Raw genomic sequence first — 144179 nt, 5'->3', positions numbered from 1 at the left:
AGTTTACATTACTTTTCATTTTAGTGTCACCAGAAATGATAAATGAATCAAAACAAAGTAAAGAACTGTCAGCATTAATGCGCATGTAATAAAGGTATTTGAAAACGCTTTCAGATCACTTAAAAGCATGGGTTTAGTACGGTCTTTATTCCAATGTGATTTGATGACAAGGACTAGATTAACCATTATTTTTGGCCTTAAAACTGCACTTTGTCTATTTTAGATTTAATGTCGCTTAAAAGGAGATCTAGACGACTCGACTCCCAGACTCAGATGTTCAGTGTCCTCTTATCTAAACATGAACGTTGATAAAAAAATGACACCAAAGGTTTATTTGAGCACCAAAACATCTCTGGACTCTCTGGATACATATAACTCTGAGACTTATGTTCTGAATGAAGCAGTCGCTCTGCACATTTATAACAAACGTGTGCATGACATAGAGAGCGTAGAAGGATCCAGTTGGATGAAGACGACGAGCACATCCCCAAAGCTCCACCCTTCAACCCAGTCACCCATCAAAATAAATGTATGCAATATACGCAGGTGATCCCAGTGAGGTCAAAAACTATGGAAACACATCTAAACCTCTAACATTCAAGATCAAAATACGTTTATTAACTCTTTCCCCGCCAACGACGAGTCATTTAAAAAAATGGTTCCCGGCCAAAGACCAGTTTCTATGGCAATCAGTGTTTGTACTGTTGTACAGCAGGTGGCGCTGTTACACATCTTTAGAAAAGTAGGGAATCTCTGAATCTAGAATGTTTTTATTTGATCTGTTTTTAATCGTTGTTCTGATCGTAATCTGGGTGGACAACAAACAGATCTCGTCCCACATGTACTGCCATAGCAGGGAAATAAGAAGAAGTCAGAAGAGAACTGTTTGGGTTCTGACATTCTCACAAATATCTGCCATTGTGTTCAACAAAATAAAGACATTAATACAGGTTTGGAATAACCTGAAGGTGAGAAAATGACGACAGAATTTCTTTCAAAGCAAAATATGTACAAGATTTTTCAGCTTTTTATCAAATGAATCGATTCATCAAAAAAAGAATTGTTTGTCCGACTAATCGCTGATGGAAACACTGCTCAGTTGCAGCCCTTATGTTAAGTATTTAAAGTAAGCCACAAGAGCTGGTATCATGTGTTGTGTGCAGGAGTTCACCGTCTAAAAAGATGCAAATAAAAAAACGCGTCATCGTTTGGTTACAAACAGCAGCTGAACGCCATGACTTCAGAGGCCGCGTCTCCGCACGAAGGTAGCCCAGAGAAACAGATGTGTATTGTAACGGAAGTCTATTTGATTTATAAACAGAGAGCGTCTTTGCTCTAAGTAACTAATCACATATTTATAAAGTACAATACTCATTTCTCATTAGAAATGCAATCAAAAGTTGTTAAAAGTGAAAATTAAACTACACAGAAAACTCTAGAAAACTATGGTCCAATGGGCATTTCGGCCGCCATTGTTTTTTTATGCTTGGGCCTTCTCAAACAATCACGTTCCTTGCATGTCTACAGAGGCAAATAACATGGCTAATCAACTAACCCACAGTTTGAACTAGCTGAACAAGTTTACATTCCTGCATTATAACTTTGACTGAAAAATAAATGTGTAGAAAGTAAACATGCCTCCAAAAACATTGTTCAGCTGCAGTTCCATGACTGCTTTTTCACAGAAATTGTTTTAATTGTTGAGCTGCAGCTTGAGGCTCACTTAAGTGACTGTATTTTTCATTTAAAATGATTTTTTACAGAAATGTATTTATGTTCTGAACTTCTGATTATTGTTGAGCTACAGGTTAAGGCTCACTTAATTGACTGCATTTTTTTTGACAATTTTTTATTTTAATGATTTAATCTGACATGTTTACTGTTCAAGAATGTTCTATATGTTTGTTTTAAAAATAAAACATTGTGTTCAGTGAAAAAACTTTGTTTTAATTTAAAAATAACAAATTGTAGATATGTAATAGTGATACCGTGACACTGTGGTAGTTTTGCTCAAGGTTATCACACCGTCAGAATCTCATACCGGCCCATGCCTATTCCAAAAAGCTAAATGTGTCTTAATTTATTCATTAGGTTACACATTAGCACCCTTCACAGTTTTCGCAGGTCATCAGTATTATCTGGAGACCTCCTGTGATTTATAATCTCCTCACGTCAGTATTTCATGTGACGCATTCACACAGGATGATTTTACTCAACTTTACTGACTTATTTCACGGATGTGATGTCAAGGCATTGCGTATAGTTTGTATTGGCTATAGTTGTATGGTGTTTAATGATATATGACCGTACCTGTCAGCATTTGAGACCAGTGATCCCGAAGCGGACAAAAGATCACCGCGATCGCAGGTCTCAAATGTTACGAGAGTTTCCATGATAAATAAACAAACGGAAGACTCCCAGTAATTTATGGATATCACCCAGAACCCCAAATAATACCAAAACACAACAGCCTCCATTATTCACAAACGGTGGATAAAACCTTGAAAATTGATATATTAGCCCATCAAATCACAGAGATGCCGATTCGCACGAGCTTAAGATCACAGATAACCTCTGCAAATATTACAAATGACTAGAGGTCCTCAGGTGACACTAACCTCGAGTGAATAGTGCTCAGGGCACATCATAGTGACGCAAAGTACAGAAATGTTTATCTCGCATAAGATTGCTGCACCATTCCTATTAGTTCCAATATTCACGACACAGCTCTGCTTTTTCATTTTAAACCCTCCTCAAATTATGTGTCGACCTGTGACTGCCTTGTTCACGAAATAACCCTCAAACGCTTCGTTTTAAAAGAATGTCTTTAAAAATAAACTTTAACCCTGCATTGCTAACGTCAGAATCTGAAGGAAGGATATGCAGCGACTGTATTCTTCCACAACCAGGGGTGGCACAATACTTATCTATCTTTAACATGTTTGTTTATTGCTTGCTCGCTCTATCTGGTTCCGCATCACTTGTGTTACTTCAGTTCTGTTCTGTCATGAGTGAACCAGTGGGCGGGGCTAGAGAAGTAGTCGTTGATATTTTTCTATGGAGGTGGTGTTCAAACTATCTATGTCATAGATAAGTGCATTGCAGAACCTGGCGCTCGCTGGGCCTGGTGTCAATAACAGATGTTATTCATGCCTCCTTTAAGATTCAATATCCACTTTAATAAAGCGTTTTATGTCAAGAAATACCAAAGAGCCTGAACGGAGCGCATCAATAAAGGATCACAGTACTTTACATGTTCGAGGCTTCTGCTTTTCTTAACATGATATGCTGTATTATATGGTGTATAAAGAACATTCAGTTCTTTCAGTTGGGAAAACTGATCTCTATGTCCTGTGATACTGGCTTTATGAAGAAGGGCATGATGGCAGAGGAAAATGAAGGAAAAACTGAGGCGAGTTAAGTTAGTGGTCTATATTGTTGAAGTGTTTAGTTAATGCCTTATAATTGATTTATTGGAATGTATTGAATATATTTATTTATTCCTATTTTTTGCGTTCTGACCTGAGAGTTTTCTTTCGGTTTTAAAGCCGTCTGCTTGATTATTTCCACTGATGTGTTTTATGTGCTTCAATTTGCTGTATTTGAATTTTTTTTTATTTACCATCTATTTTATATTCTATAGGTTTTAAATATTGCTGAAATTGAATTTTGTTTCTGAAGAAAATATCCACATTATACTATTTTTGCAGTCTGATGCAGAGAAGACAGGTTTTGTTATGAAATAAAGGCCTTTTTATTTTTTGGATTAGTATTTTAGTTTGCAGTTTAGGCTCGTTGGCCTAAAATTGATATTTACTCCATCGTTTTTTAATTATCACTAGATCACTAGAGAAATATTATATTGAGACATATAATCATAACTTGTGGCGGTGTCACAGCGGATTGCATTATGCGTGTGATTGAGCACTTCATTTATATTTACATTTACATGAAGTCATTTAGCAGACGCTTTTATTCAAAGCGACTTACAAAGAGTTTAGGAGCAATAAGCGAAAGTTCATACAGGAGCCATAATACATTAGGTGCCAATACAAAGTTACTGGTTTCAACAAAAGCTAGACCACTACCTGTTGAGAGAAAGGGTTAGTGTATCTTTTTTTTAAAGGCTCATATTTTAAAGGCTCATATTTTAAAGGCTCATCTTTTTAAAGGCTCATTATAAGGGTTTTGTAAATGGCTCTGTAAATATAAAACAATGTTACATGAAGTATCTTTTTCATACATGAAGCTTAAAACCATCATCTGATGTCCCCATTCCAAATGTATATATACATATTTCAATTTATACTATAAACGTGTCGACTAATGGCCTAAATCAGTGTTTCTCAATGGGGGCAGTACCAACCCCCAGTGGGCGTTCAGAGAACGTCGGGGGGGGGGCGATGGAAGCAAGACTTTTTAAAGGGGGGCGTTCAGGTGTTCTTTGGGGGCGTTCGCACCAAATATCCAGGAAAGACAAGATTAAACATTTACATGCAAAAGATTATGATCTCATCAGGAGCAGCAAGGGCGTAAACGGTGGTTATAATGTATCCGTGAATGTTTTTGACCGCACATAGCACATGAAAGCACCCTAAAAGGCCAAGGAGAGTTGAAGAAATTAAATGGGTAATATTTTGTTATTTGGTAGAACATGAATAAAGGCAACTATTAGCTGTTCTGAAATCCAAACAATGATAAGAGCGAGTGCAAACACCATTCTCTATTACACAGTTTGTCCTGTATAGGCTACATTTAGATAGGTTTATAAATGTGCTGGTACTAATGGATGTGTTTGGACAAGCATTGCGCAGATTTATGTTTCAGCTGGGTGTTTCACAACCTCATGTAGGATGTTGGAGGGCTTATTTTTCCCAGATCAATGCAAGCAAGTTTTTAAAAGTAATGTGTTTTAGAACTTTACCACTAAAATAGTTATCCGTGAACAGAAAATGTGCATCTGACATCTTGAGAATGCGCAGACCGATCGACATTCGATGTGAGAGAAATTGAAGATCAAACTGCTGCATATCCGCAGTGCGACAAACACAACTAAATATACTTGTGTTGTATCACATCAAATTCGGGATCCGCGTCTCGGTCACGTGAGAGCTATGTCATGTGACCTTGACGTCAGCTAACTGAAGGGCAGATTTAAAGGTCCAGTGTGTAACATTTTTAAGGCTTTATTGACCAAAATGTAATATAGAATACAAATCTATGTTTTCAGTGTTATAAAAAGTTATAAAATGAACCGAAATGTTTATATTACCTTAGAATGAGCCATTTTTATGTGCATACACAGCGGGCACACCCTTACATGTAATTCATCATATTGCACCGCCATGTTTGTACTGTAGCACTACACGGACAAACGTAGCGCGTTTGGTAAAACAGAGGATGTACGGACTCTGTTGTTCTTCTTCGGCTGTGTTTTTGAAGCAGCTTGCAACGCCACTACGTAGAATACGCACGGAAAAGAAGGAGCTGCAGAAAAAGAGGAAGAACAAGTCACTAGTCGTGTGTTTTATTAGAAATAGAAACGGTTCTTTGTTGCAGTAAGAAGTAAAATTTGCGCTAATGAAGGACCACACTTACTCCGCAGATTGACGCTCTATCGGCTCTTGTGCATTGTCCAAAAATTAGAAAATACGATGCAGCAAGGCCAAGACGAGACAAAAAAACGAATAAACATCGGTATGGCTTTTTCCAAATGGAGGGCACTGAAGCAAGAAGAGTCTTTTCAAGCTGAAGTTGGCATCTTTCTGATTGACCGGCAAAATTCAGCAATAAAAGTAAACTGTTTGTTTGATAGCCTCATGTGAGCATGATCATCGAGAGAAGTAATGTTTTTCCTTGTAAATTTTTGCAATTTATAATTGTACTATAATTCCATGTTACATGGCTGTGTGCAAATCAAGTTAATCATGCTTACATTCATAATTTGCATAAATCGAGTGCAAGTTATATTATAATACTGCTTAGCGTATTTGCATATAAATGTGTAATTTCACCATTAACAGGATACAATCCAAACGCCCATGTTGGTTAGATTTTTAAGCAGTACAGTGTCAAAGAAGATTTTATGAGATTTGAGTAGATACAATTGATCAATCGTGGTGGCTTTTGATGCCTTACTATGCTTATAAACATCTGTAATGTCATCTATACTGGGCTGTGGCATAGAAATATTGACAAAATATAATTGATTGATTCCCCGACACAATGTTTAACAAGTAAGAATAATATTCGCTATACAATTTTGAGTTTAAAATGAAGGAGATTAATATGCTGTAGGTTGCAATTTCCTACATCGCCAATAGTGGCCTCTGAAACTTACACACAGAACCTTTAACTGGATAGTGAGAGTGTAAAAATGTGAAACAAATAAGCTACCTACAAATTTCTCCGTTTGCTGTGGGAAACATCTGTACCTTTCATTGCGCATGATATGCTTATTACACAGCTTTTTGCATGAAATACTTTTTTTTCCAATAAATTAATATTCCCTACCGCTCTAATGACAGCATTTAAAATGAAATACATTTAACTCCATTTTTAACGTAGAGATGTGTATGCATAAACTCTGTCTAATATATTGTAATCATCTTTGGGTAGGATATTAATTCTCTTCATATCAAATCATCATCATATCGGAGGCCAAAATGTACACTGCTTGGACTGTTTCAAGATAATTAAAAAATAAATACATTTAATAATTTCTAAATTGTAATAACCATTTTTTCTTGTAAGAAGATTGTATTGTTTCATTTGCCTAAATATGAGCACAAATTATTAATGACAAACCTTGTATTATACCTCTGATGGACGCACACACATTTAGACCTATAAACTTACACACAATTACACACCTAAGTGCTTTTTGATAGATTTTTTGAAGATTGATACTAATTTCAAACATTCTACTTCACATCATTTTTGCTCCTTGGATAAGCAAGGTCATATTCCAACTGGCCAATAGAATCTGTTATTTGACTTTCAGTGATATGCTTTTCATTTATTTGTATTAATATTTCACGAGGCAAAACAAATATACATTTATTGAGTTTACAGATTATTCCAGTTCAGGGACATGTATTTTAAATTATATTTTAATAACAAATAATGTATTATTATTGTTATTATTAATGAAGACATATAGCCCATTATTTTTGCGGGGGCGGTTAGGGACCTGGAAAAGGGATAGGGGGGCGCTGGCCCAAAAAAGGTTGAGAACCACTGGCCTAAAGGAACGACTGCTAGTCAACTACAGAAATCTCTAGTCGAGGGCAGCCCTAGACAGGGTAGAGAGTTAGAAGACAGATGAACACAGATGGATGGATGAGGGAATAGAGGGACAGATGAGAGGGACAAACAGATAGAAGGCAGTGATGGAGTAGCAGTGTTTGTCTGGCGGTTGCAGATGACAGACCTGTGTGTGTTCTCTTGTGTCGCTGAAGCTCATCAGATCGGGTGAAGCGTTTCCCACAGAAGGACCAGGAGCAAACGAAGGGTCTTTCTCCAGTGTGCCAGCGTAAGTGTGCTCGCAGATGAGACGTCTTCCCATAGACCTTCCCACATCCAGGAATATGACAGATGTGCTGCTTCTTCTTACTGGGGTCATTGCTGCCATAACAGAAATGAGTTGACACGGTTTCAAACAGTGTCTTTAATGATAACTAAGACCTTTGGGGATTTGTTTTATGAAACCTGCATTAATGCATTTGCTTGCCTTTGATATATAGCGCCTTACGAATAAAAAGAATTGAACTAAAATGTCTTGCATTGAGTCTGCTTTGCAGTGTGGTTTACGTAATAGTATAGTGCTTCCTCTTCATCCCAAAACCGTAATGCCTTGGTGTAAAAGGGATGAAAGGGAGTGAGTGGACGTGCTGCAATATAACATTTGGGCACATACAATTTAAAATATATTTTGTTGCAAATATACAGTATCACACAGAAGTGAGTACACCCCCCGCATTCTTGTTAATATTTGATTGCATCTTTTCATGTGACAACACTAAAGAAATGAATCTTTGCTACATTGTAAAGTAGTGAGTGTACAACTTGTATAACAGTGTACATGAGCTGTCCCCTAAAAATTACTCAACACACACACTGTGGTTAATGTCTTTACCAATCTCAACAAAAGTGAGTACACACCTAAGTGAAAATGTCCAAATTGGTACCAATTAGCTATTTTCCCTCCCTGTTGTCATGTGATTCCTTAGTGTTACAAGGTCTCAGGTGTGAATGAGCTTTCCTGTAGCTCAGTGGTAAGAGTATTGTGTTAACAACGCAAGGTTGTGGGTTAGATCCCAGGGACTGCAAATACCTATGTAAAATGTATAGGATAATAGAATGTAAGTCGCTTTGGAAAAAAGCCTCCGCTAAATGCATAAATGTAAATGAATGGGGAGCAGGTGTGTTCAATTTGGTGTTATCGCTCTCTCTCTCTCATACCGGTCACTGGAAGTTTAACATGGCACCTCATGGCAAAGAACAGTTTGCTGAAGACAAGCGGAGTAAGGACATGGACAACTGGAACCATGTCCTGTGGTCTGATGAGACCTAGATACACTTCTTTGGCTCAGATGGTGTCAAGCGTGTGTGGCCGTAACCAGGTGCGGAGTACAAAGACAAGTGTGTCTCGCCTACAGTCAAGCATGGTGGTCTGTGGCTGCATGAGTGCTTCCGGCACTGGAGAGCTACAGTTCACTGAGGAAAGGAATGAATGCCAACATGTGCTGTGACATACTGAAGCAGAACATGATCCCCTCCCTTCAGAGACTGGTCCGCAGGGCAGTATTCCGACATGATAGCCACCCCAAAAGAAGCTGAGGGTAAAGGTGATGGACTGGACAAGCATGTCTCCAGACCTAAACACTATTGAGCCTCTGTGGGGCATTCTCATACGGAAGGTAGAGGAGCGCAAGGTCTTTAACATCCACCAGCTCCGTGATGTCATCATGGAGGAGCAGAAGAGGTATCTAGTGGTGACCTGTGAAGCTCCGGTAAACTCCATGCCCAAGAGGGTTAAGGCAGTGCCGAAGGAATAATGGTGGTCACACAAAATATTGACACTTTGGGCCCAATTTTGTCATTTTCACTTAGAGGTTTAGTCACTTTTGTTGCCAGTTGTTTAGACATTAATGTGTGTGTGTTGAGAGGTTGTACTTACTTCTGTGAGATTCTGTAGTTGTAAAACGCGACCATGTGGTGTGCTCCTGCGAACTCTCAGCTCTGCACAAGCATTTAAATGAATCTGATGACATTGGCCAGGGTTCCTCATACCGGTCCTGGAGGGCCAGTGTCCTGTAGAGTTTAGCTAAGCCCTGAACAAACTCACTCAGCTGTGATGATCTAGTGATCCTCAAAAGACCTTGATGAGCTTGCTCAGGTGTGTTTGATCAGGGCTGGCATTGGTCTTCCTGGGCAAGATTTATTGAACTCTGATAAAAGCAGACTTACCGTCCCTCTCCGTCTTTGCAGTATGGACAGGTGCATGCTTCCCTGCGTGTCCGTCTGCTGGCTGGTGTGGGACTGCCCTCTGCATTCTCATCCATCACACTGCCGCTTTCCTCCAGAGCATCTCCACCCCCTGCATCACCTGCCCAACACACCACATTTTAACATGACTCTTTCATTCTAATAACTAATGCAAACAACTGGAATTATGATTCATTAACGGGTCAATGACTTACAATATAATGACCAAGTTACTTATGTGGTGTGATCAATAACAGCAATGATAATTGAACTTAATTAAAAATAAAATATATCTGATTACTCTGGCAGAAATAGGAATCTCTAATACAGCTTAAGTGAATGGTATTTCGAAAATGTTTTGTGCACTATTCTCGTTAAATTGAGAATCATGATTCTTTTGTTTCAAATAGAGATTACAATTGTGAATGACGACTAAAAGTAATACATCACTTACTAGAGGTTTTGACAATTTCTTTAATTTATCTATTAAGTAAGGTAATATTTAGGGCTTCACAATTATTTCATTGTTAACCTATAGTTACAATAGCGAGAATTTTTTCACAACAAAAGTTAAATTAAAGTATTTTTGCATTGAAGTAACTTGTACAGTATATATATGAAATATTTCTACAGTAAAAACAAATTGCAGATAAAAGAAATGGTGAAGATGGCAAAATTCGCTCTCCTCCTACGAGTCTAATTACAGAAAAGACTCACGGCCTGCCCATGACAAGCAGTAACAGTTCGGTCACCACCGGATGACAGGTTTTCACCCAGCTAGGCTTCGTTCCATCCTGAAAACTCAAACCCTGCACATAACTTTCTCTGACTCGTGGAAAAGTCAGAGCCACGTGCATTACAAGCTCTCTTGCATGCAAAAATGCAACATTTATTGGCAAACAGCCAACTATCGTCTAAGGAATCAGCTATCGCCAAAATGTCTGACAACCGTCGATGCACGATAGTATCGTCAATGGGAACAACCCTATTTAACCCTTCTGTCAATCATCTCTGCCCGCTATCCTGCATGTGCACTAGGGCTGCACGATATTGAAAAAAACGTACATTGCGATATTTTTTTTTCCTGCAATATATATTGCGATGTGTAGAAATACAGAACTGTTCATCAGATGTCTTGAATTTCTCCAAAAATAAATATGCCTGGGATGGCAACTTGAGAAAAATAAGTGCGTGATGGTATAACATAACGCTTGTCAAGTGACCGGATCATGATTGCAAAACCCGGGTTGGTCACCGTGTTAATTGGTACCATGTTTTTCGCCAGGTGAAATGTTATCGCATCCGCGACCTCTTTATGCCGGTGGAACCCTTCGCATATGGTGTAACACTGGCAAACGCATCCGAAATAGTTTTTGCTTTGGACGACAATCAGATCTGGCTTTGCACTCGTCATACAGAGCTCTGTGGTGCCGACTTAAATGATCAAACAAATTAGTTGTGTTTCCGCGTGTTGTGGCAACTACTGCACGGCACTCCCGACAAAGTACCTGTTTTTGGTCAACATCATCCTTTCTGTAGCCAAAATATTTCCAAATAATTGACGATGCGCTTCTTTTTGCGACCAAGTCGTCCATTTCGGTGCTTTTCTCCCGTTCTCCCAAATTGTACAAGCCTACTTCCCTACGTACAGGTTGGCAAGGCTGGTTTAGCTCCTCAGTACCTGACCGAGCTCCTGCTGCATTACAGTCCTTCATGTTCTCTGCGCTCAACTAGAATTATAAAATCAAATGCAGGAAGCTGTTCATTTTCCTATCTAGCGCCTAGTACAGTCCTCCTTGTAATGTATGATTGGCAGACACAACCTGTCAGTTTAAAACTAGATCAAAAACTTCTATATTCAACATCGCCTACACACGATCCTAATGTTCTACACTCCAAATCCTTTAAAGGAATAATAGACTGACTTCTGTTCACTTATTTACTTGTAACATTGAATGGTATAGAATAGTATTATACTCTCGGAACGACTGTCTTCATTTTCCTGAGGTCAAGCTGGATCTGTGCTGCCAATAAGACTGATGATGGATCCGAAAAGTAATTATGGCCAGGCAAGTCCTCACAACAACAAGCTATTAGATAAACCTGAATATTGTTTTTATTTATCATTTTTATTATTTTCTATTTTCTATTTGCCCGTTTCTTTTTTTTTTTTACATACACCTTAGCTAGTTTATACAAGCTTAGCCTGTCAAGATGCAGCAGTGTTGTGTTAACGAGCCAGCAGAGAACTGGCTCTCCTGGTAGAGTGTTTTTTTCTAAAGTTTCCCTTAATTTATATACATCATTGGATTTTTGGATCTATGCCACTGTCTGCATGCAACTGGAGGCCTTCTGACATAAGGTTTCGGACTCTGCACTTGAATATTGCTTCAGTTAAAGTCAGTTAAAATCGTATCAAACTATTTTTCCCAGGAACGCTAACTGTGTGATCTATGATATTATTGCAAATTCTCCTCGTTCATAATATGTCTAAAGTATCTCTAGCTCATATATAGTGTGTGTGTGTGTGTATATATATATATATATATATGCATGTATATATGCATGTATATATGCATGTATATATGCATGTATATATGTGTTTGTAGTTGTTTCACACCGAAGATACATTTCTTTACTTCTACAATGTGAATGCATTTACACAAATACATTTGGCAGACGCTTTTATCCAAAGCGACTTACATCTAGGAGACATATAAACGTTTGGTCAAGGCCATGCTTCTAGCAGGATTAAAGCTGGAGTAAGAGAAGGAGAGAATGAACAACAACGTATTTTTTGACGGACACACAGTTATTGGTTAGTCAAATAAATGCGGAACAGGTGTGTTTTGAGCTGTTTTTTAAAACTTGTGAAGGATGCTGCAGTTTCGGATGAAGGCTGGTAGTTCATTCCACCACAGGGGAACAAAATAAGTAAATGTTGTTACAGGCGATTTGGTGCCTCGCTGTGATGGAACAACCAGGCATCGCTTATTTTCAGACCAAAGAAGACGGGAGGGGATATAGACCTGGAGCACGGAGTTAAGGTAGATGGTAGTGAAAAGAGTTTAAACACTTGCTCATCTGTGTATCACATTACATCTTGAGAATAAAAAATTAATGCCCAAGGAAAGCCTTGTCTGTTCAGCAAGATTGAACCCATTCTCCACAAACGGCACTATAAGACATGAGATAAACAACAAGAGGTGACAGAAATCAGACAAACCTGAATGGTTGGCAATGGTAATGGGAACACCCTGAAGCTGATGCATCTGAAGTCCTGGATTGCCGAGTGCATTCAGGTTGATGGTCTGCAGGCCGGACAGTTGCATGGTTCCCGTTGCACTGGCCTGCTGCAGGGGCGCCAGCGTGATCTGCGTATTAGCGGGACTTTGCAGCTGAAGGGTCTGCCAGCTGACCTGACCGTTTGGACCTACGGTTCGGATCAGGATTGGGCTTCCGTTGGCGATGGTCTGGATCTGGACATTCTGCACTCCATCCTGAGACAGAGTTTGCGTGGCGAACACCGGACCTCCGGCAGAAACAGCGGGGGCCGGCTGAACGGCCTGCAGGACCTGCTGCGGCTGGATGAAGATTTGAGTTTGACCCGCTTTCTGTCCATCTCGGTTCTCATTCTGAAAGCTTTTCACCATTTCACCCTTACTGCTATGAGTAAACGTAAGGCCGCACGACGTAGCCGTCTGCGTGCTGCTAGATGTTGGGCAGAACCCTCCTGGGCCCGAAGACGATACGTTCTGCAGCAGGTGAGAAGTCGCTATCGTTCCTCCGGAGCTCACGTCGCCTCCAGCACCTGTGGCAGTAGCGGAACCGACCGGAAGAAGCGTGATGTTAGCATTCAATGGGACAGGCACATTGGTGAGGAACTGTGTCTGACCCGGCAGCATAGCATTACCCAGACTGATGTTCTGTAGAGGTATGGCTTGTTGAAATAGACCCGGAACGGTTAATATGTTACCAGCCCCAGTCACTCGGTTGGTGGAGGTGGCAATGAGCTGCTGGTTACCACTGGGCGAGGACACGAGCTGAAACTGCCCGGCTGATGCGGCCGACACATCCTGAGCTGTCTGAGTAAACTGGAGCTGTTGCCCGTCCACCGTCTGAAACTGTGGGATTACCTGATACTGGATATTTGGCATGACACCAGAGAGAGCCGTGAGCACCTGCTGACCCTGTAGGTTTTGTGATGATGTCATCACATACTGCTGTTGCTGGTGAACCATGGACATCATCTGTTGGCCTTTCTCAGCCACTGTGGGAGAGGTTGTGTTACTGGAGCTGGTTACAGTCTGAGTGCTTGTCGGGACCATGTGCCAGCCATTACTGCTGTGATGCTGCTGCTGCTGCTGCTGCTGCTGCTGCTGCTGCTCCACCGCATCACTTTCATCAATCCGACTGCAGGTTGCTGCCAGCAGAGCTAAAGGTGAAGGCTGCTGTGAGTCCTACACACACAAAATGAAAAAATTAAGATCACAGAAGTTTACATGCAGAATCTGAAAAATTTACAAACATAAGAAGAATTTAGAAAACAAAGGTTTGTTTTAATGAAAGGCTGCCCTCAACGAGGTATTTTAACATGATAGAAGGCCTGGTTATCCTCTTGAACATAAGGAAATTTATGTTGTGAAAGTATTTCCCTTGTTTTAAAAAGATGAATGTCAATATCACACAGTCACAGAGGTTGACAGGGGTCAAATATGCAGAAGATGCTGGAAAAGCAAAGAAGATTTTTTTGGAGATCATTGGACAGGGTAATGGCTCCGGACAAACAAGAAACTCTTCAGCAACCACAACAAAACAAACACGGCCATAGATTGCCAAGGTAACAAAACACAATACTAGCAATCAGGTGGATGTAAAAATTTCAACTGGCTTATAAGACTAATAACCTGACAACTTGTACTTCTGGAGACTCCAGGTGGATTGCAGTACTTAAAAAATGGTGGCACTGGGTTCCTCGTGGTTTCACACCCTATTCTTCATTCCTTTCCTGTTTTTGTCTGCCTGTTGACTCAATGATCAATGACCTATCTGGAGATGAAGTTCACGTGTTTACATCTTCATATAGTGCAGACCTAGACAAATCCTCAACCATCACTAGTGTAGTAGGTTCATCTGTGCATCTCATTTAATCAGAACAGCCAGATGACATATTTAAATAACAGGTAGGGATGAGCGAGTACAGCATTATCTGTATCCGTATCTGTATCTGTCAACCATATGAATTATCTGTATTCGTATCTGTACTCGGACTGGGCGGGGCCTAACCCGGAAATGGGCGGGATTTAACCCGGAAGTGGGTCGGGTTGTCTTGATATGGGCGGGGCTTTAACCGGTATGTTATTTTAAGCATGCAATTGATATGGGTTGATCAGAAATTGTTATATTTATTGCTGATTATAAAACTATTTACATGACAGCATCAGCATTGAGCTTCAGATCAATGGTTTTGATCACGATAACAAACGAACTATATTCAGAACAAGTTTGGCAACAATGAATACAACACATGCGGTTGCAATTATGAAGTAAAATGTAATGAACAAGAGTTTTCATCTCAAAATAACTTTATTTTTTTAACTTTTAATTAAAAACTGGTTAGAGCCAGCTGACGGTTTAAAAAATTAAAAATAAACTCCGACAGGCGGAGACGCAACGCGAGGCGCATTCTACCAAGCACCACGTCTGAACAAACCCCACGTTTACCAGAACTCTTCTCGTTAATAAGTAAGTACTACAAACCGAAGTAAAAAAACAAACCTGAAGCTGAAGAGACCCTAAACGTTAACGGAAAAGACCCGCAAACCTGAGTGACTGAGGGAGAGACAGATAGACAGAGCGCTGTTCTCTTCTCAGTGTTCTGTGTGTGAGTGAGCAGAGCGGGACACAGTCAGCAACACAATGAGGATTTTTATTCAATCCGAGCACAGATATTGACTCGTATTACTCGTATGATACTCGTACTCGGCAAAAGTGCTTTATCCGTACCGGATACTCGTTTCAGCAGAGTATCCGGCTCAACTCTAATAACAGGATTATGCGTCCACATCTAGTTATACAGACTTATTGTAGGGCTGGAATGATTCCTCAATTAATTCAAATACAAAAAACATCAAGGCAATTTTTTGCCTCAAAGCTTCGCTTAATCCATTTAATTTCAGTACACACGGATCATCGCGTTACCCCGCAGACCATTATTACTGTCACACAGCACCCTAAACTCTAGACATGTTATGTAAACGCAGAAGACACTTCAGAATAAATTACAGAAAAAAAACAGAGGGCAGAGGTTTTTATTTCTGCTCTAAAAACTGCGAGACTGTGTGACAAACAATGTGAGTGTGTGTGTGTGTGCGCGTTAGAAAGGTGAGAGAACATTTTGCTTGGTATGTTACTTATGTCCAAAGGGTGAAAGCGGTCTTTGTGACTGTTTTAACATGCCTTGTAGAGTGCAACATCTATAGATATTAGAGGTCGACCGATTAGTAGTTTTTGTGATTAATCTCCATCGATAACGATAATTTGAACTATCTGCAATAATCACCCGTCACTTTTCCTGGTTGCGTTTGATCCAGTTGCAGCAGGTTAAGCTCTACTGTGAGACGCCGGTGGAGAGTTCAGAGCATAGTGTAAAACAGCGACCTCTAGAGGTTTAGAGGTTAGGCCTGATTAGTTTTGAGCTATACAGTTTATGGTTTGGAGATGCGAGTCCAGTCTGCAGTGGAACACATCAGGTAGAGCTAGTTGCAGTAAACATGATGTTAAAAGTAATTAATTCATTGACTATATGCTGCATTTATTGGGGAACAGAAGTATTTTTGTGCACTAACATTAGTAGCCTATTAACGTTAGCTTAATAAATTATAACATGGTCATGGACAAAAATACACGCAGAAATGTTTAAATTTTATTATTGTAACTATGGATAGGCATTTGTTAGTATTGTGGTATTCATAATGCTAGTTTGATGCCAAGAATGTTTTAAATTATTAAAATTGTAGATTTATTAACAAAAGATAGATACAGCTTTACGATTGTTTCTGAAACATACGGCGCGGTCGGGGGGAGGGGTAGGCTGAACCAAAGCACATTGTCAACAAAACACAGACATCAGTTTCACTCAACTCATTTGTTGTACATGTCCGGCATGTTTTAGTGCTGGGACGGCTCCATATATCAGTTTCAAACCATCTCCAAATCCAGCGTTATATCCACAGTTTATATAACATTCATCAACCAAATGAAGTGAACAAACAAACACCTGAACTTCACCAACATACTCTCTCTCTTTATATACATCTCAATATAAACGGAAAAAGAGTTTAAATTAAAGTTCTCAATGATGGTGATAGTGTCAGTTTGTGTGTGTTGTCCTGTCAGTGTTGTTTTGTGTTGTGCTGCTTGTTCTTTGGTCGTGGCAGGACTTGGTGGGAGTGTATCGAGCACAAAAATACTACGTCATACGATCAACTTGTTTCTTTAAGCTGCGGTAAATATAAAGAAAACCTGAGTAAGGTAAATGTAGCAATATTTATGTTATTTATTTGTTCTCTTCTATTTAATCAACATGAAGAGAAATAAAGAATATTCTCGACAAGCAGTTTCAGTGTTTTAAGGGTAATCCGTCCATTTGTCTGTTTAATTATTTTGATACAGGCTCATTTCAGTTAAAAAAACATACCATTTATATATATTTCTCTTAAGACATTTGTCACTGACCTTTTCTTTAGAGCCTATTTCTTATATTAACCTCAGTAATAATAATGGTGTTCATAGTGCATTTCAGCACACAGTCATTGAGTGAAATATTGAGACAAACCACTCCGCTTCGCTCACATGCTCTGGTGTGAGTGAGTTGTGACAGCGTGCGCGTCCTCCTCTTGCGTGTTCACATGGACTCTCTTCCATTGAGCTCCATGTGTGTGCGCGTATTTAACGGTCACTTGCATTTCGAATCAAAGAAGAGTTCGTAATACAGCAACACATTGTGGAGAGAGGGCAAACAGCATACAGTATAAATGCTCTATAATGTAGATGTACTGTATTGTAATTTTGTCCCATGATGCTGTGTTTATAAATCAGGATTTTAGCAGCGCTGGTGGCATCCCGTTGTAAAATACAGTAAATGTGACAGATAAGAGAGTAGAAAAGAAACAGAAAAGAACTAACACGGTGATATCACAAAAATGCTAATTAGTTTGTGACGTCACCACGCTGAGTCTGTCAATACCCAACGAGAAATCTGCTTCTTAGAACTTAACTGCTAGGCCTGATTTCTAAATATCGGCATCGGTCAGAGAAAAACCCATAATTGGTCGACCTCTAATGTTTTGAAAGAGTATGCACGTGAAAGCAGACACATTACAAGAAAGAAGAAGGAAGAAACATTACAAACAGCATTTATAAAAGACTTCTCTAAGATGCATGTAGCCTTTAATATTTAATAGCTTTAATATCATGATTTGTCTGCGTGTATATGTGCCCAGTTTTGATAATTTTGACTCAACGTTGCATTTCAGTGGATTGTTTAAAGTGCCTTTCACACTAGGTGTTACACAAACTAGTCGACATTAATGATTTGAGGCGGAATTAAAAGCTTGATGTTGACTTTTTTTTCTCATATTGGCTGCAGTGTCGCGGAGGCGCTGTGTTTGTTCACTATGATAAAGCGCCTGCTGCATTAGCAAATCAATATATTGACATTGTTCTAAAGTCAGAAGTCGTCACAAACTCAACACATTTTTCTGGTCTTTAATCTGTTAGTTCACATGGCTTTTTCAGTTGGCTTGTTGTAAATGTCAGGGAAGTTTGGTCAGTAAACATATGACGCTTCAGAACTGAAGTAACACTAAACTGCTGTAGAGATCCACCTGCTGCTCTTTTACTGCATTGCCCCACTACCACCGCCTTCACGCTTTCAAATACTTGTATTTTATATTTGTAATTACAGTGAATCCGGAAAATATTCACAGCGCTTCCCTTTTTCCACATTTTGTTATGTTACAGCCTTATTCCAAAAAGGATTAAGTTCATTATTTTCCTCAAAATTCTACAAACAACACCCCACAATGACGACGTGAAAGAAGTTTGTTTGAAATCTTTGAAAAAGTATTTAAAATAAAAAACGATTGTACATAAGTACATAAGTATTCACAGGCTTTGCTCAATACTCTGGTGAGGTACCTTTGGCACCAATTACAGCCTCAAGTCTTTTTGAGTATGATGCTACAAGCTCCTTCTCCCATTCTTCTTTGCAGGACCTCTCAAGCTCAATCAGGTTGGATGGCAGCACAGCCATTTTCAGACCTCTCCAGATCTGGGCCACTCAAAGACATTCACAGAGTTGTCCTGTAGCCACTCCTTTGTTATCTTGCCTGTGTACTTAGGGTCATTGTCCTTGTTAGAAAATGAACTTTCGCCCCAGTCTGAGGTCCAGAGCGCTCTGGAGCAGGGTTTCATTGAGGATGTCTCTGTACATTGCAGCATTCATCTTTCCCTCGATCCGTCTCTCGGTTCCTGCCGCTGAAAAACATCCCCACAGCATGATACTGCCACCACCATGCTTCACTGTAGGGATGGTATTGGCCAGGTGATGAGCGGTGCCCGGAATCTGCCAGCCATGCCATTCAGGCCAAAGAGCTAAATCTTTGTCTTATCAGACCAGAGTTTTGTTTCTCATGGTCTGAGAGTCCTTCATGTGCCTTTTGGCAAACTCCAGGCGGTTTGTCATCTGCCTTTTACTGACGAGTGGCTTCCGTCTGGCCACTCTGCCATACAGCCTGATTGGTGGGGTGCTGCAGAGATTGTTGTTCTTCTGGAAGGTTCTCCTCTCTCCACAGATACATGCTGGAGCTCTGTTAGAGTGCCCATTAGGTTCTTGGTCACCTCCCTGACTAAGGCCCTTCTCCCCCGATCGCTCAGTTTGGCCAGCGGCCAGCTCTAGGAAGAGTCCTGATGGTTCCAAACTTCTTTCATTTATGGATGATGGAGGCCACTGTGCTCATTGGGACCTTTAATGCTGCAGAATTCTTTCTGTACCCTTCCTAAGATCTGTGCCTCGATTAAATCCTGTCTCGGAGGTCTACAGACAATTCCTTGGACTTCATGGCTTTGTTTTTTCTCGGACATGCACTGTTAACTGTGGAACCTTATATAGACAGGTGTGTGCCTTTCCAAATCACATCCAATCAACTGAATTTACCACAGGGGGATGAAATTTAATCCATTTTGGAATAAGACGGTAACATAACAAAATGTGGAAAAAGTGAAGCACTGTGAATATTTCCGGATGCACTGTAGATACTAGATATTAAGAGGCTATTTTGCTGGAGTTCTGCCATTCTCCCACAGCCCGCACACACAAGTGTGTTACTGCCCACACCCAGACCCAGATTAAGAATTCAGAGGACCCTGGGTACAAGTGTTTTATGGACCCCCCATTCAAACACATGCGCAAAATAAAGTTTAAAATTTAAGGTTTTAAAGCATATAGTGTACTATGTGTATGAATACAGGATACAGGATTACTATACAGGATTACATTGACAAATAACAAACTATGATCACAACCTGACAATATCAACACCTGTGCACATGTTCAATCATACAGGATTGACACACACGATGGCAACAAAGCTTTCCTGGACCAGCAGCAACAATATTAAGAAATTTTTCCCAGCATTCCCAGCATACTCACTGGCATGCAAGCAGCACACACTACACCTCTATCAATTCAGTTCTATCAGATTCATCTTATATTCACACACAAACACGCCTGGATTCACAAACTTTTCTCAATAGAAAATATAAGAACTTTCAAAGTCCTTAAGAATATTATTAAGTGCAATTTTCAAATATTTTCATCTTCAACAGGCAGTGATTGTCAATGACTATACTCAAAGTAATTTGTCCATTTATTAAACTTCATTTGTGTAAGCAACCTGCGACTCCCATTCTTATGTAACTTGTAATGTTTTACAGTAAAGGGCTTTTATATGCAAGTATACTTTTTTAGACTATATATGACAACATCATCCTATTTGTGTGTATGTAAACATTTTGCAATGTAGGCCATGTAAAAGCACTGTGGATTATCTAATAGTTAAGGCTGAATATTGGTAAAGTAAGGCAGTTACTAATCAACATTATATCAATATAAAATAATTCACAATTGGCAAGGAAGTAGGGCTGTGCAATTAATCGCAATCGCAAAAAAATTGCGATTTGAGCACATGCGATTTCTAAATCGCACAAAGCTGCGATTTTATTAATTAATTTATAACGCAGAATACTAAAACGGTGTTGTGCGCATGTTTAAGATGTTAACCAATCAGAGCTCACTCTGCGAACTGCGCAAAATACGAAAAAAGCTGAGAGGGACAAGAACAGAATAGGCGAACTGGAGGAATCGATATAAAATATGGATGCAGGTCAGAATAAAAATGATTTGCTGCCAAAAAGAAATTCAACATCAGTCGTATGGGAGTATTTTGGATTTAGGAGAGAAGATGTGTCAGAGAGCAAGGTAATCTGCAAGATCTGTGAAATAATTATTGCAACGAAACCTGTTCCAACACTTAAAACAGCGGCATAAAAAACTAAATGATCAATGCATGTCAACAAAGTCCGTCGAACCTAACAAAAGCACACATCAAAGCCAGGCTGAACAAGTATCCATCGTTGAAGCATTTGCAGGCGTAACGTCTTATGAGAAAGGATCAAAACGCCACAAAGAAATTAACGAAGCGATCACCTATCACATTTGCAAAGACATGATGCCTGCGTACATCGTCAGTAAAGACGGTTTCCGAAGATTAATACAAACACTCAACAAAAGATACCAGCTGCCCTCGCGCACTCATTTCACACGAGTTGTTATTCCTGAAATGTATGAGAAATGTAAGGCAGGCGTTGAATGCGAGCTTAAGTAAAATACTACGCCACGACAACAGATTTGTGGTCCAGCAGAACGATGGAGACGTATATGAGCAGCGAAATGTGTGAAGTGAAATACAATTTTAAAGTTTATTTTTGGAATTTAGGCAAGTTAACCAGAATTTATTTCATGTTGTCTGATTTAAAGACATTTATTTCAAGTTGTATTACTGTTAATACTATGTTATTCCATTGTGGAATGTTTTGTCAGGCACTTCTGGTGCACTGAGTACATTTAGAATGTTACATGCTTGAAAAAGTAAAACAATTACCAAAATCCTTATAAAAATCGCAATGTGATTATTTCGTCCATATTGCGCAGCCCTACAAGGAAGCACGCACCAATAAAACTCATAACTTTTAAGATTTAAGACTAAGATTTATGTGAAATTTTCTTCCCGTTGTCAGGGCCCCAAGCAGTCATGGGCCCCTGGGCCTGTACCCATAATGCCCATTGGATAATCCGGCCCTGCCCACACCCATCAAATCTGGTGGCAAAACATTCATTACCTAGCACTTATTTTATTTATTCATGACATCATCGACTAGTCCTCATCGACATGACTGTAACATAATCAGTTGATTAGGAGGTCATTCAAGCCCTATTTCACACACGACAGTGTTTTTTTTTTAATGTTTTATGAATTCCTGGTAATATTTTTTTAGGTGATTGGTTAAAGCCACTCACAAAAGATTTGATCTTCATAAAAAAGTATCTTAAGCGTCATGAAGAGACGTGTCTGTGGAAGGGGCAGGATTAGAGAATTTAGGATGCACAAGGCATGAGTAATGCTTGCACTCAGCGCTCAACTGCTGGAGAAATATTTATCATTCATGTGGTGTGTGTTGCCAAAATAATTCACGGCTAAATTAAAATGATTTGTGTCTCAAGCCCTAGAGCAGTGTTCCCGATTCAGATAATATTCGTTTGTTAAGATAATTTAAAGATAAACTGACTCTTTGGTGTAACTTTACAAATGCCCCCAGAAAAGACCCGAACGCTCCCTTTTCAAAAATCTGGCCTTCAGCGGCCCCAATTTTCTCGAAACGCCCCCGTTGAGAAACCCTATTTTGTAGATATGTGACCCTGCCTGTGAATTCTGTCATCATTTACTAACCCTCTTTTCATTTCTAACCTGTATGACTTTATTTTATTCTGCAGAACACAAAAGAAGATTTTTTTGAACATGGTTGGTAACTGAGATTTTTTGTGATTTTTGCAGCCAAAAATGCTGAAAGGGGGGACGCAACAGTGTTGCGTAATGCATTCTGAATGTTAATTACAATGTTGAACATGCTGGATCTCATGCTTCACATGGTTAACTTGTCAAAAAAACATGCAGTAGTATTTCTGTGCTCTCTTCACACCGCCAGCGTCCATATGGGTTCCGAGAAGTGTTCTTTGAGCATGAAAGTCAGTTTTGTAACTAGGGCTGTGACTTTGGCAGTTTTTACAACCAGGTTGGTAATGGACAAATCAACGGTGGTGGGAAATATAAATCGTTTCTATAAATATATTGATATTATTATATTTGCTTGTAGCAACCACATGACAAGTGGAAGAGAAATATAAACCTAATTCAAATACTTGAAGTTACTAAATAGTTAAATACTTGAAATTGACATATGATATGTGAGAAAAATGTAGAGGAAACATCCATCTATGTTTAATGCACAAATCCATCAATGAAACGGCACACTTAACATTTAAATAAACATCAGTAAATAATGAAAACTTCAATGATATAAGAAAGTTAAAACTCAGTCAGTCAGTCACATATTAACCCTTACAGTACTTAATTCCATTTGAAACAAACCGTTTAAACTAATGTTGTCAAAAATCAGAGCCCCGCCTCCTCTCACAGACTTGACTTGTTTGCGTCAGTTAAAAGTGTTCATGTCAGTTCAGAGTCTCAGTAACACATCTGGCTCGGTGTAAGCTTGTTTGCACTGATCAATCATTTCATTTGCCCTGGTTAAACGTTGTTTATTTACATTTACATTTACGCATTTGGCAGACGCTTTTATCCAAAGCGACTTACATTGCATTATCCTATACATATATACTTATGTTAGTGCAATCCCCTGGGATCGAACCCACAACCTTGCATTGTTAATGCACTTACCACTGAACTACAGAAACGTTTATGTTAGAAAGATGCCAGTACAGAGTCTCCGCAACAGTTCTCATGTTTAATGCAAGGTCGTGGGTTCAATCCCAGAGGATTGCATGGACTTAGAAAACAAAATATATATGAAAAATGCAATGTAAGTCACTTTGGATAAAAGCGTCTGCCAAATGCATAAATGTAAATGTGCAATGAATGAGCAATACAATTGTTCAAGTATTTATGAAACTCTTTAATCTCTTTATTAATCTCTCATCTATTTATGTAAACTCTGGTCCATTATTACTGTCAAATACAACTTTTATTTTAAATAGTAAATGTATTAGTAAAATGTACATTAGATTAACAATTAGTAAATCATGTAAACATATACCTCATTGTCAAGTCTTGTTCAAATTAACTTTAAAGTAAAACATTTAGGGCCTTATTGTTATGGCAGTTTTTTCGCTGTGGTAGACATGTGCAGATATTCGGTAATGCAAATAATTGCGGTAATGGATTAGCACAATACATTTTTTGCGTTATTTGAAAGTTCCCGCGATAAAAACAAAGATCAACATTATTATATTTAGAACGCAAATCATTTGAGAACGTTTCATTTCCATCAACCGGATAAAAGTTCACTGCATGTATGCTGCAGAGCCATGCACACTCTGATCTAAACAAACCTGTTCCCCACGTGGAGATGCCTACATGCGTGTGTGCGCAGCTAAGCAAAAGACGTGTGCGTGCACTGATGAAAACAGCACCACGTGGACAGAGGATGCATGGCCAAAACGGGAACGCTGCCTATGATTCACCCCCCCTCTAAAAGGGTGAAAAATGCAGAGGGAATGCTGGTTGAAGACGGTTTCCCTTTGAGTAAGACATGTAAGACGGAGAGTGGCAATGAAACATGGAAACACGTCTTACATGTTCGCTCATCTCTGTGAAAACCATCCGATTCAATTCAGGGATATAAAGGTAAGTTTATGAAACTTTGTCTCATTTCTGTGTCAAATACAACAATTAAAAAGTAGTTTAATATCAAGATGCCAAAGTAACACAAACTTCATTTGCATGTAGCTTGTTTCAACGTAGTTTAAGATTTGGCTAGAGCTCCATTTCAGTGTTCTGTAGTAATGTTTTTCCTAACCATTTCCTTATTTTCTTTCTCCATTTACAGAGTAGCCATGCATCTAGCAGTGAATGTTCATCTTCAGCTGAAGCCATTGTTCAGCCAACAGTAAAAGAGGCATTCCAGCGTCAGGCTTCATATGGATCCTCATCTCATCAGCCAAAGAAATACATCATGCCTTTCATATTATATTGCTAAGGATAGGATACCAATTCACACTGTAGCAAAACCAGGACCACTTTACAAAATTCCTTCAGGAACCTTTTTTCTCAAAAACAGAATTACCCAAAATGTACAACAGTTTAAAAGAGGAAGTTGGCAACCCTATAGCCCGGGGAAAATGGTATGGAGCAACCACTGACCTGTGGACCAGCAGTGGAGGAAGCGGACATCCATACATCATCTTCACTATCCACTACCTCTTAGACTGGAAAGTTTGATCAAATTGCCCGGAAACAAAGTTCTTTCCAGAAGACTACACTGCTGACAATATCAGAGAATTTTTGGATAATATGTTGAAAGAGTGGAGCATCAACAAAAATCATCTTGTCAGTGTTACAACTGATAATGCTACAAACATAAAAAAGGCATTTGAGAGTGCCACATCCTTCCACTGCATGTGTTTTGGCCACAACATGAATATGGCCATTACAAAAGCTCTGAAAAATCAGAGGGTGGACACAGCTATTCGTGCTTGTCGACATTTGAAGAGTTGGAAGAGAGGAAGAAAGCTCAGAAATAAGCAAGAGGCCTTAAACATCACTGAGATGTTGCTCATTCATGATGTAGTCACTCGTTTATTGAACAACAGCAGGCAGTCTGTGCTATACTGGCAACTGAGAGAGGGGCATGGCATTTGATACCAAAGGAAACAGATATTATTCAGTGCTTTGACTGATGCATTGGCTTCAGAGAGCAGGGTAAGCCTGTCAACCCCTGTACTGAAACGGGAGCCGAGCACAAACACTTACTCTTTCATACAGATGTGAGATGGTTGTCAAAGGGAAGGGCGATTACCCGAGTGTACGAGTTGAGGGATGAAATACGTGCTTTTCTTACCGAGAAGCTGTCACCTCTCGCAAACAAATTCTGCGATGAGAAAAGGCTTTTAACCCTGTCTTATTTTGCCGACATATTTTCTGTTCTAAACGAACTGAACCTTAATTTGCAAGGACGGGAGGACAACATTTTTAGACACTGCGAACAAATTCAGGGATTCCAAAAATCACTCGAGCTCTGGCAGCTGCGACTCAAAACTGCAAGCTACTATATGTTTCCAACAATGATGAGACACATTGAAGAAAATGATGTTTGCAAGAAATCATTCGCTAGTCTGACACGTCTCATTCAGTCACATCTGGAGACACTGATGGGGAGCTTTTGTCGCTACTTCTCCAAGGAGAAGTTTTGTGAATTGAAAGACAAGGAGTGGGTGAAAAATCCCTTTGACTTTGAAACTCCAGAATCAATCGCTAAACTAAATTTATCCTCTGAAGAAGAATCAGAAATGCTTCATTTTACTTGTGACAGCACGTTGAAGACTCGTCACAAAACAGTAAAATTGTCTTTGTTCTGGATCGGCCTTTCCACGGAGTATCCAATGCTGAGCAAAGCAAGCATTTTATTGCTCCTACCCTTCACAACCACCTATATGTGTGAAACTGGATTATCAGTTTTGACCAAAATGCTTCTCCGGACATGCGTGTTGCCCTTTCGTGAAGAATGTATATTTCTTATTATTTTAATGTTTGTTTTGAGTGTAATCTGGTGTAATCTAAACAAATGAAGATAGAAGAATACAGTTTCTTTTGTCTAAAAGCAGAGACTCTGTTCTTTCATTTGACATATTGTTTGTCCATATATTCTTTATAGAAAATGTACTGTGAGCCATTAAAATTTGGTGAAAATTATAAAAAGGCTGGCAACTTTTTTTTTTAAAAAGCTGGCGGGGAAAGAGTTAACTAGGCTGTACAAAAAAAAAAAGAGAAAACGATGAAATGCATTTAAATACAAAATACTGTTACAAAGTTATAGTATTTTGTATTTCAAATGGATGTATTCGAAACACTAAGGAGGTTGTTTGGCAAAAAGTATTTAAGTTTGAAATTACAAGAATACAAAGATTAAACACATTTAAATACAAAATAGTCCTATACCACCCCATCACTAAACTAGATTATATAGAATTCTAGCTAGTCATCATGTAAACGTTAGCTTGCCTTGTCATTGCTGCTGGTCACAGGGATCTTGCTAACTTGCATCCTGAAAGCAGCCAAATGAAACCTCAAAACCCGCCCAAAGGGATTGAAAACTAGCCCAATTATTTTCTTGTGTCAAATCAAAGTTAAGTTTGTTAGTTTCTATTGCTATATTAACTTGTCTGAATGGTTTCCTAGGTATTGTATATATGTTTTGTTCTGGTAAACTGAAAAGATGTTTTGGGGGATATAGGAAGCAAAAACTTCTGGGTCATCTTTGACTACCATTATGATCTTTTCTGCTATAGTAGTCAATGATGCAAAATAAGTTTTAGTTTCTAACATTCTACCAATTCGTGTTCAACCGAACAAAGACATTTATACAGGTTTGGAACAACTAGAGGGTGAGAATCCATAACAGAATTTCATTTTTGGGTGGGTGTCCCTTTAAAAAAGATCCCATGTGTGCTCGAGGCCACATACGGGAATGGACGACAAACGTGTTTTCTGTTCGTAAGACATGCAAAAACTTTCTTAAGAAATAAGCATGGTTAAATGTATTGCATATGTATAATGTGAACAAGCACGTCAATGTTTTAGTTGTTCTAGACTGCATATAGCGCTGCTTTAATGTGATATTTGGCAACCGAAGGAAACAACTGTTGTACACTCACAAGTGATTTCTTTCATTGTGCAACATGAAATGCACCTTACGAAACATTGGTAAAAGTATAATTCGTATGCATTGTCTAACACCAGCGCTATATTTTTCTCTTTGGTTGAGCTTAGCTCCTGTGTCACCTCCCTGTACTGTAGCCTGCCTGTCAAGACACTAGCTCTCCACACTTATGAAAATGGGCCGGTCCTGGAGTTGCCAGGTATTCATCAGAGTATGAATACACATTAAGAATCTCATCGAATAACATTTATCCTTAGAATATAAATAACATTTTTGGCGGCGGCAGTACATTATAAAAGTAACCCATAAACCCACAACCTGCGGCTCAATAATTTTTCCAGCAACAGCATTTTCAAAACAGCCAAATTGTGTGGGAAAACCACGCACTAACACTGGCGCTAGGCTTACAGCACACCGGGCGGGGCTAATTGTCTCAAATTTTTAGCTCAGAGACTGAAATCATCCAAGCCAGAGGGAGATGAATGACACCACACGCGTCTATTCACGATCAGGAAATAGAATTTAGTTGCAGGATTTTTTAGTTTTTAATGTCTCGCGGGCAAAAAGTTTGTTGTAAAGCAAGCGTAACTGAACATGTACAGAGTAAAATATTACTGTAAATTGATTAGTAATGCCTTACACTACTGCGTTACAGCAAAAAGTTATATGTTACTGTAATACATAACTTTGTAACGCACTAGTGGTCGACCGATTATCGAATTGGCCGATTATCGGCGTCGATATTAAGGATTTAGCCGATAATCGATATCGATCATTTTCAAAGCCGATTTGCCGATAAAGTCATTTAATTTTGAAATGCGCTTTTTGGCTCTGATGCAGCCAAGGATTTAGCGAGAGCAGTCGGAACACGTCACTCTAGGGGTTTGCCTAGAGTAATGCCCGCCCACTGCCCCTCTGATTTGTTGGGACTAAGTCAGGAGTCCGGCCAATCAACACGGGAGGCTGCGGAACAGAAAGTCTTTTTTCACTGTCACACCGAAAGCGCTGCTTCGGGTTCATGCTCTATGAGGTAAAGCAGCATCAGACGTTGAAATAAATCTCAATCCACTGCACTGAAGATGCAAAACACTTCAATATAATAAGTGCCTGAATTTCGGAGCAGCTTTGCGGGTTTCCTGCAGGTTCCGCGGGATTTACGCATTATTATCATGTAGATATAATTCACATCCTCAGTATAACAATGATTTGCTCTGCAAGCGAGCAGCACACTGCACACGCGTTTCTTGTAATTGATCGAGCTGGCGTTTTGCACGTCACTTAAAATGACGCCATTTCAAAAATACAAGACATTTTAAAGCATAAAGAACTTGAATCGTCGGTCTTCAGTCAGAGTGCTCTCATGCTCATGTTATAGCTTCATGAAAATATTGCGGTCTTTTCAACAACATACACAATAAAGCTATGAAGGCAATTCAATTATTTACACTTAATATGTAAATTCAAATTGTGCTAGTTAATCCAATGATTAGCATAATGATTAATTGAAAAGTATTGTATGCAATGTTAAAGTCATCAGAACATATTTTTTCCATAAATAAATATAATTTGTTACATTCAATTCATTTTTCCATTTGTTGCTTGCTTGTTGTTTTTTACTGTGTTGCTTGTGATTTACAAAATGTTCACAGAATTCTGCTGGGTGCTCCCTTCTTTCTTTTATTAGTATTAATATAAGTGTTATGATTAAGATTTCTCAGTCAGAATTAAAAATATTTCAAATGTTTCAGAACATGTGTTCTTAATTTCTATATAAATTTACGTTTTTACACCATATATATATATCGGTTCAAAATATCGGTTATCGGTCTAATTTGCATGGAAATAATCGGTATCGGCCTGAAAAACGCATATCGGTCGACCTCTATAACGCACTACTCCAAACACTGGCCATCACACACTTGGAGTATTCCACAAATCACTACGCACTGGTTAACTGGCCAATCAGAGCACACCTCGCTTTTTAGAGCCATGTTTTGTGAAAAAGACCCAGATCACAGACAGTTGAGACCGAGACAAGACAAACACCATCAAAAATGTTCTTGGGACCGGACTAGAGAACGTTCTTTGACTCGAGTCCAGTCTCAAGACCCTTTTGTGATAGTACTTCACTACTAGTCGTAGCACAAGTATTAAACGTCTGTTTTGATCAACAAACAATGTGCAAGTGCAGTTCATCATGAATAGGCAGGTTTGACTGACAAATAACATTCATGTTACAGTTTGGAAAATAATTATTTGATCCCCTGCGGATTTTGTAAATTTGCCACCTTACAAAGAAATGAAGGGTCCATAATTTAAATAGTGGGCTTATTTCAACTGATAGAATATTTAAAAAACCAAGGGGGAAAAAATATATATAAAGGTTATAAATTGATTTGCATTTCAGTCAGTGAAACAAGTATTTGATCCCTGAGAAAAACCTAACTTTGTACTTGGTGAAGAAACCCATTTAATGGGGAACATCAGTATTTTTGCAGACAGGGCGAGTGCGCTGACGTCAGTTTAATAAATTATAACATGGTGACAAAAATGCATGCATTGAATTTTATTATTGTAACTATGGATAGGCATTTGTGAGTATTGTATGCTCCAAAATAGAAAACAGATGAAAGAGACAGCATGAACGGCAATGACATTTGTTTTAATTTCAATCAGTTTTGTTTAACTTATACACTGGAGTTGTATTAATGTAGTTAATATCTATGCGTTTTATTTAAACGTACAATACAGTTTAGTGGTTCAAGCAATTGGTTTATTGATGTAATACACTTCATTATATATACTTTTTTTTTTAAATGAACAATTTAAAATGCGTAGTTATCGTTATCGGCAAAATCCAATATCGGTCGACTTCTACTGTTCATCCCACAACAAGATCCATTGCAGTACCTGCAGAATAACCAGGGTTTTGCCATGCAGGCCCACACTCGAACGCACCAATGGAAACATATGCCATTAATTTCTGTGTTAATGTAAAAAAAATTGAATAAAACCGTCCACAAAAGAAAGACTACAAATGCTTAAGACTTCTTATCGCACAGTCATTTTCTCACACTTATATTTGTGGTCTACCACAGTCATGGCACTTTACCACTGCGGTGGTGCGGTGGTCACTACCCCCATCATAGCCCTTTTCAAAACAAATTTTTCTTATCCCCTTATTGGACAATTCTACCGGAAAACATTGCAACGCGTCAACAACCAAGGAGAGCAGAAGACAGAGTATGAGCACACGTCATTCTCACTTGTGTGCAGGAGAGAGAGAGAGCACTACGTTCGCAAAGTTGAGATGTGTTTGTTTGTTCACTTCATTTGGTTGATGAATGTTATATAAACCGTGGATATAACGCTGGATTTGGAGATGGTTTGAAACTGATAGAAGGACCCGTCCCAATGCTAAAAGATGCCGGACATGAAGTCATATGTCTGTATTTTACTGGCAATGGGCGCCCACCTGCTGTAGTTCAGCCTTTCCCCCCCCCCACGCATCTTACGTTTTTGGAATTAATGGTACAGCTGTATCTGTCTTTTATAAATGTGATCAAGCCAAAGACTCTACGGATATCTGAAGGGTGAAATTCTATTCTGACAGTACTCAAGATTAACATGAGATATGCAGAAACTGTTTGGGTTACAGGTACTTTTATTTTGCAGCGGCTATATTCAAATTTTGCTATAAAAATTGCAGGGGGTTAGTTACAGAAATAGTGTAAAATACGACTTGAATTGAAAAATATGGTTCTTCTCTAAAACTACATCGTGATGAATGTTCATTGACACCCAAATAAACATGACAGCTTTCTTCATAGATTAGATGGATTTATTTTGTTTCCAGGAGAAAAAACTTAACTCCTAATGCTAACGCCTTCAACAGACCTAAGGAAAGGAGACCAGAGGCTAGATTTTTCCACAAAGTGGAAAGCATCGTAAAGTTCAGTTATTGGCTGATTAGGTGTGTTTGACTTCAGACTGATCCGTTATTGATATCACAGTAACATGATAGGGATAAGACAGCAAACGGTTCTGTAGACTTGTAAATGACATCCACATACTTTAATATCGTAAAGCCGATTGTTGTTCTCAGCATTCCAGAGGTGTATAATACTTTAGTATTTTACTCAAGTACATTGATCAAGTATCTTTATCAGAGTGTTTTTACACCACTTCATTTCATAAAATTCCTTTTTACGTGTTTTTTTTCTTTTTTTCTTATAAATATGAAAAACCAACTCTTACTTTTACTAAAGTTAAACTATTTTTGAATAAAAAGAAAGTACTTTGACTTTTGATGTACTTTTTATGTTAAAATTGCCATGTCATTTTTAAATGTAGTTGAGTAAAACATATTATACATGAAATGCTTTATTATGCATGGAAGTTAAATATTTCCAAAGTTAAAACACTAGTAAAAAAAGTAAAGATACTTGATCCCTGAGAGTAAAATACTCTCATTTACATTGACAGCTGAACTTCAGCGAGAAATGTAAAGGGTCACATAATGTACCTCATGCTTTAGGTTCCACACTATCCACGCTAGAGCCTAACAAATGGAGCTGGATCCCCTCTTTTTCAAGCGGGGCAGGGTACTGTTAGCGGGTCGGGAGCGCTCACTAGTCAATGGAACCAGGCTTCAGCTGTCAAACAGGAACGGTTCGATTTGTATAGTGTGAGCTAGGGCTGGGCGATTTTTCTGATTTTTTCGATAAATTTGAATTTACGTTTTAACACGATTTATTTTTTGTTAAATTGAGACATTGAGATTTAAAAAAAAATGTTTATCATGTACATCCAATAAGATACGTTGGAAATACTTGTCAATACCACTTGATGCCGCGCCTGATCCACCTGATTGTGTCTCAACCGCTCACTCCAAAATCAGTAACGTAGAAGTTAACGACTTACGTCATGAAGACACCTGGCTCTTCGCATCAGGATGAGCTTGTATCAAATAAAAGGTATTAATGTTACTTCAGTGATTTGGAAATGGTTTGTATTTGAGAGGTCAGACGTCAAACAAAATTTGGTCAAATGCAAGATATGTCGAAAGTCAGTTGCAACCAGCAGTGGCAGCACAACTAATTTGTTTCAGCATTTGTGACAGAGACATCAGGCTGAATAGCTCGAATGCGCAAAATTAAGAGATGAAAACAACAGTCAGCCATCCGAAGACGACAGATCCACCTCGAAATGCACAACGTCAGGTTTTATTAGCAGCATCATTTTCCAACGCCATTCCATATGATAAAAAGTCACACCGATGGCAAGAAATAACAAATGCTGTGGCATTTCATATCGCAAAGGACATGTTTCCCATGCACACCGTGGAAAAGCAAGGCTTCATAAAGATGCTACACGCCGTTGATCCAAGATACAAGTTACCAAGCCGCAAACATTTTACAGAAGCCGCAATTCCCCGAATGTACACTGAAACACGCGAAAAAGTGTCGGAACAGCTTTATAACGCATCTTTCTTTTACAAAGTTGTACTTTTACACCTTCTTTACCACTGTAAAGTACACTGAAAAAACAACTAGACACAATACAGAAATGTTTTAAAATACAAAAAAGTTCCTTATTTATGTTTTTTTCTAAATTACTAATAAAGAGAATGTTATTTCAGTATTTTATTGTTGTAGTTATGTTTTAAGTTGACTAGTTAAGCAAAAACGAAAAAATAGAAATAGTGAATCGTTCAAATGTTCTGAAAAAATCTAGATTCGATTTTTTTGCTAAATCGCCCAGCCCTAGTGTGAGCAGGCCCCTAGTGTCCATTCAACTGAAATAAATGGGAACTGAACATCCTTCAACGTATCTTTTTTGTGTTCGGTAGAAGAAACTCGTACACGTTCCACATGACAAGGGGGTTACTTTCATTTTTGGGTGCACTATCCCTTAAACATAAAAGCATCCTATCTAATGTAAAGAACATTCTGTGAGAATATAATCATGATTTTGTTATATTATTTCGACAGGAGTAATGTCATGTTAAAGATTGAAATCCAACTATGATGCACATTATCCCACAGTTTCATTTGAGCCTGGATTTCATAGGCACATATAGACACATATATCAAACCCCCTCCCCCCTGTATGCCCATCACACCCAATCTGACAACCTGTACAAAAGTTAGGGTTAGTTTCCCTCCCACAGTCAGTGTGTGAAGCTGCTGAAAGCAGGAAGTGACACACTATCAAACATGTCTACATACATAACAACAAATGCTGCTTCTGTGTTGTGTGTGTGTGTGTGTGAGCGAGCGAAATAATACACATGGTTTGAGTTGATGATGAAACCTATGAAAATGGAAAATGATCAATGTTATTGAACTTATGAACTCACTGTTGCTGTGTTGTTGGAGTTTCTCTTCTGAATGAAGCTCGTGTCGTTTTCCACCAGCGCGGCCATTTCATCCTGCTGTTGATCTGACACAAACACACAAGAACAACAACACAAACTCAATATAAACTCAAACTCCGTAACTCTGTGTGTAGTGTGAACTTGACGGCCGATGCGATCAAGTGTGTTAACTAACATTAATCTAATCTAACATTAGCTGATCGTGAGGCGCGTGCGGCGGCATTTAGTCACACATGAAAACAACTTTCCCATCATCAACATTACACGATCACTTGTCCGACTTCAGCGGTGTAAACCGCTCTTTATCGACATTTAACACTCTGAAGTAGCGCAGGTCGATCATCTAAACTTTCACAACTTGTAGAGGAGCTAAACATTCTCACTCAGTCGATTAATTCACTCACTTAACACACTGACGGACCAACTGAAGTAAAAGAAAAGTGTTCAGTTTGCGACGATCGCGTGAATGTTGTAATATATGCGTCAAGCATGAAGTACATTAGCTCGAGTTTTTGAGGGGGGTCAACGGTGTCAGTGTTTGAATAGTTAGATAAATATGTCGTATTAAAACTCATACATGCCAGCAAACAATATATGACTTTCATACCGGCTCTTGTTGATGGCAGTAAATATAACGTGAAGTATAAATGAATCTTACCGCTCATAGTGCGTGAAGGCGCGAGTTTTTCACGCGTCTAGAAGTCTGACATGAACTCTAACACAACTCAACCAAACATGATGAACAGAAGGGAGGGACTCCGAATGGATGAGCCGTTGAGCCAATTAGAAGATGATCATTTTCTCCTTAGCCAATAAGAGACTTTGGTTTTACTCTTTTTTTTTTTTTTCATGACGACGCATAGAAACTTTTCATATCAGTTGCATGTGTGTGAAACTGACGCTCTGCAGAATTTTACAACTTGACATGACAATTTAAACTATTTGTAACGTTTTGTTGTTACTTGACTGTTAAAAGCAGTTTAACAACACTAATAAGCTACTGGTGCTTTTTGCCCTCTGTAGTAAATCTACTCACTGTTTTTAATTGTGACCCAGTAATAATGAGCAACATAGTTTGATTTTCAAACAATTCAATTCAAGTTTATTTATATAGCGCTTTTCACAATGTGTATTGTTTCAAAGCAGCTTTACAGGGGCAAACAGGAAAAACAGAAAAGTTAAAACACAGCACAGTGCATGGTGTTTATACAACGAGTAAGATCATTCTAATAAATAATATCTAATTTCTAATTAAATAAATAAATGAATGAATGCAGTCTCCCGGTGAGCAGGCCAACACTGCCCTGCTGTGGCGAGGAACCCAAACTCCAATGATTGATTAATGGAGAAAAAAACCTTGGGAGAAACCAGGCTCAACCGGGAGGGCCAGATCCCCTCTGACGTGTCATAGCTGCACTCAGACTCGTGACATGTGATTTTAGTTTAGCATTTAATACCAAATATTGTAACTTCAGCATTAATAAGACAAATAGTCCGTCTTTGCTCTTGGTTGGGGATGTAGTGGTCTGAGCTGGGATGGTCCGATGGTCATATTTCTCTTGGCTGGTGGTGGAATTGCCTTAGATGGAGCTGGGATGGTCAGTCAGTCTGCAGCTGTAGCTGGCGTAATCTCAAATTGGGGATGGGCATCTGTCAGTCGTCTGGACACGGTGGAACTTCTTCTTACCTCGGGATGGGCATCCCGAGGCAGAGGCGGAAAGAGAAACATTCATTTTGCAATGATTTAAATTCTTAGTAAATATCAAGGGTACATTTTCACAGGATGTTCTTTACGTCATTTAGGATGATTTTATGTAGGAAAAAAACTAACTACACAGAGTAACCTTTCACATTTACATTTAGACATTTAGCAGACGCTTTTATCCAAAGCGACTTACAAAGAGTTTAGGAGCAATAAGCGAAAGTTCATACAGGAGCCATAATACATTAGGTGCCAATACAAAGTTACTGGTTTCAACAAAAGCTAGACCACTACCTGTTGAGAGAAAGGGTTAGTGTATTTTTTTTTTTTTTCTCATTTGTTTGTCAAGTATTCACAGAAGAGATGGATTTTAAGTAGTTTTTTTAATGTTGTGAGAGATGTGGTTGACCGGACCGAGTTAGGAAGAATGTTCCACCAGGAAGGAGTTGTGAATGAGAAAGAGCGGGAGAGCGATTTACTGCCCTTATGGGAAGGCAATACAAGCCGCCGTTTCACAACTAATAGGCTATTATTTCCTCCAAATCGTTAGTGTACAATATTTCAACCAAGAACTATTTGCATGGGTCCTGCCCGACAGCTTAGGGAAAGTTGTTTTTAATTAAATGAGTTCATATTTAATTTTACATTTATAATTGTGTTATCACTATCTCACTGTCCCACCACTGACCCTGTCTGTGCTTTCTACATATAATTTTACATATGCTACTGTAAAGTACATTTTGAAATGAAATAATCTTGATGTCGTATTCATATGTTGGACATCAGACAATCACCTGTTAGAGGTTACTCATCTGGGTTCTAATTGATCAAAATGAGCTGTGGTCGTTAACGTAAATGACCTAGTGAGAGATCAACCATGCTGTTACAAAGATACGCTGCATGTGTTCTAGTGATACAATATCATTAAACGTTAATGTTAATAGAGCCTTGAGATTTGAACACTTTCTCAACCGTAACCCTATGACCTGACACTTGAGTAGTGCCATGTGAAAGATTGAAATCATATGTTTAAAATCAAACTCTGATTCTCATTATCAAATGATCATTTGAGACCTGAGCCTGAATTTCACAAACTGGTCACATATTTGTGTTTACACTAAAACGGTGTAGGGTACCAAACAATTGTGTCTTGAAGTGCCCTTTTGTGTTGTCATCTCGTGCCCACACGAAGGCGCCGTCTTTTTGCAAAGAATCATAAGAGTGTGGGAAGTGTCCATCAGTTGTAGCCTTCAAAATTGATCTTTCTGGAGGGTCCTTTGAAGTGGCCAGTTATGAGCACTTTGGTTTGTAATAACCCTTCAGTATGGCGGCCATAATTGTTTTCATTTCAAAGTGCCCTTTGTAAGGCGATATATAATTTGCAATCCATGATCACAAACGTTTGCTCTTAAGTCTACATTTGATTAATAATACATTTGAGATAGAATCATATTTGAGTGTACCCCCGTAAGTAATGATCAGAGTTAAATATATGTTAAAGCGGTGCTGCATCAATGTGTCATGCATTCAGAGTTCTTCAGAATGTAAAACCTGCTGTCTTCTCCCGTTTAACATGGTCAACTTGTCAAAAAACGAATTGGGCGTATGACGAAGTATTTCTGTGCTCGATACACTCCCCCAGCGATCCTACAGGTTTCGTAAAGTATTTTTTTAAAAACATATAAAACTGTTTCGTAAAAACTTTTCTTAGTCCCTTATTGAACAATTCTCCCGGAAAAGCACGCGGCATGCCAACTGGAGAGCAGGAGAAGGAGCATGCGCAGATGTCACTTTCACTTTTCTGAAGGATAGAGAGAGAGAGAGAGAGAGAGAGAGAGCATATGTTGGTGAAGTTCAGGTGTTTGTTTGTTCACTTCATTTGGTTGATGAATGTTATATAAACTGTGGATATAACGCTGGATTTGGAGATGGTTTGAAACTGATATATGGAGCCGTCCCAGCACTAAAACATGCCGGACATGTACAACAAATGAGTTGAGTGAAACTGATGTCTGTGTTTTGTTGACAATGTGCTTTGGTTCAGCCTACCCCTCCCCCCGAACGCGCCGTATGTTTCAGAAACAATCGTACAGCTGTATCTATCCTTTATAAATGTGATTAAACTAAATACTCTTCCAAGATACAAAGTATGCACCACTACTCTATAGGTACTCAAGATTAGTATGAGATTGGCAGAAAGTGTGTTACGCCCGCTTTAAGATATCTGCTCAACATGTGGAATATTCAGTACCTGCCACGTTTTACATTGTAAAAAGTGGAAACCCACTCATGGGCATGGACTTAACATGTTCCTTAAACCTGTGCTTAAAAGGAAACAAAGTACTCGCCTCAGAATAGTCAGTGCAACAAGTGTCTCATCCTGCCACGTCAAGCTTTGGTTGTATGAAGAACTTTAAACATTAACTGAAATTGCATTAAAATGTCAGTCCTGTGCAACAGAAGCTGCACAGACTACCTTCTTCTGTAAGGGATGCTATTTCTGCAGAGTTGAAACTGCCTGCTAGATGCAGATATTATTGAAAAAATTGATGTTTCGCCTTGGATATCACCCATCGTAGTTATTCAGAAGGTTAGGGTTGAAGGGGGGGAAGCAAAGGAGTACACAGGGGGAACATGAGAAGAATGATAGACAGTCTTGACTTTGGAGACGTGCAAGACCAGATGCTTCTGTCAAAGGGGGCCCAGCAACCGAAGCAGGAGACCCCCTGTCTACAGAACACATCCTCGGAAGACCATGAAGGCGGAAGATGTGAGGGGAGTTTGGGGAGAGACAGGAAGAGAACTTTGGAAAATGGTCTACTACTGTGAGGACTACCATATTGCCACTGGAGGAAGGGAGATTGACCACAAAATCGAGCTAATCAAACTAACATTTAGAAAACAGAGAAGATCAACAAAAACAGTCACAATACAACAGAAACAAAAATACACAACAAATAATGACAAACAATAAACTAAAAGCAACACATACTGTAAATAGTTACACAATACAAAAAATACAGCAACAATAAACTGCGCACTAAATTTATATATTAAGGATTAAATTTAAACAATGTAAAAGATTCAGTGCATAAAAAATATAATAACAGAAACCAATAAACAAACAAGAGAAATTACTGACAAAAAGTATGTTTACAGGGGTGCAAATATATATATATATATATATATATATATTAGTCAAATAAGTTGAAGATGAAAACAAGTAGATGAAACCCAGGTTAGGAACATTTTTTGACCTCCAGCTCAATCATCTGTGCACATGAAGGACTTCTTACTGCCTCTAGAATAAAAGTATACAAATACAGAGTTAAAAATGTGTAATAATTAATGACATTTCACACTTTAATACACCATCATGCCTAAGAGTTTTACATTTAATACAAGACTTTTTTTGTAGATTTAAGAGTTCCGGGCTCTTAATGCAAGAGCTTACCAATCAAAACAAAATTGGGAATCCTATTTTCCCACGTACAGCGATCCAGTTCACACTTTTGGCCTGGGTTTTTCTTGCCAGCTTCATTCCCCAGACTGTGTCTTCACATCCACTCCACCAAATAATCCAAAATCAAGTTCCTTGAATGTTTGAAAACATGCTGTCAGTATTTAACCCAAATTTCTTCAACATGCTTTTGGAACTAATACTAAAATGATATTAGGCAAATTACAGTACATACAAGTTACCAATTAGAAACATATAATTTTCAAAAGTACAAAGTAAAATGACCTGTTTTCAAAAATGGTAAAGAATTAAATAATTTACAGTCTTACTTTGTTTTCCTTTTTGGTGGCCTCAGGGAGTCTGTCTTTGACTGGAGATGAGTCTGCTGTTCCAGAAGATGGGCTGCTCTCGTGTTCTTTTTTTTCATTTCATTATCATTTCATTATAATTCTAAAAATCAACACACACACATAGCTTTTAAATGAAATGAATTGAACACACATCATTCTTTACCCAGACTTCAAGCACAACATCCACTTATTTAGTGCCAACAAAGCTGTCAATGTTTTTTACAAACAAAACTCAATCATGGATAAACTTTGAAAAAGAATGATTGCATATGAACAAAAAAGCCAATCAAGTAGGTAGCAAAAGCTGTTAGTTCAGATTTAAATAAAAGTTTCACTTACCGAACTGTATTGAAGATCAACACAAAGGATGCTTTCACAGTAGAATTTGAATTACGGACTTCTGGTTCTTATAGTGAGAGGAAGCATTCTGGGAAATGACGTCATTTTCATAGACCGCATTTAACGCTGTATTCGCAAATCGACTACAACTTCCAAGATGCATGGCAAACTACATCATCATATCTGCAAAGACATCAGGCTTGCTGGACTTCATGAAGCACTGCGAATACTGGATCAGTGATTAAAAAGCAGGCGAAGCAGTCGGCTCTCAATGCTCAAACTACACCATTCAGTCACAAAAATCACCAATACAAATTATATAAAATCGTTTTTAATGATATAAATGTTTATATAGTAACATAATATAATATAAATATTTTGCTTAAAATCAGCTGTTGTATTCCTCATTAGATATAAATTGGTTTTGATGTGCCTGCTAAGGGTTTTCATGATAGTATCATATTATTAGATATTATTATTGTCATGAACGTGGGTGGTGAGGGACGGAGGACCCAAACGCAAGACAGTGGGTTAGGGGTTAACAAGGCTTTAATAAATAATAAATACAAAACAAACACCCACGAGGGGGTAACAGAACAAAACATGGAGACAGGAACATAACTGACTAACACTTGACATTTAAACTACAATAAACTGAACTAAACAAGAAACTGAACTCACCACAGATGACACAAACAATGAACCAGCACAAGGCAAGAGACACAAGGTCAATATAAAGGGGAAGCAAATCAAGAGGGGACAGGTGCAGGGGATAAACTAATAAATACTAGGAAACAGGAGGGCAGGAACAATGACAAGACCGGAGAGAGAGTATGGCAACCAATAGGTGCCAAAATAGTCTCTCTACAACATAAAACAAGGGATCCTGTCTGACTCCACCTCAAGACCAAGAAATACCTGACATGGTGAGGCGGGACCATGACAATTATTGGCATAACCCTAACCCTAACCCTAACCCTTATTTTTTTGCTATTAACTTTGTGGCTAACCAAAACCGACCAAAATCTTAACTGAATTACGCCTTTTTATGGAAAGCGTAACCTCAACCAGGATGTAGCTTCTGGCTGACCAGACAAAAACGACAATTCTGTTTCACACAAAGACTGTGAAAAAAACCTAAAAAAAAATGCCAGAATTAAGACAGAATTTGTTGCTATCTGGGAAGAGACGAGCAGTGACGTGATCTTGATTACCACGCTGTTTTGAAAAAGTGTGATGTGTTAAAACACCCTATCCCCACAGTTGCTTTTTACAGCAAGTTTATTTTTTTCAGGCGCCAACGGCTGTACAGTTAAATGCAGTAAATTTAAAGAAAGGGATTAATCTATGGGCCTTGATCTGTTAACCTACAGGATTAAATTGTCTATTGTAATAAAAGTATTTTACTGTTGGAAATTGCCCGTTTTTTAAGAGCAATTTTTTACAGTGTACCCTTCCATTATATAAACCCTCTGAGGGTTTAGGCTGCATTAGTTAGATCAACCGGAAACCAGGAATATTTCCAACAACAACTGATATACTTGTTGCATCAAAGAGTGCAGAACAGTCCTCTACACTCAGACAGTCTTGTCTCATTGTTCCAAGGTTACCGCAGCGAGCAGGATGCAGTTCATGTCCAGAACTGAAGGAAGAGCTGAGAATGGGAAGCGGCGCCCTGACAAGAGCTGAGATGATAGAGCTGGATAATGAAGGACGCGGCGACTTGACACGATTTCACTACAAAATTTCAAATGCTATTAGATTATTAATGATAATCTTAAATCAATAATTTACCTTATTAGTAAGTTTATTTATTTTTATTTAGCCTTGTTGTGCAAGCACTGTTGAGCTTGTGCAGAGGCAGCATCTTTTGACAGAAGTGAACTGGAATCCCCTGGTTGAGCCTGGTTCTCTTGAGGTTTTTTTTCTCCTTAGGAGTTTTGGGTTCCTTGCCAGCGTTTGCATACTGTTCGGCACTATTTGACTGGCCGGGGGGCTGCTTTAGAATTCAAAAGTTTTACATAAATAATATTGCGTATAGGAATTTATAGTCTGTTTAATATTTGACCTGTGGTTCTCTCTCCTTTATCTTTAATGTGTGCGTGTCTGTCTGTGTGTGTGTGCGCGCGTACTTGTCTATGTGTCCGTGCATGTGTGTCTATGTCTACATGTGTTAGTATTTGTGCATGTGTGTGTTAAGCGTTTGTATGTGGGTATGTCTGTATTCTGTGTTATTCAGTGCTTCCCATTCTCAGCTCTGCCATCAGGTCTGGGCATGAACTGCATCCTGCGGTAACCTTGGAACAATGAGACAAGACTGGCTGAGAGTAGAGTACTGTTCTGCACTCTTTGATGCAACAAGTATATCATTTGTTGTTGGCCGTGTTCCTGGTTCCGGTTGATCTAATTCTAAATAATGCAGCCTAAATCCTCTGAGGATTAATATTATGGAAGTGTAGTGTATTCAAGATGAAAAAGATGCGTCTTTAGTCTAGATTTAAACTGAATGTGTGTCTGCCTCCCGGACAGTGCAGGGAAGAATATTCCAAAGTTTAGGTGCTAGATAAGAAAAGGATCTACCACCTGCACTTGATTTTGAAATTCTAGGTATTACCAACTGACAGGACGCCTGAGAGCGTAATGCATGTGAAGGACTGTAATACAATAGAAGTTCACTGAAATACTGCGGCGCTAGACCATGTAGGGCTTCATAGGTAATAAGCAAGATCTTAAAGTTAATGCGATGCTTTATAGGTAACCAGTGCAAGGTTGACAGAACCGGGGTTATAGGCTCATACTTTTTTGTACGTGTAAGAACTCGAGCTGCCGCGTTTTGAACAAGTTGGAGTTTTTGTAATAGGCCTGCAGGGCAACCACCTAGAAGTACATTACAGTAATCTAGTCTTGATGTCATGAATGCATGAATTAATTTCTCTGCATCTGACAGTGACAGCATATGACTTGTTTAGATATATTCTTAAAAATGGAAAAATGCAATTTTACAGGTGTTGGCGACATGGCTTTCAAATGACAGATTACTATCGAATACAACGCCAAGATTCTTAGCTGACGACAAGGATTTTATGGAGCATCCGTCAATAGTTAAGCAGTATTCTTGGTTGTTACGTATGGCGGTTTTCAGTCCAGTAAGTAACCCTTCTGTTTTGTCTGAGTTCAGTAGTAAAAAATTGTTACTCATCCACATTTTTAAGTCAACTATGCAATCCTTTATTCGATGGAACTGCTGGGTTTCATGAGGCTTCGAGGAAATATTAAGTTGAGTATCATCAGTGTGATGGACTGAGAGATCAGCCGCACAAGTATGGGTATTCGAGCATACACATAGATACACTTACATCTGCGCGCGCTTGTGAGCCCAGATATCCATACACTTCTCCCATGTGCAAACACACCCATAAATTACATTTGGTTATGACACGTTGTTTGGATAGTTCATAGTTTAAAGTATTATTTACAATAACCACACAGGACAGCAGTAATCTAAAGTTTCCATTTATTTACGCAGTCACACACAAATCAGTTAATCTATGGTTTTGCGTACCTTAAACTAAACCATATTTCTTTGTACGAGTTGCCGGGATGGCGGGGTGTCTGCAAGAGAAATTCCGGTCCGGCAAAGATTGGAGCCCGTGCGGGAACGGAGTTTTATCCGATTGTGGTTCCGCTTGGATGGACCATCTGTAGCGGAGACGTGGGGATATCTTGAAATGGACTGTCTAATTATCTCCTCCATTCAGTTTAAATTCATGCGTTTATTCAGTCATTTGAGATTATTTGTCATTATTATAGATTTGCTTGTTGTATAATGTTTGTCTTAAAGTGTGATGTTATTTGTTATATTTGGAATTTATTATTTCCCCCTTTCCTTGTTGTGATGAGCTCATCCATTCCCTTTTTAAGAGTGGTGGAAAGATTGTTCAAGAGATTGATTAGCAGGCACAGATGTGATAAGGTGATCTGTGGATATGCTTGATTAAAGTCGCCATTGTCTGCTGAAATTCGTTCTCCGAGTTTTCTTTAAGATACATCAGGCCTGTTACCTAGAGAAACTGAGTAAGATCCCAAAAAAGGAACAAGTGGGACTCGTGAGTTGTTTACCTTGACCGGTCGGTCCCTCACAGATGGTGGCAGCGGTGGGATCCTTAAATCTGGTTATTCAAGGTACAAGCCGGTTTTGTTAGTTTGGAGGTGTTATTTTGCCCCTCGTGGCTGTTTTATTTCTTCGGGTGTTTGCAATGAGTCGAGCTGTAAAGAAGCGAGGCCTCTCTGTACCACAGGAGGAAGAAAGGGGTGAAGAGGAGTTGAACATGGAGGATAAAGTTGAGGAAGGAACAGCGGCTGGAAAAAGAGATGTTGCAGGGGAGGATCTGGCGAGTTTGTTCCGAGCTCACATGGCTAGGATGGACGTCCGGGAAGCTGAAAGACAAAGAGAGCAAGTGGAACAAGAACGACGTTTCAGGGCTCTCCAGCACCAGTTTGGTCTATTGCAGATGGAGGTCCAAGCACGTACAACTCCCATCCCTACGACTCTCGACCCTGATTTGCACGGTGGAGGAACCCCGGAAGATTCTGGATGGTTGAAAGCCAATTCCCCAGGCAGAGATGGAATGCCATTGATTCAAGGGGGTACTGTGCAGGCGGTGGACCGTGTGAGTCTACCCGTTACACAAATGCCTAAAATGGAGAAACTTGGAGAAAACGACGACGTGGAGCACTTTCTAGTCACATTCGAGCGGATTGCAGTGGCCTGCAGATGGAACAAAACAGATTGGATCTGGCATTTGATACCATTGTTGGCTGGCAAGGCTCGAGCGGCTTACGTGAATATGGACGTGGATGAGTCTACGGATTACGAGAAGGTGAAAGCTGCAATTTTAAAGAAGTTTGACATAAATGTTGAGACCTATCGTCAGAGGTTTCGCTCTGTGACTGTGCATCCTGAAGAGAGTCCAAAGGAGCTATATAGCCGACTGAAGGAGCTGTTTGCAAAATGGACACAACCGAAAGGGAAGACTGTAGAAGAGATGAGTGAAATCATGGTACTCGAGCAGTACCTTCGAATGCTGTCTCCTGAACTTCAGATATGGATCCGAGAGCGAGACCCTGAATCAGCGGCAGAAGCAGCTACCTGGGCTGACGTCTTCGTAGCAGCAAGGGGAAAGAACATATGCTGGAGGTATAGGCAAGGAGTTGCGCAACGATCTGGTGACTTAGGGCAGAGTCGGCCGAAAGTAGAAGAACAAGGAAAGAACCATCCCGGGAGATGGCCAGGTGGGCCAGGTATGACTTTTAGACGGCTGATGAAATGTCACTTGTGTGGGCAAGAAGGTCATATTAAGCCAAACTGTCCCAAGAATCCTGTCCAGTCTTCGCATATATGTCTTGTCCCAAGAGTGCTTACAGTTCCTGCAGAGACACAACGTCAGAGAACGACGATGGTGGAGATCGGGCAGAGAATGCTGACTGCTCTTATTGATACCGGCAGTGATCAAACTCTAATGGATAAGAGGTTTATATCATCCTCTTCGATCGATTCAGCCAGTCAGTTGCTTGTTCGATGTGTGCATGGAGATGAAAGGATGCTTCAAACCGCCCGGATATACTTGAAGGTAAAGGGTCAGACGTATGTAGTGAAGGTGGGAGTTGGTGAAAACCTACCATATCCTGTGATTTTGGGAAGAGATATACCTGCATTGTTTGAACTGTTGTCTCCAGCACAAAAATGTAATGTGGCAGTTACACGTTCAAAAGCAAACCAAGGTGAGGATCATGAGCCTATGTTGAGCAGTCTACCATTCTTCGGTGAAGAGATTGAGACTGGGGCGTCAAAACGGAGGAAGTCAAGAAACGAGAAGAAAGGAGACAAGGTCAAATTTAATGCTACTAAGATACAAGATGTCTCATACGAACTTCCTGTGGATTTCAGGGTGCCAACAGACATTGTAAAAATGCAACAGGAGGATGCAAGTCTGGCACGGTGTTTGAGTGGAGCTAAAGATGCTGGAGGAGAAAGTATGGAGGACATCATAGGGACATTTGTGCGGGTGAAGGGAATACTTTATCGTCAGATCGGTGCACGGAGACAGCTGGTGGTCCCTCAGTGTGTTTGGGAAGTTGTTTTACGACTGAGCCACTCTGTTCCTTGGGCTGGCCACCTTGGGAAGAACAAGACCACTGCTCGGATTAAGAGATACTTCTACTGGCCTGGTCTGGAAAGGGAAGTAGCCCGATACTGCAAAAGTTGTCCAGAGTGTCAAAAGGTATCACTGCAGCGACCTATGAGAGCACCGTTACAGCCACTGCCCATTATTGGAACGCCATTTGAGAGAATAGGAATGGATGTCGTAGGACCTCTTGAGAAGAGCAGTTCCAATAATCGATTCATGTTAGTGATAACAGATTATGCCACAAGGTACCCAGAGGTGTTTCCTCTAAGGACTGTGAAGGCCAAGACTGTAGCAACGTGTCTGGTTCAGTTGTTTTCGAGGGTCGGGTTTTGTGAAGAGATTTTGACCGACCAAGGTACCAACTTTATGTCAACTCTACTGAGACAAGTGTACCGATTGCTGGGAATTAAAAGCCTGCGTTCTACACCTTACCACCCTCAGACTGATGGACTTACTGAACGCTTTAATCAAACTCTTAAGCAGATGCTCCGAAAGTTCGTGGATGAAACTGGCAAAGACTGGGATCGTTGGCTGCCATATCTCCTATTTGCATACAGGGAAGTTCCTCAGGCCTCCACTGGGTTCTCACCCTTTGAGCTGTTGTATGGTCGTGAAGTCAGGGGACCACTAACTTTGCTCAAAGAGGTATGGGAAGGAAATTCTGAGGATAAGGAACCTCATAATGTTGTTTCGTATGTATTGCAGATGAGAGAGCGCCTACAGAAAATGGCTAACCTAGCACAGACGAATTTGGGCAAGGCAAAAGGGCAACAGCGGACCTGGTATGATCTGAAGTCCTGAGCGAGGAATTTGCAGATTGGGCAAAAGGTGTTGGTGATGTTGCCCACTGGAGAAAGTAAGTTGCTAGCTAAATGGCAAGGACCTTATGAGGTCAGAAGAAAGCTTAGCTCCACGACATATGAGATTGCTATGTCTGCTCAAGATAAAGCCGGACGGATTCTTCATGTTAACCTGTTGAAGGAGTGGACACCGAGGATGGAAAGAGAGGCACAGATTTTGATGGTTTGCTCTGTGACTGAAGAAGAAGATGAACAGTACTTACCGGAGTCAAATACGGGAGAGCTTGAGCTGAGCCATCTTACCGAGCAGCAGCAATGTCAAGTGAGATCTCTTTGCACTAACGAGGTATTCTCTGCATGTCCGGGATTCACAAGATTGGTTCAACATGATGTGGTGTTGAAGCCCGAGGCCATGGTGAGGCGGCGAAGTTACAGAGTACCAGAGAGATGTCAAGAGAGCCTGAAGAAGGAGGTGGCCTTCATGTTAAGCTTGGGTGTCATTGAACCCTCGTACAGCGAGTGGTGTCATCCAGTAGTCCTTGTACCTAAGAAGGATGGGGATATCCGCTTCTGCATTGATTTCAGGTATTTGAATTCTGTCTCTCAATTTGATTCGTACCCTACTCCGCGCCTGAGCGATTTGATTGATCTGTTGGGTCACACAAGGTACATTACAACTATGGACTTATCTAAAGGGTATTGGCAGATACCGTTAACCATGTCTTCCAGACCCCTGACTGCGTTCCGAACACCAAGAGGCTTGTATCAATTCAAAGTTTTACCCTTTGGCCTTCATGGGGCCGGTGCAACCTTTCAGAGGTTAATGGACCGAGTGTTGCATGGTCTGACTTTTGCGGCTGCCTATATTGATGATATTGTTGTGTACAGTGATACATGGGAGGAGCACGTAAGACATATTCGAGAGGTGTTAAGACGACTCAAGGAGGCAGGTTTGACTGTCAACCCAAAGAAGTGTACTGTGGCAAAGAAGGAGACCGAGTATCTTGGTTACGTTATTGGTCAAGGGGTTGTGCGACCACAGCGGAGCAAGATTCAGGCGATCAAGAAGGGCCCTGTGCCACAGACCCGCAAGGACCTGAGATCATTTTTAGGCATGACTGGATTTTATAATAGGTTCATACCTAATTATTCCGACAGGGCTGCCCAGCTGACAGATATGGTGGGAGCACAAAGCCCTAACCAGTTGCAGTGGACAGAGGAAAGGTTGAAGGCATTCCGGGATCTACAAGGAGCTCTGACTACTGAGGCGGTACTGTACAATCCAGACTTTACTCAACCGTTTATTGTGCAAACAGACGCCTCAGGGAGAGGTATTGGAGCTGTCCTCTTACAGGGGAGTTTAGGAGTCTGACGACCCGTGGCCTTTATCAGCCGTAAGATGTTCCCGAGGGAGATGCGATACTCCACTGTTGAAAAGGAGTGCCTAGCTATTAAGTGGGCCTTGGATTCTCTAAAGTACTACTTGTTAGGAAGAGAGTTTTCCTTGGAAACGGATCATAAAGCGTTAAAATGGCTAGAGCAGATGAAAGATACAAACGGAAGGATCACAAGATGGTATCTGGCGATGCAGCCCTTCCGCTTCACTGTCCAGTATGTGCCGGGGAAAGCCAATGTAACTGCGGATTATTTGTCCCGCTGCCCGGGTGAATCTTTGGAAGGTGGGGGAGATGTGATGGACTGAGAGATCAGCCGCACAAGTATGGGTATTCGAGCATACACATAGATACACTTACATCTGCGCGCGCTTGTGAGCCCAGATATCCATACACTTCTCCCATGTGCAAACACACCCATAAATTACATTTGGTTATGACACGTTGTTTGGATAGTTCATAGTTTAAAGTATTATTTACAATAACCACACAGGACAGCAGTAATCTAAAGTTTCCATTTATTTACGCAGTCACACACAAATCAGTTAATCTATGGTTTTGCGTACCTTTAACTAAACCATATTTCTTTGTACGAGTTGCCGGGATGGCGGGGTGTCTGCAAGAGAAATTCCGGTCCGGCAAAGATTGGAGCCCGTGCGGGAACGGAGTTTTATCCGATTGTGGTCCCGCTTGGATGGACCATCTGTAGCGGAGACGTGGGGATATCTTGAAATGGACTGTCTAATTATCTCCTCCATTCAGTTTAAATTCATGCGTTTATTCAGTCATTTGAGATTATTTGTCATTATTATAGATGTGCTTGTTGTATAATGTTTGTCTTAAAGTGTGATGTTATTTGTTATATTTGGAATTTATTATTTCCCCCTTTCCTTGTTGTGATGAGCTCATCCATTCCCTTTTTAAGAGTGGTGGAAAGATTGTTCAAGAGATTGATTAGCAGGCACAGATGTGATAAGGTGATCTGTGGATATGCTTGATTAAAGTCGCCATTGTCTGCTGAAATTCGTTCTCCGAGTTTTCTTTAAGATACATCAGGCCTGTTACCTAGAGAAACTGAGTAAGATCCCAAAAAAGGAACAAGTGGGACTCGTGAGTTGTTTACCTTGACCGGTCGGTCCCTCACAATCAGCATAACAGTGAAAACTAATTCTGTGTCGCTTTATTATATCTCCTAAAGTTGGCATGTATAATGCAAAGAGCAGAGGCCTTAAGACCTCTGGACTTGCGATTTGAAGGACACCACAATGTTTATTGCTACAAATTGAAACGGTCAGATAAATAAGACTTAAATCATTTCAATGCTATTCCGTTAATGCCGACGCACTTTTCGAGTCTGTGTAGGAGTATGCTGTGGTCAATGGTGTCAAATGCAGAACTAAGGTCTAGAAGCACCAATACAAAATACAACCCCGGTCAGATGCAAAAAGCAGATCATTTGTAACCCTGATCAAAGCAGTCTCAACTGTGACATGTTCGAAATCCAGACTGGAATTCTTCATTAATGTCATTCCCTAGGAAGAAGGAGCATAATTGTGTTGAAGCAACTTTTCCAGAACTTTAGATATAAAAGGTAAATTCGATATAGGCCTGTAATTCCCTAGTTCTTTAGGGTCGAGTTTGGGTTTTTTGACAAGAGGCCTTATAACAGCCACCTTAAATGCTTTAGGCACATGTCCTAATGTCAGAGATGAGATAATAATACTAAGAAGAGGATCTATAATTTCTGGGAGCATTTCTTTCAGTAGTTTTTTAGGTATAGGGTCTAGCACGCATGTTGTTGATTTGGATGATAATGATTTTAGAGAGTTCATCGTGATCTATGGTAGAAAATAATTTCAATTTCTCCTTAGGGGTGCTGTAGTTAGTTTGTTCAGCGGGTTTCACTTCTGGTTGCATTGTTATATTTTTTTCTCTAATATCTTGGATTTTACTAGTGAAGTAGTTCATAAATTCATCACTGTTATGCTGATAATCAGAATCTGAAGTCGCTGACGACTCATTTTTTGTTAATTTAGCCACTGTGTTAAATAAAAACCTAGGGTTGTGATGGTTTTCTTCTATTAGTGATGAAAAGTAGGCGGATCTAGACGTTTTTATGGCATTCCTGTATTTTCGAGTACTATCCTTCCATGCTGTACAAAATAATTTCAAAAGTTCAGCTCCATTTTACGGGACGCTTTCTTTATAGCCTGAGTGTGTTCATTATACCACGGTGTTGGGCTGCTATTTTTAATTTTCTTTAAACGCAGAGGAGCAACTGTGTCTAATGTTTCCGAGAAGGTGGAATTACAATTTTTAATAGTAATGTCAAGATCGTCAACGTTTTACTCATGCTAGATATTTGAGACAATTCAGGCAGATTATCGAGAAACACATCTTTGGTATTCGTATTCGTTACACCGTATTTGTAACAAGGAGTTTGATTTGCAGCCGTAGGCCAGTGAAGCAAACATAATATCAGATAATGATCCGAAATATCTTCACTCTGCTGAACGATTTTAACATCGTCCACATTTATACAGTAAGATAGCAGGGCTCTAGAGTGCGAACAATTTGGTCGCAAATGCAACCTTTTTTCCAATGGTGCGAATAAAAATAATCAGAGGTCGCACCAGTGCGCCCATTGAGGGAGAAAAAGTCTCCGCAACTCTAAAAGTCTCCCTGTGATCGACAACAGACACACATTAGGCCCATATCATGGTCTAAAGTTAAACCAATCAGAGATGGTGAAGGGCGGACCCCCCTCTGATTGGCTGTGGTCCAGATATTCCTGTACGTGTGTGTACCAGAGGTCGAGTTAACCGAAAATTCTCTGTCATTGACGGATTCTTTTACCCACGATGGAAAATTCGGAAGGCCGTCCGTCCTTTTGGCGGATAACAATGAGGGCAATTTGTAAATCCCCGTTTCCCTTCATTAGAGTGTGACATGCATTGTACTACAGTTGAAAGAAAAAGTATGTGAACCCTTTGGGCTTACTTGGATTTCTTCATAAATTGGTCATAAAATGTGTTCTGATCTTCATCTAAGTCACAACAATAGAGAAACACAGTCTGCTTAAACTAATACCGCACAAACATTATACGTTTTCATGTTTTTATTGAACACAACATGTAAACATTCATAGTGCAGGGTGGAAAAAGTATGTGAAACACTAGGCTAATGACTTCTCCAAGAGCTAATTGGAGCCAGGAGTCAGCCAACCTGGGGTCCAATCAATGTGTTGAGATTGGATGTGTTGATTAAAGCTGGCCTGTCCAATAAAAAACACACACCAGTTTTGAGTTTGCTGTTCTGAAGAAGCGTTGTCTGATGTGAACCATGCCTCGCACAAAAGAGCTCTCAGAAGACCTACGATCAAGAATTGTTGACTTACATAAAGCTGGAAAGGGCTACAAAAGTATATCTAAAAGCCTTGATGTCCATGTGTCCACGGTAAGACAGATTGTCTACAAATGGAGAAAGTTCAGCACTGTGATACACTCCCTAGGCGTGGTCGTCCTGTGGTCATCCCCAAAAGGCGTAGGATGGCGGCGCGTGAACATCGCGAGGCTCAGCGTCTCTCCAGTTTTAGCAATTATATAGTGTTTTTCTTGCTCATCTTGGGCCTGTTCGTTCAGAACAGTTGTGCATTCACATCGTACACCCAGCATGAGCTTTTGGATATCTGTTTGCGCATTCCCGGAAGTTATATCAGCAACATTCAACTCGTTCCTGAGATCGCTAAAACACCCGACGCTACGCACCCCACACGGCCGGGCTCAAACTTAAAGACAGTGCTCCCTAAATTTCACCAGCATGTTTCCTGCCACACAAGAGGAAACAAAACTTTGGATCATGTCTATACAAACATGGCTGAAGCTTACACCGCGACCCCCCTCCCCCACCTGGGTCAATCTGATCACCTTTCTTTGTTCCTCACCCCCAAGTATTCACCTCTCATTAATCGTGTGAAGCCATCAGTGAAGACCATCAAGGTGTGGCCTGCGGGGCAGACTTAACACTCCAGGAAAGGTTTCTACACACAGACAGGAGTATGTTTGCTTCTCAGGCCACCAGTGGCTCTCACATGGACATAGACAGCTACACCTCCTCTGTATTGGACTACATCAATACCACCATTGATAGTGTCACAGATCAAAAGCAGATCACCATATACCCGAATCAGAAGCCATGGATGAACAAGGAAGTGCGCCTCCTGTTGAAAGCACGCAACACCGCCTTCAGATCAGGTGATGCACAGGCCTATAGTACTTCCAGGGCAAATCTGAAGAGGGGCATCAAAAAGGCCAAGCACTGCTACAAGTTGAAGTTAGAGGAGCATTTTACCAATTCTGACCCTCGACGCATGTGGCAGGGCATCCAGGCCATTAGTGACTACAAACCCAACCACTCCATCCCCATAGCCACAGATGCTGCCTTTCTGAACGAGCTTAATGACTTTTATGCACGCTTTGAGAGAGACAATAATGAACCTGCCACCAGGCTCACACCATCTATTGGCCTCCCAATCTTCACACTAAACTCCACAGATGTTTATACTGCACTAAGCCGGATAAACGCACGCAAGGCTGCTGGTCCTGATGGCATCCCTGGTCGCGTACTCAGGGCATGTGCGGAGCAGCTCGCTGGGGTCTTCACGGATATCTTCAACATGTCCCTCACCCAAGCAGTGGTTCCAGCTTGTTTCAAATCCACCTCCATTGTGCCCATTCCAAAACATTCCAGCCCAAAATGCCCGAATGACTACCGCCCTGTAGCACTCACACCCATTGTTATGAAGTGCTTTGAGCGGCTGGTCCTGTCACAACTAAAAGACTCTTTACCATCCACACTGGACCCATACCAATTTGCCTACCGTAGCAACAGGAGCACAGATGATGCAGTGTCCATGGCGCTGCACTCCGTGCTCACACATCTGGATAATAAGGACACTTATGCACACATGCTGTTTGTAGACTTCAGCTCTGCATTCAATACCGTCATCCCTTCCAAGCTAATCAGCAAACTTGGAAACCTAGGCATTAACAACTCAACCAGCAACTGGATTATGGACTTCCTGACAAACAGGCCTCAGCTTGTTAGGTTAGGCCACATCTGCTCCACCACCATCACCCTCAACACTGGTGTACCACAGGGCTGCGTACTGAGCCCCTTTCTCTACTCCCTTTTCACACTCGACTGCAGACCTGTGAATGGATCTAACTCCTTCATCAAGTTCGCAGACGATACAACAGTGATTGGTCTCATCAGCAACAACGATGAGACTGGTTACAGGGAGGAAGTACGGCACCTGGCCACATGGTGCTCTAACAACAACCTGCTCCTTAACACCTCCAAGACAAAGGAGATCATAGTGGACTTCAGGAAGGCGAAAGGAGGCACAAACGACCCCATCCACATTAACGGGATGGCTGTTGAACGTGTTTCCAGTTTTAAGTTCCTGGGGACCCATATTTCGGAGGACCTGTCCTGGACCACCAACACCTCATGCCTGGTCAAGAAGGCTCACCAGCGTCTCTTCTTTCTGAGGACACTGAAGAAGAACCAACTGTCTTCAACTATCCTGGTGAACTTCTATCGCTGCATGATAGAGAGCATCCTGACCAACTGTGTCACAGTCTGGTACGGGAACTGTTCTGTTGCTGAGCGAAAGGCACTGCAGTTGGTGGTGAAAACAGCCCAGCGCATCACAGGGACTACACTCTCTTCCATTGAGGACATCCAAAAGAAACGCTGTCTGCGTCGAGCTCGCAGCATTCTCAAGGACTCCTCTCACCCCCCTCATAGACTGTTTACTCTCCTGCCTTCCGGCAGACGCTTCAGGTGCCTCCGGACAAGAACCAGCAGACTAGGAAACAGCTTTTTTCCCAGAGCTGTTTCATTATTGAACTCTGCTCCCCGCTGATTCCACTACCCCTCATAACCTTAACTTTAATGCTGCTATTACATTGTTTACATTGCACTACAGGGCTGCCATTCATGACTGAACTGTACACACCAGTACTTCATGTATCTGCTCTTTCGGACTGTTTACACACACAGCATCATTTGCACTCTATACTGCTCACTTGCACACCAGGAATACTACACTGAATGCTCATTTGCACTAATGGACTACTCTCATAACTAGATTACCTCATCTAGTGCACTGTAACTTTCATAACTGCATTACCTCATCTACTGCACTGTAACTTTCATAACTGCATTACCTCATCTACTGCACTGTAACTTCAATTACTGCACCAACTTCTCTACTGCACTGTAACTCATCTATTGCATAACTGCATCTATTGCATAACTAACTGCATCTACTCATCTATTGCACTATAACTTCAATAACTGCATTAACTCATCTACTGCACTGTGACCTTAATAACCGCATTACCTCATCTACTGCACTGTAACTTCAATAACTGCACTAACTCATCTACTCCACTGTAAATGTATAACTGCATCTACTCATGTATTGCACTATAACTTCAATAACTCATGTACTGCACTGTACCTTTAATAACCGCATCAACTCATCTACTGCACTGTAACTTTAATAGCTAATGTCTGTAACTAATGCACACTCAAGTCACTTGCACTATTATATAGTCTATATTGTTATCTGTTCATAACCACCTGTACATTAATGTTCACAGTATATAGCCTTCTGTCTATATTGTTCATAGTACATACCGACTGTCACATTTTCATAGTACATGGCCATTGTATAGTATTTTCCTAATATTGTATTCTGTATTTATTCACACTGTATATCCTGCACTTGCTAATTGCACTTCTGGTTAGACCTAAACTACATTTCTTTACACTGTACTTGTATATGTGTAATGACAATAAAGTTGAATCTAATCTAATCTAATCTAAAGATGACTGCAAGAGCACAGCGCAGAATGCTCAATGAGGTGAAGGAGAATCCTAGAGTGTCAGCTAAACACTTACAGAAATCTCTGGCACATGCTAACATTTTTGTTGACAAATCTACAATAAGGAAAACATTAAACAAGAATGGACTTCATGGGAGGACACCACGGAGGAAGCCACTGCTGTCCAAAAAAACATTGCAACACGTTTGAAGTTTGCAAAAGAGCACCTGAATGTTCCACAGCACTACTGGCAAAACATTCTGTGGACAGATGAAACCAAAATTGAGTTGTTTGGAAAGAACACACGACGCTATGTGTGGAGAACAAAAGGCACAGCACACCAACATCAAAACCTCATCCCAACTGTGAAATATGGTGGAGGGGGCATCATGGTTTGGGGCTGCTTTGCTGCCTCAGGTCCTGGACGGATTACTGTCATCGATGGAAAAATGAATTCCAAAGTTTATCAAGACATTTTGCAGGAAAACTTAAGACCATCTGTCCGCCAACTGAAGCTTAACAGAGGATGGACGATGCAACAGGACAATGACCCAAAGCATAGAAGTAAATCAACAACAGAATGGCTTCAACAGAAGAAAATACGCCTTCTGGAGTGGCCCAGTCAGAGTCCTGACCTCAACCTGATTGAGATGCTGTGGCATTCAATTCAATTCAAGTTTATTTATATAGCGCTTTTCACAATGTGTATTGTTTCAAAGCAGCTTTACAGGGGCAAACAGGAAAAACAGAAAAGTTAAAACACAGCACAGTGCATGGTATTTATACAACGAGTAAGTTCATTCTAATAAATAACATCTAATTTCTAAATAAATAAATAAATAAATGAATGAATGCAGTCTCCCGGTGAGCAGGCCAACACTGCCCTGCTGTGGCGAGGAACCCAAACTCCAATGATTGATTAATGGAGAAAAAAACCTCGGGAGAAACCAGGCTCAACCGGGAGGGCCAGATCCCCTCTGACGTGTCATAGCTGCACTCAGACTGGTGACATGTGATTTTAGTTTAGCATTTAATACCAAATATTGTAACTTCAGCATTACCTCAAGAGAGCCATTCACACCAGACATCCCAAGAATATTGCTGAACTGAAACACTTTTGTAAAGAGGAATGGTCCAAAATTTCTCCTGACCGTTGTGCAGGTCTGATCTGCAACTATAGGAAACGTTTGGTTGAGGTTATTGCTGCCAAAGGAGGGTCAACCAGTTATTAAACCCAAAGGTTCACATACTTTTTCCACCCTGCACTATGAATGTTTACATGTTGTGTTCAATAAAAACATGAAAACGTATAATGTTTGTGCGGTATTAGTTTAAGCAGACTGTGTTTCTCTATAGTTGTGACTCAGATGAAGATCAGAACACATTTTATGACCAATTTATGAAGAAATCCAAGTAAGCCCAAATGGTTCACATACTTTTCGTTTCAACTGTATGTTAAAAAACCTGGGTGTTTTCACCCGTCATTGGTACTGACTAGACAAACGGGATGCGATCTGGGAAAACCCGTCGGATGTCGCGCTGGGACGCGGGAAAGAAAGTTGACCTATCAAAGTAAACCACATACATGAAGAATGAAGGAGTATCAATGCACATTAAAGACTTTATAAGTAAACTCCCACTGCTTTGATTGGATAGCAGTTTGTGTAGTTGGAGCCTTCTGTGAATTTGGTTAGAGACGTAACTTTAGGTTACACATTAGCACCCTTCACAGTTTTCGCAGGTCATCAGTATTATCTGGAGACCTCCTGTGATTTATAATCTCCTCACGTCAGTATTTCATGTGACGCATTCACACAGGATGATTTTACTCAACTTTACTGACTTATTTCACGGATGTGATGTCAAGGCTTTGCGTATAATTTGTATTGGCTATAGTTGTATGGTGTTTAATGATATATGACCGTACCTGTCAGCATTTGAGACTGGTGATCCCGAACCCGACAAAAGATCACCGCGATCGCGGGTCTCAAATGAGTTTCCATGATAAATAAACAAACGGGAGACTCCCAGTAACTTATGGATATCACCCAGAACCCCAAATAATACCAAAACACAACAGCCTCCATTATTCACAAACGGTGGATAAAACCTTGAAAATTGATATATTAGCACATCAAATCACAGAGATGCCGATTCGCACGAGCTTAAGATCACAGATAACCTCTGCAAATATTACAAATGACTAGAGGTCCTCAGGTGACACTAACCTCGAGTGAATAGTGCTCAGGGCACATCATAGTGACGCAAAGTACAGAAATGTTTATCTCGCATAAGATTGCTGCACCATTCCTATTAGTTCCAATATTCACGACACAGCTCTGCTTTTTCATTTTAAACCCTCCTCAAATTATGTGTCGACCTGTGACTGCCTTGTTCACAAAATAACCCTCAAACGCTTCGTTTTAAAAGAATGTCTTTAAAAATAAACTTTAACCCTGCATTGCTAACGTTGGAATCTGAAGGAAGGATATGCAGCGACTGTATTCTTCCACCAGGGCCGGCCCTGGCCAATTTGCTGCCCTAGGCAAGATTTCACCTGGTGCCCCAGGAATTTTGTTATTAAACTTACACAGAAACAAACTGCACAGCTTTGTCTTGTTTTTCTTTATTTTGAAAATATTTTGGAAACACACACACAACGTATTATAGATACAATATAAATATGTTTATATTATATTATGTTAGTGCAGAAAAAACTATATTACAGAAACATTGCTTTCCTTTGCTTTCCTTGCCTTTCTTAAAGCATATGTAACATTCCAGAAATTATAAATAAGAGTGCTGCACAAAAAATAAATAACTATATACAAACTTGAATGAACTATGCAAATGTATAGCAAATGTTCTACAGTCTTACTCGCCTTGCCTTTCTAGCAGCAAAGTCATCTATGATATCATCATAAGACAGCTGTTGTGAGACTACATGATTTATGCTAATGACTGAAAGTCCACTGAGACGTTCTTGAGCCATTGTAGATCTCAGGTAGTTTTTAAACAGTTTGAGCTTAGAGAAGCTCCTTTCAGCAGCAGCGACTTTCACAGGTAGAGTGGCAAAGATTCTCAGAGCGACCCACAGATATTTCAAAAGTGCATCTGAAGAGAGAAGAGGAGGATTATATGTGCCCATTGGGTGTTACATTTTATTATTAAAAAGCTGATGATAGTGAAACTATAAAAATATGGCAGCACCTAAACCACATTATAGCTTAAACACACAAACAGCAAGAATAATTACATCTGGTATTCATGCACAAAATTCTATTCATTGAGCACTTCTCTAGCATACAGTAGTTACATTTTCAAAATTAATTTTGAAAGTGTTTGTTTACCAGTATATCTGGCATGGCAGCAATGTCCTACTAACTACACTTTATGATATTATAACCATGAAACAGAGGAGAAACGTAAATCTCTATTTAAATTGAATTTTAATGTAGCTATTTTTAATAAATCCATATATATAATACATATATATAACAACATTTTATGTATGACTCATTTTAAATAAAGATTTACGTTTATATAGCAACATTTTATGCAGAACTCATTTAAATAAAGAGTTATATGTCACTACTTTCTACTCAAGGACCTTGAGAGAATTGTAGTGGAGTAAAAAGTACGATATTTGTCTTTCAAATGTAGTGAAGTTAAAGTAAAACATCTCCTGAAAAAATAATACATATAACATTACTAATTTAGCCAATTCAAATAAAAATACCATAAAATACTGCACAAGTTCGACTAACTATGTCATAAGCTAATTCAAATTAGCGAACTTTACAGGCATCGTTGAACTAACTTAATGCAACATAGATAAACTAATCATTACCTACCTCTGTCTTTTTCGCGTTTTTCTTCCTCTTCTCTTCTTTTTTTTCTTCCCTGGGCACCAGATGGCTTCGGTCTTTTTGACATAATGACAACTTATCAGTGTCAGTGAATTCGGCCATCTGTCACTCACAATCACACACAGGTAACGGATGTTTGTTTTGTTTTTCAGCAGGGCGGGGGCGGGGGAGATTGATGCGTCACTCAGTCGGACCGGGGTGGATCGGGATTCGGGAAAGCAATGTTGTAGTTTTGTCTTTATCGGACGATCGCTTTTTTTAATCCATAATATTTAAGTAGTATTGGTAATAAAAAAATTAAAATATATTCATAAAAATAGTAATTTGCCTATTCCGCCTATGCCCAGGGCCGGCCCTGTCTTCCACAAACAGGGGTGGCACAATCTTTAACATGTTTGTTTGTTGCTTGCTCGCTCTATCTGGTTCCGCATCACTTGTGTTACTTCAGTTCTGTTCTGTCATGAGTGAACCAGTGGGCGGGGCTAGAGAAGTAGTCGTTGATATTTCTCTGTGGAGGTGGTGTTCAAACTATCTATGTCACAGATAAGTGCATTGCAGAACCTGGCGCTCGCTGGGCCTGGTGTCAATAACAGATGTCATCTCAGTACCATTCCATCTTATTTAACAAAAGCTCGGGTTAAAATTGTGATTTTTATTCATGCCTCCTTTAAAACATTGAGCATTTACTTCACCCTCAAGTCTCTCGTAACGATGCAACACTGGGAGATTTATGGGAGTTCTAGTAAACTGATAGTCCAGGTGATGTGGAGAGTACCCTCTTGTGGGCCTGAGACGGCACTCAATTTACAGCTGTGACACTTCAAATATGACAACTGTGACACAAAGGGATTCAGTGTTGCTTTAAGAAACTCACTAGTATACAGAATGAGCCACAGACGCTGCACCCAGGGGCCCGTTCTTCGTACGTCGCTAACTCGGTTAGCTGGATTTGATTGTTGACGATTTGGCATGATCTTGGATTGTTTGGTTCTTCGAAGCTCATCCTGGACTTGCTGTCATAGCAACAGGTCCGTAAACTTGAACCTGCTCGGGAGCAGGCTTACTTCATGTAAACAGGATTAGATCACGGCTTTATAAGCGTAGGTGATATGGGAAGTCTTTCGCAGCCATGTCTTGTCCGTTTTTACGTCAGGAATGCGTTGCTGAAGGTACCAGAATAATTCGAAGAGCTTTTCGAATTAATCGCGTTTTGCAATATCGACAGGATCCTTTAGCGCAGCGCGATAATCTACTGATTGAGAGATATTGTTTTTCTCTGGAGGGTTTAATCTACATTATCAACTTGTTGGAGCCACACGTTAAATGTTCGACTCGTCGCAGTCGGGGTTTAACAACTGCACAGTTTGAATAGCTTTGCGATTCTTTGCGAGTGGCTCTTTCCTTTACACTATTGGAGATGCAGAATACCTGGGTAAAAATGCTGTATGTCGTGCCACTCGCAAAGTTTATCTGTCACTCAAACAGTTTTTAGGGGGCTTTGTGGTATTTCCATGCCACTTAAGACCACAGGCTGTGAAGCAGATTTTTTTTTGCCATTGCAGGTACATTATAATTGTTAATGAAGATCATGGAATCATGATCATGCCAAAAAGTAGCCTAGGACTTACAGTATTTGTTCCTCAGGCTTCCCTAACGTTATTGGTGCCATAGACTGCACACAGGTCCCCATCAAGGCCCCACCTGGCCCAAATGAAGGGGATTTTTTCAACCGAAAGGGATTTCACAGTGTAAATGTGCAAGTAAATTACTACAACAATTATTCATATTCCAGATAAGCAATAAATAAATAAAAGTAACGTAATCAAAAAGTATGCAGACTGATTTCAAATATTTTAGATGGTGTGCGACTCCATGTTCCACATCACAAATGTGGAAGCCACATGGCCTGGTTCTGTGGGTGACTCCAGGATTTTCAGAGAGTCACATTTATGCACATTATTTGAACGTGGTAAGGAAAAATTATTTAAAACTCACTGTATTACATAATTTTATTCTGAGCCTATCAAAACTGCATTTTTCCAGGTGCTGACGATGGGATCCTGTTCGGCGACAGGGGCTATGCCTTCAGGCAGGCAGTACTTCATGACGGCATTCCCCAACCCAAACCCTGGACCACAAACCCGTTACAATGCAGCTCTAGCCAGGACAAGGCCACGCATTGAAATGACCTTTGGCCAACTAAAGGAAGATTTCAGTGTCTTAAGGGTCTGAGGGTTGCACCTGGAGAGGACCCCTGTGGTGGAGGTGCAGCCTGATGATGACCTCCAGCCAGTGCACTTGGACCAATAGTGGCAGAGCTGCACAGGACAGTATTGTGGAACACGATTTTATGAATTCTTTTTTCTACACATAAACTTTCATTAAATGAATAATAGAAGACAACATGCTTAGTTCATGGAGTTTTATTTCAATGATTGTTTCTCAAGAAAAGCCAGTGATGGTCATCTTTTGCCTGCAATAAGATATATAGTTATCCAAGGGCAGCAAACTATCCAAAGTTTCTTTTGAAGCAACTCAATCTCTAGTGCCAGTTTTTTCTTCTTTAAGGTGTCAAGTTCAATTTCTCCCCTTAATTTTTGTTTTTTTAAGAGCAAAATACTCAATTTTATGTTGAAGATTCTGTTTATATAGGGTACGGATATCCCCCTGTGCCATTAAAAAAAAAAAAAAAAACTCAACAAGCCTCATGCAACAGAAAAAGGAAAAGTAGACTGCCGACCTCTGTATATTTTTGTGCTGTAGGCCTGTCTGTAGGCGTTTCCTCCTCCTATATTGCAGTCAGAAATAATGTGTCCACACCTATAAATTAAATAAAGTTATTTGTGCACTTACAAGTAATTCCTCCAAAGGACAGTCATCTGAGAGGGTTTCTTCACTGTCCTCTGCAAAAGAAAAATGGGTTTTACAAAGTGTTGCACTTTCTTTCCTTTTGATGTAAAGTTATAAATGTCCACTTACTGCACATATTTCAGACACCACTTTCTTGGGAACAGATAAAAGTGTTGGTTTATTATGTAAAACTACACAAAAGAGGAGAACTCAATGGCATTACAATACACAAGGAGAAAATATGATCAATATCAAATTGCAAAAAAAATTACATTAGTTATACAGCTTTCACCTTCACAAGTCAAAGAAATTGACTCAATATTTATTTGTCGAAATGACTGTACAAGCAATTTGGATTATAGACATAATTTAACGCAGCAACAAATTATTTACGAAAATTGAAATATATATGAAATTATTAAAATAAGACTATATACTGTAATTGTAAGTGATATAACCATAACATGGAACACTTACGCATTTAATTTGTCTGCTACTTTTTGCCAGCCCTCTCCACTGGCGTTTTAATTATTTTTTCAAATTATTACTGTAAGCAAACCCTTCCAGTAATAATTCTTGCTGTGTTGCGTTGAAAAACTGAGCGCGCTCTTTTGCCATGATGAGCAGCCAATAGCAGCGTTGCTGATCATTGTTTCTACTATCGATACATATCCCCTTTTAAACAAGCGCATGAACGCGCAATTATCTCAGATAACTCAATCCAGCGATACTAATCATATCCGGCAGGTGTGTTCGTAGAACCCAATTAGCCGGATCATGATTAGCACGATGATATCATCTCGGATGTGTCATTTGATCTCGGATGTAATAAGCGACGTACGAAGAACGGGCCCCAGGTCTTGTCTTTGGGGAATGTTGTGTGTTGGGTCTCCTCACAGCTGGTGGTGGTGGGCACAATGCACCAACACCTGCAAAATCATACTTTCATTTAAATATGCTTTTCGTGAAGAAATTTGATACACTTTTCCTTTCATCAAGCGTTATGTTTAAAATGAAAATACATAATTTTTCCTGAATAAGTTTGTGGTTCGGTGGGGCTGATGGGTCGTAAACATATGGATCCTTTTGAACAACTGAAGTAACCCGTCCGGCCCAACATTCACAATTAAAATTCATTCCTTGATTTTTACTAACTTAACAGCCTGTTTTTTATTTTTGTTATGAGTTCGTACAGTGATTATTTTTTGGTTATTTCCTTACAATGTGTTCTCTTCACCGACCAGTTCGAGGTTTAGTTTAGGAGTGTGTGACACATGCACAGCTCTCGTGCTCCTTATTCAGTGTATTGACACAGTAATGTTTATCAGGTGAGGTGGAGGGAGGGGTCAGCTGACGTCACCGCAGTGATCGCTGTACTCGCGCGACGCGGAAGTGGGCTGAGGGTTTCTCGCAGGATAAGGACGTGGTACGTCATCTTTATTTTTCTAATACTCTATTAGTGCTGTGATCGGTGTTTATTGAAGCTGTACATTCTACTAATTCTGTTTACTTTTACAACAATTACTTTCTAAAAGCACTTTTTTTAAGTTTGTTTATTCATTTGTAACTAACTTTGTAAGCAGAGTTTATACTATTCGTTTTGGTTGTTTTATAAGGTACGTATCGTTATTATCTTCTTCACAGCACGAGTTTGTCCTGATCTAACAGTTAACATCAGTACGTGATCACATTGAATATGTAATTGTGTTATTTGTATATATGTGTCTCGTGCGCGCGCGCGTTTGTGCTCTGCGATCATTTACAGGTAGAGGCACAGATTGTTTTAAATCTTTATGGAGATATAAAGCAGGTTGAATAAGTGTTGTTGTGTTGTGTCTATACTGTATGTAGAATTAGAGGAGAATGAATGGCTCTTTTGTTTCACATTGACATATAAAGCAGTTTGAATAGCTGTTGTGTATTCTGGGCGTTTTCCTGTGTTGTTTCTGATAAGATGAATTTGGAATGCAGGGTTACAAATCAAGATAAAATGATAGTATAACTAACTACATATATACATGGAACTTTATTGTAGTAAAATAGTTTAGCAAACAGTCATTTATTATTATTATTATTATTAAAAAACATGTAACAAGCGCATTTGAGATTGTCAATGGGTCTGTGTTATATTTCTTGACATTCACTGTAGTTGTCAGAATAATCCTATTCATATTTCAGTCAGTCCCAAAATGTTTCAAACACTAAATAGTTTCTGCAACACAAACACATCTTTGAGAAAGTAAAGGGAAATCCTGACACATTAACATGCCACAATCACGTGACCTGTGGAAACAGTCTGTTGACATCATACAGCTATTGTTATGAATATTCTCATATTATGTTATCAACATGAGATTCAGCAGTATTTGTAGTACACACATGACACATAGAGTCTATTACTTGTCTTCTGTAAATGAAGAAATATTTTTTGTGTTCTGTGCAGATCAGTTGGAAGAGACAAACATGTGGCCAAATCAAGGTGAGTTTTTGTTTTAACGTACTTTAAATAAATAAACAAATCATTTCTGGATGGGTATCAGTTGATACAGACATCTTTTGCTGGATCAGGAGTGGTGGGACCGATCTAAAATCCTACTGTGTGGTACCGGTGAATAATATTATTAAGCTTTAAGAAGTATGAACTATTGTGAAACCACCGTAAGAGTTTTCATGTGCTGTATCACTCCATTCTGTGACAGTCAGGATGCTTCTCTTTCCAAGATGTTCCAATGTTTCCATCATTCTGCATCATCACTAGATGATAGTTGAGTTTTTTTTTTGAATGGATTGTATTTTCCTGGAGTTGATTAAAGAACAAAAGGTGTCACTCACACACAATAAAGCCCATTACACATTGAGTCCAAAATTTCCGCATGTTAAAAAAAAAAAAAGACCTCACGATCTGTCAATCACATTTACACACTGTCTCCCGTATTTTCGACCGTCTTAAAAAAATTTGGACTGGGTTCGGTTTTCTGCGTTTTTTGCATCCATAGGAAGCCTTATGAGAGTCGTTTTGACAATTCCGAGACACCGTACAAACCAGCGGCAATTACGTAAAAACACATTTGAAAGTTCAGACTGTATGTGCAAAGACCTTAACTGTGTTTTTAAAGCTCTGATCTAAAGGCTCAGTAAACTGTTGCAATGATGCAATGCACTTTATGTAAATCTCCCGTATCTTTGTTACGGTATGAAGTTTAGCCGCAGGTGCATTAAGCTGGTTATTCTGTGCCCGGGAGAAGCATGGATGTAAATAGGCGGATGCATTAAGCGCATCATTCTGCACCCGGGATGGGCATGAGCCCTTTTGTGCCACTTTACATTAGGGCAGGGATGAACAGTTGTTAAGAATCTGTACTTTGTGAGAGTGTTTTTTTTTTTTAAAAATGACTGCGCTACATTATAAAGCATATCATATGTTCTCTCAACTTTATAATTTTGTTCAAAACTATAAAATACATGTTTGTTCTGCCAGGGCACGTGAGTCAAGCTCCCATCAGCTGATGCTCATCTACCTATAGCAATATGATGCTGTCACAGCTTCCGTTTAAAGTTCCTTCAGCTATCAGCAGCTTATTGTGTTGCTCAGGAGCAAATGACCCTCCTCCTTCCCCAGCTCCACATCACATTTACAGCCAAGACTCCACTCCTGATACTCCTTTTCATCATTCTCATTTACCTTACACAATGTGATACACTTCAATGTTATGAAGAACTAATGACATCTGTTTGTTCTGTTATATTCACATTATTGCTGCGCTTCCTGCTCTTATTCATGACTGCGTGAATATTTATCTATATATTTATTTATCTTATCTATGGCTGCATGGATGGGCGGGGAGTATTTGATTTTATAATCTAAACTTTATGGTAGTTGTCAATCATTTTTTGACCATAGTGAACCTGACAGAAATACTTTCTTCAAGTTTCTTCAGATGTTTAAGCTTAAATTCATTCATAAATTCAAACATTTCAGGTCTAGAAATAAAAATGTTATAAACTGATGAACCACTCACCAAAAGTGTTGTTTTGCCATGATATGCAGGACCTCATCCACCCAATCCTGCATTTCCTCCATCTGTAAACCCAGCATATCCAGCAATGCCCATCCCGCAATACCCACCCGGACAGAACCCTGCATATCCACCTGGGATGAATCAACCTATGACCATACCTTACATGACACCCAACCAACATCCCTTTCCTCCCGGTGCTCCTGGCCCATGTCCACCATACCCTGGAGCAGCACACTCAATACTCGTCCCAGTGCCGGGAATGGACGTGCATGGTCATAAGAAGCACAAGAAGATGAAGAAAGAGAAGAAAGAGAAGAAAGCTCATAAGGTTCACAAGGAACATAAAAATAAGAAACATGGCAAGGTAAAATTGTTGACAGGGAATGGTACAGAGTTCCGTACACATATTTAATGCAAAGGGAGGTCATCATGTGACTCTTGTGTTCTTGTCTTTGTCCTGACTTACTAATATCTAATGACGGTATAAGCATCTTTTGACATTGAGAAGTGATGTTGTTTGTGTTTGTGTTGCAGCATTCGTCCTCCAGCAGCAGCAGTGATTCTGACTGACACCACACACATCAGTGTTTTCATTTCTGAATGTCAGGGCAGATAAACCCCTTGGCTAATGTAGATTGTGGTTATTTTTGAGCGTTGAGTGTCATAAAGGCCTGGAGTAACTGACCATAGTCTGCTTTATTCACAGCAAACACTTTTAGTCAGCAAAATTCAGTAAAAGCATTGGCATAGATCTCACAGGGCATCATGACACAAGAATCATACCCGTGGCCATGATGCTCTTCTCTTCCCGCTGACTTGCATGAATGTGTACTGATGTATGATTTTCAATCGTTGATTTTTGTGAAAAACAATGTCAAACAAACACCTGCCTTTATTGTGAAGACATTAAGTAATATTTTGGATATTAATTCACTTTTGTTGATCTTGGGTATCAAAATATGACACTAATGCGTGAAGAGTGCTGATTGATTGTTAATTTGTTCTTCAAGCTGAAACTGATCTTTGTAATGATTTTATTGATCAGTAAACACATTCCAGCTTATGATAAATATGTAACCGTGTATATTTTATATCATATACCATCATCATTTCGCTTCGTATACTTAACACATTGTTTTTTGGCGCTAATGTTTTCAGTTTGTCAAGAAATGAACTGACTGCTGTTGTGATAATAGATTTTCACTACAAGATTATTGTGACTAAAAGATTTCAGGATTAAAATGCTATTGTGATATCTACTGAAGGGTTTTCTAAATAAATCATGATATCAAATTCATCTTCATTTTGTGTTTTCTCTTTTTTTTTGGCCAATGAATTGCCTTTAAACTATGTCTGTAGGAAGACAATCCGATTACATGATTTTATAATTATATTGCCGGTAACTAACATTTACATTTTGTTTTACGTTATCAGGAAACATAAAGCAAAATTTTGTCATGCTGATGACACCCAGCTGTATATTTCCTCTGAACTGAGTTTTCCTTCAAAAGATCATTAATATCAGAATGGAAATCAGAAAAGCTCCATGCGGCAGTCAGGTACTTAAGTACATCAGAAATTAGTTACTTTGTCTGAATTCAGACAATTGATCTCAAAACCCTGGAGGAAACAGTACAGTATCTTAAGGCGTCAACTTGCAGCCTTGACACACTTACCACATCCTTTTTTAAAAGAGTGTTTAACTGTTTGGAAGCAGATCTCCGAAAAAAAGTTAATACCTCACTGCTCTCAGGAACTTTCCCAGAATCCCTAAAAAATGCAGTTGTCAAAATAAAAACAAAACTGAAGTCATTGTTTTTGGTAACAAGGATGAAACTAACATGGTAAACACATACCTTGACTAAACAGGTCTAAAGACACAAAGCAAGGTAAAAAGTCTTGGGGTCTGTAACAAATCTCAATAAAATGGAAGGAAGGAGTCGGGAACCGGAAAACATTTAAACATTTAATAAAGTAATATAACAGCCGGCGGCCCTTCACGGCCGACCGCCGGCGAACAAAACATAAACATAAATACCAATATAAATACAAACGTAAAACAAGTTCGGGCCCGGTCCTCTCTCTTCAACGGTCCGGTCGCTCGTTCCTTTTATGCTCCCATCTCCTACGTGATTCGAGCCCGGTGTGCGCACAGCTGGCGCTAATTCACAATTACTCACCGGACTCGAACCACGGTCTCGCCCCGCCTACTCTACTACATACCCCCATCACCCCTCACAGGCCAGGGGGTACCCCCGCGACTGTGCAAGCTCCCTCCCCCTCCCTCGGGGGGGGGTGGGGTGGGGGATATGCAGCGACGAGACGAGACAACGGAGACGGGAGCCCTCGGAGCGACCGGAAAGAGAGAGGGGAGAGAGGAAGAAAAAAAAATCCGGTTCCCCGACATGCTGCCGCTCGTTCCTCAACCAGCCGGAGTACTCTCCTTCGCGGTGCCTTGCGGTGGCCCTGGGGCTTCGGTGGACGGCTCGACCGTCCGCCCCCTGGCGGCCGGCGGTGGCTCCTCCTTTATCCGGGAGTCGGGGCGGGTTCCCCGTCCCCTGTTCCTCCCCCTTGGGCGGACGGACGCAGGCTCCGGCCTCTGGCAGGCGGTGGCTCACCCGGCACTTCCGCCCCCTGCTCCTCCCTCTCGGGGGACGGACGCAGGCTCCGGCCTCTGGCGGACGGCGGCAACCCCCCCGCTCCCACTTGGACGAAAGCCACCCCACCTCGACCCAGGGGCGCGGCAGCAAAGGTCGCCGTTCCACCGAAGTTTTGACGGTGGCCGCACTGTGCACTTCCGTTTCCCCAGAGCCACCGCTTCGGGCAGCCACTGGCGGACGCCCTTCGTCCGCGCTGCCCGAACTCTCCGGCACCGCGAGGCCACTCGGCGGCGAGGACTCTCCGACAGCATGTCTCTCCTTCCTCCCGGGTTTCGGCACCACTGTAACAAATCAAGAAAAAGGAAGGAAGGAGTCGGGAACCGGAAAACATTAAACAAGTTTTAATATAAATAATAACAGCCGGCGGCCCCTCACAGACGACCGCAGGCGAACAAAACATAAACATAAATACCAATATAAATACAAACGTAAAAAAAACAAGTTCGGGCCCGGTCCTCTCTCTTCGACGGTCCGGTCGCTTGTTCCTTTTATGCTCCCATCTCCTACGTGATTCGAGCCCGGTGTGCGCACAGCTGGCGCTAATTCACAATTACTCACCGGACTCGAACCACGGTCTCGCCCCGCCTACTCTACTACAGGGTCATTTTGGAGTCGGACCTTAGTTTCAGCAGTCATGTCAAAGCAATAAGCAGATCAGCCTACTACCATCTCAGAAACATACCCAGAATCAGAAGTTTTGTCTCAAGCCAAGATTTAGAGAAACTAGTGATGAATGCTTTCATCACCAGCAGGGTGGATTACTGTTAAGGTCTTCCCAAAAAGACCATCAGACAGCTGCAGCTCATACAGACATCAGACGTTCACCAACAGAAGCTACTTTTAAATCCAGATTAAAAACACACTTGTTTACCTGCGCAGTCACAACCTGAGCACTGTGCTGGTTTACATCAACTGCACTTCTATTTCTAATTTATTTTGCTTTCATTCTTTTTATATACACAGTCACATTTGTAATCAATTTTATTACTGTTTTATTGTTTCAAAAGTATTTGTGATCTTAAATCATTTGCATTTTAAAGATACGTCTTATTTCTTTCTGTCAATCATTTTATGTAAAGCACTTTGAATTGCCCTTGTGTATGAAATGTGCTATATAAATAAACTTGCCTTTACTTGCCTTGAGTGATACCGACCAGTTTTCCAAGCTAGCTGACTGCTTTAAAGGCATCAAAAAAGGGTTGTTAAATGATGCTATATGCTAACAAGACAGAGGTTTTCATTATTACGTCGAATGCTAGTTAATATAAGAAGTAGAGTGCAACATTTCTTTTGATGGATGTTAGGTTGTGTCATCCTCCACAGTTCTGAACCTGGGCGTGTTGCTTGATACCAATCTGTTGTCTGACAGTCACATCGCTGTGGCAAGGGGGGCGTGGTTTAGTGACGTCTGCATCGGACCTGGGAGAGACACGGGAAAAACGGTAAGCAAATGGGTCGATTGCAGATTAAGATCACCTGCGTCTTGTTTCAGTGATTGGCGAGGAGACTGCTTAAAGGCTCGCAGTTTCAGAGAAGGGATTGAGAGAGACACGGACTGAGAGACGTGGAGAGATCGAGAGCTCGAGAGAGATAGTAACCCGGAAGTGATCGTAACCCGGAAGTATCTGCGAAAGCTAACCAGAGTGTTTGTTATTTTGAAAACGTTTAAAGTGCGCAGTGGCGCAAAGTTTTGTTTTGATTCTAAAATAAAAGAATCTGTCTCTCAGTCCACGCCGACCCCGCCTCCTTCCTTCCATTCACTCACGAACCTATCTACATTGGTGCCGAAACCCGGGAAGGAAGGACCAGTGCCGCCGCCATGTCCCAGCCAGGATCGCCATTTGCCGACGTGATTCAGTCCCTCGCCGGTCTTCACCGCGAGCACCATCAAGCGCTGCTGGGCCTTCGTGAAGCAGGAAGACCGCGAGACGTTTCGGGGCTGGCTGGACAAGGAAGTCACCAACAGAGGACTATCGGCCAGCTCACCAGCGGTAGGTCTGCCGCTACATAAAATGGGGCCTCAGGATGACCCGGAGGCTTTTTTGGAACTTTTTGAGAGGTCTGCGGAGATTTTGGGCTGGCCACTCGACGTTTGGTCGGCCCGGCTGATCCCCCTGCTGACGGGGGAGGCACAGTTAGCCGCCCAGCAGTTACCAGTCCCGAATTTGCTGATCTACGCAGACCTCAAGAAAGCCATCCTCCAGCGGGTCGGCCTGAGCCCCGAGCAACAGCGGCAGCGATTCCGGTCCTTGGACCTGGGGGAAGCTGGCCAACCCTTCGCCCTGGCTCAGCAGCTCCGGGACGCATGCCGCAAGTGGCTGATGGCCGACGGAGGCGACGTCGAGAAGATCCTGGACCGAGTGACACTGGAACAGTTCGTGGTGCGGCTTCCGCCGAAGACCGCCCAGTGGGTCCAGTGCCACCGGCCGGCGTCGCTGACGGAGGCCATCCAACTGGCTGAAGACCAGATGGTGGCGTGCCCTGGAGTCGGCGTACCCCGAACATCTCTCTCTCTTCCACCTATTGTTTCTCCCCCTCTCTCTCCCCGACCTTTACCCCTTCCCAGGTCTCCAGCGTCCTTTGGCCCCAGGCCCGTCCCAAGGACCAGAGACACAGGGGGAAATGGGCGTCAGTTCTTCCGGGGACCTGGCCGGTACAACCAGCCTGCGACCTCTCCTTCACCACAAGCCTCTCCTCGCCAATCCTTCGGCCCATTTCCTGCCGCTAGGGCGGCGGAAAAGTCTGGGCCGACCTGTTGGCGGTGTGGGGAGCCGGGTCACTCGATTGACCGCTGTCCAGTGATGGAGGTCGGGACGGTGATCCGGGTCCCCGACGACACACAGGTTGCCCTCGATCCGGCCGGCCTGTATCAAATACCTGTGAGTATTAAGGGGGTTACATATCAGGCCTTGGTGGATTTGGGTTGTAACCAAACCTCCATCCACCAACGCCTGATTCGGTCCGTGGCAAAGGATAAGAGCCGCATGGTTAAGGTACGGTGTGTACACGGGGACGTGGTGAATTATCCGCTAGTGGCGATGCCTATAAAATTTAGGGGTCAAAAGCATAGAGTAGAGGTGGCGGTTAATCCTCATCTCAAACATCCGCTAATTTTGGGGACGAATTGGCCGATGTTTTCTGTATTATTGGCAAAATTGTGTGCGGATGTTTCCTCGCGAAGTCAAGGGCGACGGAAGACTGCGGTTGTGCAGGCAGGGGAAGCTGAGCCGGAACATCGGGTGACTGACCCAGGGGAACGGAGTGCTGTGGAGAGACAACATCTCTCTCGGTGTGATGATTTTGCCCTGGAGCAGTCTCACGATGACACGCTCAAAAATGCCTTTAACCAGGTTCGTACCATCGACGGACAGCGTCTCAACCCTGCACAGCCGCTGGTCTATCCGTATTTTGCCATTTTAAAGGACAGGTTGTATCGAGTGACCCGAGACACTCAATCAAATGATACAACGCAGTTAGTTGTCCCAAAGAGCCGCCGGGAAATGCTTTTCCAGACGGCTCACCGTAATCCAATGGCGGGTCACTTAGGACAAACAGCAACATTAAACCGCCTAATGGCCCGCTTCTTTTGGCCGGGCATTCATGAGAACGTGCGCAGATGGTGCGCGTCTTGTCCTGAATGTCAGCTGGTAAACCCACCGGCCACTCCTAAAGCACCATTGTGCCCCCTTCCGTTGGTTCAGGTCCCCTTCGAGAGAATTGGAATGGACCTGATCGGGCCATTAGAGCGGTCGGCACGAGGACATCGTTTCGCATTGGTCATAGTAGACTATGCGACACGATATCCCGAGGCGGTGGCTCTCCGCAGCATTTCGGCTAAGAGTGTTGCGGACGCCCTGTTTCGTATTATCTCCCGTGTGGGAATCCCTAAAGAGATTCTCACAGATCAAGGCACGGCGTTTATGTCACGTACCCTCCGCGAACTATACGGGTTATTGGGCATTAAAGCAGTTCGTACCAGCGTCTACCACCCACAGACAGACGGGTTGGTCGAACGCTTTAATCGCACCTTGAAGACAATGATCCGGAAGTTCGTACACGAAGACGCCAAAAATTGGGATCGGTGGCTAGAACCCCTGTTATTCGCGGTACGAGAGGTCCCCCAAGCCTCCACGGGGTTTTCCCCCTTCGAGTTACTCTATGGACGTCAGCCCCGTGGGGTGTTGGACGTCCTAAGGGAAGCTTGGGAGGACGGACCCTCGGATAGCAAAAACCAAATTCAATATATCCTGGACCTGAGAGCAAAACTCGATACACTGGGGCGGCTCTCCATGGAGAATTTGCTACAGGCCCAGGATAGGCAGAGCCGGCAGTATAACAGGGGTACTAACTTACGTAAATTTACACCGGGAGATAAAGTGCTTGTATTGATCCCCACCTCGAGTTCCAAGTTACTCGCAAAGTGGCAAGGGCCCTTTGAGGTCACACGGCGAATAAGCGATCTCAATTATGAGGTAGTACGGTCGGATAGGAGCGGAGCACATCAAATATATCACCTCAACCTCCTAAAGAAATGGAATGAGGTGAGCCCGGTGATGCTGGCGACGGTAGTAAGCAGAGAGGATGATCTCGGACCAGAAGCGAGCTACCCAGTTCAATCCCTTGCTCTGGCCCCGGGGGGATCACCTCTCAGCCTCCCAGCTCACCGAGGTGGCCAAGTTGCAGGCAGATTTTGCGGATGTGTTCTCGCCCCTACCCGGCCGCACCAACCTCATCGAGCACCATATTGAGACTAAACCGGACGTGGTGATTCGCAGCCGGCCCTATAGATTACCTGAACACAAGAAAAAGGTAGTTCAGGAAGAATTAAAGGCAATGCTCGATATGGGGGTAATAGAAGAGTCACATAGTGATTGGGCGAGCCCGATAGTTTTGGTTCCTAAGACTGACGGCTCGGTCCGTTTCTGTGTGGATTATAGAAGGGTGAATGCTGTGTCGAAGTTCGATGCATATCCGATGCCACGGATCGACGAGTTGCTGGATCGACTTGGCTCGGCTCGTTTTTTTTCGACACTGGATTTAACTAAAGGATACTGGCAGATCCCCTTATCTCCCCTATCCAAAGAGAAAACCGCCTTCACCACGCCGTTTGGATTACACCAGTTTGTAACACTTCCATTTGGCTTATTCGGAGCTCCGGCCACCTTCCAGCGCCTCATGGACCGCCTGCTGCGACCACACGCGGGGTATGCGGCGGCATATCTCGACGATATCGTGATCTACAGCAACGACTGGGAGCGGCATATGCAACATCTGAGGGCGGTCCTGAGATCGCTGAGGGGGGCCGGGCTGACGGCTAACCCAAAGAAGTGTGCAATTGGGCGGGTGGAGGTAAGGTATCTGGGCTTCCACTTGGGTCATGGTCAGGTGCGTCCCCAAATTAATAAGACGGCAGCAGTTGCAACCGCACCGAGACCCAAGACCAAAAAGGAGGTGAGGCAGTTCCTGGGGCTGGCGGGATACTATAGAAGGTTTGTACCTAATTATTCGGAGCTCACCAGCCCGCTGACTGACCTTACTAGAAAGGAGGCACCGGATACCGTCCAGTGGACGGAGCCATGCCAGCAGGCTTTTACCGAAGTGAAGGCTGCTCTCTGTGGCGGACCGTTATTGCACTCCCCTGATTTTTCTCTTCCTTTTTCGTTGCAGACGGATGCGTCGGATCGGGGCGTGGGGGCGGTTTTGTCCCAGGAGACGGGGGGTGAAGAACGGCCGGTGCTGTACCTTAGTCGGAAGCTCTCGAGGAGAGAGACAAAGTACAGCACCATCGAAAAAGAGTGCCTGGCGATCAGGTGGCTCATACTCACCCTCCGCTATTATCTCCTGGGACGCGAATTCACGCTCCATTCGGACCACGCTCCCCTCCAGTGGCTCCACCGCATGAAAGATACCAACGCCCGGATCACCCGGTGGTATCTGGCGCTACAGCCCTTTAAGTTTCAGGTGATCCACAGACCAGGGTCTCAGATGGTCGTGGCCGACTTCCTCTCCAGGAGGAGGGGGGAGGCTGCAGGCCGGATGGGGCCTCGGCCTGAGTCGGGCGGTGGGGGTATGTGGCAAGGGGGGCGTGGTTTAGTGACGTCTGCATCGGACCTGGGAGAGACACGGGAAAAACGGTAAGCAAATGGGTCGATTGCAGATTAAGATCACCTGCGTCTTGTTTCAGTGATTGACGAGGAGACTGCTTAAAGGCTCGCAGTTTCAGAGAAGGGATTGAGAGAGACACGGACTGAGAGACGTGGAGAGATCGAGAGCTCGAGAGAGATAGTAACCCGGAAGTGATCGTAACCCGGAAGTATCTGCGAAAGCTAACCAGAGTGTTTGTTATTTTGAAAACGTTTAAAGTGCGCAGTGGCGCAAAGTTTTGTTTTGATTCTAATATAAAAGAGTCTGTCTCTCAGTCCACGCCGACCCCGCCTCCTTCCTTCCATTCACTCACGAACCTATCTACAATCGCAAATTAGTGTCGTACAGCATTCTAACATCTTACACAAAATCAGCAGTCTCCCAGTGATTGAGCCAATGGCAACGATGCTAAGCAACCCAAACTCCACAATAGATGTACATACTGTATACTGTATGTATAAGAGTTAAGAGAAAAAAAAACCTTGGGAGAGACCTGACTCAACCAGGAGTGCCAGTTCTCCTCTGGCATATTGAAAAAGCACCGCTGCAACTGAATAATTACTGTCAACTGCAAGATCCCACAGAAATAATTGTCTGGGCTGATGAATGTAACATAAAAGAACTTCTGGGGACCCTAAAGAAAAATATGTTTATTTATGTGTGCTATAAGTGTACTTCTATTAAACTCAAAATAGACACATAAGCTTTCAGTATACTTCTCAGAAATATCCTTCAATTTACGATTAGGTGTACTTGATTTTACTTGATTTTGTTCTTGAAACGTTTAAGTATATTTGGCCTATAGCCTACTTGTAAACATAAATAAATAAAATAAAGTTTGACTAACAGGTTAAGAGGATGGTAAACTTATTGCAGCATTACACTGTACTGCTTTTTGATGTTGTGAACACATCCTCAAAATGACGGACCAAGGTACTGAGGTCTGTCTTCTTCACGTGGGTTCTCCTATTTGTACAACTGGTGGCTATTTCTCCGCGAAGGCGACCATTTGCGCAGGGGAGGTGATCCATCTCTTCAGGAGGTTTATATGGTACAGCTGTTCCACCCAGGGTTGTCTCGGATCAGTACCCGGTCTCCTGGTTGAAATACTTGGGGCTGGGTGAGCCGGTAGTGCGGCCAGCATTGAGAGTGCTGGGCCTCGGCCACGTGCTCCCTTACTAGGGGCATCACTCGGTCGATGCGGGTCTTCATATGCTGTACATGCTCAATGACATCCAGGAGTCCCCGGGGCTGCCGCTCGAACAGGGTGAAACCGGTTGAGGCCCGCGAACGCCAAAGAGCACCTAGGGGAGCATCAGATCCCAGTCATTTCCATCCTATGCCACAACGCATCGGAGCTTCCGCGTTCCCCGGGGCTGGCATGGAAAAGTATGAGCTTCTCCAGTCAGGAAGGGAGTCAAGATTCTTACCCAGTCGGTTTTGTTCCAGGCTTCCCGCCTCGCGATGACCTCAAATGTATGTAGATAAGCCTCGATGTCATCAAGATCTGTGAGTTTCGTGGGCGGTACTTTGGACATAATTTCAGCAACGTAGGTGAAGGCTTGTTCGAGCTTCTCCAGTCTGCCGGCTAGATGTTCATTAAACTTCTGCTGTCGAGTAGTAAGCTCTGCCAGCCGGCGCAGGACCTCTTCCATCACTTCTGAGTTGCGGGAGGTACAAGAGAGAGAGCATGGTTCCCTAAAACAACAGAAGAAGAAAAAATATATATATATATATTAATCACCGTGCTGGTTAGACGTCGCTAAACCGTAGGAAGTGACTCTTGTAAAAGTGCCTGCATTCTCCAAGAGTGACAAGAGTGACACGAGATGAAGGCGTTTGCAAGTAAAATGACCCCGAAGGGAGTTTATTTACAATGTGTGCCAAACAAACAGTGAATAAGACATCTACGGGGAATCCAACTCGTGGGGTGTTGTGAGGGTCAGAGTGAATTTGTGGCTCAAAAGTCCTCCACTGGCGTCTTTAGGTAAGAAGTGAAAGAGGTTATTCAGGGTACCGTGTGCATCTCTCTGGGAGTCTTAGCTCAATGTGTTTTGTCAGTCTCCTGCTTTTATACCATTGGGGAAATGAGCTGCAGGTGTTGATGACCGGCAGGTGTGGGGGTGATTGTCTCCGTTTCTACAGCGACACTGATTGGGAGATGGGAGACTCGCCGCAACATTTACATTACATTTACATTTAGTCATTTAGCAGACGCTTTTATCCAAAGCGACTTACAAAGAGTTAGGGAGCAACAAGCGATATGTCATACAGGAGCCATAACACATTAGGTGCCACTACAAAGTTACTAGTTTCAACTAAAGCTAGACCACTACCTGTTGAGAGAAAGTTTTTTTTTTTTTGTCTCTCAGGTATTCACAGAAGAGTTGGGTTTTAAGTAGTATTTGAATTTTGTGAGAGATGTGGTTGACCGGACAGAGTTAGGAAGAATGTTCCACCAGCAGAATGAGCGGGAACGCGATTTACTGTCCTTATGAGAAGGCAATACAAGACGCCTCTGGTTGCTCAACGCAGGGATCTTGATGGGGTGTAGGAGTGCAGGAGGGTGTGAAAGTAAGCCGGTGCAGATCCAGTGATGGTCCTGTAGGCAAGCGTTAGTGACTTGAATCTGATACGGGCTTCGACCGGTAGCCAGTGGAGAGAGATGAAAAGGGGTGTCACATGAGCACTTTTGGGCTGTTGGAAGACGAGGCGTGCTGTTGCGTTCTGAACCAGCTGGAGCGGTTTGTTAGCCTTTGGAGACTATTGCAGTAGTCCAACCTTGAGATTACCAGGGCCTGGACAAGGAGTTGTGCCGCATGGTCAGTGAGATAGGTTCTCACCTTTCTAATATTGAATAAGGCATAGCGGCATGACCGAGTTGTCTTTGCAATGTGATCATTGAAGGACAGCAGTTCATCAAATATGACTCCGAGGTTCCTGGCTGTTTGGAAGGAGTGATTGTGGTATTGCCAAGATGGATGTTGAGATCATGTTGCACCGTAGGGTGTGCCGGAAACACGAGTAATTCTGTCCTGGCAGGGTTCAGCTGGAGGTGATGCCCTTTCATCCAAGCTGAGATGTCCTCAAGGCAAGCTGTTATGCAAGCTGCTACAGTGGCATCGTCTGGGTAAAATGAGATGTAGATCTGGGTGTCGTCAGCATAACAGTGATACGAGAAGCCATGTGCCTGTATGATGGGGATGTCGTGTAGATGGAAAAAAGCAGTGGTCCAAGCAGCGATCCCTGAGGATCCCTGAGGGACCCCAGTGATCAAGTGGTGCGCATTGGACAGCGAGCCCCTCCATTACACCCTGAAGGATCTGCCAGAGAGGTAGGATTTGAACCAGCGGAGAGGGGAGCCTGAGATTCCTAGTGATGACAGAGTTGCTAGCAGTATCTGATGATTGACAGTGTCAAACGCAGCAGATAAGTCTAGCAGAATCAGGACCAAGGATTTAGAATCCGCCTTGGCTAGCCGCAGTGCTTCTGTAACCGATAACAGTGCAGTCTCAGTGGAGTGGTTAGTTTTGAAGCCAGACTGCTTGTCATCCAGTAGTTTATTCTGGAATCGGTAGGAAGACACCTGGTTGAACGCTGCCCTTTCAAGTGTTTTTGCAATGAATGGGAGGAGAGAGAGAGACAGGTCTGTAACTGTCGGGGGTAGAAGGGTCCAATGTGGGTATTTCAGTAGGGGCGTGACCTGGGCCTGTTTGAATGTGGATGGAAAAGTGCCGGTGAGCAGGGAGGTGTTGATGATGTGTGTGAGTGCCGGTGTGAGTTTGCTGGATATGTCCTGAAGGAGATCGGAGGGGATTTGGTCAAGGGGACAGGTGGTGGGGTGGATGGAGAGAAGCCTGGTGACTTCGGTGTCCGTAAGTGGGGTGAAAGAGGATAGTTTGATGGTTGAAGTGTGGGAGGTGTGTACCAAGGTCTGAGGTACCGACAATTGTTTGCTGATGGATGATGTTTTCTCAGTGAAAAATACAGCGAAGTCTTCTGCAGTCAAAGATGAAGTGGGAGGGGGAGGAGAGGGGCAAAGAAGAGAGTTAAATGTCGTGAAAAGCTGTCGAGTGTTAGGCGCATTGTTCACCTTGGTGGTATAGAAAGACATTTTAGCTTTGGTAACACTAGCAGAGAAAGAGGAGAGTAGTGACTGGTAGTCCCCTAGGTCAGCAGGATTCTTGGTCGTGTGCCATTTCCTTTCAGCAGCCCTGAGAGTACTCCGTTGTTCACGGATGATGTCAGACAGCCAGGGGCAAGAGGGGGTGGCACGAGCTGGTCTGGAGAACAGAGGACAAAGGTTATCTAGACAGGATGTAAGTGTTGAGCATAAGGTGTCGGTGGCAGTGTCAGCATCTAGAGATGCAAAGTTGGAGGGAAGAGTGGATGTCACTTTAGCAGAGAGTGTGCTAGGGGAGAGAGAGCGAAGGTTCAGTCTAAAGTAAACTGGTGGTGGTGTTGGTGTAGTGCATGTAGGAAGGAGCATGTTGAAAGTGATGAAGAAGTGGTCCGAGATGTGAAGAGGTATGACTTGAATGTTATTTGTGATGTAGTTACGGATGTAGATGAGATCCAACTGGTTTCCTAATCTGTGAGTACAGGCTGTGACGAGGCGCATGAGGTCGAACGAGGCGGTGAGGGTGTGGAAGTCAGAAGCATAGGGTTTCTCCAGGTGGATGTTGAAGTCCCCAAAGACTACACGTGGGCCGCTATCCTCCGGGAATGATGAGAGAAGAACGCTGTAGAGGGAACGGGGCAGAGCTCTGGAGACGGCTTGGGGAACACTGAAGAGGGATCGAGGCGGAGCTCTGCAGATGGCTCGGGGAACACTGGAGAGGGATCGAGGTGGAGCTCTGGAGACTGCTCGGGGAAAACTGAAGAGGGATCAGGGCAGAGCTCTGGAAACGGCTCGGAGAACACTGAAGAGGGATCGAAGCGGAGCTCTGGAGATGGCTCGGGGAACACTGGAGAGGGATCGGGGCAGAGCTCTGGAGACGGCTCGGAGAACACTGAAGAGGGATTCTCAACTCAACTCAACTTTATTTATATAGCGCTTTTTACAATTTTCATTGTTACAAAGCAGCTGTACATGAGACACATTGAATACAAGTATGAATTCTAAAGCAGCCCCCCCGGCCAGGCAGATAGTGCAAAACAATATGCAAACGGTGGTGAGGAACCCAAAACTCCCATCGAGAAAAAAAACCTCAGGGGAACCCAGGCCCAACCAGGGGATTCCAGTTCCCCTCTGGCAAAAACTGCTGCCTCTGCACAAGCTCAACAGTGCTTGCACAACAAGGCTAAATAAAAATATAAAAATTAAGGATTTAAGATTATCAATAATAATCTAATAGCATTTGAAATGTTGTAGGAAAAACAAAGTTGTCGCGTCCTTTATCCAGCTCTATCCTCTTAGCTCTTGTCAGGTCACCGCTTCCCATTCTCAGCTCTGCCATCAGGTCTGGGCATGAACTGCATCCTGCGGTAACCTTGGATCAAAGAGATAAGACTGGCTGAGAGTAGAGTACTGTTCTGCACTCTTTGATGCAGCAAGTGCATCATTTGTTGTTAGATGTGTTCCTGGTTCCGGTTGATCTAGATAATGCAGCCTAAATCCTCTGAGGATTAATATTATGGAGGTGTAGTGTATGCAAGATTAAAAAGATGAGTCTTTAGTCTAGATTTAAACTGACAGAGTGTGTTTGCTTCCCGGACCGTGCAGGGAAGAATATTCCAAAATTTAGGCGCTAGATAAGAAAAGGATCTACCACCTGCACTTGATTTTGAAATTCTAGGTATTACCAACTGACAGGACGCCTGAGAGCGTAATGTACGTGGAGGTCTGTAATACAATAGAAGTTCATTCAAATACTGCGGCGCTAGACCATGTAGGGCTTTATAGGTAATAAGCAAGATCTTAAAGTTAATGCGATGCTTTATAGGTAACCAGTGCAAGGTTGAAAGAACCGGGGTTATATGCTCATACTTTTTTGTACGTGTAAGAACTCCAGCTGCCGCGTTTTGAACCAGTTGAAGTTTTTGTAATAGGCCCGCAGGGCAACCACCTAGAAGTGCATTACAGTAATCTAGTCTTGATGTCATGAATGCATGAATTAATTTCTCTGCATCTGACAGTGACAGCATATGACTTGTTTAGATATATTCTTAAAATGGAAAAATGCAATTTTACAGGTGTTGGCGACATGGCTTTCAAATGACAGAGTACTGTCGAATACAACGCCAAGATTCTTAGCTGATGACGAGGATTTTATGGGGCATCCGTCAATCGTTAAGCAGTATTCTTGGTTGTTACGCATAGCAGTTTTCAGTCCAGTAAGTAACACTTCTGTTTTGTCCGAGTTTAGTAGTAAAAGATTGTTACTCATCCACATTTTTAAGTCAACTATGCAATCCTTTATTCGATGGAACTGCTGGGTTTCATGAGGCTTCGAGGAAATATAAAGTTGAGTATCATCAGCATAACAGTGAAAGCTAATTCCGTGTCGCTTTATTATCTCTCCTAGAGGTAGCATGTATAAAGGGAAGAGCATAGGCCCCAAGACTGAGCCCTGTGGTACACCGTACTGGACTTGTGATTTGCGGGACACCTCATTGTTTATTGCTACAAATTGAAAACGGTCGGATAAATAAGACTTAAACCATTTCAATGCTATTCCGTTAATGCCGACGTAATTTTCGAGTCTATGTAGAAGTATGCTGTGGTCAATGGTGTCAAATGCAGCACTGAGGTCTAGCAGCACCAATAATGAAATACAGCCACGGTCAGACGCTAAAAGCAGATCATTTGTAACTCTGATCAAAGCAGTCTCTGTACTGTGACATGCTCGAAATCCAGACTGGAATCCGTCATTAATGTCATTCCTTTGGAGGAAGGAGCATAATTGAGTTGAAACTACTTTTTCCAGAACTTTAGATATAAAAGGTAAATTCGATATAGGCCTGTAATTCCCTAGTTCTTTAGGGTCGAGTTTGGTTTTTTTTAAAAGAGGCCTTATAACAGCCACCTTAAATGCTTTAGGCACATGTCCTAATGTCAGAGATGAGTTAATAATTCTAAGAAGAGGATCTATAATTTCTGGGAGCATTTCTTTCAGTAGTTTATAGGTATAGGGTCTAGCATGCATGTTGATGATTTAGATGATCTTATGATTTTAGACAGTTCATCGTGATCTACTGTAGAAAATAATTGCAATTTCTCCTTAGGGGTGCTGTAGTTAGTTTGTTCAGCGGATTTTACTACAGGTTGCATTGTTATAATTTTTTCTCTTATATCTTGGATTTTACTTGTGAAGTAGTTCATAAATTCATCACTGTTATGCTGATAATCAGAATCTGACGTCGATGACGATTTATTTTTTATTAATTTAGCCACGGTGTTAAATAAGAACCTAGGGTTGTGATGGTTTTCCTCTATTAGTGTTGAAAAGTAGGAGGATCTAGACGTTTTTATGGCATTCCTGTAATTTCGAGTACTATCCTTCCATGCTATACGAAATACCACTAAATTAGTTTTCTAAAAGCTGCGTTCCATTTTCCGGGACGCTTTTTTAAGTGTCTGAGTGTGTTCATTATACCACGGTGTTGGGCTGCTATTTTTAATTTTCTTTAAACGCAGAGGAGCAACTGTGTCTAATATTTCAGAGAAAGTAGAGTTAAAATTTTCAAGAGTAGTGTCAAAATCGTCAACGCTTTTACTCATGCTAGATATTTTAGACAATTCAGGCAGATTATCGAGAAAAGCATCTTTGGTAGTTGAAGTAATCGTTCTACCGTATTTGTAACAAGGAGTTTGATTTGCAGCCGTAGGCCATTGAAGCAAACATAATATCAGATAATGATCCCAAATGTCTCCACTCTGCTGAACGATTTTAACATCGTCCACATTTATACCATAAGAAAGTATTAAATCTAAAGTATGATTACGAAGGTGAGTGGGTCCTGACACATGTTGACTAACGCCCATGGAGTTAAGAGTGTCTTTGAAAGCCAGTCCCAAGGCATCTGTATCATTGTCTACATGGATATTAAAGTCACCGACAACAAGGACTCTATCTGCGGCCAGTACTAGTCCTGATAAGAACCCACCAAATTCTTTAATAAAATCTGTGTGGTGCCCTGGAGGCCTATATACAATAGCTAGAATAAATTTTAAAAATGTTTTATCCTTAGTATTAGGTGTCGATACGTGAAGTACCATGACTTCAAAATAATTGTATTTAAAATTAGACTTCTGAGAGATGTTACAATTACAATAGAATTATTGTAAAGTGCAGCGACACCTCCCCCTCTACCTTTTAGACGAGGCTCGTGTTTATAGTAATAATCTTGGGGAACGGATTCATTTAGAGTAATAAAATCATCTGGCTTTAGCCATGTTTCTGTCAAACAAAGCATGTCTATTTTATGATCGGTTATCAAATCGTTAACAAAAAGTGCTTTATTTGAGAGAGATCTAATATTAAGCAATCCGAGTCGTAACAGTTGATTATCTGTATTTTGTTCATGTTTGATTTGTTTAACGTTTATTAAATTACTTTCAAGAGGTTTACACAATATCTTATGTTTGCTAATCCGGGGGACAGACACAGTCTCTATTTTATGTTGTTTGTAAAAAGGGATTATTACATGTTGTATATTTTGTGTATTCTGTAACGCGAGACGGCAAGCAGACAGTTGGTTAAGCCATTCTGTCTCCTTCCTGAGACAGGCAAGGCTCTGGAGATCGCTCGGGGAACACTGTAGAGGGATCGGGGCGGAGCTCTGGAAACAGCTCGGAGAGAGACCCTAGGGGAAACTCAGGAATGGGCTCAGGGTTTGTAGCAGTCTTAGGGCTGTAAAGGGGGAGTAGCATCAGTAGTTCATGAGGTGAAATGCCGTTGGGCTCATCAACTTTTTTTGGTATGTGCTGTTGCTTTTAAATGGCAAACATCACCAATGTAACATAAATGTTTGTGTGTATCACCACTGTCCTTCTAAAACCCTGTATGTCATTGTAGTAGAGTAGGCGGGGCGAGACCGTGGTTCGAGTCCGGTGAGTAATTGTGAATTAGCGCCAGCTGTGCGCACACCGGGCTCGAATCACGTAGGAGATGGGAGCATAAAAGGAACGAGCGACCGGACCGTCGAAGAGAGAGGACCGGGCCCGAACTTATGTTATGTTTGTATTTATATTATGTTCATGTTTTGTTCGCCGGCGGTCGTCCGTGAGGGGCCGCCGGCTGTTATATTAATTTATTAAATGTTTAAATGTTTGCCGGTTCCCGACTCCTTCCTTCCATTTTATTGAGATTTGTTACAGTCATTATTTACTGTTTTTTAGAAAATGGTAAAAAAATATGTGCATTTAAAGGGATCATTCTCTGGAATTGCAATGTTTTAACATTATGGGGTATTTAATTTATAAAAAAATTATGCAAAATTATGAAGTTCTTTGCAAAGCGAGATATTCTCTTCATTAGTATTTGCATTTCAAGGTCTAAAGTGAACGGCTGGATAAAACTTACAGCCCTCTACTTCCCGGTAGATGATATCACTATCCCGAGTTTTTTATCCGCCCACAAGGAGGAAGCTTCTTTAGAGAAGATGGAGAGTTGCAACAACCTGTTATGGTAAGAGGGGTGACCCTTAGTAGCCTGGTAATACCAAACTCTGTCTAAAGTTTAAAATCATTGGTATACCAGTAAGCCAATCACATAACGTTTGGTTATGACGTATGTTATGTGCCGGCTCAGCCGCCTCGAACTTATGCTGTATATAACACAGGTATGCGGCAAAAACAAAACCATCCAGCGAAAAAGATAACTGTGAACCACTTTTCCAGATTTTGTGAAGTAAATCTACACATCAACGGTACAATTAGTGCATCTGTGGCAGTTACAGTGTGAAAGTAATAATCACTCTTCACACACTTGCTCGTTGGTAAACGAACCCAAACTCCGATGGGCTGCTGCCCTACTATGGAGTACACAACCCTGGAACGCATGTCCGGGGAAATAACAGTCACATATATTGAGGCCCACAGGTAGGTTTACAGCTGAGTCAGGTATCAGACAGGGATTGAGTAGAAAAGACAATATAAGCCTTTATTTGAAAACAATGTTGGACGTTAATTCAACAAGCACACCAAAACATTTACACGCTATCACTTAAGAATGGGGATGGGCATCATTGAACAGAAGGGATAAAGCATTCAGACGTGCACACTCTCACCTCACTGTGAGCACAGCATTCAAGAGAAAGAAATTAACCACCACCACAAACAGGAGGATGCCGGTCCTATGCACCTTGCTACCCCAATTCTGAAGGGAGAAAGAAATAAACATTCTCATCACAACATCACACTAATTCAACATAAAACACATTAATCACAAGCCGCATCATATACACAACAACTTGATAAAAGAGTTAAGTCGATTTAGGGTTAGAGTAGTATTCAATTGAGGCGCCGCGTCCGGTCACCTCAACAACTCACTCGCAGGCTATATTTGCATACAACAATACAAAAAAATCCACCATCTCAGTATTGCAAACTATGAAAACAAAACAAAAGAAATAGTAAGTTAAACACCACTGAACGATCTTGAGGGAAAACAAAACAAAGAAACCCTGCAGATGTAGCTGATGAGAGCCAGGTGACTGGTCCTAGTCACGTGGCACCCAAGGATTCAGTTAAAGTTTGTTACTCACAACCCAGTTGCATTCAATATTAGAAACACGCCTCTGACTCACAACATCGATCCAGAAGATCATGTGGCATAAGACGCTAGGAGAAGAGAACGGTATAATCCAGCTATGCCGACACCATGCGACCACACCCGAGTTAATATCACTGGTCTGCCGATCTGATCCACAGCACAATCTAGCAACCAGTTTTTCCTCTCCACTTCCAAGAACAGGCAGTGAATCACGATAGCGAGGCCCGCTATATATATTCACCTCAGGGCAGAGGAACAGCCAGCAACACCAGAAAAGTTAGACCCGCCTCACAGCCCACCATAACGTCTCTTGCACCCGGACATGTAGTGTGACTCACAATGCGCAGAAATCGCTGTGCAATAAACACATTTTCACAGCAACAGCAATTGTTAAAGGCGTCCCGCAAGGATCCTCAGTCCACCCCTTACAACCATTCATGAGCTTCACCCCATCGGAAATGAGGTACCCACTTCTCTGGCAGATAGTGATACCACACCCTCGATCATATATATAACAACATGAGTGCAATTAAGTAGACCACTCCCCCTCCTATCAATACATTACATTAGCAATAGCAAGTACTGCTACACATCTAAACTAATATTTGACATTAGAGACAAACAAGAAAATATTTGCAGCCAACTTTCAAAGTTAGTATTAGTTCTGTTTAACACAGCTATTTGTTCATTTCGAGTCTGTCAGAAATGCTGCAACATAATTGCATAATTACAGCATGACATAGCAATATTCAAGGACTGGAAAAGAAAGTAGACACGACCGGGGAAAAGGGTGCCAGTTCGAGCTCGACAGATAAAAGAGACCGAGATACACCCTGTAAAACTCCAAGGACCTGATGAGGAAAAAATGCTGATCTTGCAGTTCAAAAATTGCTCAGACAAAGAGGGTCCAGCTGTCAAAGATTTAACTTTATTTGTTCAAGTCAAACAAAGTGAGATGTTTCCCAAAAGCATCTGAAAATCGGGTGTTTTCCAGCCTCTAGTTATACTGAAACAACTCAGAGGTGTTTCCTTTCGAAACCAATCAGGTATATTCCCGCTATCTCTTATTTTTATTATCCAACTGTCCTTGTCTGCCACCATTATTTATAGGCAACAAGGTTTGTGGTCTAATGGTGGAATTTCAACCTTGACTCATTTTTTTTTAAACAAGTTGTGCTATAATGCATCATAAGTTTGACTTAATTGGGTCAGGCCTTTAAAACATTACTGGATTTTGTATTGCTGAAAATGATTAAAATATTTTATGAAAGCGATTACTGCATAAGTACACACAAATTGATTCTATCATTGTAGTAGAGTAGGCAAGGCGAGACCGTGGTTCGAGTCCGGTGAGTAATTGTGAATTAGCGCAAGCTGTGCGCACACCGGCCTCGAATCTCGTAGGAGATAGGGAGCATATAAAAGGAACGAGCGACCGTAGCGTCGAGGAGAGAGGACCGGGCCCGAACTTGTGTTATGTTTGTATTTATATTTATGTTCATGTTTAATTCGCAGGCGGTTAGGGTTAGGGTTAGCGGGAGCGGGGGAGTTGCCGCTGTCCGCCAGAGGCCGGAGCCTGCGTCCGTCCCCCAAGGGGGAGGAGCAGGAGGCGGGAAGTGCCGAATGCGGCCACCGCCTGCCAGAGGCCGGAGCCTGCGGTTCCGTCCGCCCGAGGGGGAGGAGCAGGGGACGGGGAACCCGCCCCGACTCCCAGATAAAGGAGGAGCCACCGCCGGCCGCCAGGGGGCGGACGGTCGAGGCCGTCCACCGAAGTCCCAGGGCCACCGCAAGGCACCGCGAAAGAGTACTCCGGCTGGTTGAGGAACGAGCGGCAGCATGTCGGGGAACCGGGCTATAATTTTTTCTTCCTCTCTCCCCTCTCTCTTTCCGGTCGCTCCGAGGGCTCCCGTCTCCGTTGTCTCGTCTCGTCGCTGCATAACCCCCACCCCACCCCCCCCCCCGAAGGAGGGGGAGGGAGCTTGTACAGTCGCGGGGGTACTCCCCGGCCTGTGAGGGGTGATGGGGGTATGTAGTAGAGTAGGCGGGGTGAGACCGTGGTTCGAGTCCGGTGAGTAATTGTGAATTAGCGCCAGCTGTGCGCACACCGGGCTGGAATCTCCTAGGAGATAGGGAGCATATAAAAGGAACGAGCGACCGGACCGTCGAGGAGAGAGGACCGGGCCCGAACTTGTGTTATGTTTGTATTTATATTTATGTTCATGTTTTGTTCGCCGGCGGTCGTCCGTGAGGGGTCGCCGGCTGTTATATTACTTTATTAAATGTTTTGAATGTTTGCCGGTTCCCGCCTCCTTCCTTCCTTTTATTGAGTCTTTCTACAATCATGCATAAATATGTTGATTCTATTATTTCCATCATGCATAAGTATATTGATTCTATCATTCAAACAATCTTGATTCTTATACTAATCTAAATTAATATGTGATTTCTGATCCACTAACAACTATGTTACCAACATTCCTATTAATACTTCTTCATAACCGGGGTGAATAACAGTCCCCATAGTATACAGGATATGATCAAAATTATACACAATAGACCATAAAAAGCTGAGGAAATCACCTCCATTCAAAATGTGAACCAAACACTCTTCTTGTTCGAGCTTCAGTTGGCAAATGGCAGAAATATTCTCCACAAAGAGAGCGAATAGCATCCATGTCTCGATGTTTGCTGTCGTTTCAGATTTCCCTAGCCTAAACTACAAGCTTAAATTCAGCACTTAGCGTCCACGTCACGGTTCACAGCCCGTCCTCTGTTTGTTGGTTGGTCACTGAATGTGCTCTATGATGTAGTTGGATTATCAGCACATCCCCCATATGGAATAAATACCACTGCCTGCAACAACAGCTGGGTTTCTCCAAATAACCCTGGATTAAGTTATAAACATTCACGTTATTGTAACATCTTCCCAATCGCCCCCTATGGAACGCGAACGGGGACAATATGTATAACGCGAAACGCGTGAAATTTGGACGCTTCAACGTGACAATTTTGAACGTGACTTTTTGTTCAGTGTAAACGCGAACGTTTCTTTTGTCTTAACACAAAGTTTTTGGGCGTTTTATTTGAAGACACGTTATTGTAACGTCATCCCAATCACCCCCTATGGAACGCGAACGTTTCTTTCGTCTTAACACGAAGTTTTTGGGCGTTTTATTTGAAGACTTATAACGATCGTTTGTATCGCCATAACGCGATCTTTTTGGCCGTGTTTTGTTTAAACGAACGTTTTTGTCGTGTCAACAGGTCATTTTTGAGCGTGTAATATTTTGACTCTTGTTTTGAAATGTGACTTCTCTTTCTGTTTTAGTTGAACTGCTGACAATTTGAGGTCAATAAATAAATTCAAATCACTAATTATATATCTCTGTTATTTAATTGCTTCTTTTGTGCCAAACATATATTTATATTCTATCCTGTGTTGTATGGTGTATAACTTACACATGTTTACGTTTTTATATACAACTTAAAGGTCACTGCACACACATATTACAGCCTATAACATCACTTATGTCTTGTATAGGTTTTTATACAGAATTTTAAAGAAGATATTTATCAAATAAAATGTATTTGTTGAAAAGGGTTTAAACTATGTTTTTCATGCTTCAATGTAACCATTATGTCCAAAATGCACATACAGTTGAAAGAAAAAGTATGTGAACCCTTTGGGCTTACTTGGATTTCTTCATAAATTGGTCATAAAATGTGTTTTGATCTTCATCTAAGTCACAACAATAGAGAAACACAGTCTGCTTAAACTAATACCGCACAAACATTATACGTTTTCATGTTTTTATTGAACACAACATGTAAACATTCATAGTTCAATTCAATTCAAGTTTATTTATATAGCGCTTTTCACAATGTGTATTGTTTCAAAGCAGCTTTACATGGGCAAACAGGAAAAACAGATAAGTTAGAACACAGCACAGTGCATGGTGTTTATACAACGAGTAAGATCATTCTAATAAATAATATCTAATTAATAAATAAATTAATGAATGAATGAATGCAGTCTCCCGGTGAGCAGGCCAACACTGCCCTGCTGTGGCGAGGAACCAAAACTCCAATGATTGATTAATGGAGAAAAAAACCTCGGGAGAAACCAGGCTCAACCGGGAGGGCCAGATCCCCTCTGACGTGTCATAGCTGCACTCAAACTGGTGACATGTGATTTTAGTTAAGCATTTAATACCAAATATTGTAACTTCAGCATTAATAAGACAAATAGTCCGTCTTTTGCTCTTGGTTGGGGATGTAGTGGTCTGAGCTGGGATGGTCCGATGGTCATATTTATCTTGGCTGGTGGTGGAATTGCCTTAGATGGAGCTGGGATGGTCAGTCAGTCTGCAGCTGTAGCTGGCGTAATCTCAAATTGGGGATGGGCATCTGTCAGTCGTCTGGACACGGTGGAACTTCTTCTTACCTCGGGATGGGCATCCCGAGGCAGAGGCGGAAAGAGAATAAAGAGAATAATTAGCGTAGCTGCTGTTCATTAACTATGCATTAAGTGAAAGCTTGGCTGAAAAGATGTGTCTTTAATCTAGATTTAAATTGGGAGAGTGTGTCTGACCCTCGAATAGTATCATGAAGGCTATTCCAGAGTTTAGGTGCTACGTATGAGAAAGCTCGTCCCCCTTTGGTGGATTTTGTTATTCTAGGTGTTATCAAAAGTCCTAAGTTTTGAGATCTTAGAGAGCGTGATGGGTTGTAACGTGATAAAAGCTCGGTTAAGTAAGTAGGTGCTAAACCGTTCAGGGCTTTGTAAGTAATTAAAAGAATTTTAAAATCAATACAATACTTAATGGGTAGCCAGTGAAGCGATGATAAAACTGGGGTTATGTGATCGTATTTTCTTGACCTAGTAAGAACTCTGGCAGCTGCATTCTGAACTAACTGTAGTTTGTTTATCGATGATACAGGACAAACACTAAGTAGAGCATTACAATAGTCAAGCCGTGAGGTCACAAATGCATGAATAAGCTTTTCTGCGTCTGCAACACATAAACTATTTCGTAATTTGGCAACATTTCTAAGGTGGAAGAAGGCTGTTTTTGTGATATTTGAGATGTGATTTTTAAATGACAGGTTGCCGTCTAATATAACGCCTAGGTCTTTAACTGTATTTGTTGGAGTAACAGTGCATCTTTCAATTTGCAGGCTGTAGTCGGAGATATTCTGTTTACTTGATTTTGGTGGTATAAGTAATATTTCTGTTTTGCTAGAGTTTAAAAGAAGGAAATTACTAGTCATCCAATGTTTTATGTCCTCGATGCACTCTGCCAGTTTGGATAGCTTAAAGGAATCTTGTTCTTGATGAGATATATAGCTGAGTATCATCTGCATAACAGTGGAAGCTAATTCCATGTTTTCTAATAATGTTGCCGAGGGGCAGCATGTATATGGAGAAAAGCAAGGGTCCTAAAACCGATCCCTGAGGTAATTCGTAATTTACTTGAGTAAGATTTGATGATTTCCCATTTGAATGGACGTACTGATATCGGTCTGTTAAGTAAGAGGCATTGGGCATTGAGAGAGTCTATTAGTGCAGGGTGGAAAAAGTATGTGAAACCCTAGGCTAATGACTTCTCCAAGAGCTAATTGGAGCCAGGAGTCAGCCAACCTGGGGTCCAATCAATGTGATGAGATTGGATGTGTTGATTAAAGCTGGCCTGTCCGATAAAAAACACACACCAGTTTTGAGTTTGCTGTTCTGAAGAAGCGTTGTCTGATGTGAACCATGCCTCGCACAAAAGAGCTCTCAGAAGACCTACGATCAAGAATTGTTGACTTACATAAAGCTGGAAAGGGTTACAAAAGTATATCTAAAAGCCTTGATGTCCATGTGTCCACGGTAAGACAGATTGTCTACAAATGGAGAAAGTTCAGCACTGTTGCTACACTCCCTAGGCGTGGTCGTCCTGTAAAGATGACTGCAAGAGCACAGCGCAGAATGCTCAATGAGGTGAAGAAGAATCCTAGAGTGTCAGCTAAACACTTACAGAAATCTCTGGCACATGCTAACATTTTGTTGACAAATCTACAATAAGGAAAACATTAAACAAGAATGGACTTCATGGGAGGACACCACGGAGGAAGCCACTGCTGTCCAAAAAAAACATTGTAGCGTGTTTGAAGTTTGCAAAAGAGCACCTGGATGTTCCACAGCACTACTGGCAAAACATTCTGTGGACAGATGAAACCAAAATTGAGTTGTTTGGAAAGAACACACAACGCTATGTGTGGAGAACAAAAGGCACAGCACACCAACATGAAAACCTCATCCCAACTGTGAAATATGGTGGAGGGGGCATCATGGTTTGGGGCTGCTTTGCTGCCTCAGGTCCTGGACGGATTACTGTCATCGATGGAAAAATGAATTCCAAAGTTTATCAAGACATTTTGCAGGAAAACTTAAGACCATCTGTCCGCCAACTGAAGCTTAACAGAGGATGGACGATGCAACAGGACAACGACCCAAAGCATAGAAGTAAATCAACAACAGAATGGCTTCAACAGAAGAAAATACGCCTTCTGGAGCATGGGCGTAAATCCCGGGGGGGACGGAGGGGACATGTCCCCCTCTATCCGAGGGTTGTCCCGCCCTCTATCAATTAAATTCGCCATTGTCATACATATATTTATTTTAATCTAATCTAATTGTGTAATTAGTAGAAAATACAAAGCAAAAATGCGTTTTAAATTTAGAAACTGTTGAGTTCCCCCTCCCCTGCCTCTCACAATGGTTTGGCCCAATGCCTGCTCTCCACGTTCATCTCACCTGCGCATTGCGCGCAACACATTCAGTCAGGTATGCGGCTCAGTTCATCAGTTTTCATCATTAGACCAAGGGAGGGCCTACCACCAGGGGTTCATGTCAAAAGAAAGTAAGCACCTAACGGCTTTCCTGACACCCTGGGGTCTATATGAATAGGTGCGAATTCCTTTTGGCTGATGAATGCTCCAGCAGCCATTCAGCGGTGTTTGGAAGAGTGCTTAGAAGGCCTGCGAGACGAGATATGCATCCCATACCTTGATGACACCTTGGTGTTTAGTAAGACCTTTGAGAACCATGTCCAGGATGTAAGGAAAGTGCTGCAACGGCTTAAGGAACATGGCATCAAACTCAAGCCATATGTGTGAGCTTTTCAAACCTGAAGTCCGCTACCTGGGTAGAATTGTCTCTTCAGAGGGAAGTAAAGTTGATCCTGCAGACACAGAAGCTGTCAGATCCCTGAAAGACAAACAACCAAAAAATGTTGGTGAGTTGAGGAGAATTCTTGGTCTACTTAGGTACTACAGGCAGTACATTAAAGATTTCTCTCGCATTTCTAGCCCTTTGTACGACCTGTTAAAAAGCATGCCAGAAGGTAATGCCCAGATGAGAGACAATCGGAGAAAGCTTAAGGCAAAATGCATGAAAACCGGTGTCCCATCGAGTAAGCCTATTATCTGGACTGATCAGCATCAGAACATTCTCGAACAATTCATTGACTGTTTGCTCCAGCCACCTGTATTAGCATTCCCTGACTTTTCACAGCCTTTTGTCCTGCATACGGACGCGTCAGCCCAAGGTTTGGGTTCAGTATTGTACCAGAATCAAAATGGGAAACTTTGTGTGATTGCCTACGGATCCTGTACTTTATCTGCTGCTGAGAAAAATTACCACCTACACTCAGGCAAACTTGAATTTCTTGATCTGAAGTGGTCAGTCACTGAAACCTTCCGTGATTACTTGTACTATGCTCCAACTTTTACCATTTACAGCGACAACAATCCCCTTACATATGTCCTGTCAACTGCTAAACTGAATGCTACAGGCTGTAGGTGGGTGGCCGAATTGGCAGATTTTCACTTCACGATCAGATATCGTCCGGGCCGAGAAAATATTGACGCTGATGCACTATCCAGACTGCCCCTTGACATAGGAACTGTGATGAATGAGTGTTCTGAGGAGCTGTCATCAGACGTGATAGGTGCAACAATTCAGGCGGTAGAAGTTCAAGAAGGACCCAGCTTTCCATCGTCAGTCTCAACAAACTGTTCCTCTATCGAAGTCTGCCCAGCAGTCCCAACCATAATTCCATTGTCGGTAAATGAGATAAGAGAAGCTCAAATGAATGACCAGGAAATTAGTCCTGTATATCAATGCAAGCTGTCTGGATTAAAACCACAAGTATACTATACTATAAACATTATGCACTGTGCTGTGTTTGGAACATTGCATATTGTGAAAAGCGCTATATCAATAAACTTGAATTGAATTGAATATACTGCAGCTCCTGTGTTCCCATTATCTGGATTTTTTTATGTTAATGCAGGGGTGTCCAATGTCGGTCCTGGAGGGCCACAGTCCTGCAGAGTTTATCTCCAACTTGATTTAACACACCTGTTTTGAAGTTTCTAGTCTGCTTTCTGAGACTTAGATTAGCTGTTCAGGTGTGTTTGATTAGGGTTGAAGCTAAACTTTCCACGACACAGGCCCTCCAGGACTGACTTTGGACACCCCTGCGTTAATGTAACACTCCAGCCTGTCCCCTGCCTGTGTTCCCCATGTGTTTTGCCTTGTTCATTGTTTTCACCTGTCCCTCGTCATTGTTAATTAGTCCCACACCTGATTCTGTTTTCCCAGAGTGTTTCCCTATGTATTTAAGCCCTGTGTGTTCCTCAGTTCCTTGTTGGTTATTGTATTGTCCACCTGGTTGTGTCTTCTATGTTCTCTTGCTCATGTGTTTGTTTCATTAAAACCCGTGGATTATACCTGTTGCGTCTCCGTTCGTACTCATCCGTCTCACGTTGTGACAGTTAACATCTTTAAATCTGTTGTATATTTCCTTTCCATAGAACATATACTTTGGAACATATAACCCTAACCCTAACCATGGAGACAATGAGTTTATATTGTCTTTTAATTCTTCTTGAATTTGTAAGTCAACTGATTGCATTCTAAATAACCAGTAAGAAATTTCTGAATATGATACTCTGGGATAATACTGTATATGATCTAAACCAATTTCTGTTGCATTTATATTACTTATCCATCCAAAACTACTTCATTTAGCTTCATTGCGTTCCCAACACTCCTTAACTACATTCTATGCAGGGTGCATAACATTATGTCCCTGTAAATTTACCCAATAAGACATCATAATTTTCGTTCTTTTTATAAACAGAGGCATCTTTACCATTTCCACTTGAATTTCTTGCAGGTAAAGATTTTGTTGCACCAGAACAAATTCTTGAGGCTTGGTTATGTTCGACATCTAATTTTTTAAGGTTCCTTTCAGCCAAAGACGTGTGCTATACAACCATAGTCTACACTAGAATTCATAAGAGCCAGATATATGTTCTTCAGTGATGCTCTTGGTGCTCCCCAATCACGTCACAAAAGACGTCTCAGAATATTAATCACCTTCTTACACTTGTCAACTTTTAACCAAACAGCATTCCCAGAAACCTAATCTCCCTAACTTGTTCTAGTTCTTGATTATACAGTTTCAATAAAATTTGTTTATGCCGTTTGGAAAAACAAATGATCTGCCTTTCAGCAGTCGAAAGTTTAAAGAGGTCAATTAGGAATATTATGGTCTGTTTTAGACATAATGTGCAATGTGTATACAGGATTTAAGGTTAATAAATGCTGTATTTTCCACATATTGTGCATGTTTGTATCTCCTCTCTGAAAACGCAGATTTTTGACTAAGCTCATGGCTCTGAAGAGCGAGGTGTGCTATGATTGGCCAGTTTACCAGTGCGAAGTGATTGGTGGAATACTGCAAGCGTGTGAAGGAAATGTATGTCATGGTTCAGCAAGGAAAACAAGGAGAGGATACACGTACAGTAAAACATAAGGGTAGGTCAATGGTCCGAGAAATAAGAGGAAGCACATACAACAATGATTCACACCAGACAACTGATCACAAGGACTGGCAGCTATAGTTCACTCAAAATGCATAGTTGTCACTCACTATTCTGTGGGCCAGTATTGGTTTAGTAATTTCATAATCCCTGAGATCAAGCAGCAGAAATTAAGTGACAATGAGCAAATACTACAGACAGATTTTTGGCTAAACTAAATAGAGTAGTTGTACATGTCACTGTTTCTAAAAGGGGGCGTTTTTCTGGGCAAAAATTTAGAGTATACCCACTTCTCCAGGGACCACTACACCACTGTGTATAATCTATAAATTTGGTCAGCGACCCTCGAGGATCATTACAATTGATGAGATCATGAAGTGTCTGATTTAATCCATAGCAAAAAAACCTATAAATGCAAGCTATGGTAAATCTGTAAAATTTGTATTGACCAGAAAATCTTTAATATGGTCCTCGAGGGTACAATTACCTTGGGGCATGCTACACAGAGTAGCATAGTGCCCTAAGGTGGTGAAATGAGGCGCCAGCAACAGGTCGTGACAATGTAACTTCTCTGACCATATTTGGAACATCAGGTTCCTCTTCAATTGTACTGACAGGTACACCACCTTACTTGTGTACCCATTTGGGCGGTCTCAGTCAAATCAGACTACCAACTGACGTAGATTTGTGGGGGTGTGGTTACACGAGGCGTTTCAGGCAGATCTGGGTGAGCATTCGCTTTGAGATGGATGCATCTTTTGTTCCCACACTTTCATTTCTGCAATTTTACATGTGTAACACATGCATGGGCAACTTATAACACACCACAGACACAGAACAACACATGTTCGTGACATATGACCCCTTTAAAACCCCGTTTATATGACCATAATTCTACTGTTTTAATTCCTATCTGCATTTTCTTTTTCACGTATTCAATATTTCTTCCCCTAATCCGGAGAGCCCCACCATCTGCATACAATGATTTTCCTATTCCATGTTCCACTTGTTTAAAAATATCATTAATCGTTATATTAAATAACAAAGGACTACACACACTACCCTGAGGTGTTCCATTTGAATACTCCTTACCTATTCTTACCTCTATTGTTCTGCCAAACAAGAAATCTAACACCCAACTGTGCATCCTACCTCCAATTCCTAATTTATTTAACTTGATAATAAGTCCTTCTTTCCATAACATAAAGTATGCTTTCTCAATATATATATTTTTTTCAATATTTCTGATATAATATTGAATCCATTATATTTATATAAATTTTCAGATATAACTAGTTATAAGTTATTAGAAATGTGCTTTTAAATCGTACAATAACATTTGTTTTATTATGAAAACTATTTATACTGAATATAAACTCAACTCCCAAGTGTCTTCTTTCATGTGAGACAAAACCTTTATTTTTAGTTCAAAATTAACTTATCATGGGTATTTGAACGATCAAATGTTGATTTCATATCTTTGCTATCAGAAGAGTTAATACCATTGGTTAAAACTATATTTTGAATGGTAAGGTTGACATTTTCACTTTAGTTTATTTCTACAGCACGTTTTCAGGGAATTGCCCAATGCTTTTTGAATGATTTAGATTTTGGTGAATTTCAGAATGAGTTGTATTATGTATGTCGTACAGCAGATGTCAGTAAAGCGCTTTAGTTCGAGCGTCTCCGCGCAGAAGAAGAGTAGCGCGCGCGCTAGCGGATCTCTTCACTCAGAGCTTTGGGAGTGTGTGATTTGTTAATGAATGTCATTCGTGGGAGAATTACTCGAGTGTTTAGTAATAAAGTTCATTTCATAAAGATGAGTGAAGAAGCTCACAAAGCTCGCGTGAGGATCGGGACTCATAACGGCACATTTCACTGTGACGAAGTACTCGCGTGCTTCCTTCTTCGACAGCTACCAGAATACAAGGTAAACAAAATGACACATACTGACGTTTGATAACTCGCATTTATATGCTTTCAGTGATACTATTGAACACAACGTGTTTTAACAGAGGAGTTACTCTTGCTGAAAGCCAAACATTTCTGAACATCTGTGGTGTAACGTTAGCCTTTCTGTACCCCCGACCCCACGTGGCCAAAAAAAGACTGTTTGGTTGGTTTTCTAGTAACATGACAATTAGGATGGTTAAATATGCATTTTTTATATTTCCGCACAATCCTTCACTTGATTGTAATTTCGTTACTTCGATGTTGGCATTCCCAGATAGCACAAGTCAATCTGTAAGATGTCTGCCAAGGATCTCGAGATCTGGAAAACATCTACTGTGTATAAACAACTGCTAAACATCGTAGAAAGACCTGTTGTACATCCATTTTAGATCATACACGTCTTACAGACATCTTCTAGAGGTCTACATGACATATGACAGCAGACATCTCAGAGATTTAGGGAGATGAGCAAACACCATCTGCCAAATGTCTCGCAGATGAAAATGCAGACATCAAATATATATCTGCCAAAAGTACATGTGTTATCAGCGTTCTTTAAAGCAAAAGTTTTGACACTCTGTGTGTAACCTTATTTGTGTTTTTCAACCACTACCGTGTTAAAAAAAACACAATCCCTCCCACCAGTATGTTTCCTCAATAAAAGATAGATACAAAAACTGTTCCTGAGGCAATATGAGATGCTGCTGTGAGGATCAGTCAAACTCTGAGGAGGAAGGGAATACAACGAGACACAAATCTTGTTTGTGTTTAGCCTTGCGTTTAACGAAGTACATTAAAATCCTTTAATGCTTTACCCTTGGATTATAACGCTTGTACCATAGTCGTATGCCAAATTAAACCTGTTATTGATTATTTTGTGGTCATTTTTGATCATTCAGTTGAATGACAGTTATTTTCCGTGCATTAAACTAGGTTTAATCTACACGGTAATGTGTTTATATGTCTTTTAAAAACATACATGACATCATATTTACAAACGATTTAACCAAATTGCCTGTTTGTGACATTTGAATGTCATTTCTTACTACAAAGCTCAAAGTAAACAGCTGCATTCATTAAAGGTCTGCATTCAGTAAAAATAAACTAATAAAATATTTCAAATTCACATTTCATGTCCTGTTATTTTCTCATGTGGCAAGCATCTCTGTTATAAACAGGATAAGGCAGCCGGCTGTTATCACTGTGATCAGGAGTGGTTGTTTAACACTGGAGGGGCTTATTTCTGCAATATCAGCCGGCTGCCTGTACATTTACTCAATAAATACTCAATAAATATGTAATTTCCAAAATATTTATGAAAATGACAATTATTAAGTTATATAAAATATTAATTTGTATCAACCAAACAGAAATGTTTTTAATCAAATAAAGCTTTTTGTGCTCTTCAACTAACTTTTCCCCCCTCAATAACTAAATTAACCAGTTTCACTAAATGAGCAAAGCTTATTCACATCCTGCGTTCTCTTGTAGCTCACTTTAAATTATTCAATTATCTTTTATATCGCTAGTGACTGAAAAGTTTCAACAGTTTTAACAAATCGGTTCAAAAGAGTTATTCTGATCGGAAAAGTTTGTTCGTTCATACTGATGCACTCGCTGTTGTTTACAGTAAAACGCTGATTCAACAAACCATCTGCACAGCTCAAAACATTACAATGATGTACATAGGCATGGCCGGTATGAGATTCTGACGGTGTGATAACCTTGAGCAAAACTACCACAGTGTCACGGTATCACTATTACATATCTACAATTTGTTATTTTTAAATTAAAACAAAGTTTTTTTCACTGAACACAATGTTTTATTTTTAACAAACATATAGAACATTCTTGAACAGTAAACATGTCAGATTAAATCATTAAAATAAAAAATTGTGTCAAAAAAAATGCAGTCAATTAAGTGAGCCTTAACCTGTAGCTCAACAATAATCAGAAGTTCAGAACATAAATACATTTCTGTAAAAAATCATTTTAAATGAAAAATACAGTCACTTAAGTGAGCCTCAAGCTGCAGCTCAACAATTAAAACAATTTCTGTGAAAAAGCAGTCATGGAACTGCAGCTGAACAATGTTTTTGGAGGCATGTTTACTTTCTACACATTTATTTTTCAGTCAAAGTTATAATGCAGGAATGTAAACTTGTTCAGCTAGTTCAAACTGTGGGTTAGTTGATTAGCCATGTTATTTGCCTCTGTAGAAAGCCAAATAGTATTTATTCTGAATTGACATGTTTTTTGAAGCTGCTAACGTCTGTTTTACATTATAATCCTATGCAGTAAATGTCCTGAGTGCTTTTTTAAACATCTGCGCTCGCATCATTTTCTGCAGCTCAGAGTGTCTGTTGAGGTTGAAAAAATAGTCAAATAGTCTTCCGTTACACTGCCTATCTGTTTCTCTGGGCAACCTTCTTATACAGACGTAGCCTCTAAAGTCATGGCGTTCAGCTGCTGTTTGTAACCAAACGATGCTGCGTTTTTTTTTAAGTGCGTCTTTTTAGACGGGGAACTCCTGCACACATGTGACTCACTCACTCATGGACTCCTTGCACAAATCGGAGGGGGAGGGGCCAATTGACTCATTACGCTCTTCGCTGCACACAACCTGAGGGATTCCTGCACTTTCCGTCTTTGAGAAAGAGTAAAAAACTGCAATGACCTCAGGAACGGTATAAAGTGAAATTTTAGTGGTTTTGACACCGCAGATTTTTAAAGCCACAGTATACCTTGAAACCTGTAATCGGCCCATGCCTTGATGTACGCCACTTTAAGAAATTGTTAATTTTAGAAACCTTTTAAGTTAAGGTTCACCGATTGACCGGTCAGACACCGGAATCAGCCGGTTTTCGCTTGATCGGCATGACCGGTCAGTCTCGCGTCTTGCCGATTCTAAGCCAGCTACGCAGGCCATAACGTCAAATACGCAAGTAAATGTCCGTTCAAGACGGCTGTCTTTCACGGCTCATTAACGCTCGTGACTTTGTGGTTCCACAATTCACCTATCAAAGTAAACCACATAAAATGAAGAATGAAGGAGTATCAATGCACATTTCCCGCAAGTCTTGTGTAAACTATGGCATGCAAAGTTTTTTTATACAATGTTTTCATGAGATGACGGAGCTCCCCTGCAGCACTGGGAGTTATCCCCGGTCTGCGGCTCATGCGAGCCAGACCACGATTGCAAAACATGTAAGTTATGATCAAAAGTCCAGGTATGCACATGATAAACAATTAATAATCAGTTAATAATCAATAAACGCGTCTTCTTCCCTTTTAAAATGACCGTTATAGATGTGTCTCTACGTAGAGCATGAGCTGCGCAGTTTTAAACTGACACGTGTCTCTCCTTGCTGCGCGGTTGTAAAGGCAGGCGTATTTTGCATGCATCTCTCACCTTTAACTCATTCCCCTCCAGCCTTTTTAAAAAGAAGTTGCGAGCCTACGCCAGCGTTTTTAACATTTTCACCAAATTTTAATGGCTCACAGTAAATTTTCTGCAAAGAATATATGGACAAACAATATGTCAAATGAAAGAACAGAGTCTCTGCTTTTAAACAAAAGAATCCGTATTCTTCTATCTTCATTTGTTTGTTTTTTATCACTCCGTAGATGTGGGTAGGTTTCTTCAAAAATGCATCACTTTGATTAAACAGCTGAGATAATTAAATTTTTTGTCAAAGATTCCGCCCAGATTACACTCAGAACATCATTAAAAACCGCTAAAACATATACCTTCTAGGTTCTGGGATTCAGTACTTTTTACCAAAGGTGTGTAATAGCGCCACCTGCTGTACAACAGTACAAACACTGATTGCCGTAAAAACTAGTCTTAGGCGGGGAACCGTTTTTTTTAAATGACGAGATTACTCGTCAATGGCGGTGAAAGAGTTAAACTTTAATACTCCGCAGCTTGAAGAGGTCTAAATGACAAAATTAAAGATCATATTAGTAAAACCCAATTTGTGGAGTTAGCACTTTAAAAAGTACATAATAGGCTTAATACCCAGTTCAGAGGTGGGAAGTAACTAGGGATGGGTACTGAAACTCGGTACTTTATCAGTCTCGGGGCTAAATTATAAAAGACCAAAGTATCGATAAGCTCTGACGTTAACGGTTCTGCTGTCGGTACTGGAGAAATTAAGAAAAACATTTACTATTTATTATTGCTAAATAAACGTTAACTAGCATATTTTAACTGACCAACCATTTCTAATTTGTGATAATATTAAAGGCATTTGCCTGCATTTTTGATATTCGCAATCTCGCATGCGAAATGTCCGTCTGTCCCACACTACACAGAGCTCGCGCGCACACAACACGAAAGTTCGCGCTTAATAGAGTGACGATGGCGGAGAGAATCATACGGTCTAAAGTCTGGTTATATTTTACTCGAGTGGATGCAGATAAGGCCCTTTGCAACAAGTGCAACAAGACTTTTGCTTGTAAGAGCGGAAACACAAGTAATCTGGCTAAACATATCTCTAAAGTGCATTATGTGCAGACTGATAAATGCAAAGTTTTCGACTGCCTGCAAGCTAATAGTTCATCATCCACGTCCTCAGGTATGCTAGCCTAGCAGTCTTCCTAAATAACACAGACATAAACATTGCATAAGATTTCTTTAAATTAGTATGTAATAATTTAATAAACACGCATCACATAAAAAAATAGCCTACATATTTATCAGAAGTAGCCTAAATAAATCTTAAACATAAAAAATGCTTTCACAGTACTGCATTTAAAATGGATGAATAATTCTAAATTCTAAAGCAGAGCTTACCTAAAAAAATAATTTGTAGCGATGAAATACATAAACTTTTTGTGTTTGTGTGTTTATACATATTATGTCCCTATTTATCATAAGTACTAAATGCACAAACACACAAATGAAGGAAATATGTGCTACACTACACACATCATCACAAAAGAGAAGATCTCCAGCCACAACACATAATTGGAATACCATTTCTTTATTATTATTAAACAAAAACACAAACAAATTTAGGACCACATGCATTTTATTTTAATTCTGTATGAATAATAGGCGGGTATCAGTCATCTTTTACCTGCATTAAGATATGTTAGGTCAACGAATCTAAAGAATAAGAATGTTTTAAATAGTGAAAAAAACTCCAGCTTTAGTTTTGTCTTTCATACAAAAAACACAACAAAAAGTACTGATAAGAGTACCGTTAAAGTACCGGATCGTTAAGTGGTATCGATAAAAGTAGTTGTACCGTTAAAACCTTAACGATACCCATCCCTAGATGTAACAGAGTACATTTACTTGAGTACTCAACTCAACTTTATTTATATAGCACTTTTTACAATTTCCATAGTTATAAAGCAGTTGTACATAAAACATATTGACTATAAGCAGGACAACTAAAGTCATACACCTGTAAAAACAAGAAAAATGTTAAAACAAAGAAGACCTACAACACACTCTAACCCTAACCTACAAATGCTCCACACACACAATGCAGGGCTCTAGACTATCTATTTAGACTGGTTTCACTGGTGCACCTAGGGGTGTGCGATATGACGATATTAGATCGCGAACGATTAAAATGACTGCACGATCCACTTTTTCGGGAAAATCGTTAAATCGTCCTATATAGTGCTGTTCTATAGAATTCGTCAACATACTTGCGATAGATTGCGCCATGTAAACAAGCTCGTATACGTTGCTTGTGAATTCAGTAAGATTAAGTGACGCGGTCAGTGAAGATGGAGGGGAAAACGGAGGACTTGGTCCCTAAAAAAAGTTCTCCATCAGCAATAATGAAATGGTTTGGGTTTTCCCCAACTGACACGGCCCAAACAACAGTTATTTGCAAATGTGGCAATGATAAGATTCGAGCGTCGTAAGGCAACACAACGAACCTTTTTAACCACCTCAAAATAAAAGGGACTGAAAGAGTATTCGACAGTCAAATTATAAAGGGATCCCACGCGAGTAAATCAGGTACAACCAAGCATACGGAAACTAAAAGGCCTAAACAATGACTTTAGCGAAAGAACCATTTGAGAAAAAAAAACATGTATCCGTATGACAGAATGAACAAGCGCTGGAAAGATGTCACTGACGCGGTCGCATTTTACCTGGCCAAAGACAGGATTCCCATAAAGACTGTGGAAAATGAGGGCTTTAAAAAACTGCTCAAAGTCGTAGATCCACGTTACGAAATACCAAGCCAAAAATATTTATCCTCCACGTCCATTCCACAGCTTTACTCCGAGTGCCGCAACAAGATGAAAAACAAAATTCAAAATGTAAAGTTTTTTGCTAACAGCTGATTTATGGTCTTGCACTTGCATTAAATATTAACTTGATTAAAATATTCTTCATAATATAAATGGTAAAGAGTATATTTTTATATGGGGACTTAGTTTGGCTCTATTGAAGCCCCTTTAATTTGCAAAATAGTCTTAAAACCAACTTGAAGAAGAACCGCGAGTTAATCGTGATCTATCTGGTAAAAATCGTGATTAGAATTTTTTTTCTAGATCGCCCACCCCTAGGTGCACCTAACTTTTTTTCTTAGGTGCACCCTAATTTTAGACTGCATCAGATTTAACGCATTTAACATGTAACTGGTTTTACCAGTTCACTTTTTTTTAAATGTCCATATAGGCAAAATTTACTTGTAAATGATTAACTTACAATCTTCTGGTCAACTTAAAATGTTCTTTATTTGAAACACAAATCTACAAGAAAGGTAACTTACGGAAGAATTGTTGGTGCTTAAAGTGCTTTAGTGAGCTGAAATTTAAACTTAAAAGATCTCAAGATAAATGGACCAGGGCTTGACGGCTCCGTGTCAGAGCATTGCTTATGATTTTGGACGGATCAGGCCTTAACTTAACATAATTCACAAAAAAGTTGTCAGTTGTTCTTTTCATCTTCTCTCATCATCCCCTGCTACATCCACTCTGTTTAATTGACGGCATTAGGCTATTCACCTTGTCTGACTGCAGCACACGCATTTTCAAACGTACCAAATTGGTCGCATTCTAGAGCCCTGCAATATGCACACAGATTTACACACAACGACATAGACACCGTGTGGGCCTAATACACACATACACCCACAGTGAAAGCACTCATTTAAGATAAAGGAGAGAGAAACACAGGTCAAATATTAAACAGACTATAAATTTCTATGTGCAATATTAATTATGTTAAACTTCTGAATTCTAAAGCTGTACTGTACTTGGGTACACTTTTTGAGTATTTTAACTTAAATATTTCTTTTTCTGTTTACTTTTTACTGTACTACACTACATTTGAATGACAAATACCATCTTTTTATGGCACAATTTATTTTTACATGGCCGACTTTTTGGATAAACAACTTTGCAGATTGTTAAAATTGAAGGAAAGCTATGTCACACACTGCGATGTCGATACTTTATGAGATTCTTGAAACCTACTCATTAACTTCATTCTTGTTGTGAACGGATTTGAAATAATTTGGCGCTGTCTCAAGTAATCAACAGATAAATGGTGTCTTCTGAAATCCTTTGCGTATAGTTTAGTTTCAAAGATGCCAAATATCAAATCTTTTGTCCTCAGGCTCCAACAACCCGCCACAGCAAGCAGCGAATCGTAGTAATGTGCGTGTAAACTTGTCAATGATGAGCTGAGCTGTGACCGACACGTCGACAGCGAGAAACCACAGTCACCCAGCCGTGCAATTATAACAGACTCTCCTCTTCTCACACACAAAGGCCTGCACTGCTCGATATCTACTCATCTTTTCACATGAGATATTACAACTAGATATCCAAGTTGGCAGGTCGCACACGCACAAGAACCTGTAAAAAACGCTCGCGCTGTCTCAAACTTTTGTTGCAGTTTGGAGCCCTGGCTAAAATTCAAATAATCCTGACCTTACCTGGATAGCCACTTAAAACAGCCTCATGGTACAGGCCCCTGGTGTAATGCAGTTATTGAAGTTATACAGTTATTGTTTTATTTTTCTTATGTGTTTTAGGATGCAGAAATCGTGCGAAGCAGAGACCCGTCGTTCCTGGCAGAATGTGATGTTGTGGTTGATGTAGGTGGAGAATATAATCCCAGTGTTCAGCGCTATGATCATCATCAGAGGTACGCAAGTATTCTGTTTATACCACAGTTACCACTTTTTACTAATGTTTGAGGTCCACACATATTTTAGCTAATTTTTTATAGGATGCTAATTTAACAGGGCTAATTTCTAGGCGTTGCTTCACCAATTTTATACATCACTGCACAAGTAAGTCTGTCTCCCTTTGTAAACATGTACAACTTGCATTGAAATGTTCATCTGGTACACACCAAAGACTTTAATAGATGAGAATATATAAAAAAATATATATACAAAGGAAAATAACAATAACAATGTATTTATATACGTAGAAGTTTAAAGCGGGCCTAACACACAGGGTTTCTGCCAATCTCATATTAATCTTGAGTACCTATAGAGTAGTGGTGCATACTTTGTATCTTGGAAGAGTATTTAGTTTAATCACATTTATAAAAGATATATACAGCTGTACGAGTCTGCGCATGCACCTTCTCCTGCTCTCATGTTGGCATGCTGTGTGCTTTTCCGGGAAAATTGTCCAATAAGGGACTTAGAAAAGTTGTTACAAAACTGTTTTATATATGTTTGGATAAAAACTTTCCGAAACCTGTAGGATCGCTGGGGGAGTGTATCGAGCACAGAAATTTTTTGACAAGTTCACCATGTTAAGCATGAGAAGACCGCATGTTTAACATTGTAAAGAAGTCCAAATGCCTGACACATTGTTGCAGGCCCACTTTAAAGATTTTTCTCTGATGATAAATAAAGGGTTTAAATAAGAGATCAGTGTTGAGGTAGACAGCAGGTGGCAATGGAATGTGTACATATATTTTACTGTGTTCTATATGAGCTGATGAATGACATCACTCTGTTAGAGTCCTTACAGTGTGGGACGTGTCCGTATTAAGGAGTCTCTGTTTTGGCAAACCGACTGGGTAAAGCAGACTGCAGTCGACAGAAAAGAGAATTCTCATGGTCTTTAATGATTTTGACAGCTCTGGCTTTGTATCGCCTGTTGTAGATGTCGTTAAGAGAGGAAGAGCAGACCCAAAGATGCACTGAACTAAACGAATCATTCTGTATGCATGGCCCGCAAGCGGCGCTGTGTGCCACCACAAAAGACAACAAAAAAACATTAAGAACACTGCGTTCATCGCATCACATCCAGGGAGGACTGAATTTCTCTACATAATAGGTTCTGTAGTCTTTCGTCAAGTCGCAGCGCTTGCGTCTCCAAACCATCCGATACTTTTGCGGCTCATTCTAATCAAAGCCCAGAATATGTGCACGCTTCTTTAATAGTGTTTACTGAATTGGTTCCTCAGGATTGCAGTTTTTTTATTTCACCTGTTTAATCAGGCTGGGGTGGGGCTAAACTAAAAGTGTCTGCACCACATTTGAAGATCAGTTGTTTCAACCCACATTAATTTACTCTGTGTTTTCTCTGGTTTCTTGCCCACCCCAGCCAAATAAGGACTTTCTTAACTAGCAAATTTTAATTTGGACTCGCCTTTAAGCAACCTGGATGCTGATGAACATTTTAAACTCTTTTAACTCGAACTGTTTGAATATTTTACTGTTTGATCGCAAAACATACAAGGGATGATCAAAGCCCAGACACTATGCACATGATAAACGACGTAAAACTTGCTTCTTATTTGATGTCCGTTATGTTTGTTAGGGTTAGAGATTCTAATAATGACCTCTTCCCAAGCTACAGTCAACTCAACTATGAGGACTGTCCTACTGAAGCTGGACCACAGAACCATGTCCGGCCGCAGGTTGGTCTCAGCGATTTCCAAGAGTAAAGTAAGTCTGTGGTTTAAATCAACTCGCATTTCCCAATCCCCTCCCACTTGTTAAGGAACCAAAAGTAATAAATGAATCAAAATCAACGAATCATCAATCAAACTTTCACTTTTTAATACTTGGTTGCAAATCCTTTGCAGTCAATTACAGTCTGAAGTCTGGAACGCATAGACATCACCAGACGCTGTGTTTCATCCCTGGTGGTTCTCTGCCAGGCCTCTACTTCAACCGTCTTCAGTTCCTGCTTGTTCTTGGGGTATTTTCCCTTTAGTTTTGTCTTCAGCAAGTGAAATGCATGCTCAATCGGATTCAGGTCAGGTGATTGACTTGGCCATTGCATAACAGTCCACTTCTTTCCCTTTAAAACTCTTTGGTTGCTTTTGCAGTATGCTTTGGGCCATTGTCCATCTGCACTGTGAAACGCCATCCAATGAGTTCTGAAGCATTTGGCTGAATATGAGCAGATAATATTGCCCGAAACACTTCAGAATTCATCCTGCTGCTTTTGTCAGAAGTCACATCATCAATAAATACAAGAGAACCAGTTCCACTGGCAGCCATACATGCCCACGCCATGACATTACCACCACCATGCTTCACTGATGAGGAGCTATGCTTAGGATCATGAGCAGTTCCTTTCCTTCTCCATACTCTTCTCTTCCCATCACTCTGGTACAAGTTGATCTTGGTCTCATCTGTCCATAGGATGTTGTTCCAGAACTGTGAAGGCTTTTTTAGATGTCGTTTGGCAAACTCTAGTCTGGGCTTCCTGTTTTAGAGGCTCACCAATGGTTTTCATCTTGTGGTAAACACTCTGTATTCACTCTGGTGAAGTCTTCTCTTGATTGTTGACTTTGACACACATATACCTACCTCCTGGAGAGTGTTCTTGATCTGGCCAACTGTTGTGAAGGTTGTTTTCTTCACCAGGGAAAGAATTTTTCGGTCATCCACCACAGTTGTTTTCCGTGGTCTTCCGGGTCTTTTGGTGTTGCTTAGCTCACCGGTGCTTTCCTTCTTTTTAAGAGTGTTCCAAACATTTGTTTTGGCCACGCCTAATGTTTTTGCTATCTCTCTGATGGGTTTGTTTTGTTTTTTTAGCCTAATGATGGCTTGCTTCACTGATATTGACAGCTCTTTGGATATCATCTTGACAGTTGACAGCAACAGATTCCAAATGCAAATAGCACACTTGAAATGAACTCTGGACCTTTTATCTGCTCATTGTAATTGGGACAGTGAGGGAATAACACACACGTGGCCATGGAACAGCTGAGCAGCCAATTGTCCTATAACTTTTGTTCCCTTAACAAGTGGGAGGCACAAATGCAAACTGTTGTAATTCCTGAACCGCTCACCTAACTTGGATGTAAATACCCTCAAATTAAAGCTGACAGTCTGCAGTTAAAGCACATCTTGTTTGTTTCATTTGAAATCCATTGTGGTGGTATAGAGCCAAAAATTTTAGAACTGTGTCGATGTCCCAATATTTATGGACCTGACTATATGTAGCTCTTATGATACAATTTAGCCTGTTTGTTTCCATACTCCTCAGCTCACTCAAAGAGATTTTGTGCAGTTCAATGCCTTCCCACTTCATCCAACAGCCTTGCTGGGCTTGAGAGACCGCTCTGGCGCATCTACTCTCATCATTCCCCTAGCATGGCGGCCCTTCTGTAGTCTTTGGGGACTTCAACATCCACTTGGAGAAACCCTATGCTTCTGACTTCCAGACCATCACTGCCTCATTCGACCTCACGCGCCTCGTCACAGCCTGTACTCACAGATCAGGAAGCCAGCTGGATCTCATTTACATCTGTTACCGCACCACAGATAACATTCAAGTCATACCTCTTCACATCTCGGACCACTTCTTCATCACTTTCAACATGCTCCTTCCAACATGCACTACACAAAAACCACCAGTTTACTTTAGACTGAACCTTCGCTCTCTCTCCCCTAGCACACTCTCTGCTAGGGCAAGTGACATCCTCTCTTCCCTCCAACTTTGCATCTCTAGATGCTGACACTGCCACCGACACCTTATGCTCAACACTTACATCCTGTCTAGATAACCTTTGCCCTCTGTCCTCCAGACCAGTTCGTGCCACCCCCTCCTGCCCCTGGCTGTCTGACATCATCCGTGAACAACAGAGTACTCTCAGGGGTGCTGAAAGGAAATGGCGCAAGACCAAGAATCCTGCTGACCTAGGGGACTACAGTCACTACTCCCCTCTTTCTCTGCTAGTGTTACCACAGCTAAAATGTCTTTCTATACCACCAAGGTGAGCAATGCACCTAACACTCGACAGCTTTTCAAGACATTTAACTCTCTTCTTTGCCCCAATCCTCCCCCTCCCACTTCATCTTTGACTGCAGAAGACTTCGCTGTATTTTTCACTGAGAAAGCATTATCCATCAGCAAACAATTCTCGGTACCTCAGACCTTGGTACACATCTCCCACACTTCCACCATCAAACTCTCCTCTTTCACCCCACTGACGGACACTGAAGTAACCCGAATTCTCTCCAGCCACCCCACCACACCAAATCCACTCCGATCTCCTTCAGGCCATATCCAGCACACTCACACCTGCATTCACACACATCATCAACACCTCCATGCTCACCGGCACTTTTCCATCCACATTCAAACAGGCCCAGGTCACGCCCCTACTGAAGATACACACTGGACCCCTCTACTCACGACACTCACAGACCTGTCTCTCTCCTCCCATTTATTGCAAAAACACTTGAAAGGGAAGCGTTCAACCAGGTGTCTTCCTACCTATCCCAGAAAAATGTACTGGATGACAAGCAGTCTGGCTTCAAAACTAACCACTCCACTGAGACTGCACTGTTATCGGTTACAAAAGCACTGCGGCTAGCCAAGGCAGAATCTAAATCCTCGGTCATGATTCTGCTAGACTTATCTGCTGCGTTTGACACTGTCAATCACCAGATACTGCTAGCAACCCTGTCATCACTAGGAATCTCAGACTCTCCTCTCCGCTGGTTCAAATCCTACCTCTCAAACAGATGCTTCAGGGTTTCATGGAGGGGCTCGCTATCCACTGCTCACCACTTGATCACTGGGGTCCCTCAGGCATCGGTGCTTGGACCGCTGCTTTATTCAGTCTACACGACATTCTTGGGACTCTCTCGTTTCACCCAGACAATGCCATTGTAGCAGCTCGCATTACAGCTTGCCTAACCTCCAGCTAAACCCTGTCAAGACAGAACTTTGTGTTTCCGGCACACCGTATGGTGCAACACAATCTCAACATCCATCTTGGCAATACCACAATCTCTCCTTGCAAAACAGCAGGAACCTCAGAGTCATATTTGATGAACAGCTGTCCTTCAATGTTCACATTGCAAAGACAACTCGGTCATGCCGATATGCCTTATTCAACATTAGAAAGGTAAGACCTTATCTCACTGAGCATGCGGCACAACTCCTTGTCCAGGTCCTGGTAATCTCAAAGTCGGACTACTGCAATGCTCTCCTTGCTGGTCTTCCTGCAAAGGCTATCAAACCACTCCAGCTGGTTCAGAACGCAGCAGCACGCCTCGTCTTCCAACAGCCTCATGTGACACCCCTTTTCATCTCTCTCCACTGGGTACCTGTCGAAGCCCGTATCAGATTCAAGTCACTAACGCTTGCCTACAGGACTATCACTGGATCTGCACCGGCTTACTTTCACACCCTCAGCAAACCAGCTGCGTCTTGTATTGCCTTCTCATAAGGACTGTAAATCGCTTTCCCGCTCATTCTGCTTCACAACTCCTTCCTGGTGGAACATTCTTCCTAACTCTGTCCGGTCAACTACATCTCTCACAACATTCAAAAACTACTTAAAACCCATCTCTTCTGTGAATACCTGACAGACAAAAAAAAGAAAACAATACTTACCCTTTCTGTCAACAGGTAGTGGTCTAGCATTTGTTGAAACCAGTAACTTTGTATTGGCACCTAATATATAATGGCTCCTGTATGACATATATCTTGTTGCTCCCTAACTCTTTGTAAGTCGTTTTGGATAAAAGCGTATGCTAAATGACTTCATGTAAATGTCAAAATTTTCCAGAAATCCAGAGATTCTCTACTCTACCACTACTCTGAAGAAAATCTTACCTTCCACATTCCATAACATTGGTGAAACTGGTCAATAGTTAAGGAGTTTTTCTCCTTGGGGATCAGTATGCCTCCTGCCCTTCTTCAGACCTTCAGGATCTTACCTGCTTTTTCCATGCCACAGCCATTAATCTCCAAAGGTACCTCAACATATAACCTCAAGATATATTCGGTGGGGCCAGGAGCTGAAGCTGATCTTCCTCGGGCAATGGTTGCCCATTCTTTGTTGCAGGATTTAGGCTAAAGTATCTGAGGTTTTCTTCAATCCATTTTCTTTTCTACTGCTTGTGGCCGCTGGGTAGTCTCTGTGTTGCTGATTGCTGGTAAGTTTATGGCCAGTTTGCATTTTACAAGTTTTCAAGACAGTGCAAGCATTGTTTCACGAGTATTTGCGCATGTGCGACCTGCAAATTTGGAAGATACGCCAGCCCTCCACCAGTGCAGGCTGTGTGACAGTCAACTGCGCGTCAGTGCGTGGGTCACACAAGTCACTGATGTTTCCCGTGGACGCGCACAATCCAGATCCTCATTGACAAGTTTAAACACACACACAACGTGAGTGCATTACTACGAGTTGCTGTTACTGATTTCTCGAGCGAACAATTTTATATAGGAAACGTTTAAAATGAAACTTACTGCGGAGGAGTTCAGGAAACGTCATTTATCTGTGGATTACTTGAGACACCGCTGAATCATTTTGAATCTGTTTACAGCAAGAACGAACGACAGGTGAATGTTTTGTTACGTTTTTTTTACATAACGTGATGTGAACATTCCTGTAGCTCAGTGGTAAGAGCATTGCGATAACAACGCAAGGTTATGGGTTCGATCCCAGGGGATTGCAAATACCTGTGTAAAATATATAGGATAAAGCAATGTAAGTCGCTTTGGATAAAAGCGTCTGCCAAATGCCTAAATGTAACTGTAATGTAATGAACATGAGGAAAGGTGTACTTAATACACAATAAAATCATTGTAAGAACATAACACGATGCCTTCCATTTTGCTTTATAGAGTAACTAGCATAAGACCATGAAAATTACATTTCATGCAGTGTGTTACGTTGCAGTGTTTGAAAGTAAGCAGTCTGCCAAGTTATTGGCTTGTAAAAAAGGGAGTCGACTCTGAATCACGCAAATGAGATGTGACTCTATCCGCCGCGTATCCACACAACTAGACATAGTCCTTGCCTACGTTTTGCTGACACTGTCGCTCGTTCGTGATGCGTGTGCCGTCTGAAACCTGTGTTCTACGTTGTGCAACTAAGTGCGTCTGATTTAAACTACCAAAGGAAAAACTTCTTAGGAAAAAATGTTTCTAATTAACGTTTAAACGACACCAAAGGAGTATAACCCCAGGGTTTTCCTGTTCGCACGTCATTTCACCGAAGATTGCTTCTATAATCTTGGCATGTTCACTGCAGGAAATGTTAAAGACTATCCTTGAAAGGGAGAAATACCAACCTTATTTGGACTTGTTAGCTCCACCGAATCACAACCTGTAAATGTAACTATTTATTTTTGTATGAACCTCAAGAAATATTTGTGTCTGTGTTTAGCTACTGCATATAACGCTAACGTTAACATGTACCGTTATTTCTGTGGTATTACGGTTTGTTTATCTATCTATGAACCCGGCTAATTTAAGTGTTCAATCTATTATCGTCTATCTATTATCTTCTATTGTCTTCGGATGTTTCTTCGTCCGACTTGGGCTCAAACTGGTATGGTGAAATCCCCGCCATCTCTATCTATACACTGTATATCCAGCAATGAAAGCGTTCCATTTGCGACACATGATCAACGCTGTAACAAATTCAAGGAATGGGAAGGAGGTGGGAACTGGCGAACGTTCAACAACTTTTAATAAAAATAAACAAACCACAAAACGAAAGTAAATTACCGGCAGCTCCCGCACGGTCGATTGCCGGATGCGATACCCGTGCAACGCGCAGCTGACACTCATTATCATCACTGTTTTTTTTGGGGGGGGTTGGGCGAGGGTGCGTGCGGTCATCCTTCTTTTCGTCCTTGGCTGATCCAAATTTTTCACTCATCTAAAATATTGATTGTTTCCCCTCTTATATTTTTTCAACAGATCTTTTGTGGAAAGTTTCAATAGTTTGTGTTCAGAGAAGCCATGGGTGACGAAGTTGAGTTCGGCGGGTTTGATATATCTTCATTTTGGTAGACGTGTCCTTGCTGAACTGACACAGCTGAAACAGGAGGACACACAGCTGGATGTTCTTTATGGGAAGGTACGTTTATTTGAAACTCTTTGAACGGATGAGGGTAGAACCATGGGTGTATATTCCATTTAACAGTAGGGGGGACAATAAACAACTTAACAAGAGCAATTTTTTAAGGGGACACAAACAATACAGTCAAAATTGTACTTACAAAGATATGTGAACATAGAGGAATAACTTGCTAAGTTGCCAAAATCATTGTTGTAGCAGGGAGACTGCGTCATTATGGTTATTTTCAGTCTAATGAAAGGCAGTTTTTTTATACTATTTATGGCAAATGTTTTTTTAATAGTTTACCATCAAGCCATCAACAACAGATGTTGTCAATGTAAACCGATTTGGAACGTGTAGAGAGTAAGGAATTCATCACATTTGTTGGTGAATTATCCCTCTAATAAGCTCAACACAGTTTCCTTACCTGACACTGTTCACCTGACTGACCTTGATCTCCCTGTCCCTTAATACTTTCTGTCTCCTTTGCATTTGATTGATACTGTAACATTAGTATTTTCTTAAGTACACATTCTTTTAAAGATGTTTTGCCTTAATTGAAGCCAAATTGCCTTAATATTGGAACTATTTGTACTTACTTGGCATTTAGGTGCACTGAAAAATGATCTTATGGCAATTTTCCCTTCCTCTGTCATTTTCTCTAGTCTACGACACATTGACAATATGCATTAGGTTCATAGGTTTACCATCAGGGCTTGACATAAAGGACTCTCCGATGGCCAGGGGTCAGCTTGGGAGATCCTCGGACCAGTTGAGAGAACCGTCACTTGCCCGATTGTTGAGATATGAGCCCTGACCATGCAGACTTGTAGTTATATTATATCTGAATTGAACATATCTGGGCCGAACACTTTATGCGTGTGTTAGAATGGAACTGTGAGAAAACATTCTGCTTGGTACGTTTTTCGCCTTTAAACCAAAATTTTAGGTCTTTAGCTGGCATAGTTTAAATCCTGTCTGGCTAGTGTGCTTCTCATAATGTTAACGCATGATGTCCGTATGCGGAGAGTAGAAGGCCTAACCAAAGCCAAAACTAAAGTTCATCTATAAATTGCTAACATCTAAATACAATAAAAATCACACTACACTGTAAACCCCTGAGAAGTTGGCAATACTCAAACATTTTTTAGTTTTAGAGGTCCTTGTTTAAAGTAAGCAGAACTTTCAAATTTTGATAACTGTTATAACAAGTGCTTTTTTTTTTTAAATGAAGTAGACAGAACTTAAATAACTACACCAAAATTGCATTTTTTAGTTAACTTAACTACATTTTTTCTTTTTACTTCTTATTCAGAAGAGTTCCTTTTTCGTTTTTTTTTTTACATATTTTTGTAGTCTTAATATGCATAAATCAAACACTTATGCAATCCAAAATGAGCAAGAAGAGACTGATCTCAGAACTGGCATTAGCACAGTTGCAGCTCACTGGTGACATAACACACGTTACAGATCAAATGTAGCTTCACAGAGCCTAAGCACATGCACCACTCTTCTAAGCAATGGTAACCACATAACTGAAAAATATGTCAAACTCTTCTAAATATTTAAGAGAACTGAACATCAAACAAGTCTTTAACTTTACTAAAAACATGTAAATAATTCATATTTTTTCAAATTAACTACCCTAATGCAGTCTGACGCAAAGCATGCTGGGAATTGGAAATTCTTGACCAATTGTGTGGAACTAACTTGTTTAAATTAAGTAAAATTTTAGTAAAAACTTAATCAAGAAAAAAAGGTAATCAAAAATAATCATTATACTTCACTCAAAAGTTTCATTATCTTAAAATATTTAAGTAGAACTTTTTTATAAAATTAAGTTTACAGTACTTAATCGGTTTGATTATTTTGAACATTTGGGTTTACAGTGTATAGTGGTGCAACTAGGTAAGTATTTCCTTACATCCATAACAACTTGTCTTATAGTAACTTGAAAGGTTACATATATTTTGCGGCCTCCAAATTTTATTTGGTGGTAGAGGGCCCAAAATGTGTCGTTTGGTTGCAAAGGTTGCCGACGCCTGCTCTTCACCGTTGGCAATGTGCCGGTTTCCATTTATACTTTTGTGTCAGTGTCCGCGTCAACAGGCAATCACCACTAGACGTCACTGTCAACATGTGTGTTGCTTGTGCAACAAAGACAAGAGCCGAAGAAGAAGCTGCTCGTTGTTTACATTGTATGAAAGGGATTAGCAGTGATGGCGGTTAGGCCTGTCGCGATAGTCAATTTATGGATTTATTGCGTGATGTTGTTAATTTCTTGTTTCTCCTTGGCGACGCTGATTGGGCAACGGGCGACACGCAACACTACTTAAACAACATAGAGCAACAAGTGATAAAATGAGAACTGTGTCAGGTTAAAACTAGCAAAACACATTCTGGCATGGCATTGCGCAGGGTGTAGGATAAAACCTAGAATCTCCTATTGTAACGTTTCCTGTGTCTACCAGTTTGCTTGATTCATTTTTTTATTTAGGGGTGCCAAACAGTTACTGTCATTTAATCCATTCAACTTTTAAACTCCCTCAAGAAACCTACAACGGCCTGGGTATTGAAATAACCACAGACCCTTCAATTATGATTTAGCAAATTCAGATAGGTTGCAAAAAACTATCCGACACCTAGAGATAAAGCCACAAAGATTGAACACAATAAATAACCTTATTCATTTTTCTACTATGTATATTCAAAATCCAAGATCCACAAAGCATAAACATAATAAATTCATAGAAAAATCATCATTAGATCAACAAATTTATAGACATAATAAACTCATAAACAAAAGGGAGCCATCAGTCATTAGAATTTCTCCCATTTAACAAGATAATCCCGCCAAGGAACATAGAGCAGTTCAGTAGAAGGTAATCCAAAACATCAAGAGAAAAAACTTTCCCTCAAAACATCGCAGCAAAACAACAGTCACATAATATGATCACCCATCAGCAACAGTATCCACAACCGTTGTAATTTACTCACAACCTCCTTTTCATACAGTCAAATCCCATTCTGTGACTCTGCAATTTCGTGAGCAGTGAAATAAATGGCGTTAGTTCTCAGACCTCCTTCCGTCCGAATACACCTTTGCCAAACGGTATCCTTACAGAGTTTAAAATCAATCTGTCTGGTATTCTGTCGGCAAGGCAAGGCAAGGCAAGGCAAGGCAAGGCAAGGCAAGGCAAGGCAAGGCAAGGCAAGGCAAGGCAAGGCAAGGCAAGGCAAGGCAAGGCAAGGCAAGGCAAGGCAAGGCAAGGCAAGGCAAGGCAAGGCAAGGCAAGGCAAGGCAAGGCAAGGCAAGGCAAGGCAAGGCAAGGCAAGGCAAGGCAAGGCAAGGCAAGGCAAGGCAAGGCAAGGCAAGGCAAGGCAAATTTATTTATATAGCACATTTCATACACTAGTGCAAATCAAAGTGCTTAACATAAAATGATTGACGGAAAGAAATAAGTCGTATCTTTAAAATGCAAATGATTTAAGATCACAAAAACTTTAGCTTTTAAGAAACAATAAAACGGCGATAAAATTGATAAAAAATGTGACTGTATATATAATAAGAATAAGAGCAAATAAAAATAAATTAGAAATAGAAGTGCAGTTGATGTAAACCAGCACAGTGCTCAGGTTGTGAATGCACAGCTAAACAAGTGTGTTTTTAATCTGGATTTAAAAGTAGCTACTGTTGGTGAATGTCTGATATCTTCTGGAAGCAGATTCCAGCTACGGGGGGCGTAATGACTAAACGCTGACTCGCCCTGTTTTGAATGAACCCTTGTTATCTTTAACTGACTTAAACCTGATGATCTGAGAAGTCTGATTGGTTTATATTCAATGAGCATATCTGAGATGTATTTAGGTCCTAGACCATTAAGTGATTTATAGACAATTAATAATACTTTGAAATTGATTCTAGAAGTAACTGGTAACCAGTGTAAGGACCTGAGGATTGGAGTGATATGGTCAGATTTTTTGGGTCTGGTCAGAATCCTGGCAGCAGCGTTCTGTTTGAGCTGCAGCTGTCTGATGGTCTTTTTGGGAAGACCTGTAAAGAGTCCATTACAGTAATCCACCCTGCTGGTGATGAAAGCATGGACTAGTTTCTCTAAATCTTTGCTTGAGACAAAACATCTGATTCTGGCTATGTTTCTGAGATTGTAGTATGCTGATTTGCTTATTGCTTTGACATGACTGCTGAATCTAAGATCAGACTCCAAAATGACCCCAAGATTTTTTACCTTGCTTTGTGTCTTTAGACCTCTTAAGTCAAGGTATGTGTTTACCTTGTAAGTTTCATCCTTGTTGCCAAAAACAATGACTTCAGTTTTGTTTTTAACTGAAGGAAGTTTTGACACATCCAGCTGTTAATTTCATCCATGCATTGGCAAAGAGAGTCAATAGGTCTGTAGTCATTGGGTGAGAGGGCTAGGTAGATCTGAGTGTTGTCTGCATAGCTGTGGTAGGCAATTTGGTACTTTTTCATTATTTGGCCAAGTGGGAGCATATACAAATTGAAGAGGAGCGGAGCAAGAATTGAGCCCTGTGGAACACCACAAGTCATGGGTGTCCAGTCAGATTTATGGTTGCCTATATTCACATAGTAACCTCTCCCTTGAAGGTATGACCCAAACCATTTAAGTACCAATCCAGAAAGCCCTACCCAGCTTTCCAGCCTATTAAGGAGTATGGTGTGATCTACCGTGTCAAAAGCAGCACTGAGATCTAGTAAAACCAGAACTGATATTTTGCCTGAATCAGAATTCAATCGAATTTCATAAATTATCTTGAAGAGTCTCTGTCTCTGTGCTATAATGCTGACGGAAACCAGACTGGTAATTGTCCAGGTAGCCATTTGAGTTCAAGAATTTGGTCAGCTGATTGAAGACAACCTTTTCTATGATCTTGCCTATAAAAGGAAGATTTGATATTTGTCTGTAGTTAGACATTGTCTAGATTGCCCTTTTTTAGAAGAGGTTTGACAACTGCATTTTTTAGGGACTCTGGGAAAGTTCCTGAGAGCAGTGAGGTATTAACTATTTTTAGGAGATCTGCTTCAAACAGTTAAACACTCTTTTGAAAAAGGATTTGGTAAGTGTGTCAAGGCTGCAAGTTGACTCCTTAAGATGCTGTACTGTTTCCTCCAGGGTTTTGAGATCAATTGTCTGAAATTCAGACAAAGTAACTAATTTCTGATGTACTGAGGTCAGACTGACCTGAGTGCCGCATGGAGCTTTGGCGATTTCCATTCTGATATTGCTGATCTTTTGAAGGAAAAAAGTTGCAAACTCATTGCATTTGTCATCAGACAGCATTTCTCTCGGAACTTGACTAGGGGGATTTGTTAGTCTCTCTACGGTTGCAAAAAGGGCGCGAGTGTTATTTATTTTGCAGTTTATAATGTTGGAGAAAAAGTTCTGTCTAGCTTTGCCTAAGTCAACATTGAAAGCATGCAGACTGTCTTTATAGATGTTATAGTGAACTTCAAGTTTGGTTTTTCGCCACATACGCTCAGCTTTTCTGCATGTTCTACTTCTGGTGTGTTTCTCCAGGGTGCTTTACGCCTGCCAGTTATCGCCTTGACTTTTACTGGAGCAATGGCATCAATAGCATTTTTTACTTTTTCGTTAAAGCTATCGAGGAGAACATCCATAGAGTCTGCAGATATACTCTGTGACAAAGACATAGCATTCCTAAATAGCTCACTTGTGTTCTCATTTATGTGAAAGGATGAACTACTCGATTATCCCAGAAATGAACAGTCTCTAGATCACTATAATCACTGACATACTTTACTTTGCATGTGGAAAAAACAATAAAACATCACAAGAGTCTACAGAGAAACCTCCACGAGATACTGTTGGCCGCTGAGCAGACGCCATCTTGATCAACGGAAGTATTTCATAATAAAGGCATCTATACGGGTTGGATTGGTAGCGTAAACCAAACCAAATCAACTGTTAGAAAATAAATTTACTAAAGTTGTATGAATTTAATAAATAAGATTGAGTTGGATAGCAATGTGAATGAATAGTGATTAATATTTTAATTAACATATAACTTTGTCTGATATACATTTCTAATAATAAAGAGTAAAAAATTAAAAAACTGATTTAATGCTGGTTTGTATATGTTTCATGATGACATCGTCACACTATGACAAATTTAAGAGCGGAGGAAGTGGAGGAAAACACAAACATTACATCAAAATGAACTTTCTGTATGTTTGTCTTGTAACATGTTCAAATACATTTCTGTTGTGTGACAAAGGACGCGACAACTTTGTTTTTTTCTACAACATTTCAAATGCTATTAGATTGTTAATGATAATCTTTAATTTTTATATTTTTATTAAGCCTTGTTGTGCAAGCACTGATGAGCTTGTGCAGAGGCAGCAGCTTTTGCCAGAGGGGAACTGGAATCCCCTGGTTGGGCCTGGGTTCCCCTGAGGTTTTTTTTCTCGATGGGAGTTTTGGGTTCCTCACCACCGTTTGCATATTGTTTTGCACTATCTGCCTGGCCGGGGGGGCTGCTTTAGAATTCATACTTGTATTAAATGTGTCTCATGTACAGCTGCTTTGTAACAATGAAAATTGTAAAAAGCGCTATATAAATAAAGTTGAGTTGAGTTGAGTTGAGTTGACAGTCGACATATACTAACTGACATATAGGTCCCCAGCTAGCCAAAATTCATGACTGTTGGGTGACGTTCATGTAATCTGATTACCAAACTTGCGTCGTGGCAACCTAACGAGTTCTGTTGTGGCAACTGGAGAAGTGAAATTCCATTAATCAACAGTGCGTAGAAACACTTTTTTTTTTTGTCCTACCAATGAAATGTAGAATGCATCCAAGTAAAAAAAATCGGTATCGATCAAACGTGCAAACACTGTTCTTACGCACACCAGTGAGTAATCATTGTCGATAAATCCTACATGTTCTTAAACACCTTGCTCATTGACATTGATGGTCATTTTTATTCGGAAATGCCTCCAATGACCCCTATATGGTGAGGAAACCTCCCTTTATAAATCACGTGAATGTACCCTTTTCTCCCACTAAACACATCACAGCGCTCCTTAAAAACGCACTGTTCGCGCAAATTTGTTTTGCTCAATTAGCTTTTTAGTGTTCGTTCCAAAATATTTGCATATTTATTTTGCATTGATTAAAATGATCAGAAAAGAAACTGAATTTGCCGTTCTTTTTTGGTGGAATTCCAATGATATTATGATTTGGTAAAGCGATGTAGTGATAGAAAAGCAATAAGATGTAACATTATTTATTGCCTATAATTTTAGTGATAATGATAAACCTCTTTTTGATCTTTTTCTGTCTGTCTGTATGTTTTTTTTATTTTATAAATCTATAACATTAGATAGGTTGCCTTTAACAAAACGACCAATCATACATGCATTGAGCAAAAAAAGGAATAAGAAAACCGAAAACGCTCATGTTAAACAAATGGCAAAGCACAAAAGAAAATGAAAACCTTTACTGGCTCTTGATGACACTCTTTACATATTCTGAAGGGTCTTTGCCAGAAAAGCCTCTGCCATTGTCTTGTCAGTCAGCTCTTTTAAAAGAAAGTGACCTATTTGTCTGGTATGGTGACCCATACCTGACTAATGACTCTCCTCACATGATGAATGAAATCTAACTGTTCGGCTTACACTGAATACAGCAGACACAATCAGATGTGAGATTGTAGTCTGGTCCGTGACTGGTCCGTGAACAAGCCAACAGTGGGCTGAATTTCACCTGAGGAATATTCCTGTAAAGAAGCGTGAAGTTGAACACCTGATGCCTGAAGTACAGGCCTTGTGTCTCACTAGTTTGAGAAAATGCCTGGTCAAAGAGACGGAGCTCTCCACACAACTAAAACAGGCATTGCTCTAGTTTGGAGAAACCGTTTCTCGATCTCTTGAATTAATTTTCACAAATCAAGTGGGCGATTCCCAATTGTGTGTTGTGTAGAGACTAAGACAGGTGAAATGCCATCAGGTTTTATTTTACCCATCTCAGACACATGACGTGTTTTGTTTCAGATGTATGAGAACTTTGTGGAGGAGGTGGATGCAGTGGATAATGGGATTTCCCAGCACGACGGTGAAGCGCGGTACTCCATCACCACCACCCTCAGTGCTCGCGTTGGAGCTCTCAATCCTCACTGGAACAGCAAAAACCAGGACACAGAGGTTAGTGTGAGAGCTTCACATTGGATCAAATAATGGCCTGCTCAACAAATAAGCTGGAAATGTGTTGTGGTTGTGCTATGGTTTAGAAAAGACATCTCTCTTATGTTAAACATGAATCAAATCATGTAATATCTGCATTTTTGTTTGTCAACAACCCATTGATCTAGTGTTGGACTGACATTTGCATTCATATCTTTAGTCATATCACTGTAATTGCATTAACACTTGGTAGAGTCAGAGGAAAACTGACCAGCGCTCAAGGAGAATTAAGATTTACTTTAGCCTGTTCACTGACATCTGTTATACACTACTGGTCAAAGGGTTAACACATTTTAGTATGGTAGGAAGCTTATCAAAACTGTTGAGTGTAACAAAGGGAACTAAGAGAATAATGTTTTAACTAGTTTTGTGCAAGTTACTTCCAAACTGTAATACACTACAGATTACTTGTTACTGTTATTTAAAAGTAATCCCTTACTTACAATATTACTGTCTCAGAATTGTAATATGTTACTTGATTCCTGTAAAATTTTTGAGTTACTTTCACCAAAATAACTACAGAAGTAGAACTTAACATTCTAAAAAAAGTCTTTGTATTTTCAGAATCCTTCTTGCCAATCCACATCTTTATTAGACTGCGGATTTCTTGAATTAACTTGGCTATACAAAAAAAGACTAAGATTAATGCATTTAAATACAAAATACTATTACAAAATAATTAGTTGTTTAAATAATAATTTAGTTTGAAAATACAAAAATTCTAAGGTTAAACACATTTAAATGCTAAAGTGTGGATGCACTTTGAAATGTTTAAAGATGATCCAAAGAAAAACTAAGTAAGATGCAAGTTGTGCAAACAGCTTATGTCCTACCACTCAATAACTAATAACATGGCCTTCCACTTAAAACAGGTAAGTTTCAAAATAAGATCCCAGAGAAAGACTAGATGACTGACCTCTCCTTTTTTATATAATGGATAATATAGAAATAGCTTACAATATTGGGACTTATACGTTACCGGCGTGCTCAAATTTGTTGGTACCCTTACAGCTCATCGACATAATGCTTCATTCCTTTCGAAGAGTGATGAAATGAAAAGCTATTGTATCATTTATACTTGCATGCCTTCGGGATGTCATAGAATAAAGCAAATAAGCTTGAAAGAGATTAATTATTGCTTATTCTACAATGGCCTGGACACATTTGTTGGTACCCCTTACAAAAAATGATACATCATCGGATTATAGTGATATTTCAAAGTAATTAGTTTCTTTAATTAGTATCCAATCTTGTAATCAGTCATTCAGCCTATTTAAAACGGAGAAAAGTAGTCACTTTGCTTTTTGGTATCATTGTTCACATTGAACATGGACCAGAGAAAGCAAAGGATAGAGTTGGAAGGAGAGGAGCTCAGAAAGAAAATAATAGACAAGGATGGTAAAGATAAAGGCTACAAGACCATCTACAAGATGCAAATATTACGAAGAAGTTTAAGGTCCTTGGTATTGTAGCAAACATCCCTAGGTGTGGCCGCAAGAGGAAAATCCACCCCAGATTGAACAGAAGGATAGTGTGAATGCTAGAAGAAGAAACAAGTATAGCTGCCAAAGAGATACAAGCTGAACTCCAAGGTGAAGGTACGTCAGTTTCTGATCCCACCATCCGCTGCCTTTTCAGGAAGTAGAAGACCCATGAGGACTCCACCTATGAAAGTAAAACATAAAAAAGCCAGACTGGAATTTGCTAATTTCAAAACTGGATGTCAAATCAGCTCTATGTTCACTGAGGAGAAAATCAAGCTTTCAAAGATATGAACACCATGCCTACAGTGACATATGGAGGAGACTCGGTTATGTTTTGCCGCATCTTAAATCGGTGCAGGGCACCATAAAATCTCAAGACTATCATTACATTACATTTTTGCATTTGGCACACGCTTTTATCAAAACCAACTTACATTGCATTATCCTATACATTTATACATAGCTGGGATCGAACCCACAAACCTGCCTTGTTAACGCAATGCTCTTACCACTGAGCTACAAGAAAGCTATCAAGGTATCCTGGAGCCGATCGTACTCCCTAGTGTCAGAAAGCTCTGTCTCAGTCGCATATCATGGCTCCTTCAACAGGATAATGACCTTAAACACAGCTAAAATCAACCAAGAATGAATAAGAACAAAACAAGTGACTATTCTGAAGTGTCTTCTATGAGTCCTGTGAGATCTGAATCCTATGGAACATCAATGGAAAGAGCTGAAACTTGCAGTCTGGTGAAGGCACCCATTAAACCTGAGACCATTGGAGCAGTTTGCTCAGGAAGAGTTGGCCAAACTACCTGTGAACAGGTGCAGAAGTCTCATTGAGAGCTACAGAAAACCTTTGCTTGCAGTGATCGCCTTTAAAGGTTGTGCAACAAAATATTAGGTTAGGGGTCCCATCAGTTTTGTCCATGACATTTTCATTTGATTTTCATTTGTTCAAATTTACAATATTATGTTGAGTAAAAAATCTAAAGCAAAGTCTGATTTCTATTAAATATGGAATAAACAATGGTGGATGCCAATTACTTTTGTCAGTTTCAGGTTATTTCAGAGAAAATTGTGCATTCTTCGTTTTTTGTAGAGGGGTACCAACAAATTTGAGCACATCTTTATATTCCTCTCTTTAGATTAGGGGTGGGCTGATCCTGATACTCTGGATCAGTATAGAGTCGATACAGACAATTTTCTTTCTGGATTGGTTATCGAAAGAGGATGGACGATCCAAAATCCACCCCTGTGCTGAATAATATTATTGAGCTTTAAGAAAGATGAGCTATTAGGAAACCTTTGTGAGACATTTCTTGCGCTAAATTTGAACATTTTCTTATGTCATGCGATAGCTCTATGTGAGGAGAAAACAAAAGATCATTTATTTCATGAAATCTCTGCTACTGCTGTCATCAGTCACTCTCCAGTCAGCATACTTTAGTGTTCCGTGACAGTCAGTATGCTTCTCTTTTAAAGATTTTCCAATGTTTCCATTATTCTGCATCATCGCTAGATAAATGTCTTTGGTTTTTCTTTTTGAAGGATTGTATTTAGTTGGACTTGGAAAATGTCTTTGATTAAAGAACTGGAAGCAGTCGGAGTAAAACGCGTCGCTCACACACAATAACTGTGTTTTTACACCTCTGATTTAAAGGCTCAGTAAACTGATGGAAGGATGCAATGCACTTAATGTAAAACATATAACGTATCTCTTACCTTTGTGTTGTGAACTTCAGAAGAAGGTGCGTTAAGAGCATGAAGGCAGATGTAAGAAGTGCATCATTCTGCACCTGGGATGGGCATGAGCCCTTTTGTGCCACTTTACACTAGAGCAGTGATGAACAGTAGTGAAGGATTTTCACTTTACTCATGTACATTTTTCAAGTATCTCTACTTTGAGTGTTTTTTTCTTAAAAAAAAATATTGCACTACATTATAAAGCATATATGATATGTTCCATTAACATTCATAAATACATTACAGTTTTGTTCAATACATCTGGATTTGTATCGGCCGATACTTAGTTCATTTTCAAAATAAATATTGATGATCATTTCCTCACCCTCATGTCATCCAAGATGTTTATGTATTTGTTTTTTTAGTGGAAAAGAAATGAAGGTTTTTGATGAAAACATTCTAAGATTTTTCTTCATATAGTGGACTTTAATGGACTCCAAACATTTGAAGGTCAAAATGACAGTTCCAGTGCAGCTTCAAAGAGCTTTAAACCATACCAGACCATGAATAAAGGTCTTATCTAGTGAAATCATCGCTCATTTTATATAAAAAAGGGAAATGCTTTATAAACACAAATGCTCGCCTTGCTCTATTGGGTGATGTTTGTTTTTATAAAAATGATATTAGCTTTATATGTATTAATATCCTTAATTACCTGCTTATTGACATGCATATTTGTTGTATGAGTTGGATTTTATTTTTTCTACTAAATGAAAGTCAGACGTTTAAGCACACACCTTAAGATGAAAAGCTTTTGAAGCCAATGAGAAAGTCCTTCCACTTTGGAAGGTATCTTGCCGGAATTCCTACTGGAGCCTTATAGACACCTTAAATAATACCATTCAATGTAACGCTAGGGTCTTCTCTGATTTAGTTGCTTGCACATGTAGTAATATTCTTGAGGGTTTAACACGCGCATGCGTAGATCATAGCAAAAGCGTATTGTAATAAGCATGTACAACACTAGCTCACATAATAGAGAGGAATGACATCACATCTTTGTTCATGTAGTGAAGTGTGTTCTCACAGGAGGGTTTCCATAAAGCCATGGCTCTCGTAGGAGCTGAATTCCAGGACCGTTTGAAGTACTACATGAACGCGTGGCTTCCAGCGAGAGATATCGTGCAGGAAGCGGTTCAGAGCAGATATCAGGTAAAAATCTGTGCTCGGATCCCAAAACCTCACAAAGGCCAACATCAGCAGTACATGCCTTCAAACACGATCCTAACTGATATCAATGTAAGACATCCACAACATAGAGACAACTGGAGAAAGTATCTGTTGTATGTTCTGGTGTGCAGGTGGACCCGAGCGGTGAGATTGTGTCGCTGGCTCAGGGTGGATGTCCGTGGAAAGAGCATCTGTTCGCTCTGGAGAAAGAGATGAAGGTGGATGTGCCCATCAAGTTTCTTCTGTACCCGGATCAGAACGGCCACTGGAGAGTCCAGTGTGTTCCTGCTGGACCCAACACCTTTCAGAACAGGTGCGTCTTGTTTAAATGAACAGAGATTTGAACAGATATTGTTTCATGTCGTTGTTGATGGTATGATGTGTGTCTGTGTGTGTAGATTGAGTCTATTAGAGGAATGGCAAGGGGTCCGGGATGATGCACTGTCCAAGCTCAGTGGAATTCCCGACTGCATCTTTGTTCATGCAAGTGGTTTTATTGGAGGAAACAAGACACAGAACGGTGCTCTGGAGATGGCGAAAAGAACACTTCAGATGGCACCCAAACCTTAACAGACCAACACAAACCTGTGATCCACATGCTCGCTGCATAGAAAACTACATTCTGTTGGTAAAAACTGTAGAAAGTACATCAAATGTTGCAGCAAGTTTGTTTCCATGATATTTCTTCATTAAATATCTAGTTATTAAAAGAGTGAAAGAGTTGAAATCTGTGTCTTTACTTGGTGATTCACAACAGTAATGGTTCTAATTTCAGTGCACCGGTCAGAATTTATGGGTAATGTGGTTCATTCATCTTTGCATGTTTAGGTTTACCTGTTAAAGGAAGAAAGTGGAACCGGCTGCTGTATGGCATGCGTGCGAGATGCTCATGATGAAGCGCTCGTAGCTCGTCCTTACAGCAGTTGATCCAACATAAGTCCAATGCACCGGTTTCATCATTTTCAAGTAGTCCTAAATAGTTTGATTAGCTTGATCAGGGTTGTAACTTAACTCTACAGGACACCGAGCTTTCAGGAGCCTAGTTGACTAGCCCTGGTTTACAATTTAGTCATCATTTGAATTTCATGGTCATCATCTCCCTCCACTGGCTACCGGTTGAGGCCCATGTCAGATTCAAGTCACTATTTCTTGCCAACAAGGACTATCACTGGATCTGCACCGGCATACTTTCACACCCTACTACACTCCTACACGCCATCAAGATCTCTGAACCCTAACCCTGAACCAGCGCCATAAGGGAAGTAAATGTCTTTGCCGCTCATTCTCCTTCATAACACCTTCCTGGTGGAGCATTCTTCCTAACTCAATCCGGTCAATCACCTCTCTCACAATATTCAAAAAACTACTTAAAACTTCCTGCTTAAAACACTAACCCTCTCTTTTTCTCAACAGTTCGTGGTCTGGCTTTTGTTGAAACTAGTAACTTTGTATTAGCACCTATTGTATTATTGCTTATGGCATTGCTCCCTGAACACTCTGTAAGTCACTTTGGATTAAAGCGTCTGCTAAATGTTAGTGAAATACTGATGCAGTGATGACTTTGCAAAACATTAAAGTTATACAATTAAAAACAAAATAGTGAACTCGCACAGAATACAGACACACGCACAGGTTCATACAGGCCCTCATGCATAAAACACAACTCCACGTGCATAATGTAGACAAGAACTGACACACACATGCTCACACACACAGCATGGTTATCACAGAGAAATTTAAGATGGAGACTCAACTCAACTTTATTTATATAGCGCTTTTTACAATTTTCATTGTTACAAAGCAGCTGTACATGAGACACATTGAATACAAGTATGAATTCTAAAGCAGCCCCCCCGGCCAGACAGTGCAAAACGATATGCAAACGGTGGTGAGGAACCCAAAACTCCCATTGAGAAAAAAAACCTCAGGGGAACCCAGGCCCAACCAGGGGATTCCAGTTCGCCTCTGGCAAAAGCTGCTGCCTCTGCACAAGCTCAACAGTGCTTGCACAACAAGGCTTAATAAAAATATAAAAATTAAGGATTTAAGATTATCATTAACAATCTAATAGCATTTGAAATGTTGTAGGAAAAACAACAAGGAGAGAGAAACATTTCAAATATTATATGGACTTTAAATTCCTATACAGTGGATGTGGAAAAGAATCGCCCCCCTTCAAAATAATCAATATGTATACGCAAAAATTTAAGATATTAGAAGAGATGTATATTGCGATATCAATGCTTTGAAAATTCTTCAAAAAAATAAAGATTGGCTTTCTCAGGTGTCGTAGTTCAACTCTTTTATCATTGCAACACGGTGTTCAACCGCACCACCGTTTCCGTAAAAAAGATGTTTGTAACGTTTTGTCTGGGCTGAACGCAGCCCTGAATCACTGAGTTGGAAAAAGGATCACCCCCTCCAACAAATGACTTGTAAACTCAATCATGTGTAGCTCATCATCTTACTAAATGGCACACAAAGTCATTTGACTTTCCACTTCATGGAAAGTGGGATTTTAAGCAGTTAACCGCACTGTAATTTGCCATGGAAGTTTCAGGTTAACGACTGTTCACGGGAATGTGCGGGCAGCACAGATAATTGTCGGGAACTGCCAGAAACTGATGTTGAACGGGAAGCATGAGGGGTTACTTCCAAGCCTGTCACCTTGGCCCATCAAATGTAAATGACTATACAATGAGCTATTCACATACAAAACAGATAGTGGGGGGAATTGAGATTCGTCTTGGACACAAAACATCAATAATATATATTAATACAGTATACCAAGATAACATTTGGGTACAAAATAAGGAAAGAACACTCACTTTATTTATCTATCACATTGTATGCAACTACCAAAGTATAAAGGAAATGATCACAAATAAAGAAATAGACAAAACGATGAAAAAACATTTGAAAACAATAGTAAGAAAATCCTCACAGAACCCCCCCTCGCTCTCATCCACTTCGCTTCCTGTCCTCTCGAAAATAACTGTCTTACAGACTCACTCCATACACCAAGAGACCTGACCGCAGCCTCCGGTAAGGTAAAAGGGGGAGGTGTGCCAGACGTGGAGTTTTTATTCCTGAAATGCCCTTCCTATCTACCAAGGGAGTTCACTGTTGTGTTTATAACCACTGTTCACATCCCCCCCGCGAGCTAAATCCAGTAGCGCTAGGCAAGCTCCATGATATACTAAGAGGCCTAGAGACGGTTCACCCTGATGCTGTTTTTATTGCAGCTGGCGACTTAAATCAATGCAATTATGGACTGTTCTTCCCAAATATAACCAACATGTGGACATTCCCAGAGGTGGGTAGTAACGAGTTACATTTACTCCGTTACATTTACTTGAGTAAGTTTTTGAAAAAATTATACTTCTAGGAGTAGTTTTAAATCACTATACTTTTTACTTTTACTTGAGTAGATTTGTGAAGAAGAAACTGTACTCTTACTCCGCTACATTAGGCTACAATAAACTCGTTACTTTTCTTTTGACCTCTGTGATATTCTACGCGTCATTGTTTTATTTTGACAGAGAGTGAGACTTCTGCCAATGGCTCTACCATGTGACTGTGTTTCACCAATCAAACGTAGTTGCGCAGTCTCGTCACGTGACCATACTCAATCTCAGTGGCGTTCGGCGGGACGGGTTAGTTTACAGTCGTATCAAAACAAAAATATCACAATCAACCATCGGCAATGCAGACACAGGCGAGGAGGAACACCCCTGGCCTCATATTGAAAGCATGTTTACCTTAGTAAAAGTGCGAAACAGCAGCTACATTATGCGGTGTCTTCTGTGTCTCCCAAAACAAACGGACATTTCAGCATTCAACAACTCAACATCTAACTTGAGGAAACATGTAGCGCTAAGTGTTCTAAAATCGTTTTTTTTTTTTTGCTGTGGATAGACGAATGTTTGTCTTTAAAGTTACATATGTTTTAAACATTTCCTATATATATTATGTGTGGAACGGTACGTGTATTTGTATTGAACCGAAATGGTATGGGCGTCACGGTTCGGTGCATACATTTAACTTACACAGAGAATAACTTACACGGTATAAAAATAACGTGGGTTCTTTAGGGACATTTAATCTGTAGTCCCGCCTTAGCTCTGAAGCAGGCTGCGTTTGCATTGCAATGCTTTAGTATGTTGTGTGAGAGAGAGAATGGCGAGGGCTCGATCGAAAAGTCACAAAGTGTTTACTTTACTTATTTTCCATCATTTTGTTTATGCAGGACATCATTCAAACTGCAAAGTGTTGAAGTCACACATACTCTATCTCTCTCTCACACACACACATTTTATGAGAGTTTATGGGCTGCCTTGTTCTAGTTCTGTCTGCAAAGCCTGGTAAAAAAGTATTAAGGTTTGGAAATTTGTGTTTACTTGTGTTTATTATTATTATTTTTTTAAGTACTTGAATTTACCTGGATAATTTTAATTTAAGCTATTTTGTAATTAATTCATAAATTTATTTTAATGTATTTTATTGATTTGATGAACTATAATTTGCTTAAACATTATTATTTTGTATTTTTGTCTGTCTGATTGAATGCTTGTTAAAAAATAAATCAGACGTTACTCGACAGTTACTCAGTACTTGAGTAGTTTTTTAACCAAGCACTTTTTTACTCTTACTCAAGTAATTATTTGGATGACTACTTTTTACTTTTACTTGAGTCATATTATTCTGAAGTAACAGTACTTTTACTTGAGTACAATTTTTGGCTACTCTACCCACCTCTGGACATTCCCTCCAATGATAAAAACACACTGGACAATGTTTACAGCAACATATAGGATGCTTTCAGGGCTGCACCTCGCCTCCACTTTGGATACTCAGTCCACATCACTTTGTTCATGTACCCGTTTTACAGACAATGACTCAAACAAACAAACCCTGTCACCAAACAGCTTAAGCTGTGGACCCTACAAACTGAGTGAGTCTTGCAGGACAGTTTTGCTCCGACAGACTGGGATGTGTTTAAAACTTCAGCCATTATTCAGGACTCTTCTGTCAGCATTAGGGGTGGGCCGATCCAATACTCAGTATCGATATTAGTCCGATACTGGGCGAAAGTTTGTGGATCGGATATTGTAGATGTCGGGGAGTATCCAATACCATCAACACGACATGCTCTGTGTGAGATGCCGTAAATCGGGACATGCTTTGAGTTACATGCCTAGCGATGTGCCGTAAAGCGTGGCGATTATTAAGCGTGGGTGATAGTCCATCTTTACAATGTCAGCTCTTTGGGAATACTTTACGGTGAAAGGAGAAAAAGCCCAGCCGAATGCAACGTAAGCATTTCTCAACTGAAGTAACAGAAGGACTCTTAAAACGTGAGTCGGTGGTTTTTGTGGCAGTTTTAAAGATAGGGAACCTACTGCTATCTCTTAATGTCTTATGGGAAACTTGAAGTTTAAACAAATATTTTAGCATACCTTGCAAGTATCTTTTTGTTCTGGAACTAAATCCATTATAAATGGTTATTTTTATGTCTTTGTCTTTTATAGTCCAACCAAAGAGGTTTAATTTTGTGAGTGCCTTACTGTATTACCGTACTGTGTTCTACTTTTTTTTGATGGAGGTCATTTTTAATTTTTATGTTAATCTATTATACTAAATATGTGGTTTACTTGTACTTTGTTGGAATTTGCAAACAGTTGCACTTTAAATTTAATTTTGTATGTTTAAGTTCATAACTTGGAGATGGTGGTCTAGTGGGTTAAACCCCTGAACTGGTAAATCAAAGGTTGCTGGTTCGATCCCAGCAGCCACCACCAGTGTGTCCTTGAGCAAGACACTTTACTCCATGTTGCTCCAGGGGGATTGTCCCTGTAATAAGTGCACTGTAAGTCGCTTTGGATAAAAGCGTCTGCCAAATGACTAAATGTAAATGTAAATTTTCAATAAAAATCTAAACGAGACAGAGTACAGAGAGAAACTGGACAGTTTCTACTCTAATGCTGACGCCAGGTAGATCACCACGAGAACTACTATCAGCTCCTCATACAGCCTGCCGGATGACCTCAATACCTTCTACACCCGCATCGAGACCTCCAGCATCGACACAGAGAGGAGGCAGAGACACACTTGAACCACTCAACCCCCCCTCCTACTGTCTCATCAGCTGTGGTGCACAAAGAGCTGATGAAAATCAACCCCTGCAAATCAGCAGGGCCAGACAACATCCCTGGACGGACCCTCAGAACTTGTGCTACGGAGCTGGCGAATGTACTCACTTCCATCTTCAACCTCTCTCTCAGTCAATGCATCATCCCCACCTGCTTGAAGACCACGAACATTGCCCCCCTTCCCAATAAAAGCCCCCCGACCTGCCTGAACGACTACAGGCCAGTAGCACTCACTCCAATCATCATGAAGAGTTTTGAGAGAGTGGTGCTCACTCAGATTCAGAGCAGTATGCTGGACATATTGGACCCACTGCAGTACGCATATCGGCCCAACAGATCCACCTCAGATGCCATTGCTGGTGCCCTCCATATTTCCCTCTAACACCTGCCTTCAATACGGTCATCCCTCTCAAACTCACCCCAAAACTGACTACAACCCACACTTTGTGACTGGCTCCTAGACTTCCTGACTGGCAGACCGAAGTCTGTTAGGATTGGAAATAGGACCTCAGTCATAACAAACATTGGCACCCCGCAAGGGTGTGTTCTCAGACCAATCCTCTACACAGTCCACACATTTAGGTGTTGCCTCCCACAACGACAACATCATTCTGATGTTTGCAGATGACACCACGGTGATGGGACGGATCACTGGCGGGGATAAAGCGCCTACAGGAGGGAGGTGGCCTGTCTTGTGACATGGTGTGAAGACAACAACCTCACCCTCAGCACTGACAAGACAAAGGAGATGATAGTGGACTTAAGTAAGAAGAGGAAAACTCACCAACCACTGTTTATCCAACAGCTTGAAGTGGAGAGGGTGAGCAGCTTTAAATACCTGGGGGTCCACGTCAGCGAGTTAAGAAGGCACAACAGCGGCTGTACTTCCTGAGGAGGCTGAGGAAGTTCGGCATGTCACCTAAGATCTTCAACAACTTCTACAACTTTCTATATCTTCAACCTGTCCCTCGCCCAAGCAGTGGTTCCAGCATGTTTCAAATCCACCTCCATTGTGCCCATTCCAAAACATTCCAGCCCGATGTGTCTGAATGACTACCGCCCTGTAGCACTCACACCCATTGTTATGAAGTGCTTTGAGCGGCTGGTCCTGTCACAACTAAAAGACTCTTTACCATCCACACTGGACCCATACCAATTTGCCTACCGTAGCAACAGGAGCACAGATGATGCAGTGTCCATGGCGCTGCAGTCCGTGCTCACACATCTGGATAATGACACTTATGCACGCATGCTGTTTGTAGACTTCAGCTCTGCATTCAATACCGTCATCCCTTCCAAGCTAATCATCAAACTTGGAAACCTAGGCATTAACAATTCAACCTGCAACTGGATTATGGACTTCCTGACGAACAGGCCTCAGCTTGTTAGGTTAGGCCACATCTGCTCCACCACCATCACCCTCAACACTGGTGTACCACAGGGCTGCGTACTGAGCCCCTTTCTCTACTCCCTTTTCACACTCGATTGCAGACCTGTGAATGGATCTAACTCCTTCATCAAGTTCGCAGACGATACAACAGTGATTGGTCTCATCAGCAACAACGATGAGACTGCTTACAGGGAGGAGGTACGGCACCTGGCCACATGGTGCTCTAACAACAACCTGCTCCTTAACACCTCCAAGATAAAGGAGATCATAGTGGACTTCAGGAAGGCGAAAGGAGGCGCACACGACCCCATCCACATTAACGGGATGGCTGTTGAACGTGTTTCCAGTTTTAAGTTCCTGGGGACCCATATTTCGGAGGACCTGTCCTGGACCACCAACACCTCATGCCTGGTCAAGAAGGCTCACCAGCGTCTCTTCTTTCTGAGGACACTGAAGAAGAACCAACTGTCTTCAACTATCCTGGTGAACTTCTATCGCTGCACGATAGAGAGCATCCTGACCAACTGTGTCACAGTCTGGTACGGGAATTGTTCTGTTGCTGAGCGCAAGGCACTGCAGCGGGTGGTGAAAACAGCCCAGCGCATCACTGGGACTACACTCTCTTCCATTGAGGACATCCAAAACCAACGCTGTCTGCGTCGAGCTCGCAGCATTCTCAAGGACTCCTCTCACCCCGCTCATAGACTGTTTACTCTCCTGCCTTCCGGCAGGCGCTTCAGGTGCCTCCGGACAAGAACCAGCAGACTAGGAAACAGCTTTTTTCCCAGAGCTGTTTCATTATTGAACTCTGCTCCCCGCTGATTCCACTACCCCTCATAACTTTAACTTTAATGCTGCTATTACATTGTTTACATTGATTCGATTAGATTAGATTCAACTTTATTGTCATTACACATATACAAGTACAGTGTAACGAAATGTAGTACTACAGGGCTGCCATTCATGACTGAACTGTACACACCAGTACTTCATGTATCTGCTCTATCGGACTGTTTACACACACAGCATCATTTGCACTCTATACTGCTCACTTGCACACCAGGAATATTACACTGAATGCTCATTTGCACTAATGGACTACTCTCATAACTAGATTACCTCATCTAGTGCACTGTAACTTTCATAACTGCATTACCTCATCTAGTGCACTGTAACTTTCATAACTGCATTACCTCATCTACTGCACTGTAACTTCAATAACTGCACCAACTTCTCTACTGCACTGTAACTCATCTATTGCATAACTGCATCTATTGCATAACTAACTGCATCTGCTCATCTATTGCACTATAACTTCAATAACTGCATCTACTCATCTACTGCACTGTAACTTCAATAACTGCATTAACTCATCTACTGCACTGTAACTTCAATAACTACATTAACACATCTACTGCACTGTAACCTCAATAACTGCACTAACTCATCTACTGCACTGTAACCTCAATAACTGCACTAACTCATCCACTGCACTGTAACTTCAATAACTGCACTAACTCATCTACTGCACTGTTACTTCAATAACTACATTAACTCATCTACTGCACTGTAACTTCAATAACTGCACTAACTCATCTACTGCACTGTAACTTCAATAACTGCATTAACTCATCTACTGCACTGTAACTTTAATAGCTAATGTCTGTAACTAATGCACACTCAAGTCACTTGCACTATTGTATAGTCTATATTGTTATCTGTTCATAACCACCTGTACATTAATGTTCACAGTATATAGCCTTCTGTCTATATTGTTCATAGTACATACCGACTGTCACATTTTCATAGTACATGGCCATTGTATAGTATTTTCCTAATATTGTATTCTGTATTTATTCACACTGTATATCCTGCACTTGCTAATTGCACTTCTGGTTAGACCTAAACTACATTTCGTTACACTGTACTTGTATATGTGTACATGTATACATTTGAACACAAAGATATTTGGTAGAATGTTAGCAACTGAAAGTTCTTTGGCATCATTGTCTACTATAGCATAAAAGATCATAATGGTAGTCAAAGGTGACCCAGAAGTTTTTGCTTTCCTAAATCCCCAAAAACATCTTTCGAGTTAAACAGAATAAAAAATATATACATTACCCTGGAAACTATTCAGATAAGTTAATATAGCAATAGAAATGTCTTTTATCTGTTGTTAACTTTGATTTGACACAGGAAAATAATTGGGCTAGTTTTCATTCCCTTTGGGTGGGTTTTGAGGTTTTATTGGGCTGCTTTCAGGAATCTAGTTAGCAAGATCTCTGTGACCAGCAGCAATGACAAGGTAAGCTAACGTTGACATGAAGACTAGCTAGAATTCTATATAATCTAGTTCAGCGATGGGACTATTTTGTATTTAAATACCTTTGAATTTTTTAATTGTATTTTATATTTAAATGTTTAATCATAATATTTTTGTATTTTCAAACTAAAAACTGTTTGCCAGTCAACCTCCTTATTAGACTGCATGGATGCGCAATGTTTCTAATACATCCATTTGAAATACAAAATACTATTATTTTGTTATAGTATTTAGTATTTAAATGCATTTAATGTTAGTATTTTTTTGTATTTATTTTTGTGAAGCCTAGATAATTCAAGAAATCGGCAGTGTAAAATAGAGGTTAATTGCCCAAAAGTATTTAGTATTTTCAAGAATGTCAAGTTCTACTTATGTATAACTTGCGTTACTTTCACCAAAATAATTACAGGAGTCGTGTAAAATTTTACAATTCTGAGACAGTAATACTGCAAGGTAAGGGATTACTTTTAAATAACAGTAACAAGTAATCTGTAATGTATAACACTTTGGAAGTAACTTGCACAACACTGCATAGTCACTTTTCACCGGGAGATGAGGGACTGCTGCCTTACTGAAACCTGGCTAACAGCGGGAATTCCAGATTCGGCCATCGAACTCGCAGGGTTCTTCGTGCATCGAGCGGACTGAGCGAAATACCTCTCGGAGAAAAGTAGAGGAGGTGGTGTATGTTTTATGATCATCAAATCATGGTGTGATCAAAGGAACGTACATGTCATCATCAAGTCTTTCTGCTCCCCTGATCTGGAATTTCTCGTGCTTTTGTGTCGACCATTCTGGCTTCTGAGGGAATTCTTAGCGGTCATTATCACAGCTGTGTATATCCCCCCAAGAGCCGACACAGATCGGGCTCTCCAAGAACTGAACGGGAGTATAAGCAACCAGGAAATCGCGCACCCTGAGGCCGCGTTCATTGTTACTGGAGACTTTAACAAAGTCAACTTCAAATCCGTAGCACCGACATACCAACAGCATATCTGTGTTAACACACGAGGGGAACGAGTGCTGCTACTCTCTGTTGCTACTCTCCCTTCCGTGATGGCTACAAATCCGTCCCCCGCCCACCATTTTTGCAAATCTGACCACTTTTCCGCCCTTCTCCTGCCGACTTACAGGCAGAAACTAAAACAGGAAGCACCCGCCCTTAAGATGATCCAGTGCTGGTCGGACCAATCAGACTCTATCCTTCATTGCTATTTTGATCACGCGGACTGGGAGATGTTTCGGTCCGCCTCTGATGATGACATTGTGGCTTACGCTGACGATGTCATGTGTTTCATCAGGAAGTGCATAGAGGATGTTGTGCCGACCAAAACAATACAGATTTTCCCAAACCAGAAAAACAGCAATGTTCGCGTGGCACTTAATGCACGGACCTCTGCTTTTAATTCAGGAAATGCGGATGAGTACATGCAAACTAGTTATGCACTCCGCAAAACTATCAAAGCAGCAAAACGCCAGTACAAGAACAAGATCGAGTATCAGTTTAACACCACTGATTCGAGAAGTATGTGGCAAGGACTGAACATCATCACAGGCTTCAAAGGCATCCCGGGTCGCGTCATCAGAGTGTTTGCATACCAACTAGCTGGAGTCTTCACAGACATTTTCATCCTCACCATTTCTCTGTCCATCGTACCCACATGCTTCAAAATGTCTACTTTTGGTCCTGTACCAAAGCAACCCAAAATTACCTGCTTAAATGACTGCCGTCCTGTTGCTTTGACCCCCATCATCAGCAAATCCTTTGAGAGGCTAAACACATATGTGAGTGCTGTTTATAGACCACAAATCTGCATTCAACACTATTGTGCCCTCCAAGCTAGATGGGAAAATTAAACCGCTCGTTGTGCAGATGGATCCTGGACTTCATTCAGTAGTCAGAATTGGCACAATACCTCCTTATCACTGACCCTTCCTTATCACTGACCCTAAACACTGGAGCGCCACAAGGATGTGTTCTCCGCCTACTCCTGTAAACTCTGTACACACACGATTGTGTGGCAACACGCAGCTCCAACACCATCATAAAGTTTGCCGGCGACACGACGGTGGTAGGTCTGATCACTGACGCTGATGAAACATGATGAGCCTACAGAGAACCTCTCTCTCAACGTCAGTAAGACCAAGGAGCTGGTGGTGGACTTAAGGAGGAGAGACTGAGAACACAGTCCTATCACCATCAACGGATCATCATTGGAGAGAATCAACAGTTTCAAGTTCCTTGGTGTCAATATCACAGAGGAGCTCACATGGACCACTCACACCAAAGCTGTATAGAAGACGGTTGAGGAAGTTTGGTCTGAATCGCCACATCCTCACTCGATTCTACACCAGCACAATAGAGAGTATTCTAACTGGCTGCATCAATGTCTGGTACGGTAAAAGCACCGCTCTCAACCGGAAAGCCCTACAGAGAGGGGTACAAACTGCCAGGCACACCGTCGGAGGTGAGCTTCCCTCCCTCCATGAAATTTACACCAGACGGTGTGGTAAAAAAGCGAGGAGGATTACTAGAGACACTAGCCACACGAGTCATGGTCTGTTCTCACTCCTTCCATCAAGAAAGAGATAACGCAGCATCAGAACCCGCACCAGCAGACATCTTCTTTCCCCAAGCAGTCAGACTCTTAAACTCTTGACTTCCACAATCACTGCAGTTTATCCCCTACTAGCAGACACAACTTTATACACTGTCTTACTGTAATACAACAATATATCAATAATTGTACCCTATGCACATTGTGTGTACACTTGGTGCTATTTATTTATTTAGTTATTTGTAAATTATGTGTCATTATCTTGTGTAAACTACGCACATTGTGTACATTTGCTGCTGTGTATTATTTGTATATTAGATGTCTGTGGCAAGGAAGGCGTGGTTCAGCATGGTCTGCACCGAGAGAGAGAGACGGGAGAAGAACGGTGAGTAAGCAGATCAACGTCATATTGAAAACACCTGCTTCTCGTTGCAGTAATTGGCGAGGAGATGCTTTAAAGCTCAACGGAGGAGACGGAAGAGGAGAGAGAGATCGGCTGGGAAATCCGTGGATCCGTAGAGACGTTGCTTGCAGGATTATTAAAGAGAATCGAAGACTGAAAAGAGTCGTTTAAGTTGTTTTGTTACGGGAAGTTGTAACCCGGAAGCGATTGTAAATAAAAAGGAATCTTACGTTTCCCAGCCACGCCGATCCCGCCGCCATTCTTCCTTCATAGCAAACTTTGTTACGGTTTCATTTGTTGTATTCTTGTGTAAATCTTGTACATAAATGTTCACTCTGTAAATGTGTACAGGAGATGTCTGTCATACTGCCATGTTGGTCAGAACTGGACCCAAGTTTTTCACCTACTGTTACACCTGTGTATATGGTTGAGTGACAATAAACGGATTTGATTTGATTTGGGTTTTGATTTGATTTAGGTTTTGATTTGATTTAGTCTAACATGCACTCTTTCAAATGAAGATGTAAATGCATATTTGGGTGCAGTACAGTGGGCCAAAAAAGTTCTACAAATTTTCCATCTGCTACTTCCAGTCACTGACTGACCTGACTCTGGAGCAGAGGATGATACAAGCCTGCAAAAAGTCAAACCACATGTCACAGTATCTGTTGTCAATAAGCCCCTTCAGGCAAAACAGAGAGTAAATGGTTGTCCAGTTTTTCCACTTATCCTGAATTTTCACATAAAGCCTGAAAAGCCTGATGTAATTCTTAAGGGAATTCTCCCAACATCATGAGGTACTTTGATGTTTTCCACCCTAGATTGAAGTTCATCAAGGCACTTTGCTGTTAAAATTCCTAGTTCTGTCCATAGTCGGAATACAAGTCTCCCTGTACCAAGGAGAAGTTGTGCATTGGATGTATGACGACAAATCGGATGGCATTATAATATCATAAAACAGCAAAGTTTTGACCATCTAGCTCCATATTCGTGCTCAATTCTTTTTTGTTTTGCCTTTGTCTTTACCTGCTTTGATAACCCAGCATAGTGTATGTGGTCCTTTGATGTGCATGATTCCGATGAAGATCAATCAAATCCAGATTAAAGTTATTTTTGCACCAATTTATTTTTGCTAAATGTCTTCAAACACTTTTTTCAAACTGCAGGAGTAAGTTAAAGGCAAATTTTCACACACACATTGATACATGGGCATTCAAATGTTTGTTTTTCATCCTTTTTTCACTAAAAATCATACGTTTAAATGTTTAACTTACCAATGTATGCTCCATGGCCAACGAAACCTCGAAAACAGAGCTGATCTGTTAACCTGATATCTTATTTTAGAACTGTCTTCCAAAATAACGCTATTCCAGAGTTCTTGAAGCTCATCAACCAGTGGGTCTAAGAATGCATTTATGGTTAGTGAAGGTTTAATCGAGTGTTTCATATTTTCTTCCTTAAAATGGTCTTCACAATGACATTTCAAAATGACCAAGTAGATGGATCCAACTGAATATGGTACAATTTTAACATGTTGAAACCAGTCCACATTGAGCATCATTGCCAGATTATTCGGGACAGTTTAGAATGGCTGTCCATTCACATCCATACTTGACCATCGTATACATGGTCAACATAAACTCAGGCATTTTTGCACAAATACAGTTTTTTTTTATCAAGAAATTCCAGAGACTTCCTAACACTGTTGTAACAGTAAGGCTGCACTGGATATAAAAACTCCTTCCGCTTGAAGATCTTACATTTCTTAGCAAGGCAGAACCACATTTCTTCTTTTTCTGCAGATCTTTTATGTGGGTGTCTGTAGAATGGAATGTGACTACAAGACTTGAACACCTTTGTACCATCCGTTTGACAACATAGGTTTCAGATAAAATGTATATTTCAATACATTTTGGAGAAACTCAATTTGAAATCACACATTTAAGATAAAGGAGAGAGAACCACAGGTCAAATATTAAACATACTACACATTTCTATGTGCAATATTAATTATGTAAAACTTCTCAATTCTAAAGCAGCCCCCCCGGCCAGGCAAATAGTGCAAAACAGTATGCAAATGGTGGCGAGGAACCCAGAACTCCAATCGAGAAAGAAACCCTCAGGAGAACCCAGGCCCATCCAGGGGATTCCAGTTCCCCTCTTGGAAAACTGCTGCCTCTGCACAAGCTCGACAGTTCTTGCCAACAAGGCTAAATAAGATATACATTTCTAATAAGATAAATAATCACATTTGAAATGGGTTAGGGTAGACACTCAGGAGGAAGCAGATGTTGAGATGTCAACCATGCTTACCCGGGCAGCTGCGAGCATTGGGTTGCAGTGTGGTTCCTGGGGTCGGAATGCGGTGCCAAACCGCGCCCACCCCTGTTGTGAGTGGTGAATAAATACCTTACAAAATGAACCGAAATGTTTATATTACCTTACAATGAGCGATTTTATATATATACACTGCGGGCACACCCTTACTTAATTTATCAAATTGCACAGCCATGTTTCTGTAGTAGCACTACAAGGACAAACTGAGCGCGTTCTGTAAATCGAAGGATGCACGGGACTATGTTCTATGTACGAGAAAATACGATGCAGCAAGGGGAAGTAGAGACAAATACGGCAGAAAACCAGAATAAACATCAGCGTGGCTTTTCCCAAATGGAGGGCACTGAAAGAGGAAACGGGTTTGCTAAGCAACGCCGAAGTTCCCAGCTTTCTACTGGACCAGTAAATTTGTCTAATTTCTGCTAAATAAGTGTTAACTGTTTTTTTTATAGTTTGGCTAATAGAGGAGCATTATCATCAAGTGAAGTAGCGTTTTTCTTGTAAATTTTTAGCACTTTGTAATTGTACAATAATTCCTTGTTGCATGGCCGTGTGGAAATCAAGTTAGAAATCATATTTATTACAATCATAATTTGCATAAATCGTGTGTAAGTTATATTATAATACTGCTTAGCTTCCACATCCTCTCTTGTGCGGTCCTCCCCGATAACGTTAGCTCCTCTGCCTCTCCTCGCCCTGCCTGCCTTCATCTCCAACACCCCTACCTCTCCGCCCTCTTCCTCTCCCTCTTACTACCAGTGTTAAGTCCTCTGATTGACTCTGTGATGATGAGAAAAACATCTGCTAAGACTTTCGCAGTTAGATTACAGGCCTTTAGCATTACTAAGCTGTTTCAATAGGCTGTAAGTTACAAACCAGGTTACCGTGCCAAAAAAATGCTATGCAAAATATCGAATAAATGACGAATAAATCACTGACACAATGTTAAACAAGTAACAATAATATTCACTATAACGATTAGAGTAAATGATGAATTAAGTAAATTGTATTTATTTTTCTCTGTAAATAAGCCTCTTCACTTGACTTGCAAAGATTACTCTCTGCTGTCTCAGACGACAAAATCTCTGTCCTGTGTCCGTAGCTTCAGTCTGTTGTTCGCCTGTGAGACATAGATCGCAATTATCAACACCACCAATAATGGCAATTATCATTTACGGACCCTTTTTGTCCTGTGACGGCAACCGTAGCTTCTCTAATGGGAGGGGGTGGCAGAGCTGTAGATGGCAATTTCCCACATCGCCAATAGTGGCCTTTAACCTTTAACCGCGAGGTGGAGGTCCAGGAGGTCCACCTGGGGGAGGTCATGGGTTACCAGGAGTGGGAACCATCTCATGAGGATACATATGAGGGAACAGCCCACGGAGGGGGTGTTACAGACGTCTGGTAGCACTAGGTCCGGTTAGAGCTATCTGTGATTGTTCATATGGTATCCCGGCCTAAGGGGAAAAGCTGCTCTGCCCAGCCGACCCCCAGGGGGTGCTTGCTTAGTGCTGGATGGGATGCCTGTTCTTAACCATGCGGTGGGTAAGAAGGGAGGTAGATAGCACACTGCCCCGACCTGTTGGAGGGTGGGGAGGTGCTTTCGCAGGCATACGCCCCGCCGGATGGCATTCCTACATGTCGCCATGCAGGACGTGGGCTGACACCGGGTTTACACAAAGGTTGTAAAACCTTGTGAAGGTGTTGGGCATAGCCCAACCCGCAGCATAGCAAATGTTTGCTAGAGAGGCGCCTCTAGCCAGTGCCCTGGAGGTGGCTATACCCCGGATGGAGTGAACCCGCCAATGGGCACGGGAGATCTTGTTATCGGTATGCCACCGTGATGGCATCCACGATCCAGTGCGCCAGTCTCTGTTTGGAGGCAGTCCTCCCCTTCTGCTGTCCTCCGAAACAGACAAAGAGCTGGTCAGAGCTCCTGAAGCTCTGCTTGCGTTCCAAGTAGTAGTAGCGGAATGCTCCGAGGCCCGTAGCTCCGGGCGGCCTTCTCCCGACCTCACCCCGGGTCTGGTGCACCCAGGCCCTGCCTCGCCTCCTCTGCGGACTTAGGCTTAGGGCCAGGTACCTGGCACACCGTCTGGTCCCTGTGGGCCCGAACTTAAGCACCCCCCTTCGGGCCAAGCACCTCAGCCTGCGCCCTCCGGATGACCAAACAGCTGGTCAACCCGAATTGACTTAGGTTTTTTGCGGCACGGCTTTTTCCCCTCGGCTGGTCAACCCGGTAGGATTTAGGTTTTTTGTGGCACAGCATCTTCCCCTCGGCTGGTCAACCCGGTAGGACTTAGGTTTTTTGTGGCACGGCATCTTCCCCTCACTCTGCTCACTCTGGTACGGGTCCGGCCGAGGGGACTCGCTCTGGTATGAGTCCGGCCGAGGGGACTCGCTCTGTCTGCGGGGGGTGAGCGTGGCCGCTAATAGGCGCGTACGCGGGCGCTTTCCTTTGGCAAGGAGGGGTTGGCCCTGAAGGGGCCGTAACGCAGAAAGGTGTTTCGCGGGGCCGGGGTCAGACGAAAGCGCCAAGGTGGGTCTCCCCCCTCAGGCCGCTGCCCGCCCGCCGCACAACCGCCGTTGGGGGACGATTTGTGATGACCGGTCGTCTGAGTCTCCCAGGGAGGGGTTTCGGGCGAGCCCCGCGGGGCTCCCCTGGAGGCCGAAGCGCTGATCGGGGAGGAACCGACTGCCCATGACGGTCGCTAGGACCGGGCAGGGGCCTGCCCCTGGCGCTCGTGGTTTTCCAATCTACCAGGTGTGCCTGGTCCGAAGACCTTGTTTTAACCCCGACCGTTGACCCGTGGACTTTCGGGTGGCTAGGGGGGCCGTGTTCTTATAGGTCTGAAGGCCACCGGTCCGTGGGACTTATGACCGTTCAGACACGGTTCTTTGGGATGCCATTGGCGGTCCTCATCAGCGCCCAG

General features: G+C 41.1%; 3 protein-coding genes across 5 annotated transcripts in view; 2 read left to right on the top strand and 1 right to left on the bottom strand.

Moving 5' to 3' along the window:
* The window catches only part of sp1 (sp1 transcription factor), a 41156-nt gene extending 6478 nt beyond the window's left edge, over positions 1 to 34678 (bottom strand). The window contains exons 1-6 of one of the 2 annotated variants that reach the window (XM_056735091.1): positions 34602 to 34678; positions 33926 to 34008; positions 13403 to 13949; positions 12716 to 13300; positions 9472 to 9610; positions 7433 to 7626 (exon numbers count right to left, since the gene is read on the bottom strand). In XM_056735091.1, coding sequence (XP_056591069.1) covers positions 7433 to 7626; positions 9472 to 9610; positions 12716 to 13300; positions 13403 to 13949; positions 33926 to 34008; positions 34602 to 34608 — 1555 coding nt within the window. In that variant the 5' untranslated portion in view covers positions 34609 to 34678. Of the gene's footprint in view, positions 1 to 7432; positions 7627 to 9471; positions 9611 to 12715; positions 13950 to 33925; positions 34009 to 34601 lie in introns of both variants that reach the window. The other variant, XM_056735090.1, reaches the window with a different exon arrangement.
* A 28450-nt stretch (positions 34679 to 63128) lies between these two features.
* prr13 (proline rich 13) lies at positions 63129 to 67107 on the top strand. 2 transcript variants are annotated; one of them, XM_056734120.1, is made up of 4 exons: positions 63129 to 63217; positions 64235 to 64270; positions 65840 to 66174; positions 66345 to 67107. In XM_056734120.1, the coding sequence occupies exons 2-4, from the start codon at positions 64255 to 64257 to the stop codon at positions 66378 to 66380; spliced, it is 387 nt and encodes a 128-aa protein (XP_056590098.1). In that variant the 5' UTR covers positions 63129 to 63217; positions 64235 to 64254; the 3' UTR covers positions 66381 to 67107. The 2 variants fall into 2 exon arrangements, with proteins under 2 accessions (XP_056590098.1, XP_056590099.1); XM_056734121.1 differs by lacking the exon at positions 63129 to 63217 and adding an exon at positions 63245 to 63407.
* A 29773-nt stretch (positions 67108 to 96880) lies between these two features.
* myg1 (myg1 exonuclease) lies at positions 96881 to 126807 on the top strand. Its single transcript, XM_056735560.1, has 7 exons — positions 96881 to 97138; positions 105180 to 105292; positions 113296 to 113455; positions 121492 to 121641; positions 125940 to 126062; positions 126212 to 126393; positions 126479 to 126807. Exons 1-7 carry the CDS (start codon positions 96968 to 96970, stop codon positions 126648 to 126650), a joined length of 1071 nt encoding a protein of 356 aa, XP_056591538.1. The 5' UTR covers positions 96881 to 96967; the 3' UTR covers positions 126651 to 126807.
* Positions 126808 to 144179: the final 17372 nt, after the last annotated feature.

This window comes from Triplophysa dalaica, chromosome 21, assembly GCF_015846415.1.
Source record: "Triplophysa dalaica isolate WHDGS20190420 chromosome 21, ASM1584641v1, whole genome shotgun sequence".
NCBI classification, from domain to species: domain Eukaryota; kingdom Metazoa; phylum Chordata; class Actinopteri; order Cypriniformes; family Nemacheilidae; genus Triplophysa; species Triplophysa dalaica.
Note: the sequence above shows the minus strand (reverse complement) of the source record. Positions and strands in the feature narration are given on the sequence as shown.

Bases quoted from the DNA above. Each gene is read 5' to 3' on its own strand.
- prr13 (XM_056734120.1), top strand. The intron at 66,175-66,344 runs GTAAAATTGTTG...TTTGTGTTGCAG, and splicing joins AAAATAAGAAACATGGCAAG to CATTCGTCCTCCAGCAGCAG.
- myg1 (XM_056735560.1), top strand. From the start codon at position 96,968: ATGAATGTCATTCGTGGGAGAATTACTCGAGTGTTTAGTAATAAAGTT. The intron at 97,139-105,179 runs GTAAACAAAATG...TATGTGTTTTAG, and splicing joins GACAGCTACCAGAATACAAG to GATGCAGAAATCGTGCGAAG. The intron at 105,293-113,295 runs GTACGCAAGTAT...TTTTTTCAACAG, and splicing joins CGCTATGATCATCATCAGAG to ATCTTTTGTGGAAAGTTTCA.